The 139,823-nt window shown below is 52.2% G+C and overlaps 6 protein-coding genes across 7 annotated transcripts in view; 1 reads left to right on the forward strand and 5 right to left on the reverse strand.

Moving 5' to 3' along the window:
• The window catches only part of YBX1 (Y-box binding protein 1), a 9,037-nt gene extending 4,691 nt beyond the window's left edge, over positions 1–4,346 (reverse strand). For both annotated transcript variants that reach the window (XM_086625611.1, XM_086625610.1), the window contains exons 1-3: positions 4,165–4,346; positions 3,769–3,832; positions 488–521 (exon numbers count right to left, since the gene is read on the reverse strand). In XM_086625611.1, coding sequence (XP_086481737.1) covers positions 488–521; positions 3,769–3,832; positions 4,165–4,321 — 255 coding nt within the window. In that variant the 5' untranslated portion in view covers positions 4,322–4,346. The remainder of the gene's footprint in view (positions 1–487; positions 522–3,768; positions 3,833–4,164) is intronic.
• Positions 4,347–10,425: 6,079 nt separating this feature from the next.
• On the reverse strand, positions 10,426–20,291 carry PPIH (peptidylprolyl isomerase H). Its single transcript, XM_086625555.1, has 10 exons — positions 20,203–20,291; positions 19,468–19,532; positions 18,850–18,873; positions 18,486–18,530; positions 18,013–18,055; positions 15,893–15,985; positions 14,297–14,384; positions 13,539–13,579; positions 12,194–12,282; positions 10,426–10,556 (listed from the first exon to the last, which is right to left on the reverse strand). Exons 1-9 carry the CDS (start codon positions 20,266–20,268, stop codon positions 12,214–12,216), a joined length of 534 nt encoding a protein of 177 aa, XP_086481681.1. The 5' UTR covers positions 20,269–20,291; the 3' UTR covers positions 10,426–10,556; positions 12,194–12,213.
• A 19,246-nt stretch (positions 20,292–39,537) lies between these two features.
• CCDC30 (coiled-coil domain containing 30) lies at positions 39,538–85,500 on the reverse strand. Its single transcript, XM_086625638.1, has 25 exons — positions 85,477–85,500; positions 85,308–85,400; positions 84,753–84,873; positions 79,767–79,957; positions 76,000–76,089; positions 74,987–75,140; positions 73,208–73,279; positions 71,793–71,908; positions 68,863–68,970; positions 68,327–68,433; positions 67,280–67,472; positions 62,018–62,116; positions 61,360–61,500; positions 58,418–58,575; positions 56,293–56,539; positions 46,979–47,152; positions 46,471–46,680; positions 45,660–45,817; positions 44,966–45,113; positions 44,250–44,371; positions 43,023–43,164; positions 42,000–42,136; positions 41,593–41,707; positions 40,490–40,557; positions 39,538–39,783 (listed from the first exon to the last, which is right to left on the reverse strand). The coding sequence occupies exons 1-25, from the start codon at positions 85,498–85,500 to the stop codon at positions 39,570–39,572; spliced, it is 3,402 nt and encodes a 1,133-aa protein (XP_086481764.1). The 3' UTR covers positions 39,538–39,569.
• A 3,790-nt stretch (positions 85,501–89,290) lies between these two features.
• On the reverse strand, positions 89,291–92,410 carry PPCS (phosphopantothenoylcysteine synthetase). The gene is made up of 3 exons (XM_086625492.1): positions 91,915–92,410; positions 91,502–91,605; positions 89,291–90,163 (listed from the first exon to the last, which is right to left on the reverse strand). Exons 1-3 carry the CDS (start codon positions 92,408–92,410, stop codon positions 89,840–89,842), a joined length of 924 nt encoding a protein of 307 aa, XP_086481618.1. The 3' UTR covers positions 89,291–89,839.
• ZMYND12 (zinc finger MYND-type containing 12) lies at positions 92,409–105,637 on the forward strand. Its single transcript, XM_086625493.1, has 9 exons — positions 92,409–92,424; positions 92,466–92,574; positions 93,710–93,851; positions 98,609–98,780; positions 99,757–99,926; positions 101,436–101,558; positions 102,436–102,556; positions 104,127–104,272; positions 105,363–105,637. Exons 1-9 carry the CDS (start codon positions 92,409–92,411, stop codon positions 105,480–105,482), a joined length of 1,119 nt encoding a protein of 372 aa, XP_086481619.1. The 3' UTR covers positions 105,483–105,637.
• A 4,279-nt stretch (positions 105,638–109,916) lies between these two features.
• Positions 109,917–120,927, reverse strand: SLC2A1 (solute carrier family 2 member 1). Its single transcript, XM_086625517.1, has 10 exons — positions 120,910–120,927; positions 116,055–116,147; positions 112,536–112,696; positions 112,115–112,355; positions 111,564–111,726; positions 111,296–111,483; positions 111,077–111,181; positions 110,875–110,976; positions 110,394–110,597; positions 109,917–110,114 (listed from the first exon to the last, which is right to left on the reverse strand). Exons 1-10 carry the CDS (start codon positions 120,925–120,927, stop codon positions 109,917–109,919), a joined length of 1,473 nt encoding a protein of 490 aa, XP_086481643.1.
• Between the last annotated feature and the right edge of the window lie 18,896 nt (positions 120,928–139,823).

Raw genomic sequence — 139,823 nt, forward strand, 5'->3', positions numbered from 1 at the left:
AGTATCTATGAAAATGTTTTCAAGCTTTCACTGAAAGCCTGGAGCCATAAATTCCATAAAAGCTTTGCCTAAAAAGCACACCTTCACTGGCACTTCCTCCCCATTACAGCCCAATTAGTCTCTCTCCCTGCTGCAAGCTTTCAGTAACTTCATTTCCCTACGCTTACTAACAATGATACAAATCCACAAGGCAACTTAACTGGACTCCAAAGTTATCCTCCAGTCAGAGCACGCTGCAGGCAGCGCCATTTTCATCACTGTGCAGCACCAGCCTCCTCAACCCCACGCATGCCATCTCCTCAGCAGGGATGGATGTGGATACCCAAAATGCCCAGCTCTCCTTGCAATCCAACAGTGACAGTTGTTTGTGCTCAAGAAACAGTTGTTGGAAAACGTGAGGCTCTTCCACAGCTCCAGCCTTACTTACACAGTTCACCCACAGCAAGTTTCAGAGAGGTGGCACGTTTCAGTTCCAAGGAAATCTTACCTGATGGACAAACACATCTTCCTTGGTGTCATTCCTGCAAGACAACAGGAGATTGGAATTCATGGATAGAACGGACAATAAATTAGCCCAGGTTAAAAATTCAGGTGTTTCAGGAGAGGACAAAGAGGGAACTGTCAAGACAACCAGCTTTCAGCATCAGCCTTGCTCCAACTAGTCCTCTACTAGCCTGCCGCTTGCACTGGGAGACTGTGGGGCTCCGCACGGTTCAGAGCACAGGCTCAAGTCCGGGAAGCTGCACGTGAAAACACTGTTTGTCCCTCCTGCACACTCCACTGATGGGGATGTCCAAAGAAGAAAGAGCACCCAACAGTGACCAGTCATTTCTGGTAGCACCCTGCGTGGGGATGGGCTGTTGCAATCTTTGTAACAGGTTATGGTATCACCACTCAACTCCTGCAGGATCACTCCAGAGTTACATCCGTGCTCCCTTCATTTAAGAAGCAACACCACTACCTGGCCACTGAAGGCAGCAGGGTGAGCCAAGCTGCACCTGGGAGCAGAGAGGTAAGATTTTGGGTTTCTCCCCTCACAACAAACAGAAAACAGCTCAAGTCTTTACCTACAGGAATCCCAAAGCGTCCCTTTGCGTGACCATGAAACAGCGTCCACCATGGCCCTGCTGAGGCTGGGCAACCACAATACGGCACCAACAAGTCAGCAAAGTTTCTGTTTGCAGCTAACTAAGAGGCAGAGCCAAAACGGCCTCTGCGCGGGTTCAGCAGCTCCATGTGCTGCTTCCACCACTCACAACAAACTCACAGCCCTACGTCCAAGCTCGCACCACGCCTACGGAAGCTCGCTGCAGTAGCAGTTTCAGTAGCCTGTGGAATGGTTTGAATCAAGAGCAAAGTGGTTTTATTTCCCAGAATGACTGGTCAAGGACATGGCAAAGCAAGCTCGTGTGAAAACGTGCTCAGAACTGGAGAGCTTACAGGCACGGGTGACAGAAACAACAATTATTTTATTTTCTTTAATATAAAGCCAGGTGCTCCTCACCACTGGCTTTCAAGCCTAAGGATGACAATTAAGACTCTTCCAAAAATTCACTCCAAGCTATGGCTATTCTGTCAGACAGCACCAGTACAAATAAGTCACCTTGTTTCCTCACGGAATGGATGCCTACAAGCCTCAAAGGTCACTGGAAACAAACAGTCAAAAGGCACCAAAGCAGAGCCAGTCTGATCATCAGGAGGCACCTTATCTCCAAGACCCCATAATGCAGCTTCCAGACACCCCTGCAAGGCCTGAGCCCCAGTGCAAGATCTCTTACCGGATGCTCCAAGAGCTGGTAAGAGATTCAGAAGAGCCCAGTAACAGGTTTTCAGGAAAAACATAAAAAAGCTTAGCATCCTCCTTCACTCTCAACTGAAAAATGCTGGTAGGAAGCACTCATTGTCCGTGCTCTGCAAGCACGGATGCGTACACTCTTGCCCAAGCTGGATTTTGGATAGCCACACCAGATGCCTGTTTCTAAAGTCCGTTTGAAAACGCAGTTTCCATTGAAGAGGATGCTGGAGGTTTAGATCAACGAGTGGCTCGGATACACAGACACTGCTCAAGCTGTACGCCTGGTTATTTAAAAAAATACACTGGCCAGTTTCAAAGCCCAGTGCCTGCCATGATTCCCAATGGTGCTTCCCATCAAGCACATCTGGAAGCAAGCCTGCTGCCACTTGGATGGTGTGGCAGTAACAGCCATCACTTTTCCAAAGAAAATTTGAAATGGTAGGAGAGAAACCCCCATCCTGAGGGCCTAACAAGCCCTTTGGCTTATCTTGGCACTCAACAATTCTCCCCTCAACACCTTGAACACCTGAAATGAAACACGGAATGAAACAAGCAGATGGATTAAGAAAACGCCGCCGTTCAGCCCAGCAGAGCACCGAGCACAAAATCACATCGCAACGTGCACCTCCAGCTACGAGGCCCAGGTCAGTGCCCTGCACACCCACTTCCGACTGACAACTGTGAGAAACGACTGACACACTCGGAATTCAAACCGCTATTTCGGAGCAGAAATGCACTTTTAGCAGCAAAAGAACACAGGGAACGCTCCAAGCTGACGTGCACCTACACCAAAGCTAATCTCAGCAGACCTGGCACAAGCAAAGCCAAGCAAGGGCAGCAGCTCCTGCACAGGTGCCCTCGCAACAAGCCGGAGAGATCCCAGAGTCGAGGAAATGTCCTCCAGCGCGGTCCCCATCTCCTGGTAACACCACATCACGCCGGGTTTCTCATCGAAACCGGCAACTTCCGGCATTAAACAGCTGCCAAATTGCTGACTGGGGAAGCCACTGGGATGTCTCAACTCGCTGCTCTGGCTTCCTGGCTTGACTCACATCACCGAGTGTTTCCACTACTGAGGGAAACAGGAAAAAAGCCTTCCCTAGAGCAAGAGTTTGTAGCCCGGCACTTTATATGGCCTCACAAAAGCCAAAGACACCAAAGCTTCCAGTGCTGACAACTACGTGACGTTTAACACCAAAACCGACATGAGGAACACAAACTGGGCAGACTGGCGGTCAAGTTTTTAAAGTCCAGACACATAACCAACTAAGGAGCTTGGAAGACAAACTTAAGATGGGGTCACAAGGAGGTAAGTTTTCAAAGAAACCCAAATACAAACAGTATTTAAACCAAGCCTAAATAAAAGGCCCAGTAAAAGCACCAGTAGCTGTACCGGAACCGGCTGGCAGAGCAATTCCATGGCTCCTCTACTATTGGATAACTTTGCTGATACGCCTGTTGTAAGTATTCACACAACTCTCCAGGTGTTCCAATTTCTCTTTAAAATCAACTACCGCCATCAAAAGAATCTTCTGGGCACTTGTTTCTCCAGACCCCTTTGCACGCTCCAGTCTTGCGGAATGAAAGCACCTGGATTTTGCTCATTTCCCCGCACATTTCGGGATTTCTCGGGAGAGCTTTTGCCACCAAGCGCCCAGAGCAGCTTTCGATGCGGTGCTGCCACCGAACTTCACGCAGAAATTCCAACAAATATTCCACGTGCCAACAGCCGGCAGGCTTTTATACCAAAAAAAAAAAAAAACCACCAAAAACCCAAAAAACCAAAACCACCCCCAAAAAAATCACCTTAACGCAGAAACATCGCCCTGGGAACGAACTCACCGGGAGCGCGGGGCTCCCGCTGAGCCCACCGGGCTCAAACCCATCCCAGCGGCTCCAGCGGGACGGGACACAGCCCGGCGGCCGCCCCCGCCCCGGCCCGGCCCCCCGCCCCGCCGCCGCCGGGCGCTCACCTGTTGATGAAGCCGTAACCGTTCCTCACGTTGAACCATTTCACTGTTCCCAAAACCTTCGTTGCTGCGGGGAGAGGCGGGAAGGGGGAGGGAGAGGCGGCGGCGTCAGGGCGGCACGTGGCGAGGCGGCGCACACAAAGGCCCCGCGTGGCGGACATTTTGAGCCGCCCCGCCCCCACCCGCCGACACGCGGGGCCCGGCGGCGCGCGCGGGAGGGGGGGGGAGGGGGAGGGCGCCCAACGGCCGCGCGCGCCGCGAGGAGGCGGCGGCGGCGGCGGCGGCGCGCGCCGCCCCTCAGCGAGGGGGGATCTCGCGCCGCCCCTCAGCGATGGCGCCCGCGGGGCCCAACCGCCGCGGACACCCCCCCCTCCCCACCCCCCCCCCTTCCCCCCTCACCGATGACCTTCTTGTCCCCGCCGGCGGGAGGCGCCGCCGAGGCCAGGCCGCCGCTCCCGTTCCCGGTGCCGCCGTTAGGCTTGGAGTCGGCGGGGGCGGCGGGGGCCGCCGCGGGGACGGGGGCGGCGGGCGGCTGGGTCTCGGCCTCGCTGCTCATGGCGGCGGCTGTTCGGTGCGGACGGTGGTGGTGACTGGCTGTTTGCGCCGCCTCCCGCGGTGTGATGGTGACTGAGGCCGGCCGTGGGGGGGGCTGCTCCCTGCTCCGGGCTCGCTGAGCTCCGCTCTCCGCTCCCGATACCGATCGAACTGGCCACAATGGCGGCCCGCACCGGCTAGCCACCCCGCGCGCCCCGCCCGCGCGCCGCGCTATTCGTTGCCTGGCCCGCCCGTTAAGCGGCCAGCGAGCCCATTGGCTTTCCTCCTCGCGGTCACCGCCCCTCGCGGAACCTCTATTGGCGACAACACCTGCCTTTCCTCAGGAGCGCACGCCCATTGGCTGTTCCCGCCGCGGCTGCCAGGCTCTCTTTTCTTATCGGCCTACCCGGAGTCCCCGCCCCGCGCCCTCATTGGCCGCCGCCGCCGCTCCCGCCCCCAACGGGCCCGACCGGGGAAGTGGCCGCGACCATGTGGCGGTGGCGGCGGCGCGTGGGGCCGCTCCGTCCCTTCCCGCCCCGGGAGCGCCGCGACCCCCCGGCCCCGCCGGGGCTTCTCGGTCCCTCTCACCCCGGCCGAGCCGCCGCCCCGCCCCGGTGTCACCGGGACTCGGCCCGGCGCTTCCCCCCGCGTTACAGGCACGGGGCTGAGCGATGGTGCGGGCGGCCCCGTTCCCAGGGCGGGGGGCGGCCCCCGCCTCCCGTGCAGAGAAACGTCGGTCAGAAGGCGCCCGCGAGCGTTAATTAACGGGGCGGCGTGACAGGGTGATTGCCAGGCGATTCCCTTCCGAAGGGAACGGGCCAGTATGTCCACCGGACCCAGCCCACGGGGGAGCCTGCTGCCCCCCTGGGGCCCGGGTCAGGGGCGTCAGTCGGAAGCTCCCCGGTCTGGTACAGCCCTCCGGTTGCTTTCCCTTACTGGTCATGCGGGTCAGAACTGATGAGGTGACAGAGACAGGCCCAAAAGCCATCAAAGGGACTGGAGGGCACTGGGGCGACTGGTGGGAGGGTCAGGAGCGCAGGTGGTGTGATCCTCAGCCCCGTTAGTGGCAGCAGGAATGCAGACAGGACCAGGGAACACACCCGGGAAACAGGTGGCTCAGAGCCTGGTGCCACCGACGGAAATTTGGTTGCTTTGATCACGGGGAGGCTCTCACAGACCCGGGTCTGGTGGCAAATGGCGGATTTCAGCTGTCTCAAAGGGGAAAAGGATTCTGGCTCATGAGCTGGCAAGGCTCATCGAGAGGGCTTTAAACTGGGATTGAATGGGGAGCAGGATATAACTGGGCTCAGGGAATAAGGTCTCCCACCCCCCCAGGGTGACATCGGTGGCTCAGCTGGCTCTGAGATGCCTGTGCACCAACGCACGCAGCGTGGGGAGCAAACAGGAGGAGCTGGAAATCTGTGTTCCATCAGGGGGTTATGGTCTGGCAGCAGTTACTGAGACTTGGTGGGACAGCTCGCATGGCTGGAATGTGGCCATGGATGGCTGTGTCCGCTTCAGGAAAGACAGGCCAGCAAGGCGAGGTGGTGGAGTTGCTCTTTACAGGAGGGAGCAACTGGGGTGCATTAAGTTCTGTCCAGGGGCGGATCAGGAGCAAGTTGAGAGCTTGTGGGTGTGAATTAAAGGACAATCTGGCATGTGTGATACTGTTACTGGTGTCTATTACGGACCACCAGACCAGGAGGAGGAGGTTGATGAGGCCTTCTACAGGCAGCTGACAGCGGTCTCGCAAATGCAGGCCCTGGTTGTCATGGGGGACTTCAACTATCCTGATATCTGCTGGAAGGCCTACTCAGCCAGCCACCCACAGTTCAGGAGGTTCCTTCAGTGCATTGATGATAACTTCCTGATGCAAATGGTGGATGAGCCTACTAGGAGAGGGGCGCTGCTGGATCTTGTTCTCACTAATAAGGAGGGTCTGGCTGAAGCGCTGAAGGTCGAGGGTAGCCTTGGTTGTAGTGACCATGAAATGGTGGAGTTCAGGATCTCATGTGGCAGGAAGAGAATACCTAGCAGAACTAGAACCCTGGACTTCAGTAGGGCCAACTTTGATCTTTTTAAACAACTGCTAGGAGGAATCCCATGGGACAGAGTACTAGAAGGTAAAGGGGCCCAAGATAGTTGGTTGGCCTTCAAGGACCTCTTCTTCTAAGCTCAAGACCAGTGCATCCCAACAGGTAGGAAGTCAAGAAAGGGCACCAAGAGACCTGCATGGTTAAATGGGGAACTGTTGGGCAAACTCAAGTGGAAAAAGAGAGTGTACAGATCATGGAAGGAGGGGCAGGCCACTTGGGAGGAATATAGGTCTGCTGTCAGAGGATGTAGGGAGGCAACTAGGAAAGCTAAGACCTCCTTGGAATTAAACCTTGCAAGAAAGGTCAAGGACAACAGAAAGGGCTTCTTCAAATACATTGCAGATCAAACTAACACTAGAGGCAATAGGCCCACTGGTGAATGAGGAGGGTGCCCTGGTGACAGAGGATGAGAAGAAGGCAGAGTTACTGAATGCCTTCTATGCCTCAGTCTCTACTGCTGGAGGCTATCCTGATGAGCTCCGGAACACTGAGGCTCCTGAGGAAGTCAGGATAGAGGAGGAGTCTACCCTGGTTGATGAGGACTTGGTTAGGGACCAGTTAAGCAACCTGGCCATCCATAAATCCATGGGTCCTGATGGGATGCACCCGCAGGTGCTGAGGGAGCTGGCGGATGTCATTGCCAGGCCACTCGCCATCATCTTTGCTAAATCGTGGGGAACGGCAGAGGTGCCTGAGGACTGGAGGAAAGCAAATGTCACTCCAGTCTTCAAAAAGGGCAAGAAGGAAGACTCAGGTAACTATAGACAAGTCAGCCTCACCTCCATCCCTGGAAAGATAATGGAACAACTTCTCCTCGGTGCTGTCTCTAGGCATATCAAGGATAAGAGGGTCATTAGGGGCAGTCAACATGGCTTCACTAAGGGGAAGTCATGCTTGACAAACCTGATGGCCTTTGATGAGGACATCACCCAGTGGGTGGATGATGGTAGAGCAGTGGATGTCTATCTTGACTGCAGTAAAGCATTTGACACAGTCTCCCACAGCATCCTCACAGCTAAACTGAGGAAGTGTGGTCTGGATGATCGGGTAGTGAGGTGGATTGTGAACTGGCTGAAGGATCAAAGCCAGAGAGTAGTGGTCAATGGGACAGAGTCCAGTTGGAGGCCTGTATCCAGTGGAGTCCCTCAAGGGTCGGTACTGGGACCAGTATTGTTCAACATATTCATCAATGACTTGGATGAGGGAATAGAGTGCACGGTCAGCAAGTTTGCTGATGACACTAAACTGGGAGGAGTGGCTGACACACCTGAAGGCTGTGCTGCCATTCAGAGAGACCTGGGCAGGCTGGAGAGTTGGGTGGGGAGAAATTTAATGAAATACAACAAGGGCAAGTGTAGAGTCTTGCGTCTGGGTAAGAACAACCCCATGTACCAGTACAAGTTGGGGACTGAACTGTTGGGGAGCAGCACAGGGGAAAGGGACCTGGGGGTCCTGGTGGACAGCAGGATGGCCATGAGCCAGCAACGTGCCCTTGTGGCCAAGAAGGCCAATGGCATCCTGGCGTGTATTAGAAGGGGTGTGGTTAGTGGGTCGAGAGAGGTTCTCCTCCCCCTCTACTCTGCCCTGGTGAGGCCGCCTCTGGAATATTGTGTCCAGTTCTGGGCCCCTCAGTTCAAGAAGGACAAGGAACTGCTTGAGAGAGTCCAGTGCAGGGCCACGACGATGATGAAGGGAGTGGAGCATCTCCCTTCTGAGGAAAGGCTGAGGGAGCTGGGTCTCTTTAGCTTGGAGAAGAGCAGACTGAGGGGGGACCTCATTAATGTTTATAAATACGTAAAGAGTGACTGTCATGAGGATGGAGCCAGGCTCTTCTCAGTGGCATCCAATGACAGGACAAGGGGAAGTGGATATAAGCTGGAACATAGGAGGTTCTGCTTAAACATGAGGAAGAACTTCTTCCCAGTAAGGGTACCAGAGCACTGGAACAGGCTGCCCAGAGAGGTTGTGGAGTCTCCTTCTCTGGAGATGTTCCAAACCTGCCTGGACGCATTCTTGTGTGATCTGATCTGGGTGGTCCTGCTCTGGCAGGGGGATTGGACCAGATGATCCTTTGAGGTCCCTTCCAATCCCTAACATGCTGTGATTCTGTAAACATCCCATCTTCCCCTTTCCCCTTCCCCTTTCCCTTCCCAGTGGAGCCTCACTGCCAGAGGGGTGAGGGGAGGCAGAGTGGGGCAGCTCCCCTTACCCTGAGCCCTTCTGCTCACCCAGGAAAGCATCACTGCTGAGTTCTTCATCTTGATAGAGCCTTTCTCCAACAACCACCCTTCATCTTCTTCTCTCATCTATGTCTTCACCTCACAGCAGCTCAGACAGATCCAAGAAGGTCTCCGCTAGATTCCTCCAAGGGAAGGTCCAGGGGAAGCCAGCATTCCTGGCCACCACGTTATTTTCCATGGGCCCTTGAAAAATGTGGATGTTGGTTACAGGTTCATAGCCCTGACCTTGCCTGTGTGATTCCTCCCACCTAAGAGGAGGGAAAGGTCACCAGCAACCACCAAGAAGGGCTCTGGGAGCTCCACCATCTTTGCGACCAACAGGTATCCCCTTCGGATCAGCCCTTACAGCATCACCCACAAATTCCTGCCATTTCCCCATCCTTGTGGGAAAAACAGAAGCCAGGGACCTGGTTTCCCACATTACACCACGGCCAGCTGACGGGCTCAGACAGGGCCAAGGTCAACCCGTCACAACCACCAATGTGGCTTTACGGACACAGGGCTTGTCAAGCTCTCTTGGTATCTTTTCCATGAGATCTCCAACTCGGCTAACGAAGGAAAGAGCTTTAAAACATGAACACAGTCCCGCAAGGGATCTGCATCAGGATCGTGACCTTGAAACCACAAGATCAAAACTGGATGATGCTCAGTAAGTCCATTGACAAACAAGTCTTTAAATCGAATGGCACATAGGGAATCCACCACGCAAGAGCCCCCAGAGAGAGAAAACTTCACATCTCAGGGATGAAGTCTGTGGGGATGTCAGGGCCGTGCACCTACAGAAGACAACGGGGGCCACCCAACAGCGAGCAATGTCTTTTGGGGCGGTAACACTGCGGGGCCCAGAGGCTCATCTGATCCTCAGACGAAGAAAGAGGCAATCAGAGACGCTGTCTCCAGTTGCAGCATCCACAGCTGGAGGAAGACATTCGAGCTCAGAGAGACAAGATCCATCATGTGCTCTACAGCAGCAGATCCCAGCACTCGCTACATTCAACAGAACTGAAGGGGGGCATCATGGGGGAATTAAACCCAAAAATGTGCTCTTTGAGAAAACTTTCACATAAGCATCAGCAAGATACTAAGCTGGAGAGCTGAAACTCTGCACATTCAGCCTCAAAGCGAACCATAATGGATTCTGGGGGAAGAAAGTCAGTTTTTCCACCAACCTGCAGCCTCACCTATGGTCTTTGTAGCCATGCAAGATAAGGAACCCCAATTTCTGCTCCTGCAGCATAATGGTTCTCTGCTTCTCGGCCCAAAGCCCTGCTCTTGCAGCACCCAGGTAACCTCCTGTAACACCCGTGGCACCTAACGGCCCCACGGTGTAGCCCCACAATGTGCCAGGGGAGGTTTTACAAACGCTCCTTTACACCAGAACTCACGTCAGAGCTCGGCAAACTCACGGTGACGGAGCTCGGTGCCACACCAATTCCTTGTGCTTCAACAAGGCTGCACGTAGAAAGGTTCTGGAGATTCCCAAGAGCCTCTGTGCCAGGCAGCCTGTAGCTGCCGAGTAAAGGAGCTGCCATAGCATGGCTCTGCCATGCTCCTTTCAGCCCTTCTTTCCTGTTTTGCAAATGCCCAGTGGCAACGATACCCCTCGATACCACACACAGCAAACGTTCCCCACGGAGCCAGCTCGGGATAACGCACGCTGCTGAAGATGCTACAGCCCCTCTTACCTCAGGCATCTGTTCCCAAGCACGTTACCTGACGGGCACTGCACACATATTTAACAAAATTCTTTATTTACATTTCAAAACGTAAAAAAAAAGGGATAGATGACAATTGTTAAATCTTTTCAGAAGAAGGTCAAGAGCGCAGATGTGGCCTGTGGAGAGGACTGCGGCTGTGGGGGAACTGGCTGGACGTGGATCTGCACAGAGCCAGCACGGGCCTAACCATCGGTGAAGGAGCACTGAAAGGAAGCAGAAGAAACAGTTCCGAAGCGCTGGACAGCCATTCCCAGCTCATCCCACAACAGCAGCACTGTGCAGCGACACTGGGTGCCGCTACAGCCATTTTCAAGTGCGTGCTACTTGCTTGAGCAGGTGCTTGCTCACACCAGCCCTGAGCTAGAGAACTCTGAGTGCTCCTGGCTCTCCATGCCAGGCATCTGCATCCACCTCTGAACTTCAAAGCAACAGTGCCTGTTCCTCCTGGCTGATTTCAAGGGGTCGACAAGTAACTGATTCAGCTGCCTGCAGCTGGGCAAGCCAAATGCCCCTCTTGTCTGGGCAGCTGAGAGGCAGCAGGGTGCAGAAAGGCAGTTCCTAAGACCTGGCTGGGAAGAAAGCAAGGTGGCACCAGCCTTATCCCTAGAAACTAAAAGCTTCCAGTCTCAAGTTGCATGTTGGTCAGAGATCACGTACTCCAAACAGGAATGGTCAACAAGTCTGGGCCTGAGGACAGCCCTAAAGGGCACCCGAGCCATCAGCACTGGTCTGCCCATCTGCAAGAAAGCCTCTTAACAAGGTTGTCCTCATCTTCAAAAGCCTGTCAATGTCACCAGAAGTACCAGGGAAAGGAGAGAATGAGAACACTCCCTCTTGTCACTTCATCACACAGGAGGAGCTCCCATGGCCTGAAGCGCTGCACATCTGAAAGACTTTATTACGGAAGCGGGGACGTGTCTTCGTGGGCAATTCCAGATGTCTTTGGAAATCATTTAATGGAAGGCCAAAAATTGTGGGGATTTGCTTTTGTCAGTGCCTGCCTGCCTGCCGAAATTTGAAAAATCAGCAAACAAAAGGCTAATACAGCAGATTTTTGACAAGCTGCAGCCTGACACATGGAAATCTAGACAGATTTGTTTAAATGCTTGTGTTTTTTATGGTCAAGTGGGTGGACAAATGGAATCAGAACACTGTATGTTAGCCTGAGCTCTCTCGTGAGCCTATTGGTTTAACTGAAATGAAGCCTGAACAACCACAAACGCTGGAAACATCTCCCTTCAGATGAGGACAGTGGTATGTTCTCGAGCTAAGGCAAGGCTGTGGAACACGAGAATTCCTTGGCCCTTCAGTGGTGGCAGTCCTAAGGCTGTACTGAGCAAGGAGGCTCAAGTCCTCTTTCTCCTTTTCTTGATCCCTGCCTGCCCCACACATGGATGCTCTGCTTTTCCGTACCGGTCGGAGAGTTCACCAACCTGCAGGTCAGAGCGAAGCCTCCCACTCCCCACACTGCCTGGGTAACAGCAGCTGGATTCCTGCTGCAGTTCCCTTTCATCCACTCGTTCCTAAAGCCGAGGCTCCAAGGCAGCCTAACCCCATCCAGGGCAGAGCTCCCACAACCCATCTTGGTTGCAAAGACACAAAATCTTGGCCCTCTAGCACTGCCTTTGGTGCTTGGGTGGCTCGGAGGGAAACCAGCTCAGGGAGTTGAGCTGGCAAAAGTCTTACGCTGTTAGAGAGGCATTTTCTGATGTTCCACTGAGCTGAGTCAGTGGAACTCCGGAGTCCACTGCAGGCTCAAGTGAATGCGAAAGGAAGTCAAGAGAAAAGCAAGGAGCAGAGCAGCCCACGGTTCAATTGCACTGTGAGGACCGAGACTTACCCCACTTCTGCTTCACTGCTTTACATTTCCCCGCACTGAGAGATCACGACTGGCAGCTTGGGCTTGTTATTTGGACCCGTAGGCACATTCTGGGGACAAACAGATAGATGATGTTAAACCTTACGGAAGCACAGCAAATCCAGGGAGTGACAGCGACTTGAAGGCTGCTTAAGGGTACAACCGTGCAACATCTGGAACAGGGAAATCCAGGCACAGCTCTGAGTAACATGGAAGCACCGTCACGCGTTTTGGCCACGGACCGTGAACTCTCTGTGTGCAGAGGTTTAGGATACAGAGCAGACTCCGACCCTTTGGACGGGAGGGAAGGAAAAGAGCAAAAACTGGAGAGCTCCTCATGACATACAGCAGGCATCACGTCACTCGAGGCTGCTCTGGCTTCCGTCTTTGAAGTGGCCAAAGACAGCTGCAACAAGCAAAGCAAGCTGGCATTTGTACACACGGGGAACCCAAAGAAGAGACAGCCACAAAGCAACCCTTCTTCTGAACCCCTCGTTCTGCTGGACTCAGCTGCTCTTCCATCAGTCTCTTCCTTCCTTTAGCTTGTCCCTCCCTGCAGTGAGGCACAAAGCAGGCACGCCACAACCCTTCCACCAGTGCCTCTGGCCACGAGGGCCAGCAACACACGGATTGTATCATGCCATGCAATTCCTGGTGTGACCTTTCCTCAACACCCAACACGTGTCAGCTCTGCTCACACCCCACTTTTTCCACAGACCAATGGCGGAGGCCCTCGTGCACGTTCTCCCATCATCTGCCTCCAAGAACACACCGCTGCTTGTTGAATCTCCGCACTGTCCTGCCGTGACACCCAGTCACAGCACTGGTTCCAACCACCACCCCCAGGCGTATCTATCTCAGCTCCTGGAAGCCCCGCAGAAGATCCGTTTGCTTTTTCTCATCGAACGTGCTGATCACGGACCAGCAGAACTCATGATTTAGCACCCGCTGAATAATCCCAGGCAATGGCACAGACGTGATCTGCTTTACGCTCTTGTCTGAGCTGCTGATGGAACAGCTTTTCCATTCAGCTTCCTGAGCAAGCACAAAGCATTGCAAATAAAGCCAGGGGAACACAATCCCCGCTCACAGACTAACCAGCAACCACGGAGGAGAGCGTTTCTAAAGTCAATCTACAGGACAGCCTTTGCCCCAACAGGTCTCCTGCTATTTTATAACAAGGACAACCAATAATACCAGTTACGAACACTGGTATTCCCTGGTATCCTATAAACAGACAGTGGGAGAGAGCAGAATAACCCTTGTTAATCCTCTACATGACTTTCCAATATGGACATTCATAGAGAAATAGGTGAACTCAACTTACTTCAATTTTCCTCATGACCAACAGCCCGTCGACAATTTTACCTAGAATGAGAAAATTTATCCACTTCAATATGGCCGGTTTTCACCTTTGCTCCCCACCACTCATCAAACATACATGTGGTTTTGTTCCTCCTGAAAAGTCTCGTGCACGTCTCTAAACGGACAAAGACAACAATCCCTCTTAGAACATTTTCCACATGCAGAACAGATCCCATCACGGGGGCGGCATGTGTAGAAACCTGGGGTTTGAGATTCCAGTTGTGCTAAAACACAGCATGAACCACCCTTCTAGCAACACCACCTTTGTCACGATGCAAAACCGGCAAGGAACGCCGTCAGTGGGGCTGACGAATCGGAGGAAGCAGTAAGTAGGACATCAGCTTAAACGCTGGCCTTGAAATCCTACAGCTCGGGCAGCAGGACATGAAAAGTCAGCAGATGTGATTTCACAGAATTACTCTCTAAAAACTCTGCTGAAAGCTCAGTCATCTCTGGAGAAGAGTGGGATCCCTTCGCTCATCTGTCCCTTCGCTCATCTGTCCCTTCGCTCATCTGTCCCTTCCGCACTGGCACAAGGGTTTCTGCAGTGGCACAATACACCCAACAAGGAACTGATCTAAAATTAACCTGGGGAAAAAAAATGACGTTTCATTTCAACAGTGACCCATCTGAGCACAGACACCTCCGGTGGCACAAGCCAGGGCAAAGAACGAGCAGTCCACGGCCGTTTATCTGAGCCGCCGTGCCGCAGGCACTCACCGAACACGACGTGTTTTCCATCCAACCAGTCGCATTTGGAGCACGTGATGAAAAACTGACAGCCGTTGGTACTTGGACCGCTGTTTGCCTGGGGGTTGAGAACGGCAAAATATGAAAAGTGTGCAAATTAGCACTGCCCAAAACTGAAGGCAGATGCACCTCATGTAGGAAAGAGCTGTTGCTCTGGACCTCGCCGAGCTTCTTTTTAGCTTATTGCTACACAGAGCAAAGGAAGCAGGAGAGACATCTGCAGGGGGGCACCCTGCGCTGGACGTGGCACGCCACCTACTTTCTACGACACTTCTCCAAAGGCACGTCCAGCACAAGACTGTGCTGAAATCTGGGCTCTGGAGCGTGCTCCTGGAAAAAGTTCCTTAGAATTCTTGGCAGTGACTACTTACTGCTGCAGTACTGTCCTGGGGAAAACTGAAAGGCAGGAACCAGGGCAGAAAAAAAAGCACCTGAGTTCTGCCATTTGGAAGGTTTCCTCAGAACAAAAACAACAGGTGTCTGTTCTGATGATCAGGATGAGAATGGTAACGATCCCATGGGCACAGGGCTCACAGGAACACTGAACACACGCAGGTGTGAAATTTCATTCACACCCAAGCGCAACACCCAGAGCAGTTGCGCTCTGCTGAGAAAACATCTCTGCACACTTCAGTCCATTTCAGTTTCCCAAAGCTCTTTTGACAAGCAGGAGGAGCTGAAGCACCGTTCTGTGCCGACAAGGGAGCCGGGCAAGTTTTGCAGCTGCCGGACTGTGCAGGACACGGGCACAGTGGATCGTTTACTTGTTGCCAGCCAGCTTTGGAAGGATCCAGCTAGGATGGACCACAGTTCAGCCCAACAGAACAACTCCAGAGCCAGGCCGCTTCCACACAAAGCTGGCAGTGCCAGCGTGGGATCCCTTCTCCCACACTACAGCACACTCTTTGCTTCCCTGTGTCATGACGCCTCTTTTTGGGCCACGTTTTGAAACTGGATGGATGAATAACCAACCCAAATGGTGAATGCCCAAAGCACGTGGTCGTAAGGACAGGGCAGCTGGAAGAGCTGGGGAAGGAGCAGTTGTGGGTGGCAACATGGAAGCACTGGCTCCACTTGCTTTCTATTGCAAAAGTCAGAGTATTGTTCCCACCAGACACGCAACGGTTGCAGTTTTTCCGACAATGTTGAACAGGAAGCGTGTGTTATAAAAGGCACCATGGCAACGCTGCTGGGGCTTTCAAACTCCCAAATCTTTCTGCTTCATCCTTGCTGAGGTCAGTGTTTGATAACAGTATCAGGGAAGAAAAAACAGCACCGCTTGCTACTGTACAAAATCAAGCTGCTCTGAAAGCTGCTGAGAGCAAGCCTGCCCCTGCACTCCAACAGGTAAAAAAGAAAGGATGGTGCAGGATCAGGACTTTTGCATTACTCAACATGTTAACCCACGAGTAGCCTTCTGACGAGTAGTTCCAAAGCAGTCTTTCAGACCTTGTGGTCCAACAGTGGAGATATTTGCTGTCTAGCAAATAATTATAGGCTTAGGAAAAAGGGCACAGAGAAAGTACCAAAACCTTTTTGGTCTCAGTGTCCTGATGTTCTACTCACCATAGAGAGCAGCCCAGGAGCAGAGTGTTTCAGCTTGAAGTTTTCATCTGCAAAAGGACCCCTATATATACTGGCTACTCCAGTGCCGTCTCCCTGTGCGAGAGAGGTGCCCAGTCAGCATTTGCTACAGAACAATTCTATTTAAAAATTAAATATAAAATCCCCAAGCAAAAGGACGGGGTCAAACTCAGCCCCAAATGGATGCTGCACCACCATTTACATACACCAGCAGCAAACACACCCAGTGTTTCATTTCTGAAGAGGAATGGCGACTGGGTTCTAACTACACAGCACATCGTTTGCCATCCCTATGTTGGCAGAAGCCCACGGAGATGGTAAGGACTAGGCACAAGCCTCCCAGAGTGAGATGGAGGCTATAGATTGCTTGGTATGGACCCACCTGGGCTCGGCAGGGAAAAGGGAGGGGACACAGGAGTATGGGCTGGTGTGGCAAGGAAAGCAGACGTGGTTGTGTGGAGAAAGTCCACTGCTGGGACGCTTACTTATTTCACCTTATTTTCTGTGGCTTTACCGGAAAGAGGGAAGCGATCTCTCTGTTCAGCAAGGACGGTTTCTACAACATGGAGTTTCTCGTTTTTGCTGTACTTTCTACCAAGTCAAGACATCTTGTGTTTGCTACAAGCCCTCGCACGCAGACCTCAAGACACAGATACTTTAAAGCAGCGTGGTGCAGAGCAGCGGCAGACTGCAAGCTCTGGCTGCTCACAAGTTTCAACTCTGCAGAAGCCTGGTGCACGGTTCACGTTAAGACACGTGGCTTGTGGGACTGCTGAAAGGCCACCCTGCTCTTCGGTCCAGCGTTGCAGAGACACTCCTGGAGGATCCCAAAAGGACCGAGCAGGGACCCTTCAACAGGATGGCCTGAAAGATGCTGCAGTGAGGAACCCTCCAGAAGAGATGCTGCAGAAGCAATGTAAACAGGTACCTCTGGCACGGGTAGTTCCATTTACTATTCCGACAGTACTTTCCCTTTCTGTGCTCATTTTCCCTTTCTGCGTCACTTCAGCCCCACTTCTTCGGCCTTGCTGCAACTGGTCTCCTTTCACTCCCTTTCCACTTAACACATACCTTCTTTTTTAGGCCAAATTTCACAGGAAAGTAAAATGCCAGTACCAGACTACGTCCAGCTCCACACCTTTTGCTCTGCTTGCCTAGCCCTTGCTTCTTTTCCTCCTGGTCTCTGTGCTTTACTTAAACTGTCGGCCCTGAGACAAGAACATACACCCCAACTCAGTGGTCAGCGTAACCGTTCTTGCTCCCCCAGTGGCTTTGCAACAAGTGTAATTTATAAATCACAAATACTGGTGCAATCTGCAACGCTGTCTGAGCTTCAGCGCAAGTAACGAGCCCACTGCGACATTTCAGCAGCATCACAGCTAGTGGCTACCTGAAAAACCTGGTGTGGCTGAGCCACCTGCTGTGCGGTCCGTTCTCTCAGGGACCTTCACACAACCAAGGTTTGTAAGTTTTTTATTCAAAAAACCTTCATCTCCCCCCCTCAGATTTCAAAACACTTCCAGAAATGAAGTAATTTTACCAAATCCTAGGACAGTGAAGAGACCCTGTGGTCCTCCAGCCTCCTCCAAATGCTCTGCTCATCATCAAGTCAGAGCACAAGCAACACTGTGGGCACAAAGAGTCTTTTCTACTTTGAGACGATTCACTAACAAAAAGTTAGTTTGGATTTAAACGACCTCTTGCGCTGGATGCTCGGTGCTGTACTGAGGGCGTCTCTCCACAAAGCTAGCAGAAATCCACAGGGCCCCTTGTGTGGGGAGACAGGAGAAGAGGGAAGGACAACAGGGTAAAAAACAAAAATCCCTACAAGTTTGAAAAGCCTCTAGCTGTACTGCCATGCTTTTTTTAGAAAAGAAACATTTTGGGAAGGAGAAGGTACATTCACTCCAGACTCCAGGTTTGTTTCCAAATACACTATAGTCTCTTGCAGCAAGGTGGCAGCAACGCTCTGAGGAAACCTCCAGTTACTACTGGGTACCTCACACCAGCGCCAACAGACCCCCTAAATCAGCACGCACCCCTGCAAACGGCTGCGACCACACCGTGCGGGGACAGGACAACAGGCAGAGCGGAGTACGTACGTTCACAAAGTCACCTCCTTGGATCATGAAATCCTTTATTACCCTAAAGAAGGAAAACACCACTGAGTTCTCAGCAGACAAATGCCTCGAGAGGATTATCAGGTGGTAAAAAGGAGTTCTCCCTCGCAGCCCCACATAAGTTATCAGGGTCGACGAATGCTACAGTCTAAAATCGACGGCAAATATTCAGCCCTGGTTGCTATCAGGTAATTTGGGTCCCACTGCTGTTCGACCAGGGGTAGCCGTTAGGTGACAGCTGTCAGAAAACCATCTCCCACCTGGCACACCCGGAACGGGGGATCCCTCCCAGTCACCCCAGCGTACACATCTGGCACACCCCCAAAGCTACAGAAGGACACTATTAGCCATGACCTACAGACGCCTCCCAGGCCAGGAATGCCTTGAGGCAGGTCTCAAAACCACATCGAGCTCAGACTGCCACTGAAGTGCCCAAATAAAAGGGGATGAATTACCTGTGGAAAGTGCTTCCTTTATAACCTACAGGGACACCATCTTTCCTGCAAGGAAATAAAAAGGAAAATCACTGCAACTTACTGGATGCTTCGACACAAAACCTTCCCAGGAATTCCGAGGCCCAGAGGGTCACCCTGCACGTGAGCGGCTGCCGTGATACACAGGGCTGACCCACCTGCTGGGGCCTGGCTCTCAGCTGGCACAGCAGAGGCCAAGGGACACCTGGAGTGGGCTCTGCACAGGAAACGCCACGGCTCCCTGCAACAGCCATCCCAGCGTCTTTACGGCATCCCACTGCGACTCGCAGCACGAGGAGCGGGATTCACATCTGGGGCTTTGGAAAGGGCACTGCAACCCACTCACCTGAATTCGCCCGTACAAAACTGCCTGGAAAACAAAAGAGAGCAGAGCGTGAGCCGCATCCGAACCCCGAGGACACGGCCGGCCGCGTGCGGCGAAGCTGCCCGGACTGTCGTGCAGGGCTTGCCTCACTGCACCAGGGAGATATATCCCCTAGGAAATGGCAGCAACTTCTCCCCACTTCCATTTCCAGACAGCCTGGGGCACTTCCTGCAGCCGAGGAGGTCAGATATTTGCCACCGAGGTGGGGAGAGACTGACCGTGGAGCAGGCGCTGTGCTTCACAGAGAACAGGGAATATTTGTGTGTCTCCCATGACAACGGGATGTCCAAGTGGCAGAGAACTCGGACGTGACATTACGGCACTGCCTTTTATCGATGCTCCGAGCGTATCGGAAGCTCCACAGAGGGAGCACACTGGGACTGGAGTCCTTCCCCTTCCAGCCGGATGGGCTCCCCGGAGGGACTGGGATGCTGCAGGTCACATCTCTTGGGGCACAGCGAAAGGAGCAAAGCAGGTGCCCCCGTTCTGGGGGGCAGGTGGTCCCCGTGCCACCAGAGACACTCCTGCACCGCGAAGCGTTTGAACCCCCTCTGCATCCCGGTCCGGGCTGCTCCTCACCTGAAGTTCTCCGCCGTTTTTGGGACAACGTCGGCGAACAGCTCGATCTTCATGCGGCCGACCTCCTGGGGACACGGGGGCGATCAGCCCTCGGGGCCGCGCTCAGCCCCCGGCCCCCCGCGGAGCTGCCGCACCCCCACCCCCTGCCCCCCCCCCAGCACCGCCACAGCCCGTGCGGCGCGCCCCGGGCCCAGCCCCCGACGGCTTCGGCTGCACCGCGCGGCGCTCGGGGCCGGGAACGGGGACGGGGACGGGATCGGGATCGGGAACGGGAACGGGAACGGGAACGGGGGACGGGGACGGGGACGGGGACGGGGGACGGGAACGGGATCGGGATCGGGAACGGGGAGGGGGACGGGAACGGGATCGGGATCGGGAACGGGAACGGGGACGGGGAGCGGGACGGGAACGGGGGACGGGGACGGGAACGGGATCGGGATCGGGATCGGGATCGGGGAGGGGGACGGGAACGGGAACGGGGGACGGGGACGGGGACGGGGAAGGGATCGGGAAAGGGGAGGGGAACGGGAACGGGGGACGGGGACGGGATCGGGATCGGGATCGGGAACGGGGAGGGGGACGGGAACGGGGGACGGGGACGGGGACGGGATCGGGATCGGGAAAGGGGACGGGGAGGGGGAGGGGAGTGGCAGGGGAAGGGGAACGGGGAACGGGGAACGGGGACGAGGTCGGGATCGGGGACGGGGCCCGGGACGGGGCCTCGCCCTCCCCCACCTGCCCGCCGATCGTGACATCGAAGAAGACCACGGGGTTGTTGGGGTTCGCCGCCAGCGCCGACATGACCGACACCTCTGCCGGTAGCGGAAGCGGCCCCGGCAGCAGAAGCGGCCCCGGAAGCGGATTCGCCCGTGGATCCGGCCGCCCGGGAGTCGCCGGGCGGGCGGAGCTTCCCGCAGCGACGCGCTTCTGCCCGGGGCCCCCTGCCCGCCCCTCCCGCACGGCGCCGGGATGTGCCCATCCCGCTTTGGGTGGTCAGCGGCGGGCAGGGCCCCGCGCAGGGCGCCGGTGACCTTTTTTCCCGGGGAAGGAACGCTGCTTCCCGCGGCTGCCGGCGGCCCGAAGGAGCGGCTCGTGTTCCTTCTCGCAGCAGCTTTTCCTAACGTCGGGCTGCATCGCCTTCCCGAGCGCGTGTTCGTGCCGAGGGCCGCCATATGGATGCCATCCTGCTGAAAGCTGGCAGCGTTCTTGGTGTGACTGATGCTAAAATTATTGTTGTCAGCAAAGAAAGTAACAACAAGTTCGGGTCGCTCTCCCAGAAAGGTGTTTTCCTGCCCAGTTTGGACTGCCGGTGGTGTGCCAGTGGTGTTCCATGCACACCCGGTCCCCTGGGAATCAGCATCAGCTGTAAGGCCTCAGCGTGCCCCGAACGCGCTCCAGGCACCAGCTGCATCTGCACGGGCACGTGAGGCCCAGGTAGCGACCAGCTGGCCGGGTCCTGCTGCCGGGGGGTCATCAGACAGAGCTGTCTCTGGTGCACATCCGCACCATCCAACGGGAGCTTGTTGGTGGGTAAGTGACGAGACCCACAGCCTCACCAGCTCGGAGCTTATTCCTTAGGAATAATGTTTAACTTTTGGCCTAAAAGTTAGAAACCCAGGATTTTTCATGTGTAGCAGCTGAAAGCGTACTTTATTCTGAGCCACGGGAGTTCTGCACCCTGAAATCTTTTTTTCTGCCTGTGAGTTATGGCCAGCCGGGTGAGCAGCAGGCTGGCCAGTTGGCTCTGGTTTGGTGGTCTGTGGGAGACCGACCTCGTCCCTGCCGTGGGCTCCACTTGTTGGAGTGTTGACCCTTAAGCACACAGGGTTCGAGGTCAGGCAGGCAGAAGAGAGTCCGTGTGCGTGGGCTCTGCAGGAGCCTGTGGGTGTGGATGGGGCATGGCACGAGGCGGGAGAAAGGGCAGACGCACGTTGAGAAGGTGGCGTGTGAAAGCTCTGCAAGGGCCGATGGCTCCAGAGACTCGCAGCACTGTTAAATCTGCAAAAAATGGTCAACCTGGGCCACCAATAGTCAACCTGGGCCACCAACAGTCAACCTGGGCCACCAATGGTCAACCTGGGCCACCAATGGTCAACCTGGGCCACCAACGGTAAACCTGGGCCACCAACGGTCCGCTGAACCTGTGCAAGGGCCCTGCTGTTGGCTGCGTGAGGCTCAGGCAGCACCCACGGGTGCTGCTGGGCACCCTTGAAGACAGGGTTGTGTCTGCATCCGACGGAAGGTGAGCGCTGTCTGCGGGACTTCACGAACACCCGTCCAGGAGCCACCCCGGTGCGAGCCCCGGGCTTCCGAGGAAACGGCCGGGCTGGCCTGCCGGCTACTGCTGCAGGTGGTGGCCAGGAGTGAGCGTGCGAGAAGCGGCCGTGCGACGTGAGCGGCTCCTGCCGAGCGTGAGAACGTTCTGTGGGTCCTGCCGAGAGCAGCAGAGGCTCAGAGGTGCCCCAGAAGCAGCGGCTGTGATCTGTGTGCCCCCTGCCCGCCGCCCTGGTCAGGGAAGGGTGCACGACGTTTGTGTGATCCGTCACTGAAAGACACGAGGAAAAGCCGCTCGCCCTTGGCCGCCGCGCGGCGTTCCCTCTTTCCCTCTCCCAATGGTCTGAGGCCGCCCAGCTGGAGCAGCCACCTGACCCAAACCAGTCCCTCCAGCTGAGCCGTTATTATTAACAAACCTGCCGTTCATCTGCACGCAAGGTTGAGGGGAATCTTAATTCTCTGAGACAGCAGAACGAACGTTCAACAAAACCAAAAGCAAGTGTTTTCCTTGTGAAGGTTGAGCAGCTGCAGGAGGAGATCTGCCAGTATCAGAAGAGCGAGAAGCAGGGACCGCCACGGGCTGCGCCGGCCGAGACCGAAGCAGTCGCAGCGTGCTCCCTGCAGGTATCTGCAACGGCTTTTGTTGCTCAGAGGCAGGTGGAGCAGAGGGGCCCCACTCTTGCTTCCCACTTTGCACTCTTGCAAACCAACCCAGAGAGGGCTCCTGAGCCCTGTGGCGTGCAGGACAGGGTGAAGGTCTTGAAGTAGGTCCCACTCTCCCTCCTACTTTTGCGCCGCAGTGGATTGTCTTTAGTAGGGACAAGATGATGCTGCGGATGAGGCTGGAGAAGGGTCTTGTGGAAAGACAGAGCCCAGTCTGCTGGGACTGTTAAAAATATGGGCAAGGCAGGAACAGAGGATGGTGGCAGGGAGCTTTGGGGAGGTTTGAAACGAGCTCATCTGGGAAACGGCAGTTGGCTGGTTCAAGCCTGTGGTACAAAGGAGGGGCCTGAGCTGAATGGTGAGGTGCAAGTGGACAGGATCTGTCCCGAGCTTGCTTGCAGTGACAGCTGGGACACCCAGCGTTGGGCGACTTTGGTGCACTGGTATAGCATTGCTTGCTTGAGATGTTTGCTCTTCATGAGTAGAACGTGTTGGATGTGGTAGGGAAGGTGTTTGAGATATTTGTAAAAAATTAGTGGGCTTTTATACGTAGGCCTCCTCCAGACACCCCCAGCCCGGCATCAGGCTGCAGGCGGAGGGAACGGCCCTGCCCGCTGAGGGGCAGCCATGGGAAAAGACGGGAGGATCGCGGTAGACAAAGAGTTTTCACAACTTTACATGAGTACATTGTTCCAGTTTAATAACTGTTGTTCTAAGTGTCACGATTGATCGGTGCTGCCCTGGAAAAAGAATCCCCAGCAGATCCAGTTTCACGTTCATCTGTCACTGGGAGAGAACAAGCAAGATCCAGTGTTAGTCCCACAGCAGACTTAGCCGAGGAAGTCCATGGACAACTCCCAGCTGTGACAGGACACTGCAAAGATCTGGAGAGATTGAAGCCCACCAGAGGAAACAAAGGAGGAAAGGGACACAAGCAAAGGAAGAAATAAGATTGTCCATGCTTGACTATCAGGCAACTAGCTTCCTAAAGCTCAGCAAAGAAATTCCAGGGGCTGTGCACAACAAATAAACCTTCGCAAACCCCACAGGTGGCATCTGCTTACACCTCACGCCCCCCAGACCTCTTTGCCTTCAAGGGCCCCGCTTTCCTAGGAGGTTCAGAAGAGGGCTTCTGTGGAGCACAAGGTTTCCCACCAGCTTCTGCATTCCTCCTGGCCAAAACACAGCACCGTCTGTCTTTGAACAGGCAAAGCTTCTCTGTCGAAGCCAGGCCAAAGAAATCTCCCAGCACAGCCCAGATCCATGCCCCGTCCTTCCTGGGGGCAGACAGAGAGAACTTGTCCTGGCCAAAACACTTCAATTTTACACCCATTTCAACTTGCTTTCCTAATGTCTTTGTGAGGGATCTTCTAATTTCCTGGTCAATTTTCTAATTTCCCGGTCCTCCAAAGTAACACTTTTCATAGGTTTGTAGTTCTGCCTGCGCACATGCCTCTTCCAGTGGACTCTCCTCCTGCCTGCTCTGTGCTCTCTCCAGGTACAATTCCAGAATTTCAATTTTCTCCGCGAGGCATTTTCTAATTTCCAGACTCACCAAATACCAATTTGCATACCTTCTTTTTTTATTCTGCGCACATGCCTGTTCCTCTTGCGGTACGCGCTGCTTCGACTTGGCCCATGCTGTCTTCACGTGCAATTCTGGAGCTCTCTTTCTCCCCTCCAGCTCTTTGAGAAAAGAGCTTAAATTGGTGTTTGCCTCTTTCATTGAGGCCAGGCTGGCCTGTGACTAAACAGAAGATGCAATTTCAGGAAACAGGAAGAAAAAGACGATGCCCACCTCTCAAAAAAACTGCTCTTCCTGCCATTTTTCTGTGAAAGCTGGTCTTAAACAGTACGGGGATAGGTATAGGAGTAGGCATAAGACTACACAAGACTATATTAGCTGTTATTTCTATGGGTAGGGATAAGAACAGGCATAAGACTCTGGGAAATACAGAGCTCTGGGAAATAGCTCTGTGAATTGCTAGAAGTTATCAAACACTAATCCCTGCTGTGAAACACTGACTGCCCGAAAAGAAGGCCGGTGAGAGAGACAAAATAAATGATGGCAAGGTTGTAACTCGTGACCCATAGGGAGAAAAACAGACAAAGAGGAGAGATAAGGACTAACGAGAACTAACATTTGTCTTCGAGCAATAACAAGTAGGAGACAGCCAGGTGTCCACTCAAGGCCAGGGAAACGGTTTGGCTCTACGGGCCCAGCCAAAACAAGAGTTTTAGAGTTTTAGGGAAGAAGTGAAAACACACAGCGAGGAAGACCTACGGCCTTCATCCCAAAGACCCCTGCCCACGACCACCAGGAGGCGTGCCGAGGAGGAGCCTGAGGCGGATCCTGAGGCGGGGGCTGTGGAAATGATCTCCAGGGAGAGACTGCCCTTTTTCGGGGGGGGGGTGATGAGTGTGTCTGTATAAATACAAGAAAACTGCTACGGCGGGGGTGCACGTCTGTGGTGGAGTGATCCCCTGTGTGCCCAGCGCTGCCATAAACACACCTACTGGGCAGCTTTCCCAGCTGTGGAGTCTGTTTCCGCACATCAGTTTTGGCGAGCCAGCCAGGAGACTCTGCTCAACTGTGGAACCGACTGCGGAGCAGACGCCCCTCGGTGCCCTGAGAACTTTCCTCAGAGGAGCCTCCTCTCCTCAGCCGATTACCCAGAGGCAGACAAGGACTTCCTGAGCCGCGGACACACGGGATGTTCGGGTAAGAATGGCCGGAGACGTCTGGCGCATGGGGCTGCTGGTAAAGCGCGCGGAGACGTCCGGCGTGCAGCATTGTCCCCGGGCAGGGCAGGGTGCCCTGCGGTAGGGAGGGCTCTGGGGAGTTTGCTGCCTTAGAGGATCAGAGACTGGTGAGCTGGAATGTGTGCCAGCAAGAACCAGAGACTGGGACCAGAGACTGGTGAGCTGGAATCTGTGCCAGCAAGAACCAGAGACTGGGACCAGGGACTGGTGAGCTGGAATCCAGATCCGGAGACTGGGCCAGCAAGAACCCGGGACTGGCAGGCCGCTAGCGATCTTGCGAGCAGATCGAGCAAACTCAGAGGCTGCCGCTACTTCCCTGAATGGCGAGGCGCCGTTTTGGCATTTCACTGGGGCGCCCGAACACTGAGTCTGACACAGAGGGGTGGGTGAGTAGCGCAACCTCCCAGTCATATGGCTTATGGAATATTGGCAGCTGCAGGAGGGGTAACAGCTGGATCGGTAATTGTCTGTTATCTGCTCTGTTATATGTTCTCTTGTTCCTGTCGTTCTGTGTTCTGTGTAAGTAACAAGAGAAGACATTTCGTTCCAGCCACACCTGGCCCTATACCCTGAAAAGGGTGAGAGGTGTCAGAGAGCAATGGGGACGATTTGAAATCTCTCTATACTGCTGTCTGTTGTAAAATCTGGTACCGTGTATTTCGTAAAGTTTATACCATTCAAAGTTTATATCATGTAACATCAGCGCATGTAATAAGGCCTTTTAATGTTTGTATAAGTTTGCTGGGCCAGCCCTGCAATGTGTGATTGTGTGATTAATCACGGAGTGAGTGTGTAAGCGAGTGAGACGCAGCCTGGCTGCGGAGCAAGTGTGCCGTTCTGATCCATGGTCCCGTGTTCTCCGTGAGGAGAGCGGCTGGAGGCGAGTGAAGCGTGTGATACCGTAAAAGCGTACGTGTGAGTGGGTGAGACGTGTAGTTGTGCACAAAGCGAGTGCAGAGTCTGAATCCGCGGTTCAGTTCTCCCACAAGGGAAACAGCCGGAGACGGACAAAGCGAGTGACAAACTAAAAATTGTATTATTATTCACATGAGCATCAGACAGAATATTAAGGTGCAGTTAAAAGGGAGAAATGGAGTAAAGGGAAAGTAAGTGAAATGGGGGGAGGGAAAAGTAAACCTTATGAAAAATCCCCTTTGGGATGTATATTAACACACTGGAAAGATATAGTGGGACAAGGAGGCACGGAGAATACAACGAAACTAATCAAATATTGTAACCAACGGTGGCTGCTTTATAAGCTAGAAAATGAAGCTAAACAGCCCAGTGAGGGTGGAACACTAAACTATGACACGCTTTTACAATTAATGTGTTGTTCCTAAGAAGGGAAGAGAAATGGGATGAAGTTAAATACGCAGATATGCTCTTTGTTCTCCGAAATAACCCTGAATGACAGAGAGATTGCGGACTAACACCTCCACGAGATCCTATAGTCCTCGCATTAGAAAAAGAAAACAAGAGGGAGAACAAAAATAAATTAAAAAGCTGCTGCTCAGCCTGCAGCATTGGACAAAGGTGTACTAGAAAAAGTAAAACCCGCCAGGGCTCTGAACAAGATCTAACTGATATTTTCAAGCCTCCCCCTCAGTCTCAGGAGCAAAATGAGGACTCAAACGAGACCCCTACTCCTCCAGACAGCCCGATATCCTCCCGCACTAAGAAAAAACGGCCGGCGGCAGCAGAGCAGCCAACAGCACCAATTCTGCAGGCACCCCTCCGGGAAGCAGTAGGGCCGGACAGTGGGACAATCAGGATTAAGGTACCATTTTCCTATAATGATTTAAGGGAATGGAAGACAGCTGCTCAGGAATATCGCAGCGATACAGTAAGCACCACCCAAAATCTTAGATTCATAATAAAGCAGCACAACCCTGATTGGAATGATAGGCAATTATTGCTAGAATGTTAACTGAGACAAAGAAACAATTAGTCATAAAAGCTGCCGAGGATCTTGCAAAAGATCACTATGAGGCTAGGGGAGGAACAAAAGGAAATGGAATTTTTACTAGATACGGTGGCAACATATTCTGTTTTAAATCAAGCCTTAATGCCTTTAGGAAATTATTACATTGTAGTAAAAGGAGCAACTGGCCAGAGTGAAAAGGCTTACTTTTTGAATTTTTAAAATATAAACCGGGTAAGCAAGTGGGCATTCATAAATTCTTGTATATGCCAAACTCCCCAAAAGCCCTTTTGGGAAGAGATCTATTAGAACAATTGGGAGCCACAATAAAATTCAAGAAAGGTGAAATTACTCTGGAGGTAAATGATCATCAGTATGTACAAATAATGAGCTTGCTTTTAGTTAATATTCCCACAGAAGGAAAATCGACACGGAAATCACTGACCGGGTGTAGCCAGGAGTTTGGGCAACTGATGTACCAGGATGTGCCACAAATGTCCAGCCAGTGGTAATAAATTTGAAAAGCGAACACAGAGCGGTAAGAATTAAACAATACCCACTAAAAAGGAAGATAGGGAAGGGATTCGTCCAATCATAGAAACAAAATAATAGAGGATCAATACCCTGTGGTTGCTAATCCATATACCCTGTTAACCACTCTGACTCCTGATCTGACTTGGTTTGCAGTTTTAGATTTAAAAGATGCCTTCTTTTGCCTCCCTCTCCATGAAGCCAGTCAGAAAATCTTTACTTTTGAATGGGAAAATCCCAAGAGTGGCCGAAAGACCCAGCTCACCTGGATGGTGTTGCCACAAGGTTTTAAGAACAGCCCTACGATTTTCAGAAACCAGCCAGCAAAAGACCTAGAGTCATGGGAACCACCACAAGAAGAAAGAAAAGTATTACAATATGTAGATGACTTCCTTACCGCGACAAAGACCAGAGAATCCTGTGTCATCTGGACTGTAAGTTCACTAAATTTTCTTGGGCTCCAGGGGTACCGGGTGTCTCAGAGAAAGGCACAAATAACATTGCGACAAGTTACATATCCTGGGTATGAAATCAGTGCCGGTCAGCGTTTCCTGGGTCAAGCTGGAAAGAAGCCAAATGCCAGATTCTCAACCACAGACTGTGAAAGAGCTACGAACTTTCTTAGGAATGATGGGGTGGTGTCGGCTCTGGATATACAACTATGGCTTGCTTGTTAAACCGCTGTATTCTTTAGTAACATCCAGCCAAAAATACCTCCAATGGCATATGGAGCATTCCACCAGCTGAAAAAGGCCCTGGTGTCAGCGCCAGCATTGGGACTTCCTGATGTAAGTAAACCATTTTTCTCAGAGAATAGCATTAGGGATACTGGCATGGGACCTGGGACCATGCAGACGAGCTGTGGCGTACTTTTCCAAACAACTGGATGTTGCGGCAAAAGGATGGCCCAGTTGCCTGAGGGCAGTGGCAGCAGTCATCCTGAATATTCAAGAAGCCCAGAAGTTTACCTTAAGCCAGAAAATGACTGTTTTCGTGTCCCACACGGTGTCCACAGTCCTTGAAGCAAAAGGGGGACATTGGCTCTCCCGCAGAGGTTCCTGAGGTATTGAGCCATCATGGCCGAACAGGATGATGTTGAAATTATAACTACTAACATTGTTAACCCAGCTTGATTTCTCAGTGGGAACACTGGAGAACGAGTGAATCGTGACTGTCTCGAAACAATTGAGGCGACGCACTCCAGCCGCGCTGACTCCAAAGATGCCCCCATGAAGGGGGTAGAACACCGGTTCACAGACGGAAGCAGTTATGTTATGAGTGGAATGCGACATTCGGGATACGCCGTCACCACTTCTGAAAAGGTAACAGAATCGGGACCATTACCAGCTGACACCTTGGCACAGAAAGCTGAAATCATAACCCTGACTCGAGCTCTAGAAAGAGCTGAAGGAAAAGCTATCAAGCATGCAGAGAGACTTTAAAACTTTAAAACTTTTAATGCAGTACAACTTCCTGAAAAAGTGGCAATTATGCACATCGGCACACCAGAAGGTGAGCACAGAATTGGAAAGAGGGAATGAACTGGTGGATAGAGAGGCAAAACAGGCTGCTAGAAAAGAGATACAGGTAGAAGGGGCACTAATCCCCAATGGATGCATATCTTTAGAAGGTAAGCCAGAATATACAAAAGATGACCATAAACTCATTACAGATCTAGAAGCATCATATAATGAGGATGGGTGGGCCATGACACCACACAAAAACTTACAGTTCCTTCTTATATGGTTTGGCCATTAGCCCGAGAAGAACACAAGAAAGGCCATTGTGGGGTGGAAGCATTATACAAATATCTTATCAAAAGTATAGTGGCTCAAAATCTGTATACCACTGTCAGACAAGTAACTCAGCAATGTGATCTCTGCCTCCAGACTAGTCCAAAGACCATTGCACAGCCAGAAATGGGCCAAATTGGGAAAGGGAATGCTCCAGGACAACATTGGCAAATTGATTTCTCGGAACCTCCTAGAAAAGGGGGGTATCAATATTTGCTTGTACTAACTGATACCTTTTCAGGCTGGCCAGAAACCTTTCCATGTAGAACAGCTAAAGCTCAAGAAATAACCAAAGCATTACTCCAAGAAATAATACCCAGGTTTGGAGTCCCAGCAGTAATATCCTCAGACAGAGGAACCACACTTCATCTCTAAGGTAGTGCAACAAATTAGTCACCATCTAGGAGTAGATTGGCAATTACATACTCCATATCGGCCACAATTGAGTGGCCAAGTAGAGAAAATGAATCATTTGATTAAACGACAAATTGTTAAATTGGGACAGGAAACTAATTTGGCTTGGCCCCAATCTCTGCCTCTGGCAATTTTATGAATACGAACCAAACCCAGAGCAAAAGCAGGGCTGAGCCCATTTCAGATTTTATATGGGCAGCCTTATGGAGTACAAAAGGGGGTGTCTTCACAAATTGGTGAAGAAATTATGACTTCCTATATGGTGGCATTAAGCAAACAACTCAGAGAAATTGAAAAACATGTATTTGGAACTCGGAGCAGAGGTCTAGATGGACCTGTACATAATATACAACCTGGAGATTTTGTATATGTCAAGTCTCTTGCAGGAAGAACTTTGGAACCACAGTGGGAAGGACCATTCCAAGTACTCCTCACCTCCTACACAGCAATCAAGATCAAGGAGCAGAATGCCTGGATTCATCACACCAGAGTAAAAAGTCCATAGATCTCCATGGAAGGTCACGCAAGTCCAACCAGGGAAATTACTTTTCTCACTGTCATAATTATAATTCAGGGGTGGGAAAGCACTTATAGCCAGAATGATACTGAGTGGCCTTGGCAGGTATGTTGGATCCATGGGGAAATACTCTGCTCGAGAAGGTTTAAATCTATCTACCGTGGTTATGTATGGAAATCAAGAATATTTAAAACAAGAATGGAGTAAGGATACAAAGGGAATTCACCAACTTCAGGGAAATGTAGGGGGAAAAAAAAAAAAAATCAAAGTAGGATGCCAAATTATTAATTGCCCCACCCATAAAAAGGCATCCCAAATTACTGAAATTACTATCTTAATTACTCCCACAAATAATGTGCTTCTAAAGAATTAGATTGTTGGCATAATTTCACACTAGTGCAAACCACTGAAGTGGTTTGTCTCTGGACCAATAGTGCTATTGGACTTTCATTTAAATTTAAAATAAACGCTGGGCCAGTTACAACAATGCCCGCTGCGATAGTTACACATCGTAAAGAGATATGTCTACCACACGACCTATGCCAGTACCTAAGCTAGAACCCAAAATTTATGAAATTGGTCCATGTGTAATAAGAAACACAGGACAGCAGCAAGTGTTATTCAACCCAGAATGGTCCCTCAAAAGGGTTGAGTTATCAATGCAGATTAATGTATCAGAAATCCAACCGTTGTGTTCTCCTTTCTTACAAACCTCTTACGAAGGATGGGCTACTTGGCTAAGAAAGAGGAAGGGTATTTCTCAAAGACAAAAACCAAGAGACCTGACGGGGCTATTAGGAACAGGGTTGGGAGTTCTGAGTACCACAGACTCAGAAGTAATAATGAACAAGCTGGCCGCTGTCACTAGAGATCTGTCGAAACTGCAATGGCCCTTACAATCCTCGTTATTGACTTTAGGAGCTCACCAGTGGTTGGCATCACGAATCTTACCAGATTGGGAACAAACAAACATAAGAGACCACAATATAACTGTAGATGTGATCGACGGGCTACAAGCCAATATCTCACTAGCCCTGAGTTGTGTTCAGGCCCAACTATGGATGCAATCAGATACTACAGTATCGCGCTATCAGATACGATAGTCTTTCTGCGCGCCTCGGTAGCACGGACGGTAAGTTCTGTGGCCGGGGGGTGGATTGAGGTGGAAAAAGCGAGTGTCGAGTGAGCTACCAGCCAGGCATCGCCCGGCGGGAGCCGGGATCTCCTGTGTCCCGGTGCCGGCAGTGCCTACGGGACTGCTGCTGCAGGGGGGCGGCCCGGGAACAGGGGCGGGAGATTTAAACTGCCCTGGGGAGCGCTGCGACCCGGAGCGGGCAAACAGGAGCGCGGTGCGGCAGGGTGAGGGGCGCGGCAGCTCGCGCGGGCAGAGCGTCGAGCCCGGTCGGGAGTCCCTGACTGACATGGTGGTCACTAGGCACAGAGCGAAGGCTGCCCCCAGCCCGGTGCCAGCCATGACTGACGCAGCCTGCCAGACGGACCCCCGCTGGGTGCACGCTGCCACCCAGGTGAGCTGCAGGACCTGTCCCCCAAGTGTATCGGCTCAGGTCGCCGCCGGGGAACTCACTTGTGGGAGCTGTGCCAGGGTGGAGGAACTCCTCCGCCTGGTGACAGAGCTCAGAGAGGAGGTGAACAGGCTGAGGGCCATCAGGGAGTGCGAGAGGGAGATTGACCAATGGACCAGCACCCTGTGCTCCCTCCCGCAGACCCAACAGGCTACCACAGCTTCTCAGACTGAGGAGCCCCCACCCTCTCCCCGCCTGGCCAGGAAGAAGAATCCAGGTGGGAATGAGCAATGGCAGCAGGTCCCTGCCCGGCGCGGCAAGCCTGCCCCCTCTGCTCCCACATCTACCTCCCAGGTTCCGTTGCACAACAGATATGAAGCTCTGCAAGTGGAACCAACCCCCAGGGAGGATGACGATACACACACGCTAGTATCCTTCCCTAGGACCACACATATCATCAAGACATCCTCAGTTAAGAAGAAAAGGCGGGTGATTGTTTTAGGAGACTCCCTTTTGAGGGGTGTGGAGGGCCAGATTTGTAGACCTGACCCTTTACACAGGGAGGTCTGCTCCCTTCCTGGGGCAACAATTAGGGATGTGATAAAAAAACTCCCGTCTATAGTCAGGCCCACCGATTACTACCCTCTTCTTATTTTCCAAGTTGGTATGGATGACTTTAGGAAAAGAAACATCCGGACTATTAAGAAAGATCTCAGGGTTTTGGGAAGAATGTTGAAGGGATTGGGGGCCCAAGTAATATTCTCTTCTATCATACCGACTCTGGGACATGACACGAGATGGAAAACAAAGGTCGAGGATTTAAATAATTGGCTACATAAGTGGTGTGAGGAACACAACCTAGGCTTCTTTAACCACGGGCTGACCTTAATGCCAGACCTTCTATCTAGGGATGGGGCGGGTTTGTCTCCACGGGGGGGAAAAGGCTGCTTGCTACAGAACTAGCTGGGATCATCAACAGGGCTTTAAACTAGATGTGAAGGGGGTGGGGGGCATTGTCAGACTTAGAGGATTAACAGCCGAGGACGGCCCTCCATTGTCTGATGAAAGGAGTGTAGACAGGTGCCTTCGGCCTGCTGCCTCAGTGATAGTAGGGGGTGATATGTGTAGTCAGGAGCTACACACAAGTTGCGTAGAGGTAAAAGAAAATCCCAAAAATAACAGCTCAGGAAATAAAGCTTCCCCCCCTAGGGGTGCAGTGGGGTCGAAAGCCCAACTTACGTGCTTCTGTACGAACGCACGCAGTATGGGCAATAAACAAGAGGAACTGGAAGCCCTTGTTATCTGGGGAAACTATGACATAGTTGCCATCACTGAAACATGGTGGGATGACTCGTATAACTGGAGCGCTACCATGGATGGCTACAAGCTCTTCAGGAGGGATAGGAGAGGTAGGAGGGGTGGTGGGGTTGCCCTTTATGTAAGGGAAGGTCTAAACTGCTTAGAGTTAAATGTTGGGGATGACCTAGTAGAATGTCTGTGGGTGAAAATCAAAGGGGGGCCTATGAAGGCGGATATTGTAGTGGGAATCTGCTACAGACCACCCTATCAGGACAGTGAGACTGATGAGCTATTCTTTAAACAACTGGGGAAGTCTCGCGCTCACCAGCCCTTGTCCTTGTGGGTGACTTTAACCTGCCTGATGTCTGTTGGTAGTATAACATGGCAGTCAGGAAACAGTCTAGGTGATTCCTGCAGAGTGTGGAGGACAACTTCCTATCACAACTGGTTAGTGAACCGACTGGAGAAGGTGCTCCCCTAGACCTGCTGTTTGTGAACAGAGAAGGTCTTGTGGGAGATGTGAAGGTTGGAGGACGCCTGGGGCATAGTGACCACGAGATAATAGAATTCTCAATTCTAGGGGAAGTTAGGAGGGGGAACACTAAAACGGCCAAGCTGGACTTTGGGCGAGCTGACTTTGGGCTGTTTAGAAGTCTGGTTAACAAAGTCCAATGGGAGACAGCTCTCAAGGGTAAGGGGGTGCAGGAGGGATGGTTACTATTCAAAAAGGAAATTCTGGAGGCACAGGAGCGAGCTGTCCCTGTGTGCCGGAAGTCGAGCCGCCGGGGTAGAAAACCAGCTTGGATGACAAAGGAGATTTAGGAACATCTCAAAAGAAAAAGGGATGTCTATAAGTCTTGGAAGAATGGGCAGGCATCCAGGAATCAACACAGGGAGGAAGTTAGGGCATGTAGGGAGATAATCAGGGGGGCAAAAGCCCAACTGGAACTTAGACTAGCCTGCTCCGTAAGGGACAACAAAAAGTCTTTCTATAAAGACATTAATAACAAAAGGAGGGCTAAAGATCACCTCCAGCCCCTACTGGACACAGGGGGTACGTTAGTCACTAGGGATGAGGACAAGGCTGAGGTCCTTAATGCCTTCTTTGCCTCAGTCTTTAATAATAAGGTCAGCAGTTCCCAGGTGAGCTGGCCTTCGGTGTCTGAGAGCAGGGAGGGAGAGCAGATCGAAGCTCCTGTGATCCAAGAGGAACGGGTCAAGGATCTGCTTCATCGGCTGGATGCCCACAAGTCTATGGGACCTGATGGTATCCACCCGAGAGCCCTGAGAGAGCTGGCGGATGTCATTGCCAAACCCCTCTCCATTATCTTTGGGCAGTCTTGGCTCACTGGGGAAGTTCCGCTGGACTGGAGGCTGGCGGGTGTTACCCCCATTTACAAAAAAGGGCGGAAGGAGGATCCGGGGAACTACAGGCCTGTCAGTCTGACCTCGGTGACGGGCAAAGTCATGGAACAGGTTATCTTGAGTGCTATTAATGAGCACATACAGGTTAACCGGGTGATCAGGCCCAGTCAACACGGGTTTATGAAAGGCAGGTCTTGCCAATCAAACCTGATCACCTTCTATGACAGGGTGACCCGCCTGGTTGACGAGGGAAGGGCTGTGGATGTAGTTTTCCTGGACCTCAGTAAAGCCTTTGATACAGTTTCTCATAGTGTTCTGGTTGAGAAACTGGTAACTGCTGGCCTGGATAGGCACACCCTCCTTTGGGTTAAAAACTGGCTGGATGGCCGGGCCCAAAGAGTGGTGGTAAATGGGGCTAAATCCGGCTGGAGGACGGTCACCAGTGGGGTTCCCCAGGGCTCAGTGCTGGGTCCAGTTCTGTTTAACATCTTTATCAATGACCTGGATGAGGGTATTGAATGTACCCTCAGTAAATTTGCGGATGACACCAAGCTGGGAGGCTGTGTCGATCTGCTCGAGGGTAGGGAGGCCCTTCAGAGGGATTTGAACAGACTGGATCGTTGGGCTGAGGCCAATGGCATGAGCTTTAATAAGGCCAAGTGCAGAGTCCTTCACTTGGGGTATAAAAACCCCAAGCATCGCTATAGGCTCGGGGAAGAGTGGCTGGAGAGCTGCCTGGCAGAGAAGGACCTGGGGGTGTTGGTTGACTACCGGCTTGATATGAGCCAGCAGTGTGCCCAGGTGGCCAAAAGGCCAATGGGATGCTGGCGTGTATCAAGAATAGTGTGACCAGCAGGAACTGGGAAGTGATCCTGCCCCTGTACTCGGCACTGGTGAGGCCGCACCTGGAATATTGTGCCCAGTTTTGGGCCCCTCGCTTTAAGAGAGATATTGAGCTCCTGGAGCGGGTCCAGAGAAGGGCGACTAAACTGGTCAGGGGGCTGGAAAATAAAACTTATGATGAGCGGCTGAGGGAGTTGGGGCTGTTTAGCCTGGAGAAGAGGAGGCTGAGGGGAGACCTGATTACAGCCTATAAATACTTGAGAAAAGATGTTGGGAAGGTGGGGGAAGGGCTCTTTACATTAGTGATGGGTGACAGAACAAGAGGAAATGGGAAATCAGGGGAGATCCAGGTTGGATGTTAGGAAGTATTTCTTCTCTGAAAGGGTTGTCAGCCACTGGAATAGGCTGCCCAGGGAGGTGGTTGAGTCCCCATCCCTGGATGTGTTTAAGAATAGGGTGGATGATCTACTTGGGGACATGGTTTAATGGGGATTAGGGATGGTTGGACTGGATGATCTCTAAGGTCTTTTCCAACCTAGAAATCTATGAATCTATGAATCACCTCTATTATAAGAGAAGAAGAAGGGATATTTCCCACTGAAATCTGAAAGGTAGTCTGGGATGGTGCCACAAGTAAAGAAAGAGAGCTTCAATCCTGGTGGAATATGGTAAATTTTACTTGTAACCCCACCACGCACACAGTTACAGCCTTTGTACTAACCATTTGTAATGTTCTAATAACTGTGATCCATCCCATCATAGCTTTAGGGATATACCATGACAGAACCCTGCTTTATCCTTTCGAACATAGAACATGGGCCCAAAGGGTAAGAGACAGATGACAAACAGTAGCCCTAAAATCCTGCATTGTGTGAGAACAACAAGGATTTCTAAGTGAAAGTAATACCCTATGAGCACAAGATATCTGTCTTGATACTGATCAAAAGGTGTGTCAGTTTGAAATTCGCCCTGATGTTGGCTCAAAGACCATCATAATACATGCAGGGAAAGGTTGTGCATGTCTACGAACAAAATGTAGCTCCATATTTGCAGGAGAAACGGAAGTAGGCACTAAAAATCATTCAAACTTCTGCATCTGTAATTTCACTCGAATCACGGGATGTGACTTCCACTATTCTGCTCCCGTCACATCCCATCATATTCTAAAATCAGACTATACATTGATCTACGAGTTAATACCCACACCTATAGGAACAAATCTAACTTTGACAAAGAAATTGCTACAGCATCCTGGTTTAATGCAAATACTGGGCAAATTAGAAAGAGCGGACAGAAAACTCTGGTGACAGTTCATTATGATGCAAACAAGATAAAGAAAATTGTAAAAAGAGAGTAGAGAAGGATGGAGAACATAAATGGTGGGAAGCACTTTTTGGATGGTCAGGATTTTTCAATCATCCAATACATCCTGTTATAATACTGTTAATAGCTACAGCTGCCTTGATGCTGTTACTAACACTGCTGTACGTATGGATTTGGTGTGTGTTTCGAAGGGTCTCTTCAATGCACAAAGCGTTATATCAATTGGGAAACTTAGGCAAGTAAAAGGATTTACTTGATTTAATAGAAAAGGGGGGACTGATACGGGGATAGGTATAGGAGTAGGCACAAGACTACACAAGACTATATTAGCTGTTATTTCTATGGGTAGGCATAAGAACAGGCATAAGACTCTGGGAAATACAGAGCTCTGGGAAATAGCTCTGTGAATTGCTAGAAGTTATCAAATACTCATCCCTGCTGTGAAACACTGACTACCCGAAAAGAAGGCCGGTGAGAGAGACAAAATAAATGATGGCAAGGTTGTAACTCGTGACCCATAGGGAGAAAAACAGACAAAGAGGAGAGATAAGGACTAACGAGAACTAACATTTGTCTTCGAGCAATAACAAGTAGGAGACAGCCAGGTGTCCACTCAAGGCCAGGGAAACGGTTTGGCTCTACAGGCCCAGCCAAAACAAGAGTTTTAGAGTTTTAGGGAAGAAGTGAAAACACACAGCGAGGAAGACCTACGGCCTTCATCCCAAAGACCCCTGCCCACGACCACCAGGAGGCGTGTCAAGGAGGAGCCTGAGGCGGATCCTGAGGCGGGGGCTATGGAAATGATCTCCTGGGAGAGACTGACCTTTTGGGGAGGGGGTGATGAGTGTGTCTGTATAAATACAAGAAAACTGCCACGGCGGGGGTGCACGTCTGTGGTGGAGCGATCCCCCGTGCACCCAGCGCTGCCATAAACACACCTACTGGGCAACTTTCCCAGTTGTGGAGTCTGTTTCCGCACTTCACTACAACACTGTAAGGAGGAGGAGGAGGAAGAAAAGGCTGCAGGTTTTTCACGCACACAGGTCCCCTGACACACGCAGAAGCACTTGGACGCAGCCTTTGGCATCTTCCCAGGACAGGAAAGCCAAACCCTCAGCACTAACCAAGAGAACCAGACGCCCAAGACAAAGCGCCTAAAGCCATGACCACAACCACCAGTGAACACCACCCTGACTACAGGTACAAACGGACCGTGAACTACCTGCGAAAACAGACTGCGGTACTGCTTCTTTGTCCTGACTGCTCCGGCTCTGAGCTGCAGAGATCGTTGGGACTCCGACTGCAGCGGCGCAGAGAGGTTGCACACCTGTACGTGGGGAAAAACCAACCCGCCTTTGAGCAGAGTAGGCCACCATCTCTGTGAAACTCGATCAAACGTAGGTATCGAGATCATCGCTGTCATCCAGTGAGTTGGTGTTCCAGCTCAGGGAAACGCGCTTGGATTTCTGAATTTAAGCCCACCAATCAAGCCTTTGCCAAAAAGACCGCTCCAGCTTCCGTCTGCCCCCCTGCCCCAAAAGGCACCAGATGGAACCCGTTTGCTGGATGGACATGGGGGTGGGGTTGGTTGAAACACTCGTTGCTGGTCTTATGTAGAGGTGGCATTTGTTTGTTTGTTACGCTCGGTCTGTTGTGCACCGTGTCTGGTTACTATCATTCCAACTATTGTTGATGCAGCTGTACACCACACCATGGTACGGGTTGTGGAATACCGTTGTGTCCCAGCTACGGACCACACGGTGGTACGTGTAGGGGATTGTAGATGATGGTCCGTGTAGGGCCACGCCAGAAAGTTACTAACTGGACTCAGCTGTGAGAAAGGGAATTGGGAGGATTGTTATTTAACAGATGTAATTACAAGCTGGACTCAGCTGTGAGAACGTCACCTTGAAAAAGGGAGCTGGGAGGGTTGTTATTGAACAACAGGTCGCGATCCGAAAAAAAAATGCTGTTATCCAGCAGAGCACATACTTGGCAGGCCTGGTTGCCCTCATCCCCTCTGTCTTCCTTCATGTGCACAGACCAAGGGGAACAAAGAAAAGTGGGCACATGGCAGAGAGCAGACGGGATCAGAGAGAGCAGAAGGGAATCATAGAATTATGGAATGGTTTGGGTTGGAAGGGACCTTCAAGATCATCCAGTTTCAACCCCCCTGCCATGGGCAGGGACACCCTCCACTACACCAGGTTGCCCAAAGCCCCATCCAACCTGGCCTTGAACACTGCCAGGGATGGGGCAGCCACAGCTTCTCTGGGCAACCTGTGCCAGTGCCTCACCGCCCTCAGAGGGAAGAATTTCTTCCTCAGATCCCATCGAAATCTCCCCTCTTTCAGTTTAAAGCCATTGCCCCGTGTCCTGTCACTCCACGCCCTTGTCCAAAGCCCCTCTCCAGCTTTCCTGTAGCCCCTTTAGGTACTGGGAGGCTGCTGGAAGGTCTCCCTGGAGCCTTCTCTTCTCCAGCCCCAACTCTCAGCCTGTTTTCATAGCAGAGGTGCTCCAGCCCTCGGATCATCTTCATGGAAGATGTCTCCAAGTTTTATTTACAAAGCTTGTAGTTTTTGACTGGAGAAGGAATTAGGGTTCAGAGGAAGGTACGCTTCACCCCACCGCTCTCCCACTTTACTGAGTTTATCTACAAACTCCAGCCTCCAGGTGGAGGTAGGATCACACACATTTACAGTTGGGGAAGTTGGAAAAAAAAAGGCTGTTGAATAATTTAGCTGAAATATATCACAGAAATACACCAGGTCAGTCCGTTTGGCAATTCTCCCCCTGCAGTCCTTGTCATCCCATGGCAACAGGAGCCCAGAACCTTGCAGTCCAACTAATATTTTACAAACAACTTTCTTCATTTAGAAGTTCTCAGAGCTGATGCTCTGACTCTCCTCCTGCAGCTGGGAGGCTGTGGTGTCTCCAGGTGAAACTACATTTAAGTACCCAATCTCAGAAGGTTGAGAGGGGGATAAGCAAAAGGATGAGTCTTGGCTTTCAGCTTCTCCTTCAGGCTTTGTGTCTTGCGTGGCCTTCAGGGTGCTGAGAGAGTCTGGCAGTTCTCGTGACGGGAAGCTGAAAACAAAATTTTCTCTCTTAAGTCATTCTGCAAACTTTATCTGACCGTCTGCCACCTACACAGCCCCAACGCTCCTCCCAGCATCTCTGCGAGGCAGCACGGGGTGATGGTCAGTGCCTTTCGCATGGGCTAAGGCTCTGATACTCTTCCTCCAGCCAAGCAGCTGATGGCCTTCATCTGCTCCAGAACCTACTCAGACTGTCCATCACTCTCAACAGCACCCGAAGGCTGTAACCAAGCCTGCCGTGCTGGGTCTCCAGCAAGCAGGGACCGGGGTTGCAGAGTCTCTCTGCCTTCCCCTTCCCTGTTTTGGCACACATCGTGGTGCTCCTGGCTACACCGGTGGAGCAGTAGCTCAGACCCCCTCCTGCCCCATAGCCTGGGACGTGGGACACAGAGCTCCGGGCAGCAGTGGTCCTCTAAGCCTCGTAACCTCTTGTGTAAAGACATTCCTCCAAAACCCCTGGGCACCGAGCCGATTTCTCAATCCCACAGTGTTCCACGACATAGTTTGAAAACATTACTTCTCTATCCCATTAGTTTCAGAGTCTTTTTAACACAATTTTCCCTATAATTTGACAACAACAACAAAAAAAAGACCTTCGGAGGTGAAAGCACAGAGTGGAGCAGCCAAAAAGCTCAACTTCTCCCTCACCCCAAGCAGAGAGGCATTCCTTGCCTCCTGCTTTTACCCCACGGTACCTGGTACGGGGAGATGGCAACACCTTACTCTGTCGTTGGCGTTCGGAGAAGTTAACACTCTTCGAGTCCTGGAAGGAGGAACAGAGACTTTCAAAGGAGAAGGTGCATGTCAGACCCCGAATTTCAACATATGGTCATGATCTTCAGAGTGCCCTCAGCTCCACTGGCAGTTGTCCCCAGGAACTCCAGCCCCACAGAGGTACTAATCATAGATTTGTCTTTTGGGTCTGAATTTAAACTGAAAAAAAAACGGACTGCTTAACTAGCCTAGGTGAAACAACCAGAAAGAAAGAAACCACAGTGGAACACACGAACAGCTCTTTCTGCCAGGCCCCAAACAGGACTTTCATGCTTAACAGCTCATTTCCAAACAAACTGGGTTCCCTCCAAATTTCAAAATGTACCAATAAGCTTCCAAATCCTCCTGTTCTATTTGAAAAGTTCTTGAAACACCATTTCTGACTTTCCTGGATTTTTCTCCATTTCTCCCCCCAAAGTTCTTCATTAACTTGGTCAGTCCAGAACTGAGTTTTAGGTGAGGCGTATCTCCGTTCAGTTCCACGTAGTGGAGATCATCGGTCAGCTTGGTCTGAGGTTTTTTGGCTTACAGGAGTAACATTCCCAACCACGCTGCTCTGGGTTATTTCTCCTAATTTTAGAGCTAACTTTAGAACTGAGCTCTTTTAACAACTCTAAATCTGCAAAAGAGGCAAAGGGAAACGTGTGTCCTTGTGAAAAGGATCTCATCTCACAGCAGCTTGGGGACGGGGCTGCTGTGGGAGGTGTTCTGAGCTTTCAGTTCCCCACAAAGTCCCTCCTCATCGACAATGTGTGTCTGGTGCCCCTTTCCATGCCAAGGGAAGGATTGAGCTCTTCTCCTGCACCCTCAGCTGCAGCTACAAATACCAACCCTCATTCAAGAGTTCAAGCAGTGTCTGGACGACACTCTTAGTCATACGGTTTAGTTTTAGGAAGTCCTGCGAGGAGCAGGGAGTTAGATTCGATGATCCTTATGGGTCCCTTCGAGCTTGACATGATTCATTTGGAGGAGGCATCAGCTCCTGCAACCTGTCTGCTGAGACCGAGCCCTCTCAGAGTCTCACCTCCGTGTTGGAAGCATGGATGCTCCTCGGCACGCGCTGCGAGGTGGGCACGTGGCCAGAGAGCTGGAGTTTGCTCTCGTGCAGCCGCACGTTCTCCTCATCCAGGATCTTCACCCTGACATGTCACACACACAAGGCACGAATTATTTTCCTTCTGGCCACGCTACAGAAAACAAGGAGCATTTTCTTTTTCAACCTCGGACCCTTTGGCCTCCACAGCCTTCAGCTGTATGCTGAGGGCTTTGATGAGGAAAGGAGACATCCCACAGCAATTAAAAGCCACAACACTAATGACTGGGGCACAGTTCGGGCTTTCCTCTGGATTTCTTAAGAGCATTAGGCATAAAACTGGAGAAGTGCTGGGAAGAGGCAGGCTCCCAGGGATGTGGACATCATTAAGTGCCTACCTGCTCTGCAGGGTGGCAGTTGTAGACCGGTTGCTCCAAGGGGTCTCCTCTTGGTCGGTTACCTTCTGGAGGAGCCGTCTTCTTTCCTGGAGCAGTTTCTCATTCTCGGCAGTGATCTGTGCAATCAGCACCTTCCCCTGAGCAGTGTTGCAGAAGGAAATAACAACCAGCGGTTACGCTTCACCCTTCTCTGTCCTCTGTAAACCTCAGAGCACTTTACCAAAGGGGTCACCACCAAGCACGGTCGCTCCTAGAAGTGACACGCTGTTCGATGTAACACACCCCAAAAAGAGGCTTTTGGGGCACTTCCCAGCACTAATCTTTCTGAGGCAAAAGAAGATGGAGCTTAGACAGTTTCTGAATGGGATTTGAGGACACAGGTTCCCCCGAGGTCCCCCAAAGGAATTTCCTTTTCGCTTTTTGTTCCTACAAGGATGGGCCGATGCCCCTTGGCACAGCCAGCCATTTCCCCGGGCAGTGTCAGTCCTGCACAAGGAGCAGGAGCAGCACATCAGGCAGAGCGCTCCGTGCTCCGACTGTCTGGTTGTTTAACACTGCAATCCTGTTGCCTGCACATCAGCTGTTCCTAAACTTAGAATCACAGAATGGTTTGGGTTGGAAGGGACCTCAAAGATCGTCTAGTTCCAACCCCCCTGCCATGGGCAGGGACACCCTCCACTACACCAGGTTGCTCAAAGCCTCATCCAACCTGGCCTTGAACACTTCCAGGGATGGGGCAGCCACAGCTTCTCTGGGCAACATGCTCCAGTGCCTCACCACCCTCAGAGGGAAGAATTTCTCCCTTAGATCCCATTGAAATCTCCCCTCTTTCAGTTTAAAGCCATTGCCCCGTGTCCTGTCACTCCACACCCTTGTCCAAAGCCCCTCTCCAGCTTTCTTGTAGCCCCTTCAGGTACTGGGAGGCTGCTGGAAGGTCTCCCCGGAGCCTTCTCTTCTCCAGGCTGAACAACCCCAACTCCCCTGCCTTCCCTTGCAGGAGAAGCCCTTGATGTGTTCTCTCACCTTTTCCACTTGGAGCTTTGACTCGCTGAGCTCATTTTCAAGCTGCTTAATTCTGCTGTCCCTTTGCTTCACCTCGTGGATAAAGGTCTCCTTGGCTCTGCGGATCTTGTTTTTGTGGCGGAGCTGCATTTCGTTATATTTCCTGAGGAGGCAGAGACGCAAACATCAGGCTGTGAAAAGCTTCTGTGTTCTGGGTCAAGAGCAAGGCAGGAGATGTCCTGTATTTACTCAGGCTCTTCAAAGCCTGAACTGGGAGCCTCAGCCATCTCCCCGCTCCTTTTTGGCCGCGCAGCTAAAGGTGGAACGATACACTGACCTTCCGGACTATGTCTTCCACTGATCAGTCCGGGGGTGGTTTTGTTGCAAAGGTTATATTGTTAAGTGTCAACCAAATGGAAATCGATTGAGGGAAAAGGACCCGAAGCATTCCCAAAACTGACTCCCAGCTTTACAGATCCGTGCACTCGCCCCTCTCAGCTCTTCGTACCAAACATAACGCAACTTTATTTGGTTATAAAGTCACCAAAATTGGAAGTCACGGGGAAAGGGTGAGTTGTTTGTTTGGGTGGAGATGTGGGTGGTTAAGGGGAAAAAGGCAGACAAAGAATCCTGAACAGCAAAGGTCAGGCAAACAGGCTGCAGAAAGAGCTACTTCAGTGGGTGCTTCTTGGAGCTGCAACACTGGGGTTAAATATTTGTCTCTACTGAGACTGGTGGTCATTACTTTTCCCCTCAAACCTGTCCCATTTGGGCAATGTTCTTGTTTATTTTTATCCAGCTGGGATAGAAGGGAAAACGACGTCAAAAAAAGAGAAATCTCTACCATATAAAGGATGTTTGTCCACATTTGCTCGAAACTCACGACAAAAAAGCTACTGTACTTCAAATTAGATCGAAAGTGCTCTGGAGAGCAACAAGCAGCTCTGCGGAGCACCTCTGCCAATGCCAGACCCTAAACAGCAGCACCCACAGCCCCCCCCAGGCACCCCTCGTTGTCTGCGCCACCTTCAGCTGCCAAGGAGAACACACAGCAGACGTGATGCCACGTAATTGCACGCCGGGTGCCAGGCTAAGGCGGATCCCTCCCTGCTAAATGCCTCGGGCAGGAGAGACAAGAAAGGCTACAGAGCTGTCAGAGCCAGGGTCACTGCCAGGCACGTAAGGAGCAATTTCTGGGTAGGTTTTTTTGTGTCTACACATGCCCTGCCCTGCTGCTTCAGTCGTTACCTGACATACAGATCCTTCTGGTTCAGGAGACGGACTCCTTCCTCATAAAGGGCTTTGTTTTCCTCCTTCAGCAGTGAAAGTTGCTCTGAAAGCTTCTGGTTCTCCTTCTGACACTGGAGGTGCTGGAAAACATCTATATTTTATTTGTGTGCATGTCCTCAGCGGCAGGGGTCCCTCTGCCTCGTTTCAGTCTGGTCTCCAAAGCTGCTCTGTCATAAATCCCAGTGGTTCCCACTACAGATAACCATTCTGCCCTCCAAGACCACTGCCTCTTCCCCTTAAAGAAAGGGGAGTGTGGACTTCTGCGCTGCTGGGGGAGCTGATGGCTTCCACAGGGCAGAGAGGTAACACATCCTCCCAGACAGCGGACTCTGCCAAAATTTTCCTGCAGAAAGCTCCGTGCTCTGCAAGAAAAGGGGAAGGGAGAGGGGAAGACGCCATCAAGCCCTCCTTCTGCTCCCTCAGAGCTGCATATCTCCAGGAAACCTATGCAAGATGGGATGGTGCTTTTCCTCCAGCTCCTGTTTAGACAAGTGGGATCTGCAAGGGCTCAGCACCTGGCTGGATCTGACCCTATTTCAGCAGTTCCCAGGTACAGATTTCACACTAGGATGGTCCCGTTTCCCTCTAGAGCTCAGTGGTCTGATCTGGAGTCAGCCACCAGCACAGCATCCTCTTGGGTGATGAGATGAGGACCCGTCCGTGCTGCAGCTCACCTCGCTCGAGTCAGTTTTCCTCTCGTCTTCCAGGACATGCAGAGTCTTGGCCTGCAGCTCCACGTGCATCTTGGCCAGCGACGCCTCCGTCTCCTGCGAATGCCGAAGCTGCTGCCGCAGCTCCTCCACCTGCTGCTCTAGGAGCTTCCTGAAAACATGTTGGTGTGACAGTGAGACACCGACGCGGAGGCCAGCCCGTGATGTGCCACCGTGAGTTCAAGCCTCACTGTGATCTAAACACAACCTCACACCGGTCCTGCACCTGCCCTGGGCAATGCTGAGGGCAGAAAGAAATCAGCACATCCTGGTTGTCCCCATGTCCCAGTGGCACGTGAAAGGGTGTGTGATGTTATCTGGGATGATCCATCCCAGCTGCACGAGAAAGGGGACTGCTGGCATCCAGAGTGTAAACCAGATCACTGGGCTGGCTGGAGGGGTCATGCACCTTCTGAGGCCGCTGAAGTCTCCAAAAATCTTTTAAATCTCATAAAAAGGGGATCCTGTGGAGCTTTGCCAGGGACGCTGACAGGTCAAAAGTAGAGCTAGGAGGTGAAACCAGTGGTGCAGTGACTCCCTGAGCCCACCTAGGGCCAGCCAGGGAGCTGCAGGAGGTAGCTGCGGGCTGGCACAGCAGCACTCGCTGGCACACACTTGCCCTCTGCACGCAGCCCAGGCCCTGCCCAGCTCTGGGTACCTTTTCAGCTGCTCCTCGTGAAGTTCTTGCTGCACGCGAGCTTCGTTTTCTCGGGCCTCCTTCAATTCCTCCTCCAGGAGTTTCTTGTCTGAAACATGGGCCTCTGCCAGCAGGAGCTGGTGTTGTGAATCTTTCAGCTTTTGCTGGAGTTTTGAAATCTCGGATTAAAATTGGACACGGGTTAAACTTTCGGAATTTATAAACCAGTATCTGAATCCAGATCAGATCCCACAGTATCTGAGTCATAGGAATGAAAGATGTGCTTGCTTCTACTCGAAAGTACTTCCGCATGTCCTTGTGTCAAAGTCTATTCCCAGTAAAACCTTTCCAACGGCTACCAGATTTTGCATCAGATACTATGCCATGAATTGGCAACAATCCTTTTTGCACCTAATTTGATCCTGCACGCCTCAAAACCAAATCCAAGGATTAGTGCAGGAACGTGGCAGAATCGATGCCGTGGAAAACACAGGCTTTTGCAGTTCCCCAGACAGCAAACAGCAGCACATCTCCTCGGCAAGGACGTGACCTGGGCTCCCTGCACCCGCCAGCCCTGCTACTGGTATTTTTCAGCTGCATTGAGCTTTACAGACAGGAGTTGAGCCATCACATTTGGCTTCTGTTGTCTTGATTATGCTCCCACTAATCCCAGACGTTTTTCCTAAAATATTCAGCCAACTGGTCTCAGAACGGACTAGTCAAATGGGCTTCAGGGAACCCATTCATGAGCTGCTAATGCTTTTTCTTCCCTGAACAACAGCTCCACAAAACTGCTAAAAACATCTTAACCTCGCCCCCACTGATGAGTTACCTTTTTTTGCGCGTCACACGCTTTGGATTTCTCCTGTGCAAGTTTCTCTTGCAGACTGCTCTGCAGTTTATCAGCCTGGGAGCACTTCAAGAGCTCTTGTTCGAGTTCTTTGACCTTCTGCTGGCTTTTTTGCCACTGTGCTGAGAGAGAGGAGCATGCTTCGGTTGTGTCCGAGAGTTTTGCCCGGGCTTGCTTCAGCTCAGCTTTGACCTGGGTTTCAAAAGAAGAAGAAATCAAGTTTGAGCTTCAACATACCTCATCCGAAATGTCTTGATTAAGAAAGGGGCAATGGGATTGCCAGAGAATGAACAGGAATAAAAGAGAAATACATGGAGCAAGTACAGTGCAATTTCCATGTAGCTGAGACAGAGCACGCTTGAGAGCCCCAGGTACTGGACAGTCAAACGTAAACGAGGTCCAGTCAGTTGAAATCAGCACCTCAGACCTCCCATAGCTTGTAAAATGATGTCACGCTCTCTTCAAGCAGTTCTCCCTGCTCTCTTCCTACCTTGGTGCATTCCTGTTGGAGGAAGAGGTTTTGCTTTTGTAAGTCGACGTTCTTCTCCCTTTCGTATCTCAGCTCCCTCTCGGCTGAGCTGCACAAGTTCTGAACGCGACGCAAGTCCTGCCGCAGCTGCTGCATTTTTTCCTCCTGCTGCTGGAATCTCTCGTCGGACAGACTCTGCGGGAACAGCCAAACCACAAAGGTGACATGGAAATTAACTGCAAGGAAAGATAAAGACCGGTAATTAAGAGAAGTAGAGGTATGCCAGTAGGACTTCCTTTAACTAGGAAGATGGGTAAAGCCAGGCAAGCGTTTCTTCTGCCCCGCATAATGTCCCGCTCCCTGTCCTGTCCATCCTCCCAGAGAAGCTGAAACAACTCTTGAGGCTGAGAAAGAAGATGCCATGAGCTGGATGAGGGAGCAAATCCCTGTTAAAACAAACCTGTCAAACAAAAGAAAAACCACCCAGCTTGCTCTTAGCTCGTGTGCCAGAGTCTCACTAAGGCAACTAAGCCAGGAGTGGTACATCCAGCCACAACTCCCAGAGGTGGCAGGAACACGGCGGGTCCCGGCAGTGGTATAGTCACAGACACACCGGCACAACGTGACAGTGGCCTGGACACTGTGAGGTGGTCACTGATGGTCTGTGATGGCTTCCAGAAGATCACTGAGCTTCATGTGATCTCGATCCATGCATTTGATTGAGTTTCACGGAGATGTCAGACCTCTCTGCTGAAGGCAGATTGCTTTTTCCCTGCGTACAGGTGGGCGAGCTCTCTGCAGAGCTGGTGCTGGAGTCCCAAAAATCTCCGCAGCTCGAAGCTACAAATCAGGAGCTTCCCATGTTTGCCATATCAAAGCCCTTCTTCCCAGCGTCGCTTTCAGCCATCTGTCAATCGGCATTCCCGCTTTGCACCTTCACCCTCTGTTCTTGGGACCAGATAAAATCCACTGAAGATCAAGCTTCACTTCTCAGAGAAATCACCGGAAAAAATTCCAGTCCTGGTTTCTGCTAGGACAGAGTTAGTTTTTCTTTCTAGTAGCTTGAAGAGCTCTTTGTTTTGGATTTCGTTTGGGATTTCTTATGAGAAGAATGTTGACAGCACACTGATGCTGCTATAGTTGGCACTGAGACATCAAGGACCTTTCAGCTTCCCGTGTTTTTGCCAGTTTCCAGGAGCACTACAGGCTGGGGGGAGCATGGCCGGGACAAAGGGCTCACAAGTCCCCTTAGGATTTGAATTTAGACTTAGGATTGAGGGACACACTGGCCAATGCAGTATTCCATCTCATGCAACGCCATGCCCGGTATGTAGATGAGGGTTGACTGGGAAGTTGGAATCTCTCTTCTGGGGGGGCTCTCTCGGTCTTTTCTCTTCTCTTGGACTCTCGGAGTCCAGAGTTGGAATCTCCCTGCCCACCCCCCTGTCTTTTTGGGCCTCTCACTCATCCAGGATTGCAGTGTTGGGACTTATCTACTTCAGGATCGCTTGCCAGGATGGGACAGGCGTTGGTCTCTGGGTGGTGAGCAATTACACTGTGCATCATCTGTCTGTATATATATTATTATCATTATTACTTTTAATTTATTATTATTATTAAATTGTTCTTACCTTAACCTATGAGTCTCCTTCCCTTTTCCCCTTTAATTCTCTTCCCCATCTCCTGGGGGTGGGGGAGGACGAGCGAGCGGCCGTGTGGCATTTATTTGCTGGCCGGGTTAAACCACGACAGTCCTTTTCTGGTGCCATATGTGGGGCTCAAAGTGTTGAGATAAGGATAAATTTGACTGGAGTGTGTCAAAACAAATTTGCTATAAACATTCATGATGTTTCCTTGGATGTCGCTGGCCGGAATGTTGTTTTATGTGCTCTCAGAGTTGGTTTTGGAGTTTTATTATTTAGCACCTTATTTCCCGTGTGTGCTGTTTGTGGGAATTGATCCAGTTTCCCGTCGGGATGAAAGATATTATCTTTCCGATTAAGAGTCTTGCTGCGTTGTGCTGTGTGGTGCTGACAAAATCGTGGGTGTTGGGACCAATTCTGTTCTGTATTCAGCGGTGCAGAGCAGGGTGGCCATGTGGCCTTCGTTTCTGAACTTTAAGTGCCACCTGGCCAGTATGGATGCCAATTACACCAGTTGCTTTTTCCCTTTAGAGAGCGGATACATCATGGAGACGTCTCCCTTCACATTCCCCTCTCCCTCCAGATCATTTACAAAAGCTTTTGAGAATTCTGAGAACGTTGAATATCGTTGGGATGGTCAAACCAGTATAACCCAGTTGCAAAGTCTCCTGAATGGATGTCTAATTATGGATATAATTAGGGTTACAAGCACTGCAGCTGCTCAAACCCCGGCTTCTGCTACGGGTGCTCGGTGCAAACGCAGGCGCTGTACTCAAACCCTGCCAACAGGCACCGTGGCTACTCAAACCCCCGTGGCAAACACGGCAGCTGCTCACACCCTGGCACCTGCTACGCCTGCTCGAACCCCGACAAGAAGGACGGTGGCTACTCAAACCCCAATGGGAGGCATCGCGTGGTCTGTGCCGTTATCAGTTGCCCTCATACGGAAGAGGAAACGTACACGGAAGTCAGCGTGTTTAGGGAAGGAAGAAGAGGAGAAAGCAGGGCCATCGTGGCAACTGGAAGAAGAAGGCAGATGACTCTAAAGCAGGGCCATCATGACAACAGGAGAAAGAGAAGAAGAACATTGGGCTTCCTCCCAGGTAAGAACTCAGCAGAAGAGAGAGGAGACAGAACCGGAGACAGAAAAAGAGGAAGAAGAGGAGGAGGCAGGCTATTCTGGAGCAGGGCCGTCACAACAACTGGAGGAAGAACTCAGCAGAAGAGAGAGGAAGATCTCATAGATGAGATGGTAACCACCCAATCCCTATCCCTGAATGAGCTGCGAAATGTTCAAAAAGATTACAGCTGCCATCAAGGTGAGCACATTGTCACCTGACTGCTCGCGTGCCGGGACAACAGGATTTAGACAGTAGAGAAACCAGGCAGCTGGGATCCCTCGCTAGAGACTGAGGCGTTGATAAAGCAGCTGGAAAATGGACACAAGTCTGCAGCCTCTGGAGATGGCTCCTGGCAGGTGTAAGGGAAAGGCATTCCTTCAAGGAAGAGATTTCATGTAATCCAGGCAAGTGGGTCAACATCAAGAGAGGTATCCAGTACCTGAGGGAACTAGCTGTGCAGGAGGTTATTTATTATGACCCGAGAAACATGAGGTTACCCAAAGATCTGGATGAAGTCCAGTGCACATGACTCACGTGGTGGAAAGTTCTACGGAGCGCGCCACCATCATATTCTTCTTCATTGGCAGTGATGGATCTCAAAGAAGACGCACCACCCGTGGGCGATGTGGTTACCCAACTCGGGCATTATGAAGTGATACTTCCCCACAGGCCAGCATCTTGGCCGTGGAGAAACTGTCCCAGGAGTCCCGACAATTTAAAGAAGTGTCCTACTCCCCACCTGCGTGGCTGAGTGTTTCAGCTATTGGAAGCAAGCATTCCTCTACTCAAGAGAACAGTGTGCACCACAGGGCAGGCTGTGGTTTTACCTGCGTGATCATGGAGAAGACATGAGAACATGGGATGGAAAACCCGCCTCAGTCCTAGAGGCAAGGGTACGCCAGTTGCAAGGAAACACAACCAGAAATAGGGATTTTTCCAGTTGTTCCAGGAAAGTTGTTGCTCCAGTCTCCAGTGAATGGTTTCCTAAACCAAGTGGGAGACCTAATCCTACTTCTAATCCTTTCCTTGCTCCAGTCTCCAGTGAGAAGTTCAGACCAAGTAGGAGAGCTAATCCTTCTCACAGTCCTTTCCTTGATTCTAATCTTGTTGATCCTCCTGCGCAAGAAGTGAGTTATGGATATGATAACCAATATTAGAGGGGCCAGGTGGAGGAAAGGGACAATCGAGTTTACTGAACTGTGTGGATTTGCTGTCCTGGCACATCAGGCCCCCTAAAGTACAAGACTTTAGTGGACACTGGTGCCCAATGCACTTCGATGCCATCAAACTTTAGAGGGGCAGAACCCATCTACATTTCTGGAGTGACAGAGGGGTCCCAACAGTTGACTGTGTTGGAGGCCAAAGTGAGCCTAACTGGTCAGCAGTGGCAAAACCACCCCATTGTGACTGGCCTGGAAGCTCCATGCATCCTGGGCATAGATTATCTTAAGAGAGGGTATTACAAGGACCCAAAAGGGTACCGGTGGGCTTTTGGCATAGCTGCATTGGAGACTGAGGAAATCAAACAGCTGTCTACTTTGCCCGGTCTCTCAGAGGACCCTTCTGCTGTGGGATTGCTGAGGGTCGAAGAACAACAGGTGCCAATTGCTACTACAACAGTGCACTGACGGCAATATCGTACCCACCGAGACTCTCTGATTCCTATCCATAAGTTGATTCGTCAACTGGAGAGTCAAGGAGTCATCACCAAGACCTGCTCACCTTTTAACAGCCCCATATGGCCAGTGCGTAAGTCCAATGGATGGCGAGTGGAGACTGACAGTAGGCTATTGTGGCTTGAATGAAGCTACGCCACCACTGAGTGCTGCCGTGCCAGATATGCTGGAACTTCAGCATGAACTGGAGTCAAAGGCAGCCCAGTGGTACGCCACAACTGATATCACTAATGCATTCTTCTCAATTCCTTTGGCAGCAGAATGCAGGCCACAGTTTGCTTTCACTTGGAGGGGCATCCAGTATACCTGGAATCACCTGCCCCAGGGGTGGAAACACAGCTCCACCATTTTCCATGAGCTGATCCAGACTGCACTGGAACAGGGTGAAGCTTCGGAACACCTGCAATACATCATCATATGGGGCAGCACTGCAGAAGAAGTTTTTGAGAGAGGAGAGAAAATAATCCAGATCGTTTTGAAAGCTGCTTTTGCCATAAAACAAAGTGAAGGGACCTGCACAGGAGATTCAGTTTTTAGGAATAAAACGGCAAGACGGATGTCGTCAGATCCCAATGGATGTGATTAGTAAAATAACAGGTATGTCACCGCCAACTGAAAAAATGGAAACATAAGCTTTCTTAGGCGTTGTGGGTTTCTGGAGAATGCATATTCCAGATTACAGCCAGGTTGTAAACCCTCTCTGTCAAGTGACTCAGAAGAAAAATGATTTTACATGAGCCACTGAGCAACGACAAGCCTTTGAACGAATTAAACAAGAAACAGTTCATGCAGTAGCCCTGGGACCAGTCCAGGCAGGACAAGATGTTAAAAATGTGCTCCACACCACAGCTGGGGAGAATGGTCCTGCCTGGAGCCTCTGGCAGAAAGCACCAGGGGAGACTCAAGGTTGATCCCTTGGGTTTTGGAGTCAAGGGTACAGAGGATCCGAAGCCTGCTACACTCCAACTGAAAATGAGATAGTGGCAGCGTATGAAGGACTCTGAGCTGCTTCAGCAGTGGTTGGTGCTGAAACGCAGCTCCTCCTGGCACCCCGACTGCCGGTGCTGGGCTGGATGTTCAAAGGAAGGGTCCCCTCCACACATCATGCAACCGATGCCACGTGGAGTAAGCGGGTCACACTGATCACACAGAAGGCTTGGATAGGAAACCCCAATTGCCCAGGAATTTTGGAACTGATCACAAACTGGCCAGAAGGCAGAGATTTCGGAATGTCACCAGAGGAGGAGGTGACGTGTGCTGAAGAGGCCCCACTATCAGATAATGAGAAGCAGTATGCCCTGTTCACTGATGGGTCCTGCCACCTTGTAGGAAAACATCGAAGGTGGAAAGCTGCTGGGTGGAGTCCTGCACAACAAGTTGCAGAAGCTGCTGAAGGAGAAGGTGAATCGAGTCAGTTTGCAGAGGTGAAAGCCATCCAACTGGCCTTAGATATTGCTGAGCGAGAAAAGTGGCCAATGCTCTGTCTCTATACCGACTCATGGGTGGTGGCAAATGCCCTGTGGGGATGGCTACGGCAATGGAAGCAGAGCAGCTGGCAACGCAGAGGCAAACCTATCTGGGCTGCCCCGTTGTGGCAAGACATTGCTGCTCAAGTAGAGAAGCTGGTTGTGAAGGTACATCATGTAAGATGCTCACGTACCCAAGAGTCGGGCAACTGAACACCAAAACCACCAACAGGTGGATCGGGCTGCCAGGATTAAAGTGGCTCAGGCGGATCTGGACTGGCAGCATAAAGGTGAAAAATTTCTAGCTCGGTGGGCCCATGATACCTCAGGCCATCAAGGAAGGGACGCCACATACAGATGGGCTCGTGACTGAGGGGTGGATTTAAGCATGGACACTATTGCACGGGTTATCCACGAGTGTGAGACATGTGCTGCAATCAAGTAACTGAGTGGTTAAAACCTCTCTGGTATGGAGAACGTTGGTTAAAATATAAATATGTGGAGGCCTAGGACTGGTTATATCACGCTCCCACAAACCCGCCATGGCAAGTGCTACATGCTCACAATGGTGGAAGCAACCACCAGATGGCTGGAAACCTACGCCATGCCCCATGCCACTGCCCACAACACTATTCTGGGCCTTGAGAAACAAGTCTTGTGGTGGCATGGCACCCCAGAAAGAATCGAATCAAACAATGGGATTCATTTCCGAAACAATCTTACAGACGCTTGGGCCAAAGAGCTTGGCATCGAGTGGGTATATCACATCCCCTATCGTGCACCAGCTTCCGGGGGGACCAAATGATACAACGGACTGCTAAAAACCACCCTGAGAGCAATGGGTGGTGGAACTTTCAAACATTGGGATACACGTTTAGCAAAAGCCACCTGGTTTGTCAACACAAGAGGATCTGCCAATCCAGCTGGTCCTGCCCACTCAGAACTTTTACATTATGTAGAAGGGGATAAAGTCCCTGGTCCCTGTAGTGCACGTTAGGAATATGCTGGGGGAGACAGTCTGGGTCATTCCTGCCTCGGGTAAAGGTAAACCCATCTGTGGGATTGCTTTTGCTCAAGGACCTGGGTGCTCTTGGTGGGTGATGCAGAAGGATGGGGAAGTCCGATGTACCTCAAGAGGACTTGATGTTGGGTGAAAATAGCCAAAGAATTGAATTGTGTGATGTTAATTGCCGGATAACCCTGTCGCCGTATCCCATGACATCATTGCTATGGCTATTATCTATTACCCTAATGACACTGCACTCAGAATCATCCAGGTTCATGAAGAATGAACTTCGACAGAACCAGAACTGATTCCAACAACTGACACTCAGCAGCTTCCTCAAGATCGACATCTCCAACCTGCAGACCGTGGACAAGGACTGCACCAGATACATCAGCTGTGAGCTCTGGATGCCACATTGAGGCCCTGAGCAACCTGATCTAGTTGGAGATATCCCTGTTCCTTGCAGGGGGGTTGGACTAGATGACCTTTGAAGGTCCCTTCCAGCCCTAACGATTCTATGATTCTATGATTCTATGACACATGCAACAGAGACTACCCATCATCCTCCTGCTGCATCCAGTGTCATCTGCTCTACCAAGGGAGCGAACTCCATATCATCTGTCCTGCCCTGGAAGACTGCCATGACAGATGGAGCCCAGAGTTATGGACTAATGATCTTAGACATTTTGGAGGGATGGCTGATCAACAAAGGGAATGATATCATGTACATAGGTGGGACTTGAGCGTGATACGGATGGTACGGAATAAGGGGTGGATATTGTCCTGCTTTCGGCTGGGACAGAGTTAGTTGTTCTTTTAGCAGCTAGAAGAGTTCTGTCCTTTGGGGTTAACATGGGATTTGTTATGAGAAGAATGTTGAGAGCACACTGATGCTGCTGTAGTTGGTGCTGACACATCACATCAAGGACTTCCCAGCTTCCCATGTTTTGCCAGTGTGCAGGAGCACAAGAGGTTGGGAGGAGCATAGCTGGGACAAAGGGCCCCCGACTCCTCTTATGATTTGAACTTAGACTTAGGATTGAGGGCCAAATTGGCCAATGGAGTATTCCATCTCATGCAACGTCATGCCCAGTATATAGATGAGGGTTGACCAGGAGCTGGAATCTCTCTTCTGGGAGGGCTCTCTCAGTCTCGTCTTCTCTCAGACTCCTTTCTCCCTCTCTCTCTCTTTTCAGGCCTCTCGTCTGGGACTGTGGTGTCAGGACTTATCTGTTTCGGGATCGCTTGCCGGGATGGGACAGGCATTGGTCACCGAGTGGTGAGCAACTACGCTATGCATTACTTGTTTATATAAATTATTACAATTATATATTATTATTAAATTGTTCCTATCTCAACCCATGAGTCTCCTTCCCTTTCCTCTTTAATTCTCTCCTCCATTCCCCGGGGGTAGGGAAGGGTGACCGACTGGCTGCGTGGCATTTAGTGCCAGACAGGTGAAGCCACAAAAACTCCCTAGCTGGGAAGTCCTGACCCAGCACTGCGGGATCTGGCAATATCGTTTGTATTTGAGATCAGCTTGGTTTTCTGGCTTTTTTCCCCACTCACTTCTATTAAGAGCCTTTTCAGCATCGCCCCTACACCTTGTATCAAGCTTTGGTCTGCTCTAACTGTACGGATTTGCTGCTTCTTGGCATCAGCACCACTCTGATCCTCTCCTTTCCACTCCTACTCCTGCCTACAGGCCACCCTGTCCTCTCTCTCTTCCAAACTCTTGCCTTTAACCCTTAATCCTCCTTAGATCCCTCATCCTGAATCCCTTCATCATTTCTTCCCCTTTTGGCAGGGCTAGCTGCTCTTTCCTTTCTTTTTTAGATCACACAGTAAGAAAGGGGAACAAATTGCATTTAAACCACAGCTGAACGTAGTGGTAAAGATGGGTCTCGCTGCCAGATGGCAGAGCAACTGGAGACCAGTATCTGCGACACGGGCACAGGGCTGCAGCAAAACCCAGCTGCCACGGCGGGGCTGCAGTTGTGGGATGAGTTCAAGAGGAGAAAATTGCAAGGAGGAGAGCAGGGAAGTGGAACAGCTTCTGCCTACAGCAAGAGCAAGACCGCTGGAGGAATAGCAAGCCAGCTCTGTCGCTCACACTCCAAAAAGGAGTTAGGAAGGAGCTCCAAGGAGGTTAAAAACACCACTGAAGGACTGTACAACTGCTTTCTTTCACGTGCACTAAGGGAGTCACTCAGTTTATCCAAGCTCCTACTACGTCCAAAAACACAAGGGAAGGAAATGATGACATTCATACTTCCCGAGCTTTTTCCCCAAGGAAATCAGTCGGCCTCGTCTCCCTCCTGCATGCTAACACCATGGGACTGGCTTCCAGCGCACTTTAATTCGGTTTTGCCACTGAATTAGTGAAAAAAAAAGGACGGCGCAGATGGCAAAGCTGCTCATACCTGTTTAATGCTCCCATCTAAACTGCCTGCGGAGCTCTGCGCCACGAGAACCCTGCTCTCTCTCCGCGCCGTGCCTTGATTCATCCTCAAGGTCTCTTCGAGCGCGCTGCCGCCCCGCTCCCGGGCGCTCAGGATATCTCGCTGCAGCTGGGCAACTTCTTCCAGTAACAACCGTTTTTCTTCACTGCTCTCTTTTAGCTGCTTTTCGAGCTCCTCCCTCTTCTTGTTGCTTTCTAGTAATTGAGAACTTGAAGGAGAAACAGTAAAGGAGAGAGGTAACTATACACATCCCAGGGAAACCACCCTCTGAAGGGGAAAAACTTGGGATACAAGAGTCCAGTGAAACTCTCAAGGCAACGCTCGAGTGTTTCGGAAGGCTCCAAAGGGCATTTAAACCTGGGTCTAGCAGCTCTGGGCAAGGGTCAGTCTTCCCTGGACACTGCCCCACCAAAAAAAACGTGTGTCCAGAGGTTCAGCTCTCAGTTGTTCACAAGTAGGTGAACTGTGGGCTGAGGAAACACTCGCACGGGGCCACGTGAGCCAGTCTGCGCTCACAAGCAGCACGGACGCGCTCGCACAACGCCCCGCTGTACGGAAGTACAAGCTCGGGTCTCCCGATCAAGCTGTCTCACTTATCCCAACCTCAGTTATCCAGGTAACTGAGCTGACTGTAACTAGACTGGATTTAATCCAAGCTTTTACTCATGTGCTGGGGTTCTGGTAGCAGGGGAGGGGCTGCAGAGATAGCCCCTGTAAGGAGATGCTAGAAGCTTCCTCAGCTCCAAAACCAGTTGGACATGTCTCTGTCCAACTAACTTATTTAAGAAGAGGACAAAGCGACCTAAGCCATGCAGGACCTGCTGTGAAGAGAGGGGGGACGTGGGTGAGCCACTACCACTCAACTGGAGATGGCTGCAGCGGTGCAGCTTGGAGAGCTCTGAACTGCCTCGCTCCTGAGGCAGCAGTGGACAGAGTTCATCCTGCCAGGACTGCCGAGGTCCTTTGGGCCGGTCGGGCCCAGCATGGCTGCAGCGGAGAGAGGACTGAGACCTGAGAGAAACGGCCACACAGACACCAAGGACAGTGAAGCTGGAGTGGGAGGAGGTGTGCCGGAGCTGAGATTCCTCTGCAACCCCTGGGGAGATGGCCAGCGGCTCCCCCCGTCACCCATGAGAGACACGGTGGAGCAGAGATGCATCTGCAGTCTCGTGGGAAGGGACTCCACACCGAAGCGGGTGGCTGCTCACTAAGAAGCTGTGACTCCATGGGAAAGCCTGTGCTGGGGCAGTCTGATGGGTAAGGATTGCATCCTGCGGGAAGGACTCACATCGGAGAAGTTTGTGGAGAACTGTCTCCCGTGGGAAGGGACCCCATGCTGGAGCAGGGGAAGGGTGTGAGGAGTCCTCCCCCTTTTAATTTCATAACAAATTAAATTGATTTGTCCCCAGGCTGAATCTGTTTTACCGAGGGCCATGGTCAGTGGGTGATCCCTCCCTGTTCTTGTCTCGACCCTCGGGCCTTTTGTTACAATTTTCTCCTCTCCACCTCACCAGGCAGAGGTGTGAGCAGGCAGCTCCATGGTGCTTAGGTGCCACCTGGGCTAAACGACGACAACTTACTACTGAGAGCCTAAGCATGGATGCTCCAGCTCCATATTGTATTGCTCTACTGAAAAAGGGGGGGTCAAGGAACCTGTAACAACCCTGACACCTGCTCTCCAAGGACAACTGAAATCCACAGCAGGATGTAGATCATCAGCTGCTGGCAGTGGTTAGCCCCAAGGAGCCCTAGTCTATGGGAGCTCTTTGGGACCATATTGGTCCAATACTACCTCACTCCAAGAGTAACAGCCTCTTCCCTAAGGACAGCTCTCACTTATGCCATTCAGAATCCGGAATAGCTGCAGAAAAAATAACAAGTTTACTCCTGACTGATCACGATGTCACTAAGGGAAACGCTTATTCACCAAAATCTCTACGGAGAGCCGATTACACAATAAAGACGACACAAAGCTGCTGTGCCCGTTTTTGCTACAAGCAGCATTTTGGAGATTTTTTGAAAGACTGAAAAAATTAGGCAGCAAAGATAAGGAGCAGAAAATACCATAGGCCTTGTTAAGGTTTACCAGAGCAGTTCTTGTTCATCCCTCAAGTTTTTGATCTGTTCTTCCAAAAGTACTACTTTAGCCTTCTGTTCCTTGTATGTCTTTTCATCCGTACATAGATCTTCATGTTTCTGCTCGAGTTTGTTAATCTGATCTCTTTCTTGTAGGAGTTCAGAGACCTGTAAGGTCAGAAAACACCACAACTTTGATTTTCTTTGGTTGCATGGAAACCTTTTGAGCAGTATAAGGCAAGTCAGGGACTCCATCAAGACGTGGCTCGTGATTCTGTAGCTAAGTTACTGTAGGTCTTCACCCTTGAAGATACCTGTGCAAGTCCTTTTTTCCTGCATGGGAAGTAGCTGCGTGTGAACTATCACCAAATCACATTTCTTTATTTGATTTCATCCTTCTGCTGCCCATCTGTGGGTCTCAGGGCTTTATATCATGTGCCATATTTCTTTACAAAACTAGCAATTCTTGGAAAAACAGGAAGAGTACCAGGTATGTATTCAGCTGTCTTACACAGATAGCATCCTCCATCCAAATCAACCCAAAACAACTTTCTACAGATGGCTGCTCTCCGCTTTCAACGTCACCTAATGCCTTAACACCAGACAATGGCAGACCCACAACCTGAGACATGAAGAGAAGATGTCAAGAGAATAAAAGTGGCAAGAAAGGAAGGCACGAGGAGTGCCTAAGGACACAAACTCCCAGACTGGAGCGGAACCAGAATCTGCGTGGTCTAATATCTGTTGCTAAGCAGTGGTGAAACCAAATCCTTCAAAGAAAAGTGCTATTAAGCCCACTAAACACTAGCAATGACTTTGATTCCTACAGCTTTTTAATCAGTAGCTCTTCCTGAGTATATGCTGGCACTACCATTTCAATTCCAGGTTTTCTTACCTACACCAAGATGAATTTATTTGTATCTGAGTAATATGCACTACCAGGTTCTGTCTGCATCAGACACCGGAACAACGAGGATTTCTTTACATTTCTCACCTCTGCATCTACTAAAGCATTAACTTTTTGTAGCTTCTTATGGGATACACTAATGAGACTCCTGCTTGCTGATGGTCTTTGGAGACTCGGGAAGTTATTACAATGGCTTGTGAACTCAGATTTTGAGTCAGGCAACCCCTGGCGAGGAAACAACAGGAGTTAGCGGATGTAATACGACCCTAACTACAAGCTCAGAAAAAGCTTTCTCCTCTCAAATGTCCAAAAACCTCCTATAAACCAGAAGAAAGTTCCAAACAACTGTAAAGAGCTCTTTGCATAGCATCAGTTCATTGCACATCATTACAACCGACAAGAATAAAAACACTATCCAATTCACTCGCCCATTCCATGTGTTGGACATCCTGACAAACACAACATGGAACAAGCTCAGATCTTGACCTCCAGGTGCGCATCACCCATGAGAACCCGATGATTTCACGCCAAGTTAAGTTCCAGCACTGTGGGTAAACGATTCATCCCAATACAGCTACTCTAGCAAAAGAGAATGAACCCATCTGTGACGTCAGGAATCCCACCAAACACGTGCAAAATCCTGTTTTAAAGATCGTTACAGTCTAACACAGGCCCCCAGGTTTCCTCTCGTGATCCCTTTGATGGAAGAACAGTCCTCTCTTTAGGCAAAATCACCAGGCAACTGATGGCTGAACTACAGCCAGACTTACAGAGCTGTATGATTTTGATTAAGAAGTCCCTGGACCATGAGTAGATTGAACTACTGGGATGCAAAGATTAAAGAGTGACTCTTCCCATTTTCCCCATCATCCCCCAAAATCAGACAATTCCTTTTCACGTGCGTATTCATAGATTGACTTGGCCCTCCCCAAACTGCTCGTTGGCAAGGCTTGGCCTGCATCCCAAGCTTCCTCCATGTGAATTTGTTGCCTAACAGCACTACCAAAGTCCTGTCCTCTAGAGGCCACTGTTCCTCCAGCAAGACTCTTGTGGATGCACAGTTTCGCCAACACTTCAGGACTGTTGTCGTTTTTTACTTATGTTCAAGGAAGTGAGATGGTTTAAGGCCTCTTAGAGTGCTAAAAAATGGGGTTTGTAACAGATGCAAATCCCCGCTTTGCCAGTTTCCCTCAGGTCCCCCTTGTCTACCTGATCCAGGCCACAGATCCGCAGCTCTCCTAAATTTTCAGCCCTTATCTTGCCTACAACTGCACCAACCCTTGTGCAATTTTTCTGGCTTCACACACTCTCTGTCCTCTATGGCCTGGCTGGAAGACAAGAGCACCAGCAGTGTTCCCAGCAGAGACAAACCTGCCAGAAGTCTACCTAGCAGTTAAATTACTTCACGTAGGGCGTGCTGAGGTCCTTAGGGCACGTAACAAACAGCAGCGCCAGGACCCCAGTGAGTTGTTCACGTAGACTTCTGTGACTCTTAGGTGTTCTGACTTCTTCTCATGCCATATTCTGGTTAAGAAAGAATACTGTTGGTATTAAAGGGGACCCATGTTAAACAGATTCAGAATTAGCCAGTTGATCGACCTCAGAAAAGCAGTCGTGGCTAACGGGTAACCGTGATGTTGCTCTGCAGGGAGGTCTTGGCTCAAATCCACCAATACCCTGCCGTGTTGTGACATGGAGAGACAAAAGCTCACCATCATGAGCCTTAGGATCACAAATAATTCTGCAATAAATACCTAAGTCCAAAAAGTTCCCTCTAGAGAAGGGGGCTTTGGCTAAAAACTTTGAGTTACTGTTTTGTTATTAGATTCACTGAAAGGAAAAATAAATTACAGAGCTAGAGACAGTTCCATTAAAGCAGATGGATTTAAAACCATCTACCAAAGAAGGTTTGAAACTGGCTGGACTAGCGAAACGTGTCAAGAGAAGCCAAGCAATGTGCTTGTGGGGCAACTGGGGATGTTTTATGGAGTCATCCAAAGGCAACCGCCTCCTGCAAGGAGTCCCACTGCAGGAGCTCTACATACCTGGCTTCCCAACACCTTCTTCTCAGCCTTCAGATCTTCTCGTAACAGTTCAAGCTCAGATGCAAGTTGCTTTCTCCGTTCTCTCCGCTCCCCCAGCTGACTCCCCAGTTTTTCTATCGTTTCCTGACAGCTTTCCAGCATCTGGAATGAGCAAGATTAAGAGTCACTTCCATGACATCATTTATTCTAGAAAAAGAGAAACAAATTGCAGAAAATATGTCTTCTAGAAAAAACAAGGCTGGGCAAAATGGTTCTTAAAAGTTGCCAGCAGGATTCCCACACCTGGCCGAAGGGCTGGCTGGATATCTCTGAAGGCCTCGAGCTTCCACCTGACCCAAGATACCTTGAGAAGGTCATCTGCCACGTGTAATAAGCTCTGTCTGGCTTCGACACCTGGCAGATCCAACTGGCTGGCAAACAACTGGGGAGCAAACAAGCTCCTCAGCTTGCAGTGCTGAAGGTGAGACAATCTCGTGAGAGAGATGAGTTCTCAGGGAGATATTATTGGCACGTTGGCTGCTTCCTCCAAAGACATCTGTCTTGCATAAGCTGATGGGCTACAAATACTCACAAGAGAGTGACAAAGAGCATCCACAGGAGATGCTCATTTAATACATTTCTAAACAAAACCATTTCTTTCCCAAGGAAAACCTCTTACCTCTTGCATCTCTTGTGCTCCAGATGATGCCTCCTCTTCCCCACTCATCTCAGTTTTCTTCTTCTGCACCTCAAGTAACTCTGTCTCTAAACTTGTGATCTTACCATGGAAAAAAGACAAGTTAAAACCAAAGCAGTACTCACAACCAGTACTAAACGCACAACTGGTACTAAACTGCTCCTTGTGCCACTATTACAGAATAAGCCCCATGTTTGGAAGCAAGGCGTAGGAGGGGACGTGGACAGCCGCCAGCGTGGGCTGGCTCCAGCTCACATCTTTCATCCTGGTGCTTTAAAGAGCGAAGGAGTCGCCCAAGGCCAAGTCAGAAAATGAAAGAACCCTGCTCCGCAAAAGGAGAGAAACGACCCAGGCACATGGTGAAAATTCAAGGCCTCCACAGCTTGTGGGCCTTCCACGTGCTGCTCTCCCAACACAGAGGCCACCGTGAGACCCTGATTTATACTGTGGGCCATCCTCCTTGCCCATGTTGTTGCAGTGCCCACTCCACTGCAGCTCATCTCATCCAAGCAGATGTTCGACCTGGTCCACCAGGACTTGTCCTGGTCCCTCCACCACTCAAGGGATGTTGTAACTCCTCCGCACAAGGCTCCGAGGGCTCTCGACTTGAGCCAGCAAAACGCTGACCTCTGCTCTTCTCCTGGCAGCCAAGAGTTTGTCCAGACAAGTGCTCACTCTGCATTTGCACCATGCCCCCCCGAGGCATCTACCCTTGTGGGGGAATCTCATGGGAATAATTATTAGTCCTGTGGCTTTAAAGGGCTTAAAAAAGAGGCAGGAGCAGGCCAGCTTCTCCTCCCCACTACGGTCCCCACAGACCCTTCTGCAAAATTCGACTCTTGGCACTCACAGCCACTCTGCTCCGCTGCCAGCCAGCACGGCATTCAGCAGCCTTTCCTTTCAGCTCCGGACGCTCCGAAGAAAGTTTGTGCAGGTTTTCTTCTTTCTGAACCACCAAGCTGGCCTCCCCACCGCCCAAGCTGGGCCTCCACTGAACCAGAGCGAATGGGGACACTGGAAGGAGATGGAGTCCAGCTGATCCAGCTTCATCTGTACACGGCACACGCCGTACTCATCCAAGGAACGTCCCTCACTCCACTCAAACACATGAGTGTATGGTGAAGCGTATACGATGCCTCATGCCTTTCTCACCCTCCTTTCTTTCCACTTGTTCAGAGGTCATTCTTCATTCCTTTCCAATGGGAAGCCAAAGCCAAAGAAGTGCCAAGTCTCTGCCAATCGCAGCCTGTTTCAAGTGGTCGCAAGGCAGCATGTCAAAGCCCAGGAGCTCTGCTTTCACTGGCAGCCTTCAAGCACAAGATGCCTCTGTGGAAGCTCCCAGCAGAGAACGATCTCTAACAGAGGAAAGCTGCTGTGTTGCTGATTTTAAAGACAGATGATGTTATCCAACCTAGGTGTTAAGAGGGTATTGGTGGGGTGAAACAGCCCGGCCTCTTACAGAAGAGCTAGAGGGCAATAAATCCCCCTCCTCTTGCATGATGAGATGATAGTTTGAGGTTCAACAGGACGTTGGAGCTGTGGAAGGGATCTCAAAAGCACAATAAACCTCCTCTTCCCATCCCCCAGCCAACCTTTGGTCATGAAGTTGATACCCATCTATGTGTTTCCATCATTTTGCTTATCTTTCCTCCGAGCTGCTAACTTTTAAGCATTTAAGTTGCGCTCAAAGCCCAGTGCCAACAGCAGAACAATACTTACATTGTATCCTGGTGTCCTCGTTCCGAGTCAGTGACCTAATCAGCCCAGATTTTTGTAGGTGTGCCAAAACAGAAAAGAATTCCAAGTCCTTCTCACATGGGGCAGCCTGGCAAGCACCCAGCAGCGCGGCTTTCTCCAGGCTCCCGTGCACCTGCCTTCGTGCAGTCCTTCCCTCGTTACCTCCAAGGCACCCAAAAGCCCCTCAGAGATGAAGGGTGCAGCTCTGCAGCCCTCCACCTCAGTGGATGCTGGATCTAACCAAGGGTTAACCCACCTCCTCTTCCATCCCACAATCTGCCCGTCTCTCCTCCGCTGCCCCGCATGCCTCATTTCTGTCTCTCTCTCAGCTACGGCGGCTGCCAAGCTCATGCCAGCCAAAATGCCTTGCATCTCCTTGGCGACGCGGTGTTCACCCTGCGTCCCCCAACGCAGCGTTCCCAGGGACCCGTCTAACAACGCGCTGAGCGAAGGAGGGATTTCTCCGAACTGGAAACGCGCCGTGTTTGATTTGCGAAGGGCTGTGTTTATTCCGCTTCGGTGAGAAAGTGGGAAACGTTTTGGCATGTGCTGAGCAAACCCTGATGGAAACAAAAGCGCGGTCGTGGGGGGTAGACCTTTCCCCGTTCCCATCAGAGCGCCTGCCCTTGGCTCCTCAGCTACACACTTAGGAACATGACGTCTGCTGGCATCCTTCACTAAGGAACTGGAACACGCCTTCGGTCTGTCTCACTGTATTTAGAGACTTTTCCCTCCCAGCCAGAGGCTCCTGACAAGTGATTCACCTTCTCTTCCCTCGAACGATTTGTCTGGGAGATGTGTGGCTGCTTTGGCGTTCACACGGGATACGCCTTCACACCCGTCCCATCTCCTGCATGATGGTTTATCACAACAGCCAGTGTACGGACACGTCTGAGCGCCGCTCACTCCTGACTGAAAACTGGTCTGCGCCCTTCCTTCTCACCTCAGGAACCCAAGGTCCTCGACGGACTGGTCCTGCTGCCTGGCAATCCAGGACCGTGATCACTGCAGAGAGCATGTCAACCACAGAAGGGAGAGGGCAACTCAGCCCAAGGAAGGAAGAGCTTTTGGCCAGGCAGCAGGGCTTTATCCAAAGGAAAAGACCTCCTCAGCCAGACTTTTTGGTGAAAATCCCACCTACCCAACTAGCAAGACCAACTTCTGGCTTCCTCTGTTCCCTCTGGCTATAAATTCTTCATCTGTCCCCCCTGTAAGGGGTCACATACCCTGGCAGGGATGCTGCACAAACGCTGCCAATGGTGTTTATCCTGGGGGCAAACAGTGGCAAACCAGCCAGCAAGCACAGGTGCTCCTCACAGAGCTACCTCCAGAGGGATGGAGAGTCCATCCAGTAAGTCGAGGCTAAAGACCACTCTGACAAAGGCAGCATCAGGCTGAGAAGCTTCAGCAATAACTTCATCTTTGCTCAGAATGTGGATGGAGGTGGCTCTGCAGGTGTGGCAAGGAGGCCTCTAACGTTGCCATGGTTCTGCTACACCAGAAAATCAACATGGTGCTTCACCTCTGCAGTTTCCCAGAGGTTCTCTGACTGTCACGTGCAAATGACTGGAAGAAGCAAAGACTTTCTATCAACCTCCTAAAGTCAAAGGATGATCTGAGTGGACTTCTCCCGTTAACAGCAAAAGATCCAGATTGCCCTGGGATGAGGGTGCCCAAAATCAAGTAGGATATGGGTTAGGAAGAGACAAGATTGAGCAGAGCTTCTTCAGATGGATCAGCTTATCATAGCTCTTCAAAAATACATGTCCAGCCATGCCTTCCAATCAACAGCAGATGCTGCACCAAGAGATAACAGGTGATGAGAGAAACTCACTGTCCCCTCACATTTGTCATTTTCAGCAGGGATGTCCCCAGGCAGTGCAGATCCTGGCCACCCACACCCAGAAGTGCCTCGGTGTTTGACACGTGGGCTTACAGGTCTCCAAGATGCAGTGTTTGGGAAAAAGCCAGAAGTGCCATCTTTTGTCACCAGCACGCTTAACTGGCGACTTCTCCTGGAATCAAGGAGCATCGGTGTCTCGCGCTGACTATTTTCATCTGATCGACAGGTCTCAAGATGGGTTAAGGATTCAAGTCAAACTCTGGACTTCTATCATGGGTGCCAGGTTAAGGGACACTGAGCCTCAAGAGGACTTGGGGCTTCCTGGAACTTGCTCTCAGCATGAACTACAGGCAGCAGAAGTAACGATCCAACATGGAAAAGCAGTTCCTGCAGGACACCAATGCTGAAGTCTGGCAGGAGCACTGATGCTGTCTGCGACAGCCTCTCAGGGGAAAGAATCATAGAATGGTTAGGGCTGGAAGGGACCTTCAAAGGTCATCTAGTCCACCCCCCCTGCAAGGAACAGGGATATCTCCAACTAGATCAGGTTGCTCAGGGCCTCGTCCAACCTGGCCTTGAACGTCTCCAGGGATGGAGCATCCACCACCTCTCTGGGCAACCTGTTCCAGTGTTCTACCACTCTCATGGTAAAAAATTTTTTCCTAATATCCAACCTGAATCTACCTCCCTCTATTTTAAAACCATTACCCCTTGTCCTATCACAACAGGCCCTCCTCAACAGCCTCTCCCCATCTTTTCTGTAGGCCCCCTTGAGGTACTGGAAGACTGCTATAAGGTCACCCCGGAGCCTCCTCTTCTCCAGGCTGAACAGCCCCAACTCTTTCAGCCTGTCCTCATAGGAAAGGTGCTCCAGCCCTCTGATCATCTTCGTGGCCCTCCTCTGGACCCTCTCCAACTGGTCCATGTCCTTCTTATGTTGGGGGCTTCAGAACTGGACGCAGTACTCCAGGTGAGGTCTCACGAGGGCAGAGTAGAGGGGGAGAATCACCTCCCTCGACCTGCTGGCCACGCTCCTCTTGATGCAGCCCAGGACGCGGTTGGCCTTCTGGGCCGCAAGAGCACATTGCCGGCTCATATTGAGCTTCTCGTCCACCAGTACTCCCAAGTCCTTCTCCTCAGGGCTGCTCTCGATCCATTCATGTTGTAGCTTCTAAGCTACAACAGGTTCAGAAGCAATAGCTCCAGAGCAGAAAGATGCAACTTGAACTGGAAACAAAAAGGCTTTGCTTCAGCCTAGCCAAGAAACGGCAGAGTGCACAGTCCACACGTAGAGAACGGCTGTACGGGAAGGGAGCGTTGCCTGGTCGCACTCCTGCGGATGCGGGAGGTACGTCAGCTCGTTAACCGTGCTTGCCCGAGCACCAGGGAGTAGGGACAGGAGCTGGAAAAGACAATGCTGCTGTGACACTGAAGGAATCTGCACCACTAAGTAGGTGTCATTTACTCACGGCTGGGTTTTTTTCCTTCTTTTCCCCTCTTTTCAGAAACCAGCAGATTTTGCTAGCTGCATTTCTTGTCAAACTAAACAAAGCAGCATGCAGGTTCAGGTCAAACATTATTTCATTTTACCAATCAATATGCAGACAGAAAAGCAGCTAGACTTCAACAAAACCCACACGGTATTTCTTCCATCCCTTACTTACTTTCCAGTGAAGTCCCTCCGCTTCACTCTCTAACTGTTCCTTCTCCTGCTTGGTTTGGTTCTGCGTCTCTCCCAGAATTGATTCCAGCTCTTCATTGCGCTCAGCCAAACCCTCGTGTTCCTGCTCCAGTTTTTGCAGCTTGTGAAGGAGCTGTGAATTCCTGCCTTCCACGTTTTCCATCGCCTCTCGGCACCTACGCACAAAAGACGGGCATCAACCAAGGCCAGAACTGCTACGTAAACACACTGACACACATCCCAACTGTTTGGCACTGGCGAGGAAGAGCCAACGTGTCTTCCACTATGGAACATTACTGTCCTGCAAATTTCGAGTCTCCCATCCAGCATGACCTGTGCCTGCTCTTATTTAGGTGATGGTGCATGGGAATTATTGGTGACGAGCTCTGCACAAGTAACGATGAGGGTCCAGGGAGAGAACTGGTCAGGGCACAAGGACGCTGAGAGCAGACAGGCAACAGCAAACTCGACTGCTTGGGGTGGGGGAACAGGCTTGGGCATTTGGAGGGAAAAAGAGTGAGAGGGATGGGACTGGATCCCCTTTCCTTCTTCAACCTGCTAGAAGACGCTTAGCAGCAACAGCTTCCTGAGCAGGCCACAGGAGAATGAAGCTTCGACTCCCCTTAAAAATCCCAGTTTACATATTTATAAATCTGAAAGTCAAGTGTTTTGGTACACTCCCTGGACAGCACCCAAATCTAGAGAAGCTTCCAGCAGCAAAACAATCTTGAAAAGAACACTGCTGTCTGCAGACAGCCACGAAAGCCCAAGTCTATTTTTTAAGGAAAGCAACAAAGTGGAGAAAGTGCCAGAAAACAGCCCGCGTTCTGGATACCAAGGGCTACAGAGCCACTCAGGACTACACTGCCTCCAAACTCTCTGAGGAGGAACAAAGAGGTGCCCAAGAGTATCTCAAAGAGCCCAATACTTAAATGCCCTCTGCAAGAGAAGCAGAGAAGACGACCAGCAAGAGCACCAGATAACCACCCTGAAAATACAACAGGTGAAGGAGGATTTCGAGATTGCTCACCTTTTATGAAGTGTTTCACTACCCTGGTATCTTTCTTCTTGATCTGAGACAGCTCTGCCTGAAACAGGGTCCCCTTCAGCCCTCCCTTCATCCTTTGTGCCCTGTGTCTCAGGAGAAAAGGAGAAGTTGGCACATAATTAGGACTGAACTCTTAGCACAACGTGATTCCAAAGCTACCCGAGTCTCTGGTGAACAAACAGGACAACGAGAAAACATGAGCTGCATCTGCTACTCTGTCTGCATTAGAGAATCCACCAGCCATAGGAGAAAAAAAACCCTAAATCCATACCACTACGAGGGCACTGGTGGGTATTAGCTTACGTCACCAGACACGCTCCACACATTACAGTATCTGTCACGCCCAGCATCAATCCTGCCTCACACCCGCGCAGGACGCACGGACAGACAGAAAGCAGAACACACGTTTCTGCGCGACAAGGGTGCGTCTTCATTGAGGGCACGGGGCTGAAATGCAGAGTGGGGCCCCTCTGCTCCACCTGCCTCCCAGAACAGCAAACAAAAGCCGTTGCAGATACCTGCAGGGAGCACGCTGCGACTGCTTCGGTCTCGGCCGGCGCAGCCCGTGGCGGTCCCTGCTTCTCGCTCTTCTGATACTGGCAGATCTCCTCCTGCAGCTGCTCAACCTTCACAAGGAAAACACTTGCTTTTGGTTTTGTTGAACGTTCGTTCTGCTGTCTCAGAGAATTAAGATTCCCCTCAACCTTGCGTGCAGATGAACGGCAGGTTTGTTAATAATAACGGCTCAGCTGGAGGGACTGGTTTGGGTCAGGTGGCTGCTCCAGCTGGGCGGCCTCAGACCATTGGGAGAGGGAAAGAGCAGGGAAAGAGGGAACGCCGCGCGGCGGCCAAGGCGAGCGGCTTTTCTTCGTGTCTTTCAGTGACGGATCACACACACGTCGTGCACCCTTCCCTGACCAGGGCGGCGGGCAGGGGGCACACAGATCACAGCCGCTGCTCCTGGGGCACCTCTGAGTCTCTGCTGCTCTCGGCAGGACCCACAGAACGTTCTCACGCTCGGCAGGAGCCGCTCACGTCGCACGGCCGCTTGTCGCACGCTCACTCCTGGCCACCACCTGCAGCAGTAGCCGGCAGGCCAGCCCGGCCGTTTCCTCGGAAGCCCGGGGCTCGCACCGGGGTGGCTCCTGGATGGGTGTTTGTGAAGTCCCGCAGACAGCGCTCACCTTCCGTCGGATGCAGACACAACCCTGTCTTCAAGGGTGCCCAGCAGCACCCGTGGGTGCTGCCTGAGCCTCACGCAGCCGACAGCAGGGCCCTTGCACAGGTTCAGCGGACCGTTGGTGGCCCAGGTTGACCGTTGGTGGCCCAGGTTGACCGTTGGTGGCCCAGGTTGACCATTGGTGGCCCAGGTTTACTGTTGGTGGCCCAGGTTGACTATTGGTGGCCCAGGTTGACCATTTTTTGCAGATTTAACAGCGCTGCGAGTCTCTGGAGCCATCGGCCCTTGCAGAGCTTTCACACGCCACCTTCTCAGCGTGCGTCTGCCCTTTCTCCCGCCTCGTGCCATGCCCCATCCACACCCACAGGCTCCTGCACAGCCCACCCACACGGACTCTCTTCTGCCTGCCTGACCTCGAACCCTGCGTGCTTAAGGGTCAACACTCCAACAAGTGGAGCCCACGGCAGGGACGAGGTCGGTCTCCCACAGACCACCAAACCAGAGCCAACTGGCCAGCCTGCTGCTCACCCGGCTGGCCATAACTCACAGGCAGAAAAAAAGATTTCAGGGTGCAGAACTCCCGTGGCTCAGAATAAAGTACGTTTTCAGCTGCTACAAATGAAAAATCCTGGGTTTCTAACTTTTAGGCCAAAAGTTAAACATTATTCCTAAGGAATAAAGGCAATTTGCTGTGAGCTTAACAACATGGTTGGTTGGAAGTGATCTCAGTTGGCCACATTTTTTTCTGTACAGAGAAAACAATACTTTACAGGTATCTCTATGTTTTTTCTGTATACATATTTCTTTTCATATATATATATAAACTTGTATATATATAACTTGTATATATATATGTATGTATATATGTATGTGTGTATATATATAACTTGTATATATATATATAACATATATATATTTTTTTATATATATATATATATAAACTTGTGCATGTATACCGAGTCACTGAAAGAAGCAACATCCTAAAGCAAATAAAAAAGTTATTTGGCAGAACAAAAACTGTAAACTGAGGAATGTGAATTAAATTACATAGTATTTTTTTGCAGATCCAGAAACAGACTGTCCTCTAAATACAAGGTTTGAGATTACAGCCATGCTTTGACGCTATGCTAAGGGAGAACCAGCAACTTTTTTAAATGCATGGAACAGAAGTACGTACTAAAATTTTTAAATCCTCAAATGTGAATAAATTATATTCCAGAAAGTATGTCTTCAATATTATTGTAAAGAGATGGGCATGGTATTCTCAGAGATCCTTATATGGATTTAAAAATACTCATTTTAATCCAAGAGACTCACAAAAGAGCTGCTGAGCTCTCTGTGCTGGGATGGCATCAGCAATTATAGGCTGCTGCTGGACTGATACAAAGAATTTGAGAGTTAAGAACAGAAACTGGGAATTTGTGCCAAATGACACATTTTAATGGGAAACAGACTGTTATGTTCATTCACTATTGACAGTGTCAGGAAGGAACTATCTCGTTGATAAAGATTACTACATTTAAAGAATCCTGAATTTATTAAGTCAAATATTAAACTACTAGTAATGACATCCACTTCAGAAAGCTCACACAAAACAGAGCAATTTTATCTTCTACTGAGCAAATCCACGTAGCCACATTGAAAAGCCAAAGAGGCCGAGTGGTATAAGCATAAATTAAAATGCTTAATTTTAATTAAGACATAATTAAAGACATAAGCATAAATTAAAAATTGTTCAAAGAACGGCTAGGGGTTGGGGTTTAGACTAAACTTATTTGCTGTCTTTAATAACAGTCCCTAAGGAAAGGTAGAAATGTTGCTTACTCTGTTTATCCACTTAAATTTGTGCCAACATTGGCTCGTAACAGCACCGAGCTGGTGCACGGTGGGCACGGAAAACACGGATTTCAGGACCCCCTCTGCAGACCCTCAAGCACGTGCTCAGTTTGAGCCCATTCTGTGTTCGGTGAAGCACTGAACTCTTCCTGCACTGCAGGATGCTACAAGAGCTGAATTGTTGCAGGGCTGGTTAACTCTTTGGTTATTTATTCTGCCCATTTTCCAAAGTTTCTTACTTCAGGAGCCACGAAACATCAGAACCGCCGCTCCAGAAAGACACGCTATAGAAAAGCGAGGGGAAATAGAGAAGGAGGGCAGGCCAAGGAGCAGGGCTGGGCATCTGGAGCCAGCCCGAGACTGCTGGCCACGCAGAGACCCATCGGTGCCCCAGCAGAGCCAGAGACCCAGCAGCAGGAAATGGGTACGCACCAGATCAAGGAACGCTTTTCTTTCCAAGTCGAGCGTCTGGACGCGCGCTCGCAGCGCCAGAATTTCCTGGTCCAGTCTGCTGTTGTGCTCCATGGCCTCCTCTAGCTCAGTCCTGTCTGTACAGAACAGGGAAAGAAAGTGGTCACCAACCCTGGGCTGGACTTTGACCTCCACCAAGCGGGGCTGTCGCATGAATAAGGTTTCTGAAATTGCATTGCCCTTACGCGCAGGTGTACGCGTGCGACGGCCCAGAGGGCAGTTCCCTGGACATATGGGAACACATTCCCTCACTCCATTCCCTTACTCAAATAGTAGAGGTTTATGTTTCTGGAGGTTGAATGGCAGTGCTGTGTTTATTATGGGAGCACAGCAGTCTCTCCAGAGTTATTCTGAGTTGTGATAGGACAAGGGGTAATGGTTTTAAAATAGAGGGAGGTAGATTCAGGTTGGATATTAGGAAAAAATTTTTTACCATAAGAGTTGTAGAACACTGGAACAGGTTGCCCAGAGAGGTGGTGGATGCTCCATCCCTGGAGACGTTCAAGGCCAGGTTGGACGAGGCCCTGAGCAACCTGATCTAGTTGGAGATATCCCTGTTCCTTGGGGGGGGGTTGGACTAGATGACCTTTGAAGGTCCCTTCCAGCCCTAACCATTCTATGATTCTATGATTCCAGGGACTCAGTTTACCTCTAGATCATGGAACATGCCTCAGCTCAGGTATTTAGGTATGGGTTTCACAAACAGTTAGGGTAAGTTTTGAAAAACTCAAACAGCCATATTTCTTCTTTTCATCATAAAATTCATAATTTGCTGCTGCAAGCAGAAACACAGTCACCATTAACATGAAATGGCCAGTACAGGAAAAATTACGGCCGCGTACCAACCCTTCAAGCCTCCATCAATCAGCAGATGCAGCCATCACACCCATTAACCCAGACTCTCCAGTATTTCAAGTGCAAGAAACAGGAAAAGATGTTTGTATTGGGAGCATGCTGGCAGAAACGTGTCTGAGTACACACTGGTCTCCTAATCCTAAATAAAACTAGTGAGAAGACAGTTTTCCTTACAGAAAAGGTGAACAAAGATTTTTCCCTTTTCAGCTTAATGCTAAGCACAGGAAATTTCAGCTTAAATCTGACTTTTATTCGGGCAAAAATAAAAACATACCTTCTTTCTTGGTCCCAATCTGGGAAAAAAAAAAAAAAAAAAACACAAAAAAAATCCCCAAAAACACAACCCCAAACCCCTGTTTCAAATAAAGATTTTGATATTGGATTTTCAGTTTTATAATTTAAACTAAAAGGCAAGGAATACCTTCTACCAAAGCATTCATTTTGCTGAAAAGTGTGTTTATCACTATGGAAAATCTTGGTAAAATTCTGGATTTTCTCTGCTTGTGAGCACCATGACTTACCCCTCTCTCTCCATTCGTTCACCCCTTCTTCCCGGCTCTCGGGTGCTTGCAGGGCTGACCGCGAGGCCGATTCTACGAGGACAAAAAAGGACACTTTTGCCGTGGCAGTCCATCCGTTTGCTTCTGAACACTGAACTCTGCGACGTTTTTGATGCACTTTGTTAAATACAGAGTTGAAGGAAAACTAAAGAAAAGAGCATTTAAAGCAGCAGAGAGCTAGGCACACAATTTAAAATCTCTAATCGCAAAGAGCCAATAACTGGGGTACAAACTGGCCAGGAGCAAGCGTGTATTTTCTCTTCGGTGCAAGAAGCAAGCAAGTTGTCATCGAACCAAAATACACTGCTGAAGGGGAGTTTTACTAAAGATCAGACATTTCATTTTAGGTTTATATTAGAAAATCAATTTATTTACAGAGCAGTTGGCTCCGAAGCTCATCAGGAGGAGAAGGCACACTGATTTACATCACCGGGGAGGCCACTAAGATGTCATAACACTGATTTTGCACACTAATGCCCCCGGCATAACAAATCACACAGGCAGAACAAGCATTAAACCCTTACTCACAGTTTGGGAAGCCTTATATTCGTTGGATACTTCAGAAGATTACAGAACACAGATTTCCCCAAGCAGGCTACGATCCACTGCGAAGAGCCGCACGCTGCAGCCCGTCCGTGGCCTGGAGAAGCCGCACGGTTTGGAGGCTGCGGCACAACGCTCGCCCCATCCCCAGGGACGCGTGTGCACCGATCGATACACAAAGCCGATGCTCACAGAGTGCTCCTTTCCCTGCCTTTGATGACAAGGCTGTGAATGATGGGTTTGGAGGCTGGCTAGAAGGTTTAGTGAGGTCTGAGTGCCGTGCGTGAGCTGCGAGGTTGGCATTAGGACCTGCGATGCGCACACAGACCCTGCCCAGGTGGTACCAGTCACCTCAGGCAAGTTAGTCTCTGCGAAGGCACGTGGGGCAGAAACGTGTCATCTCATCGTGTTTTGCTGTTCTCCACTGAAATTCTGCATCACAGATTTTTCGGACAACATAAGAAACCCAGAGAAAAAGCATCCAGAAACCAGTGTTCTGCTCGGAAAATCTCCTGTAGGAGGGCTAGGGTCAGGGTAAAGCAGCTGGCTTTAGGGAGCACTCCAGTAGGAGCTTTATCAAGTAGTTTCATTTTCCTCCAGAAAACTGTTTGTTTTTACAGTCAGTATTAAAAAAAAAAAATATTTTAGGGCTGGTCAACAGCAGTTATTTCAAGAAGGAGGTTAAGCAACTATGAGCAGTGAAAAGAATTGAACCAGTCACTTCAAGACTGCTGGTTACGAGCACTTCCTAACAACTCATAAGGAGGCAGCATCCCAAACACAGCATCTGGAGAACTCTGAGACGAGTGGTCCAGCTGTGCTAACACTGTGGACACCTTATTTCACCTATTCTCTTTCTGGACCAAGTTGTCATTCCCTCTCCATCCCCTCCTAGGGCAGGAATTTCTCCCTGTGTACGAGCCAGGGAGAAGTCATCAGCCAAGACACCACCGCTGTAATCCCGGATCAGATAATTCCATGTCACAGCTTCCCCTGCTCAGCATTCACTGACTCCTGGCTCTGTTAACTGCATCCAGATCTCCGAGGTACCAGGCTGACATCTGACACTGATTTTCCCACGTTATGAGCGGAGAGGATGCAGGAGAGCTTTCCTCCAGCTCCCCCAAGGCTTACACTAACGAGAGGTGGGCTAAATGAAGGCCAGTAATTAGGAGTGGCCACAAGAGAACCACTTACTGATTTTGCTCTGGTCCCTTCTTCGTGCATCCAGCTTGTCTGTCAACCTCTGGATCTCTTCCTGGGCCATCAGCAGCCTCTGTGAGACCTCACCCAGCTCTTGTTCAGCTCTTGTGCGTAAAGCTTGTTCCCTGCCCAGCTCTCCCCTGTAGAACTGAAACACAAGGGCTAATGCTCCAACAGAAATGAGATAACCCTCCCAGGGAGGCAAACAAGGCAGGTCCCCCCTCCACACTATTCCTGACCTGCCAGAGCAGGGCTGGCAACACCAACTGAAAGCAGGTGATCTCGGGGAAGCCACTGCAGAGGCAGGAGGTTGACACGCAGTGGATTACGCTCTTCACCACAGACACATGCGAGAACACGGGTGTTACACAGCATGCCATGGCTGTTTCCCTACACAAAGCTCTGTTTTCTCTTCCTTGAGACAATGCCATGAATTACGATGCGTTTGCAAACACATAATATATGGGAGGCTTTTCCAAGCAAGGGGTTCCACTGCACCCTGCGAGAGTTTGCTCCAAGGAAAAGCCAATTCTGCGTGTTCGTGGTCCCATGGCTGCTGTGAGAGGCAGCCCCAAGGCAGCCTGGCACTGCTCACCTCCTCTTCCACTCTGCACTTGATCCCACAGTGCAGGAGGAAGACACTGCTCCCACTGACCTGTGCTTCTGCAGAAAAGTCAAGTCAGCTGATATAAAAGGAGCTATTTCTCAGCCCCTGGCTTTGGTCCACTCATCTCCAATGACATTTCTTTGAGACAGCATTAAAGGCAGGTGAGTGCTTACAAGCCAGCCCTGACCCAAAGCTGGTGAGACCTTAACCCTGGCACTCAGCAATTAACTCATGCGTAGCACCAGGCTGATGTGGCTGCACAGCCTGAAGTTCAGAGCTCACTTGCACCCCATCAGTTAAAAACAACAAAAAAACCCTCACAGTGTGCTCAAGAACTGACCCACTGCTTGAAATCTCAACTATGTGCCATGTCATTGGCCAGAAAACGTGCATGTGTTACCTCCTTCGCTGTCTCTCCGGTAAGCTGCGCGGATTCATCCTGTTGTTGTAGTTCATCTTCTAATGTCTGATGAATGTGATCAAACTCATCCTTGCACAGAAAGAGATTTTATTAAATCAACACCACCAGGACGTGTACCACCACGTAGCCCTGGGCACCAGCGTGTAGGATTTTCAGTTTCGACCTCTCTTGACTAGAAGGGGTTTGGTAATCATACCTTGTATTTGAAGAGAACGTTTCAACCAGTTACCCCAAATCCTTGTGAAAATCCCTCGGTTGCCTCAGCTGGTAGTGGGAACTCTGGGGTTCTCTACTTTTTTAAAAGCCTGTGATCTCCTCAGCATCCTCCTTCCAGAGCCCGTGGGCTCCGCTTTGCCCAAAGAAAGGCTCTGGTGCCGAGCATGCCTGACTCACTCCAGCAGAATAACGCTGGGTCGTGTCCCCACGTCCCTCTCTTTCGAACCACTTCTCCAGGTAACAGACTCCTGCTCCCCTGCAGCCTGCACACAGGCACCAGCATCAAGGATTTGCTAATGCTCAGGAGGTTGGTTGTCATTAATATTTTGCACCTTGGCTCCAGAGAGGTAAGCGTGCTGGTACATGCCACGCTTTCTGCCCGAGCCCAGAAAGCATTTCCTCACGTATATATTAGAGACAACCACACAAAGACACACGTTTGTACCCCTGGCTTCTTGCATTAGCGAGGATGCATCCAAAAAAAAATCAGTTCTGCTTGAGCAGTCTAGCTAAAAGCTGCATTCATTTCTGGGAAAGACAGGAAGATATCTGGACCTCCAGTCTAAGAGGGAAACAAGTACGTGACGGGCCATGTGAGAACAAGCAAGGCTGCACGTTCCAGTACACAGAGTAACAAGAGCAATTAACCTGTTAACCTGTAACACTGCTGCGACTAACGATTCTGTAAAACCAGTGTGATGCCACCCCAAACAATGGAGTGCTTCATCAACAGCTTCTAGTTCACAGGCACGGACAGCAATGACATCATCTGGGGCCGCTTTAGAGGAAGTCTTTTCCTGGAAAATACGTCTTTCACCTGGTTTTAAAAACAGAAAAATGAAGTTGCCCTGCGTAAGAGCTGCAGAGAAGTCGTGTTTGATTAGCAACGAGGAGCATGACGCTTATAACGTGCTTCGATCACACAAGAATGCATTTTCCTTTAGTAAGTCTCACTCCTCTGAATAGCTGCATGGAAAGTGGGGCAAAGTCAGGTATCTCCAGGCTTGTCTACCTCCTAGGGGGCTCCGGCACCCCATTCCAAGAGGAATTTGGGCAAAGCTCACATTGTTCTTCGCACGTAGACAGCCTATATCACATCCATGTACAAGATTTGGCCGTAGCTCTGTCTTTCACCCAGCCCAGCTCCAACAACACTCCATCTGTACCCAGGAGACAAGGCCAGTCTCGTTACAGACACACGTTCGTTACGGGCTCGTTAGAAAGAACGGTCCTGAGGGGACTGCTAGGAGAAGGCAGCTGCATCTCACGAAGGACGAGCTCCGTGAAGAAGGTTTGGATTCAACACCAGACTTGCAGACATCTGCATCCTTCGTTCGCCCTGGCTCTGCTTTCAGCTGTGGCACTGAGGGAAGAGCAAATCCCACCACGCCTGGTAAATGCTCGGTAGCAGATTCGGTTAACTGGCATTTCATCGGAAGGCTAAAGCTCTGCTTCCCCTTTTCGACTACAGCAGGGTTTCTGTTACACTGCTTCCTCGGAAAAAATGGTGTGCTTGCTGCAAACGTTTGGATCAAGTGATGGGCATTCACAGGTGGATCATTTGGGATTCGCAGGGAGGCGTCTTCAATCCCAAAGTGGGAGACAGCACATCAGGGAGGTTTCTCTGCCTCACTGCAAACAGACTCTTTGATTCCAAGGTGGATGTTTATATCTGAAAGTGTTATTGTGCCCTGGATGAATCCTGAACGACACCCAGTCCTACAGCAGCCAGGCAGACTAGGGCTCTGCAGCCAGAAAGGGATGCTGTTGGGGTTGGTAAAAGCCCAAGAGGCACAGAAAAGGCAGATAAAAAGGGAATTGTTCACTGCCTCTTAATGCAAGAGCTGGAGAGCACCAAACGAAGCCAGGAGATGGCAGGGTGAAACGAAGACACTTCATGTGACAGTAGCAGAACTGCGGAAGTCCTCGCTGTAAGATGCTGAGAATATGAAGAAGGCTGCACGGGTTTGACAAGCAAGGAAAGTCACGGAAGAGAAAAATGAATCAAGGACTACTAGAGACAACGACAGCACCTCTGGTTCGGACACTGCACGCCACTGGAGGCAAGGGGAGCATTTCTGATGAACTATCACGACACGTTTGCCCTCCTGTGACACTGTCTTCTCGGGTTTTGCATTTGGCTTCTGGTCAGATGGCACAACCCAGCCCAAACCCAGCTGTGCTTCACAGCGGGTTTGCCGAGCCCCCATCCTTCAGCCAGCTTCTCAAAAACGGCCAAGAAGCTTTTCAGCTCCAAACCAGTTCTATCAGAATGAAGAACTAGAAACTTAAAAGTGTAGAAAGTTCAAGGCAGTGACAGAAGATGAGACAGCAATTAAATGGCCTGTCTGCAAGTCATAGAATCATAGAATGGTTAGGGCTGGAAGGGACCTTCAAAGGTCATCAAGTCCAAGTCTTCCACCTGCTTGTGCCCCAGCCAACTCCAGTTTCCAGTGTGGAGCCAACTGCACACCCTGCCAGTCCCCTCTGGCCCCAGGAGGGCTTTCCTGTGATCTTTGCAGGGGCTGCAGCTCCTGGCCCTCTCGTGTTCCCCTTTCATCCTGGAGCCTTCTCCCCTAAGTTCACCCACTGAGTCCCCAGGCAGGAGCAACATCTCTCCCTCCAGAGGAGCAGCCTGGCCTGGCCACTTCTGAAGAGGCAGAAGGAGGTTGGGAAAAAGAAGAAAAACTCAACGCTCCATATCACAGACACTGCAGGGCTAAACAGGCTCTAGACCTGGCCAGCGCAGCAATTTTGGTGCTCCTGCACATCCAACAGCTGTTGCTGTCAGAACTAAGTTCTGGATGAGGCCAGTAAGCACAGCAGTGCAGGAGGAACAGCTACAAGAGCCAGCAGCTCCCGGGCCTATTCAGGAGTAGGTGGAAATCAGTGGCCTTGGTGGGAGGCAGACCTCTCACAAACTGTCTCTCCAACATGCAGCAGCTGCTGCTCCTCCACCGTTTGTCAGCGCTCTTCATCTCGACCTCGGAAAGCAAAAATATCGAGACACGGATGGTCCTCTCTAACCTGCCCATCATCAAGTCGTGCTGTGAAATTTATTTACTGAACTCCGTTTGTAAGCAGAGGGTTGCTCAACTTCCATCCTGCAGCTCAGCAGCTGGAAGGGAAGAGTTTTAACCTCACCCTAAGTACAGGGAAAGTTTTTTCTCAAAAGTAATGATTTTCAGGGGAACTCAGTCATCTGGAATTCAATACTGGATCATCAGGAAATCTGGATTAGTAGAAAGTCATTATTACCCAATGAAGATCCTCAGACCAACTGTATCACAAACTCTTCAACATCCTCTCTGTTAAAATTAATCCTATTCCCTATCCCTATGGAAGATGTAGGAGCAAATCAAGTGTAAATATATAAGTGTGGAAACTAATAAAGGAATCAACTTCAGCACTAAGAATCCACAGTGTCCTCACAGATAGGAGGAATATTTTTACCTAAAAAAAAAGATCTCAAAGACATCCTTCTCCCCAGCACGCTTTCCTTCAGCCTGAACAGCTAAAGCAGGAGGTACCTGAAGCTGTGCCGCACACAGTCGGTCCGTGCAGCTGTGTGAATTCAACTTCTGGTCCGTGACGTCCAGTTTCTTCAGCAGCATCCCTCTTTCTACCAGTAAATAAGCAATCTGTTCACTGGTGTTACTGTGAGCTATTTCGGACAAGCCTTCCTGTTCCAGCATCTCCTCGACCTCCTTCAGCTGGGCTTCTGCAAGACAAGGCTTGCTGTGGGCAAAGGGACAAACAAAGCAGATCCATGTCCTAGCTCCTCTAAACACTCCCCACCACAAAGCCTCTGTTTCTCCTGGAGCTCAACAGCTCCTAAAGTCTCTTCTCCTGCTTCCCACCTCCCTTGCTGCCTCCTATCCCCTGTTCTTACCTATTATCTCAGCAGTATTCCCACTGTCCCTGGTCTGTCCCAGTGTTCCTGCTCACATCCACCCCCCTGCCTGCCAAGCAAGTGACAGGACCTGGACTGAGATCTCCTGCCTTGGTTTAAGTGGAGGAGTTATCACAACCATTTGCTTCTACCCAGCAGGTAAGTTTCACCAACCTGGTTATCCTCGACCCTTTTAACTCTCAATAGAGCTTGGCAGAAACTAAATAACAGATTAAATAGGCATTGGGGGCAACCAGACGGACACGCGACCGCATGAACGTTTTCTTTGCAAGAAGAGACACAAAATACCATCTCGCTCGTCTAAGCAGAGCATCCCTGTTTTCCTAAGGACTGCTTGGTAGGGAGGGAGATCCAAGTATCTTCCTTTCCCCCCCAGGCAGAGCAGTGATGTACAGCAGCACCGGGTGCGTCGTGCACAGCCCGTGGTGGAGATCGCGGCGCTGTATCCTCCACGGCGAGGAACCGACAAGGGCCTGAGGCAGAGCCAGAGAAGTGGCACCCCGTGGCACAAAGGGACTCGGAGGAATTCTTAAAACATGACCTTAGAAATCACTCCCTGAACAGTGTTCCTCGCCCACTCCTCCAAAAACAACTGTAAACCCAGGCTAAGGACTGCTGCTGGCAACACAGACCTGTGGTCTGAAGGTCTCCTGTAGGATTAAAGAAGTAAAAAAAAAAACCCTGTAGAATTAAACTGCCAATTCTTCCCCGTTTATACCAACATTATAGCTGGGAAGACTTTGTACTGGGAAAAACTTCAAGATTCAATGGCCACCAAGGCAAACAGATGACGACGACGCTGGCAAGAGAAGTTGGTTTATGGACAAGCACTGTCATGTTTGTGCAACAAACAGTTGTTAAAGAGCCCCTCGTTCACACGGTTGGAAGTTCATCTGCCAGGAGAAAACCAGGAAACTTGCTCTCCTGCGTGGCCAGGGCAGCATCTCCTGCACTGGATCCAATAGCTTGTTAAGCTAAGGAAGGGTTTTTCAAAACCTGCCTGTGTAATTCATAGTAAAAAAGAAAATCAGCAAACCCTGCTCCCCATTTCAAGCCCAAACCAGATCATAAAGGCTCCCGAGTGCTGTAGGATGGGAACCAGGAGAGAGCTGCGGGTTTTGCAGGGCGGAAGGAGGGATATTCACACTCTTTCGCTGCTTAGGGAGCTAGAGTGAGGCACCTGAAGTCAAGCAGAGCAAATATTCCTCATACTCTCACACAGGATACACACACAGCTCTGGACAAGTGTGTTCCTCACTTCCACGTGCTGGATTTGACAGAGGACCCAGTGCAATCACATCCTAAGGCTCAAATCAATCGCATGTTTCCACTCTGCGTTTCGCAGCCAGCTGTGTCCAGCCCCATGGATGGAAAACACCCTGCGGTTCCCCGTTCCCTTCCCCTGCGGTTACAAATCACAGCTCGTCCAATGAAGAGGTCAAACATGGCTGGCTTGCAGCTTCCCTGCGCGAAGCAGAGCAAAATATTGCATTTTGCACTTTAAAAATAGCTGGCCACGTGCTCCACATGCATTATAAAGAGCCCACAGCTCCTAGTAAACTGACCCCCAACCTCGCCTCCAACCTGCCTCGTGGTTTCCTCCCGCAGTTTTGGCAAATCTCATCTAAAATAAGCTAAAAGCTGCTCTGCTTTATGGCCAGAAACGGGACAACCATCTCCCTTTAGGAGCAACGCTCGGAACTCACAGGGCTGGCTCCTGCATGGACAGATGCGCTTGTGAGCACTTCCCTTACACCCAACCTGCAAAACTCTGCTAAGACCTCGAAATTTTCTGCAGGCTGAAGAGGAAAGAAAGATTCGTGAGGATGAGGGGAGTCTGTCATACACAGCACAGACGACCAGCATCCTCATGCCCACCTGCATCCTCTCCCCCACGCTGGGCACATGTCAGCAGCACAGCTGGTACAACAAACAAGATCAGCCTGCCACTGTTTATTCTTTTTGTTTCACTTTTTAACCAGATCAAGGCAAGTCCCCCGACAGCGTTGTGTTTTGCTGCCATTACATTTGGTTTTCAGAAAGGCTTTTGGCAACGCAGCGCATGAGTTATCGATCTGCCCTCCAAAAACACTGAGGCGTATTCGACAAGAGCCATCGGAAACGGATTATGAACTGCCTCGAGGGAAGGAAAAATTTCACTCTGGGCAGAGGTGCCAAATGAGGTAAAGCCCACTTCAGCAGCCCAACATGAACCCTCTGCAGTGACCCTTCGAGCCCGTTGCAGGCAAGAAGCAAGTGTGCAAGCAGAAACTTACTTTTTATCCCCAGAAATAGCTTTTAGCAGATCCGATTGCTCCCAGCGATCCTTGGACCAAGCAGAGTGTCTGACCTGTTCAGCTGCTTTTGGAAGAGGGAGTGTGCCCAGCCCCAAGAGCCCACCCTGCTAAGCCAAGCCTTTGCCCCTTCAATTCCCCATCTCTCAGCTCCCCAAAGCTGAGACTCCCCAGCTGCCACTAAAGCTCGGGACAGATCCTGTCCACTTGCACCTCAGGCCCCTGCTTTGTACCACAGGCTTGAACCAGCCTCTGTCCTCAACTGCCCTTTCCCAGCTGAACTCGTTCTCATTTCAAGCCTCCCCAAAGCTCCCTGCCACCATCCTCTGTTCTTGCCTCGCTCACATTTTGGCTTAACAGTCCCAGCAGACTGGGCTCTGTCTTTCCACAAGACCCTTCTCCAGCCTCATCCGCAGCATCATCTTGTCCCTACTAAAGACAATCCACTGCGGCGCAAAAATAAGAGGGAGAGTGGGACCTACTTCAAGACCTTCACCCTGTCCTGCACCCCACAGGGCTCAGGAGCCCTCTCTGGGTTGGTTTGCACAAACTCTCCTGAAAAGCAGAGGCCAAAGGGAGTAGACACAGCGATGCAGCATCGAACCCTGCAGCGGAGGCACATTAGAGACACGGAGCAGGCAAAAGCCCACCAGAAGTTGTTGAGAAAGTGCAGCAGCTAGGGCACAGGCTCATCCATCCGCTCTGTGCCAGAGACAGCCAGTGGCTTTTTTTGTGACCTGCGAAGGAAAAGGCCAGACCCTTGAGAAAACCATCTACGAGCACCTCAAAACACATCAGGGCTGGCATCCCTCCCTGCAGAGGACAGCCTGGTGGAAGGCAGGCCTTCATCCGCTGCCCAGACGACTAAATCATCATCATCATCGCATATCACAGGACGGCAGCTAGTGCCATCAGTAAGGTAATCACAAGTCTTAAAACCCAAAGCCTGGCAGGGATATCCCAAAGCAAACTCCTCCAGAAACCTGCACAGAAACACCGTACGGCACCAAAGCACCACGGAACCACAAACCCCCTCAGATTAGCGACCCACTGGGGTAATGGACATGGATCTGTTTCCATTTGAGTGTTAATCATTGCTCAACAGCCACAAGAATCCTTAAAAAACATGGAAAAAGTCCAAAGGAGCAGAGGCACTACGAGGACATAAATGCAGAGGCAGCTTTTGGGACATTTTTGCCATCCGCCTGCCACCTCCTGGGGAAGAGGAGAGAAGAACCAGTAATAAAGTCTGCCACAGCTGTGCTCCCGAATGCTCACAGGTCATTTGAACCCTCCTCCACCAGCATTTTTAATGCTAAACAGTGGCTTTACGTGCCCAGAGGACCCGGATTTTCAGGCAGTGCTTAAGCACACCCATCGCTGACAAGTCACCCCATCAGATGTGCTCCCTGAAACCCACGGGCTGGCCAAAACTGAACAGAAACCCAAACCTGCAAGCAATTTCCCAAGCTCCTGTATGTGCTGCCCCAAATAAAGCGTGGGTAAGAAAGAAAGTGTCCGAGCTGTGCTGCCACCCCCGACTTGACCTTGGGGCCCAGGATGACACACACCACAGAAGGAGGAGTTAATGACAACAGTGTGCTATTCACAGGGCTCAAAGCACAAGAGAAGACTCGGAAGACTGAAGAAAATCAAGAACTAAACCCAGCAAAATACATTTGCCCATACTGGAAGAGATTCCAGAGTTTGAGATGAAAGCAAATCATTTGAAGGGAAATGTAAGTGAAACAATTTGTTTCGAACAAAATGACTACACTAAAACGGGCACACAGGACAAGTTTTGAATCACCATCACAAACTTACCACCATCCATCAAAGTTGTTCTAAATAACACGGATTCTGGCTAAATCAAAGCCAACAGCAAGGTCACTGACTCCAGTGGCAACACAGCTCGACACTCACGTTACCCAAGGAGTCACTGTCAAATAATTTAGAGTTGGAAATCAAACAGCTCCATCAATTCTGTTCTTCAAACAGCCTCTGGAAGATGCTTAGTGCAACCACGGAGCCACACAAACTATCCAAGAAAACTATCCAGGAAACTATCCAAGCCACTGAACAAAGGCAGTAAAAGCAGTCAGGAATCTCTAATTAATTACAGTTCTAGTATTTCATTAACACTTCTGCTGTCCTCCCAAACAACGTATTGCACGCGCTGGTCTAGCAGAACTCGCTGAGAAACGCTGCTCTGCTCTCAAGGAAGCTTTAAACCAGCTCTGCCGAACGACCCGGTACACCACCACCTGCTAACGTATCTCCTTGGATGTGTTTTGGAGGGAAAGCATTACCCTGCTGCAGCCGCAGCCGCATCAGCTCAAGCCTGAGCTGCTCGTTTTCTTTTTCATATTCGGTGGCGATGGCGTCGTGTTCCTCCATCAGGTTACGGACGTGACCCACGTAGCTTTCCACCTGGAAATAAAGACAACGTCGCTACGGCCCAGCGTGTTTACCAGCGCCTGGTGAGCAGGTTGTTGGGGCAAAGAGCTCTGGATCCCCGATATTTACGGGATAACCTCAAACAATTTTAGGACACTACTTCTTTATGCCGTTGTAACATCTGGGGCTGTTAAATACTTGACTGGAACGCCTGGAAGGAGGGAGGGGATGGCGGGGGGGACTCAGCCGCTGCTCTGCGGGACACACCGGACTCACCGGGTGCTTTTCCGTGCCCCACCGTGAGGAACCGGGCCGTACGCCCGGGAGCTCCGGAGGGCATGAGGAAAGCAGCTTTTGGCTGGGAACACCCATTAACCCGCTGCTGCAAAAAGAGGGAAACGGGTGCGCCGGGCGCGGACGCGTCAGAAAGCGAAGGGAGAACTGCGGCCCCTTCTCCCGGCCCTTACGTCTCGCATCTCCTCGGCCCGCCGCCGCTCCAAGTCGCCGAGCCGGGCCCGCAGCCAGCGCCGGACGGCCTCCGCCGGCACCGGGGCCTCCGCCTGCGGGGGGAACCCAGGGGAGCCGTGAGCGCTGCGGGCCCGACGGAACAACCCGCCCCCCGGCCCGGGCACCCACCGGGGCGGCGGCGGCCGCCTCCATGCGGCGCGGGCCCGGGCCGCCGCCGGAGCCCCACTCCCGCCGCCATGGCAACGGGCGGCGCCCGGCGCCCCGCCCCTGGGGGCAGGCCACGCCCCTGCGCGCCCCAAGCCACGCCCTCACGTTCATTCGGCCACGCCCCTGCGTGTTAAAGCCACGCCCCCAAGGTGTTTGGACACGCCCCTGCGTGCTAAAGCCACGCCCCCATGCCATTGGGACACGCCCCCACACGCATTGGGACACGCCCCTGCGTGCTAAAGCCACGCCCCCGCGGCCTTGGGACACGCCCCTGCGTGCTAAAGCCACGCCCCCGTTCTCCCCGGGCCCCCGGGCGCAGCCGCGGCCATGGGCGCTGCCCCGTCTCCACCCGCGCCGGGCCGGGGCTCCCCCCCATGGCGCACCCCAAGCGTCCACCGCAGCGCTTCTCCCGCCCCAAAACGAAGCCGAAAGGTTTTCCCTGATTTTCCGCTAAACCCAAGGGAAGCTGCTGGGGAGGGAAGGGCTTCCCCCCGAGGCAAAGGGAGCACGTGAAGATGGAGAAACCGCAAAGGAGAAGGTGGGTCCGTCCCGCAGAGCTGCTCGCCAGCTGAAGGCACCACGCGACGGGAGGGTGGAGAAGGGAGACCGAGACATGGAGGAGCGCACAGCGCGGACCTTCGACTGAGCGCCCTCGGAACATGAACGACAGACGGTCCCGGACCTGCCGGAGCCAATTCCTACTTCTGCTGCCCCGAGCGACACCCTCAAAGAGAAGGGCTGGTGCCCCAACGCTGCCAGCACCGGAGGCGTCAGTGGGATGGGAGCTCTCGAGGTCCAAGTCCAACCTCCCGCTCGAAACAGGACCATTTGAGCTCCGAAAGTCCCCCCGACGGGGCCTCACCACCTCCTGAAGGAGGAGCAGACACCACGCAGGGAAGCCCACAGCTGTGTTCCCGAGCCCAACGGCGCAGCCCCCGCAGACTCCTGCGGGGTCCGAGCCAGGCGATGCCCAAATCTTCTCCTCGAAAAGCTGTGGTTGTTTCTCTCCTTCACAATCTCCTTACGGAGAAGGCGCGGAACACTCCAAGGAGTGTTGGTGGCACTTCTCCCACCCCTTGTTCTAGCAGCCCTGCAAGAGCACGTTCCATTTACACCAGTTTTGATACTCTCCCCTTTGCCGACCCGCCCCTGCTCCCAAGTGTGACTCCAAATAAGACAACGGAAACCCCTGAACTAGCAGGACCCGATGGTGACGATGAGGACGACGAGGACAGGCAGCTCTCAGAGCTCACACAACATGCGTGCAGGACATCCTGCCACCATCTCCTTCCCTATTGGCACAGCTCAGACAGGCACTTCCACCTCGACAGATGATGCTCTCAACTCCAGTTCTCTCCACCTTCTGCCAGCACCAGTCCTGGCCACGCAGAAGTTGTTCATTTTGCTCCCAAGTCAGCTACCAGCCGGATCTCAGCATTCCAGACTAATCCGGACCGTTTCTCCCATCACTGACCATACCCTCCTCCCACACCCCATCACATTCCCGCAGCGTTCAGTGCTCCAAGCTGATCCGCTGAGCCCATCCTCACGCTTTTTTCTTGCTCTTCCCAGTTTATCCTCACTTTATGAGCACACCTAATTTTCCAGTGATCCAGCATTACGACAAAAGTTACCTCCTTGAACGCTCGGTGGTTTTAGACAGAGCATGGTCGCACCTCCAGAGAGGCTCCGGTGGGAGAACGGTGCTTCTGCGCGTTGTCTTTCCTTACAGACTTCCAGCAGATTTATTTCAAGGAAAGCACATAAACAGACACACGACAGACAGCGGGAGAGCTGCAGTTACGTTTTTTTCCCCCAGAATTGCACTTTGCTTCTTGCAAGCGTGAGTAATCATGGAATGGCACAGGCTGGAAGGGACCTCAGAGATCATCTAATCCAACCTCCCTGTCACGGGCAGGGACGCCTCTCAACTAGACCAGGCTACTCAAGGCTCCGTCCAACCTGGCCTTGAACACCTCCAGGGAGGGGGCATCCACAACCTCTCTGGACAATCTATTCCAAAGTCTCGCCACCCTCGTACTGAAGAATTTCTTCCCAAGATCTAATCTAAATCTGTTCTCCTTCAACTTAAACCCATTTCCCCTTGTCCTGTCAGCGGAGACTCTTGTAAAAAGTCCCTCCCCAGCCTTCCTGTAGGTTCCCTTCAGGTCTTGGAAGGCAGCTATTAGGTCCCCCCAAAGTCTTCTCTTTTCAAGGCTGAACAATCCCAGCTCCCACAACCTGTCCTCGTAGCAGAGGTGCTCCAGCCCCTGGATCATCTTTGTGGCCCTCCTCTGAACACACTCCAACAAATCTATGTCTCTTTTATGGTGGGAACACCAGAACTGGACACAGTATTCGAGGTGGGGTCTCACAAGAGCAAAGGGGGAGAATCACCTCTCTTGACCTGCTGACCACGCTTCTCTTGATACATCCCAGGACGCGGTCGGCCTTCTGGGCCGCATGAGCGCACTGCCGGCTCATGTTGAGCTTCTCATCTATAAACACCCCCAAATCCTTCTCTTCAGGGCTACGCTCAACCCACTCTGTGCCCAGTTTGTATTTGTGCCTAGGATTGGCCTGACCCCGGTGAAGGACCTTGCATTTTGACTCGTTGAAGCTCATGCAGTTTGCACTGGCCCATTTCTCAAGCCTATCAAAGTCCCTCTGGATGGCATCTCTTCCCTCAAGTGAGTCCACGGCACCACACAACTCAGTGTCATCGGCAAACTTACCGAGGGTGCACTCAATGCCATCATCCATGTCACTGACAAAGATGTTGAACAGCACTGGACCCACAACAGACCCCTGAGGGACACCGCTTGACACTGGTCTCCATGTAGACATCGCACCATTGACCACAACTCTGAGTGTGACCATCCAGCCAGTTCTTTATCCATCGAGTGGTCCATCTGTCAAATCCGTGTCTCTCCAGTTTAGAGACAAGGATGTCATGTGGGACAGTGTCAAACGCCTTGCACGAGTCCAGGAAAACGACATCCATTGCTTTACCCACGTCAACCAGCGCTGTAGCTTTGTTGTAGAAGGCCACTAAATTAGTCAGGCACAACTTGCCCCTAGGGAAGCCATGTTGGCTGTCACCAACCACTTGGTTATTTTTTATGTGCCTTAGTACAGCTACCAGGAGAATCTGTTCCATGGTTTTACCTGGCACAGAGGTAAGGCTGACTGGTCTGTAGTTTCCCGGGTTGTCCTTAGTCCCTTTTTTAAAGATGGGGGTTATGTTGGCCCTTTTCCAATCTGTAGGAACCTCACCAGACTGCCAGGACCTCTCAAATATGATGGCTAGTAGCCTAGCAACTTCAGCCGCCAGTTCCTTCAGGACCCGTGGATGTATCTCATCAGGTCCCATGGACTTGTGCACCTTCAGGTTCTTTAGGTGTTCCCGGAATGGAATACACGCTCACGCTTAGAAGTTGGTAATCATATGGAAGCAGATTTAGGGAAAACCAGGAACGTCCCAGTTCTCACTGGCTCCCATTTTAATTCCATCCAAACAGCCAAGAGGGTTTGGATCACCCCAAGGCTGATCACTGCCACCTCGTCCACTCGCACCTCCCTCCCTCGCCGCCCACTCCTCCTCCAACCCCTTGTTCCCAAGCCACGCGCCGAGACCACTGCTTGCGCTCCGGGTCACGTGGCTCCTCAACCTTTATCCCCTCCCAGCAACCCACTACCACTCAGGATGGAAGGAAAACCTTTGTGGAACAGCTGCTTTAGGGACACTGTGACCGTACCTATTTTTGAACCGCGTTTCTGAGCGGAGTTCCTGAAGCGCAGGTCCCCGGAGCACCCGGTGCTCTCTCCAAATCCTTCATCCTTTGCCACGCTTGTTCCGCCGTCCACTTCCAACACCGGCTGGTCACCAGCCCTGTCGCTCCACTCCAGTCATAACACCAGAACATCTTACGTTCCGCGGAGCGCCATTTCCCTCTTCAACATTTCAAAAAGAAACTTTGAGGAGGCAAATTCCAGAAAGCCTTTTCTATACAGACACACAGACCATTTCTCCACCTCCCGGTTCTCCCGGCCCACAGGACAGAAACCAAGCAACAAATCCTTTCCTTCTGGAGGCACCAGAACAAATGCCATCCTTTGGAATGTTTTCACCTCAGTGTATTTTTTCTTTTTCAAAGCAAGCAACAATAACAATTACCGAGCTGCAGAAAAGTGACCCGGTTTTGGACGGCAGCCTTTCCCACAGCGTTTCACCGAGGATTCTTTTATTTACCTGGGACTGGGAATTGCTCCAGTTCCCCTCCCTCTCTAGCACAATTTCACGTGTCTCCTTCCGAGCTGGTCCTCAGCCTTCCTTCTCTATGAAGGCGGTATGTTGGCCCTGGAGATAACTCACAAGCTTTTCCTCTATCTCCATGCCTTGGGCGATTTCCTCGTCGGAAAGAGACAACGGAGTCTGCGAGTCTTTGGTTACGATAAGAACAGAGGTTCTCCGCGACTCCAGGGTGTTCGCTACCACGATCTGGTGTCGGTATTTCTCCAGAGCCTTCCGTGATTTATCGATTAAGATCAAGGGATCCGTCTCCAGTTTAAAGGAAATCACAAAGGCCTCCGGGGCCCATTCTTTGACAAGAGGACTCAGCATCTTTGGCACCAGCTCCATGGTGATCTGCATCGGGGCAAAAAGAGGGAAGAAAAGTTCCAGTAAAAACCTTACAATGCTTTTAATAAGAGATGAGGGGGCTGGTGCTAGGGAAATTCCAGCTTCACTTCGTATTGTATTTACGCTGGGAAGTCTTCCAGGGCAGTATTTGGTCAGATCTCACCAAACAAGATTAAAATGTCACTGGTGTGCACTGGAAAATGAAATTAAGAGTACCAGTCTGGGTATCAACAATAAGCAGGGTGCTGTGACCGATAAAGTGGGCTCTAATTCCATAAACGTGCTGCTACTTAAGAGCTCAAACCCACTCTGGGAATATAAACACCAGCAGAGGAAGATAAAAAAAAGAGAATTACAACGGCAGAAATCTGAGCTTTCAGCTCTACAAAAATCCAGGCGGCTTATCAAGGCCCATGAGGCATAAATATGCCGAAGGATGGGGAAAAAAGCAGGAGTCCCTGTTCTCCAGCTTCTTAACCTCTGTGTCTGGCTCTGGGAATCGGGTCCGGTCTCATTTTTCCTACTCTAAAGAATGAAGCCTAACAACTCTTAAAAGCTAATTAAGCTACTCAAATTTGTATCTCTTGCATCTGGAGCTCTGCATCCATCCACTCCCACAGCGGAAAGGGACCTGGGCACCACAGACACGTGCCACACCTCTGGGCTGTGGCCAGCGTTGAGCAGGAAGGTGGCAACACAAGAACTCCTGCAGCAACAATTCTCCAGCGGAGACCCACCAGCGGCTCGTGTCCGTGCTGTGAGCCGGGACAGCTTTAAAGGAAAAGCTGGAAAACCAGGAGGCACCTCGCAGGCAGGCTGCGACACTGCACAAGCAACGCTGCTGTCTCAGCTGCGCTCTCCTCTCTGCGGAGGAGCTGTGGCACCATTCACTCTGGTGCTCACGTCTTGCCAGTGACCTTCTTCGCTCCACTCTGAAAAGACACGGAGCTCAAATGAGAGCAGGATGCATCCCGCCCTGCCCGCTTCTCCGTGCCCCTCGGGGCAAGGGAAGAGCAAAACACTGCAACTCCACTGTTTCCACGGGAATCACAGAACGGTTTGGGTTGGAAGGGACCTCAAAGACCATCCAGTTCCAATCCCCTGCCATGGGCAGGGACACCTTCCGCTACACCAGGTTGCCCAAAGCCTCATCCAGCCTGGCCTTGAACACTTCCAGGGATGGGATTCCGTCCCCGTGGTACTTCACGCTCCCATTCCCAGTGAAAATGCATTCCTGGCCCACGAGCCGTTGCTTTGCAGCCTTCCCAAGGTCTCATTCACAGCCGGTGCCCGGGCAGCCGTGACCCGGCAGGACGGGCACTGGGAGGCTCGGGGGTGCCTCACCTGCAGGGGCCCCTCCGAGGACTGGATCTTGTGCTCAGGCATCTCGGAGGCGGGGATGTAGAAATCCGACACGGCAGCTGCCAGGTAAAACATGACGCTGGAGCCTGCGGGAAACACAACCGCAGTCAGCCATCACTGCCGGCACGGACCGGAGCCGCCACCGCCTCGGGGAGCCCAGGACCCCCCTCGGAGACCCCCCGGCACCGCCCCAAGCGGGACAGCACCGACCCCCCACTGCAGCCCCCTCATACGCACCGCCACCCCCGGGGCCGCCTCGTCCCCTCACACCGACCCAGCGCATCGTGCCGGGTGCCACGGCCCCCACGGGCCCCCCGTCCACACCCGCCCCCCATCCCTGCACGCTGGGGCCGCCCCATCCCCCTCCCGGGGCCCGCCCGGTCCCCACCCCGTACCGAAGGGCGCCAGGGCGCGGGCGGCGGCCCGCAGCAGCGCCAGGTACTCGGTGAGGCCGGTGAACTCGACGGCCAGCAGCGCGCCCGCCTCGGTAGCGCGCCGGTAGTCGCGGAGCGCGGGGACGAGCGCCGGGAGAGCGGCGGGGTCGGCGGCCACGCCGGGCGGCGGCCCCGGGGTGAGGCGGAGGGCGTCGAGCAGGGCGGGCCCGGGCGGCGGGAGCGCCCTGGCCCAGGGGAAGGCGGAGCGCGCCCGGTGCAGGAAGCAGACGCCGTAGCCGGCCGCCACCAGGCGCTCGGCCGAGGCGGCGCCGCGCCGGCCGCTGCTGAAGTTCTCCAGGAAGCGGACGGCGCGCGCCTCCAGCGGCACCTGCGTCCCGCCGGACGTCACCAGCGCCACGCGCCGCCCGCGCGCCGCCTGCCCCGCCGCCCACGCCCGCACGCGCGCCTCCGCCTCTGCCGCCGCCGCCGCCGCTTCGTCCGCGCCGGCCGCCGCCATGCCCGCCCCGCCCCGCCCCTTCCGCCGGAAGGGCGTCACTGGCCGTTGCCGGAAGCGTCGCCCTTGGCAACGCGCGGAGCGGCGCTGGAGGGGCCCCGGCGCTGCGAGCTGTGCGGGGCGGCGGCGCGGCGGCGCTGCGGCCGCTGCTGCCTCACGTACTACTGGTGAGAGCCCCGCTGGCGGCGGGGCCCGAGGGGACACCGGGGGGCGGGGACGGGGCGCGGGGTGCGGGGAGAAGGCCCGGGGCGAGGCCCTGGGGCCCGGGGATACGGCAAAGGGCGGGGACAGGGCCCGGGGCGGGGCCCGGGAGTCTGGGACAGGCCCGGGACGAGCCCCGGGAGGCAGGGACAGGCCCGGGACGAGCCTCAGGAGTCTGGGACAGGCCCCGGACGAGCCCCGGGAGGCAGGGACAGGCCCGGGACGAGCCTCAGGAGTCTGGGACAGGCCCAGGACGAGCCCCGGGAGGCAGGGACAGGCCCAGGACAGGGCAAGAGGCAGGGGCTGCCCCCAGGACAAGGCTCAGGACACAGCGACAAGAGTCAGGATAAGGGCCGGGAGGCAGGGACAGGCCTAGGACACAGGGACAGGCCCCAGGCAAGGGCTGAGAGACAGGGACAAAACCTGGGATGCAGCTCAGGATGCAGGGACAGGGCAAGAGGGAGGGACCAGCCATGGGATGAGGTCGAGGACACAAGGAGAGAGCTTAGGATGAAGCCTGGGTGGCAGGGGCAAGGTTTTGTCCTGCTTAGCAGGCAGGGATGAGAGCTAGGAGGAAGGGACAAGGCCTGGGATGGAGCGGGGAGACAGCCACAGGGCACGGGATAGCGGGAACTGGAGCGGATGTGCTCAGTGATCCCTCAGCCGGAGCATCCCACCTCACTTCCAACACTGCCCGCATCAAAGGGGGAGCAGCACGATGAACCGTCTGGGTGTTTACACAAAAATCTTCACCTATCCTCAGCGAAATCACGCGCCCTTCCTTGGTTTCGCAGTGATGTGGGGTTTGTTTGGCTTTGGGGGTTTTTCATGGATCACCATGTTGGAAGCCCGGCGTTGGCTCAGACCTCACTGTGTCGGGAGTTTGGTGAGCGATTTAAGCAAAGTTTTAACATGTGGAATTACGGTCCCTTGGCAGACAGCGCTGCCATCCCCTTTGGGAATGTCAAGTATGTGTTATGTACTCTGGGAGCAGCCAAAGGGCTGGTGGCTGTGGTGGGTAATTCTCACGGTGAAAGACACAACAGGCCGTAATCTTCCCTTCCATCATTTCCAAAACTCCTTCTTCCCGTATTTTGTTAGCGATGTGGATCATCAGAAAGCTGACTGGGTTAGCATCCACGAGCGAATCTGCCAGCTGCTGATTCCAATCCGTACGTCCCTCCCGTTTCACCTTTCTGAAAAAGAGAGGAAGCACAGCGCGGAGCAGCTGCTGAAGAGGCAGGTACGTACAAGAAAAACCAACACCGCTTCAAAGCGCCGCCGCCGAGGTTTAATCGGGCCTCCTCTTCCTACAGCTTGTGTACCTGGTGTGGGAGGGCACCTCGCTGGTGATCGGTACTTAGTTGCAGAGCTTTGATTTTTGATTTTTTTAACAAAAACTCTATAATAAGGGCAGCGGGAGCACCCTCTCTTCCATCCTATGAGCCTCTTGCCTTTTTCACAGTCCTTACTTGAAGTCCAGCGCTTCCTCGGGCTGATCTCCTGGATCTTCCTCTCCTGATCTCCTGGATCTTCTTCTCCTGATCTCCTGGATCTTCCTCTCCTGAGCTTCCTCTCCTGATCTCCTGAGCTTCCTCGGGCTGATCCTGGACCTCCTGCCTTGACAGGGAGTTGGTCCATCTCCTCCGTTAGCTCAGGATCCAGCTGAGTTCTGCTTCTTGCAGGGTGTCTTCACCCTTCACTGATGAGAGGGATTCCCCTTGCGAAATAAAATCCCCTCCCTTTGTTTCCCAGGCCAATTTCAAACACTTTTCCCACTAAGTGCAGCCTTTTATCTCCTCTTTTTGGCCTTGTGGGCGGTGCAGATGTGCAGCTCCTTTCCAGCCCCAGTGGTTTCCAACTCTTTTTTGTTTGTTTGTTTGTTCCTGGAGTGGCAGGATCTGCTTTGCCACAATGTTGATAAAATAAAATAACCCACCCAAATACATCTGCTACTTAAAATGATCTCGCCGTAAAAATAAATTATCCTTCTGTTGTTGCATAACTCCTAAGGGCAGAACAACAGGACAACAGAACAGCTGCAGGTGAGCTGGTAACGACCAAATGGGGCCACTGGGAAGGTCATTAATCTTCTGGATTATTAGTTTTAAGGTTGTTTCTGGGCCAGGTGCGAGCACTTTGGTGGCTGACTCGTCGCTGCGGTTTTCTTGGAAGCATCCAGAAGGAGAAAGTCTAGCAGGGGTGTGACCTGTGTGGACAAAAGTGCAGCAGGGTGAAAGCTTGCGACAGGCTTCAGGCAGCAGATTCCTCTATGCTTTGTGGGAATTAGGCACTGGACAACTGAGTTTGGATTCGAAAATCCCATCCTATCTGAAAATCACGGGCGAGACTGTTGGCCCGAGGCCAGACAAGGTGTGTGAGAACAGCGTGGCCCAGCAGTGTCGGGAAAAAGGCAACAGCTCCTTTGTTCCAGGTTACGTTTCAGCGGATCTGTTAGAAAGTCTGCAAAGAAAAGGGTTAAAATCTGACTTCTTGGGAGTGGCGGCAGGGCTTCTGCATCCTTAACTTTTTAAAGCTTTTCCAAGAAACTTCGTGTTGGACACCGAAGCTGAAAGCACCTGTTATCCCATTGCTGGTTTTGTAGCACACATGTTGCAGAAGACCCCATGCCCACCAGACGGAGGAAGCGCTCCGGGATCAGCTGGAAGTGGTCGTTTGGCGTTATTGGGTTCCAGGGGAGCCAGCAGGAAGAGGTGGCTGGTGGAGAGGGGAGAGTCACTCCTGGTCGCAGCGCACACCCAGTTAGCAGGCAGCGACGGCCAACCTGCAGCTCAAGCCGAGCCTTGGCGTTACTGTGGGAAGAGGCACAGGGAGCAGGCTCGGGGTTTTTTCCGGAATAGAGAGTTTTATAGGATCTCTAACAACCCCATTACATTTTTTCTTTGACCTTTGTCTCTAAACTACTTAAAATAGATTCTGGGAACGGTATGTGCAGGGACACTTTGCCTACTCTCCTAAGAAAGGGGTGAAAGAGCGGAAGCGCCTTGTTGCCTACTTTTTCACAGCTCCTTGCCCACAAAAAGTCAGGTACAGGGGAGACAACGTTGGGCCTAGGCCGAGTGACAAGTGTTGGAACAGCAGTGTGGGGAGGGTGAGATTATTTAGTGCCTCATCTTAGAATCATGGAATCACAGAACGGTTTGGGTTGAGAGGGACCTCAAAGACCATCCAGTTCCAACCCCCCTGCCATGGGCAGGGACACCTTCCACTACACCAGGTTGCCCAAAGCCCCATCCAACCTGGCCTTGAACACTGCCAGGGATGGGGCAGCCACAGCTTCTCTGAGCAACCTGTTCCACTGCCTCACCACCCTCAGAGGGAAGAATTTCTTCCTTAGATCCCATTGAAATCTCCCCTCTTTCAGTTTAAAGCCATTGCCCTGTGTCCTGTCACTCCATGCCCTTGTCCAAAGCCCCTCTCCAGCTTTCTTGTAGCCCCTTTAGGTGCTGGGAGGCTGCTGGAAGGTCTCCCCGGAGCCTTCTCTTCTCCAGGCTGAACAGCCCCAACTCTCTCAGCCTGTCTCCAGAGCAGAGGTGCTCGAGCCCTCGGATCATCTTCATGGCCTCCTCTGGATCTTGGTGGCTTTGTCACATTCCTATTCACAGGGTCAACAAAAAGCTTTATAAAAGGCCTCCGGAGCCCAGGCCAAAGCTCCGCAGTCTCGTGACGAGCAGAGGAAAAAACCTTTCTGCTCACACCCAGCGCATAGGTTCGTTATTTTTTGAATATTCCTGCTGTATTTCACAAACTCCTGCGCGGTGTTTGTTTAGGAAACACGCAGCTCGAGCCTTAGTCAGGACACGGGAAAGCTCGTGCACATCAAAATGCCCTTTGGCTTCGGGGAAGAGCCAGGAGGTTGACAGTTTCGTACCTGCAGAAGCTTTGGTGATAGAAATCTGCTTTTGTCAACATAGCCGGCGGGCCGCCCGCAGACAGCACCTCCAGACTGACAAAACTCCAAGTTTCTGTTTGTCGAACAGCCTCACCTGCCCGCATGATGGCAGCTCACCGCCGCCTCGGGACGGGGAAAGATCCATGCCTCAGCCAGCCCCGGTCCTCCGGCGCCCGTGCGAGCCCTGCCGACAGCGGGCTTCAACCCAAACTGGCTGGAAACCTCCTTTCCTCTTAAAATCGCCATTTCTTCAAGCCCCCCGCCATTTTTGGTCCCTGTGAGTGGGTAAAGGTATGTGGAACCGGACCCCAAGTGTGTTCCCAACCCCCCTACTCCCAGCTGGAGCAGAGCTGGGGTCCTCAGCCTCCTCCAGCCCCCGCTGGGGGAAAAACTGCGTGGGGGCATCTTCAGAGAAACCTCAGTGATTGCAACCCACATGAAAAGAGCCCAGAGCCTGCGGGTCCGGGGGCGTGGGGCTCCGGGCAAGATGAAAAACAGCGGGAGGCCAGAGCTAACGACCCCCAGGTAACTGTGCTGTCGTAAACATTCCGTGCTGCAGGGCTTCCATTGTCTCCTGCCCTTTCTGCTCCTCCTGGGAGCTGTGTGAGAGTCTAACCCTTGTCTCGTCCTCCCTGCGGATGTTGGAAGGTAGCTTACATCATGGGGAGCAGCCACGATCCTACAGACAAGGAGGGCAAAGAAGCATGATCCTGATCTCCAGCACCTCCCCAGGGACAACCTGCTCCATCCCCACGCACCGAAGCCGGTGCTGGTTGCGACGGAGAAAGACCAGCGTGGATAAATCACAGCCTTCATTGCTCCCTGCCCTGAGCGCGTGCCGACTGTCTGCTGGGTACCGCGCGCTCCCCAACGTGGCGTGGTCCTGGCACGTGCCTTTTTCACTCCCTATTTTTCACCCAGGGGCTAGCGAGGGGCTGACCTCTTGGCTCTCCTCGCTGCAGCAGGGTGCTGCCACTCAGGGGTGCATTCTTCAACCCCCTCATTAATCCAGAAAGGGCGTCCCTTTATGCCAGGATCTCCAGGAAACACTCCCAGCCTGTCCTTGAGGTTCCTTCACCCATGGCACGACTCCCTCTGCCTCTCTCTAAGCACGTAAAGCTCAGCGAAACGCCAAAGCCTGGCCTCCAAAAGCCCCGGGATTTATTTTTCCTGCCCTCCACAGCTGGCAAACAGAAGGCACCAGAGAGGTGATGCGGTATTTTCCGCCGGCGCTCGCTGCACAGGCCTGCCCGTGCCTCCTGGCAAGAGGAGAGCGAGCGCCGCGCTGGCTTACCAGGGCAGCACTGCCAGGCACGCCAGCAGCAAGATTTCTTCCCAGGCAGCTTTCGCGCTGCAGCGCTGGTGTGAAAAGCCAACGCAGAAGCAAAGAGAAAGAGATAAAAAAGCTGCTTTTTGCTGCAATTCCGGGAAACGTTCCGGATTCTGACAGCAAACAGAAATGCTGCAGGAGCTGCTCGGCCACCAGACCCAGCTCGGGCGATGGACACGCAGAAGGGCGTTAAGGTGTTCTGATTTGGAGCGGCTTTCCAGACCCCGTGCCCAAAATACCAGGCCCAGCACTGGCCGGGAGCGGGCGGGAGGAAGCTGCTGCACCGCGCGAGGAGCTCTCTCCTCGCTTCCAGACCACGCCTCCCGCGGCTGGATGTGTGCCATGCTGGCACCGGCTGGCAAACCACACGCTCCGCTGCCCGCTGTGAGTCACCCTTGGTACCGTCAGCAAACCCCCCCTTTGTCTAATCATTCCTAGGGTCTTGTGATCCTCGTTTTCTGCGCTTCACAGCTCCCACCGCCGCAGCCTGGTTAGCCCTGTCTCGGAGGCGTAAAGGATTCTTCGTCTCATAAGGCACCGCGTGACCCAAGAGGATGTCCAGAGCTGTTCCTGCTAGAAGTAGGAATGAAAGCCAGGCTGTGATGTGACAGCTTTAATTTCCATCTGCTAATTACAGACACGAGCAATGCTGCAATCACTGCCTCACCGTTCGCAAGCTCAAATGTAAAAAGAGACAGTGTCTTCTATTCCTCCTTATCCTTTGCTCACTCTGCCCTGGTACTTTGTTTCCCTGCAGGAATACATCATCCACGTCACCTCCAGCGCGGCCCGGGAGTTTCTCTCGGAGGGAAAGCACCGAGAAGCAATACCTGCAGCTCTGCACGCGCTGCGTTTCGGCGCTGAAGTGTACGGCTGGAGTTCTGCGCAACTGGTGCCGGCTTATCTGCTCTTGGCCGAGGCCTCCGCTGGTGGGTATTGTCTAAATAGCAACGTTGGCAAGGGCAAGCCCTCCCCTGGGTCAGGTTTCTGGTTTCCTTTGACCATTTATCAGGGAACGACCAGCTCTGCCTCTCAACATTGTGCCATGTCTCTACCCTGCCTCAAGGGCATTTCGGGGAGATTTGAGAAGTCACACACCCCCCTCCTTTTCAGTGTGGGTCTGGGGAAAAGTCACTCATGGGTGGTGAGAGATCCATGAGAGCAAGTGAAACATTTTCTCCCTCTCCACCGACTCCCACAAGAGAAGCGATGTGAAAATCCGTTCTTTCCCTCCGTGGCTTCGTCTGACTCTCAGAAGCATTAAATCCCCGCGGGTGGGTGGTTGCGCTCTTATCTCCGGCAAGCAGCGAGCGTTTCCGAGGCCGTTCCGTCGGAGCAATGCCTCAGCTCGTTCGCAGGAGCGCGCTCTGCCCGCAGCAGAGCTGTGTCTCGTTGACTGTACGCTTCATCAAAACCGTGAAAATCAGCCCTCTCCTCGAGCGAGAGGACGTAAAGGAGCAGGAAATCGCCGTAAATCGCCGCCGTGACGGGAGCGCACACAATGCTCTGCCGGCAGGATCGAGCTGCCTCGAGGATTGGCGTAACCGGTGCGGCGAGAGAAGGGGGAAAAAAACCAAATCCCTTGAGTAATTCTGGTGTGATAACACACGAGGCGTTGGCGGCTGCCCGTAGCTGACCCGTTCGGAGCACGTGTTTCGGAGGTGCCGAGCGCGATACGCAGTTTCCGGCGTCTCTCGGGGCTCTGGACGCTCAGCCTGTCTGTAAATTCGATTCTGAGCACCTGCTGGACTTCAGAGCACTCAGGAGAGGAGCAGGGAATCCACAGACTGGGTCTCCATAGCAAACTACTGCAAAGGGACAGCAGAGATATTGTGGAACTTTTTAAATAAAATAAAATTTTTAAAAAAAGCTCTTTATCCAGCGTATTCCTGCGTGTCGTTTCAGGCGCTGGCGATCTTCCGCAGGCGTCTAAATATCTGTCCCAAGCGCAGTGGATCGTCCTCAGCACGCCGGGCTGCGGCGTGGCCGTTCGGCACAAATTGCATCGTGCTCTGGGGCTTTTCCGTGCCGCCGAAGGAAACTTTGACCAGGCTCTGCTCCACCTGGCGCATGACGTAAGCCGGCTCGCACACAGACACGCTTCCCTTCTCTCCCTTCGCTAACGCTTCCAGGCCGATGTGAAAACCTCAACAGGCAGGTTTTTAATCCTGATTTTAGGCACGGAGAGGGTACATGGTACAAACACCTGAACTGTCGGGATCTGAGACACGTGTGTGTCCAAGCGTTGGCCGAAGTTGTGTTGCCCAGAGAAGCTGTGGCTGCCCCATCCCTGGCAGTGTTCCAGGCCAGGTTGGATGAGGCTTTCTGCAACCTGGTGTAGTGGAGGGTGTCTCTGCCCATGGCAGGGGGGTTGGAACTGGATGGTCTTTGAGGTCCCTTCCAACCCAAACCATTCTAGGATTCCATGATTTCCCAGTTTTCCTTATTCCCTTGAAGTGACGTGTATCTTGTCCGTACCGCATCTGCTTATGAACAGACCTGTCAGCTTGGTTACAGTCCTGAGATGAACAGACATTCCCACCCCAAATTCCACAGATAAGTTACTTTACATTTCAGTGGTCGTTTTCCTCCGTACTTTTCTGTTAGGCAGCAGTTCTCTGTCATTAGCCGTTATCTAACGAGTGCCCTAATTAACTATTTAAATCTCTGGTTCAACGTCGTTTTCCCCCATTCCATCTCTTCCCCCACCAGAGCAGTGTGTGGGGTTGGAAGCGGTTTGTTGCCAGCTTTTTGTGTCCCTGAGGATGCTGCGCCCGCCATTTGATCCCCTAAAGGCAGATGGACTCGGCGACATCCTATTTATGTCCCGTGTAGACTAAATTTATCCGGTGCGGACTGATGGATTCCCACTACTGTCGGATTTGGTAGTAGCTTCGTGTGGGCGTGAGCGATGACATACGCTTGAGGAGAATTAGGTCCTTTCTGATATAATTCATACAACCCTCTCTTTGCTTCATCTGTAAACTTTTGAGGAGGGATTCCGCGCTGTGCCGTTGGTTTTTTAGGTGCCTTGAATCCAGTAACAGTCGGGTAATAGTTTTTTTTTGTTGTTAGCACGTCGCTGCTCTACGTCAGCGCAGCCCAAGACCTGCCTGAACTTTGGCTGGTGTCAGATCTGCTGAGAGTCACACGCCAGCTCGGAATAGCTGGAATGCCCCGCTGCCTTCCCGCTCCCCTGGCGTCGGGAGCGCCGGGGGGGACGAACAGGTGCCACGGGCAGGGCTGGAGAGCTGCACAGCGGCGCAGGTCGTGCGCTGGAAAACGCCGGCGCACGAGGTGGGAGCAGGAGGTGTGGGGGACCTGCCCCGCGCCACCACGAGGTTCTTCTGCTCCAGCGAGGAGGGGGTGTGGGGGTGCTGCGTTCCTGTGCGGAAAACCCACCATACAGCTGGTTTAGTCCCACGTTTTACAGCCATAACTGGGGGGAACTAACACTGTAGTCACGCGGGAAAGAGCGGAATGCTCGCAATGTTGTTAATCCATAGTGAAAAGTTTCCCAGGTTTGATATGAACGCTGAACTTCTGCTTTTCTTTTCTTTTTTTTTTTTTAATATTTATTTCAGATTTACCTTGCTAGTTCTACATTTGGACTAAAGTCTATCGAGACCTCCGGAGGGTATTTCCACATGGCCACCATTTTCTTTCGCCAGAACAAAATGGACATAGCGAACTCCCTCTACGCTGAGGTTGGTAAAACCAAAGCTCATCCTCTGTATATTTCTCATTTTTTTTTCTGTGCTCTTTCTAATGTTTTTAGTGTTTCTGACTGCCTCTAGTATGGTGGGGACCATATCAAGTGCCAGCGTTGCCTTTCAGGATCAATCTCCAAAACTCTTTTTGTTCTGAAGTATTTCTCTGAGTTAAAACCAGGAGAGAGAAATTCCGTACTCGGTTAAAAGTTGTTATCCAAGTCGCCTTCAATTTGGGCAGCCAAACCTTGTGAACAAAGAGCTTTGCTTCCAAACGCCCCGTGCCAGAGGTTAAAGAGAGTCCCACAAGTAGAGGGGGTTGCCAAGGAGTTTCCACAACCAGGGAAGCTCCTCGTTGCTGAGCAGCAACGGGATACAGGACGGGACGTGTAGAATTTATGCTGCGAATCGATGAAAAGTCACACTGATAAAAGATGGTCGGAACAGACTGGTCCAGCAAGGGAAGCAACAATTATCCCGTGGCCCTAATAACTGAAAAAAAACTGAGCTTCCATTTGTTTACCTTGATTTTCCGTGGAAACGAGGCTTTGGCAGCTGTGCCCTCTGCCTCCGCTCCCCTCGCAAACTTCGACCGAATTTGGTTTTGGTGAACAATTTAGTTAGATTCCCTGAAGTTTGATGGAAATGCGGAATCAGATGGAGAAGCGAGCTCCCGGCTACGGCTGCCACTGGGAGACGGGCGGTGCGATCCCTACGTGAGACATGCAGGCTGGCAGCAGCCAGCCGACTCACCAGCAGGCGCTCCGGTTATTGTGGCAGCGCCGTGCGTTGCCGGACGCATTGTTTGCAGAACAACTAGTTGCTAAATACCACGTATTCCTGGGAGTGAAATAATTCATCTGCTTCCTGGTAGGTCACCGACATCTGGCATGCCTTCCTCGTGAAGTCACTTCGAGCGCAGGAGCGAAGGCTCAGGTCGCGAGCGGAGACGTCGCCGTTCACCGAGGATGAGGAAGTCGATGAAGACCTTCTGAGTGAGCAGGGCTGTGGCACAGAACTGCTGGGGAGATGGGGTTTTGAAGGATCCGTGCATCCCACCCTTCATGTTTACGGCGTTGGGCGTGGCAGTTCCGTGGACCGAATCGAGTCGGAGTGGCGGGTGTTTCCGATGCTCAGTGGGTTGTGCTGGATGAAACAAACGAGGCCGCTTTAGGAGTGGGGGTGTTCAAGTGGAAACACAGCCTTGCCCAGTTTGTTCCTGTGCTCCTTTTCCCAGCGCCCTTGGCAGGGACTGTCACAAGACAGGATTTTGCCTTTCAGGATTTGATTCCGCTTCAACATCCTCATTTCTCTGCAGCTCCTTTGTCTCCACTTAATTATGTGAAAGTGACATTTCATCTCACTTAGGCAGGTCTACAGCTCTCTCTTCTGAAGCAATAGGACATGATGGAACAGCGTGTGCTGAAAATTGGGTGTATTAATCTGGAGAATCCTCTCAGGAGAGAAGCTGGGGAGTCTCTCTCTAGGACGTGAGGGTGCATAAAGCATTTGGGAATGCACGAGTGTGCTGGTACTGCCCGACGCTCCCCTGACGTCAGACTCGACTCTGGTCGTTGTCTTCTTTCTACCAGCCCAGAAAGCCACCCGTGTCCTGAGCTGCACCCAAAGCAGCGTGGGCAGCAGGGCGAGGGAGGGGATTCTGCCCCTCTGCTCTGCTCTCCTGAGACCCCCCTGCAGTGTTGCGTTCAGCTCTGGGGTCCCCAACATCAGAAGGACACGGAGCTGCTGGAGCAGGTCCAGAGGAGGCCACGGAGATGATGGGAGGGCTGGAGCACCTCTGCTCTGGAGACAGGCTGAGAGAGTTGGGGCTGTTCAGCCTGGAGAAGAGGAGGCTCCAGGGAGACCTTCCAGCACCTTCCAGTACCTAAAGGGGCTACAAGAAACCTGGAGAGGGGCTTTGGACAAGGGCGTGTAGTGACAGGACACGGGGCGATGGCTTTGAACTGAAAGAGGGGAGATTTCGATGAGATCTGAGGAAGAAATTCTTCCCTCTGAGGGTGGTGAGGCACTGGCACAGGTTGCCCAGAGAAGCTGTGGCTGCCCCATCCCTGGAAGTGTTCAAGGCCAGGTTGGATGGGGCTTTGGTCAACCTGGTGTAGTGGAAGGTGTCCCTGCCCATGGCAGGGGGGTTGGAACTGGATGATCTTTGAGGTCCCTTCCAGCCCGACCCATTCCATGATTCCGTGATCTATGCTAATACAAATACTGTCAGAGAAGAGGAACATTTCTGTAAATCCCATTTCGTGGAATTTTCTGCATCCAGGAGGAACCACACCAAGGCAGGGCTGCACGATACCATCTTGGGTCTGACAGGGGTGTGAAAGTTGCCCTTTTCCACATCCTTGGATTGGTGGCAATCAACACCATTACTGACGGGACGAAAAGATACCTGTTAATGGGTGTGGAATTTGCATGGAGCTGGGATACGGCGCGGCTGCTTGCAGTAGGAAGGCTTTGATGTCTGGCAGAGATAACGGGGCGGGTTGGATGCATTATCTCGGGTGCAAACACACGCCTGACAAGACGATTTCGTTCTCGGTGCAGCCGAAGCCCGGCGAGCCGAAGCGGTGCGAGTGCTGCGCGCGGTGTTGGATACCAGGGAACAGGCGCCAAAGCAACAACCCAGGGAGACTGCCAGAGTTTTGCACGCTCTTGCCATGCTTTATTTCCTGACCACGGATCTCCCAAAGGTACGTTACGTCTGGGGAAAGGGCCCGGGATAGGGGCCTGGCTCTGAGTGCTCGCCCCATTGATCCCATTCCCTGTGTTCACCCGGCACCTCTCCTGAGTCCACAGCACCCTTGGAGCGCCAGGTGACTGCGGACAAAGCTGCCTCAGTAGCTCTGCACGGAGCCAGCTCACGAGCTGCACTCTGGCGAGGCTGGTAAATCCTGCTGGAGCTGGTTTGGCCTCTGCCAGGCCATCCACAGCGGATCCTGTAGTTATCCCTGTTTTCTGAGATGTCCTGGCAGAGTAGCTGCATTCAGGCATCAGGTCGGATCTTACGCAGCGCGTCTCCATGAGCCAGAGTCCCTGTAATTACCACGATGTTAACGTAAGGTCACTCTATCGGACCCTTTAATCCCATTTTTAAATTTCTATTTTGATAGCTAGAAATTTCGGATGCGACTGCAAACTGCAGCGTGCCCAGTTCTCTGCCTTAAAAATAATGGATTTTGAGGAAGTGCCGGGCAGTCAGTCTGGAAGTCAGGCCGCCTTGTTCGGGCTAAGCGCTCTAAAGCCTGAGTTCCTCCTGCCGGTGTTTCGGAGGGGGAGAATCCGGATCACTAATGTCCCTTCCGTGTGTCGGAGAAAGCCATAACGACGTGAGTCAGACACAAAGAAACAAATTCCAATTAGGAAAAAGGCACGGCTTTATGATTGCGAGAATGTCTAATCCCTGGAAGAGCTACCAAGAGAAATGAGGGATTTATTTCAGACTGAGTCGATACAGCTGGTTTGGGGTTTTTTTTCCCTGAAATAGCTTTGGGAATGTTCAGCCGAGCGGCTGCGTTGGACGGGAGGTACGGATCTCCAGCACGGGGGCTGGGGTTAGCAATCTCCTCTGTCTGCACCACTGGACCCTAAGTGGGATATCCGTGGGCAGCTTAACTCTCCCGTAAAGCAGCTTGTTCAGGTCACCCTCTGGAGCCAGCGGCGGAGCGGCCGGAGCCTGGACCCGCTCCAGCGCCGCAATTCCAATGAGCCTCCGCAGGGATTTTAACTACCCCTGGAGAAAAGGTGAGTTCCCGCCCGTGACTTTGTCCTGTTTCATTCCAGGCTCGTGAGGCGGCGGCGAAAGCCTTGGACCTGGCGAAACAGCTGCCCCAACAAGAGTCTCTCGGAGCCATTGGTCATTTGTTGGAGTTGATTAACTCCAACCTTTCCGGCACGAAATAAGGAATTCCTTCTGCCAGAGCTGGGTGTCGGGCTCGCTTGTCTCTCTAACTGGGTTGTGAAAAGGAACGGCCTTACCAGCCGTAGGTCCCATCCCGTCTTTCCGGACACGTCCCTTTCCGTGTCGAGGTGTTGGAAAATTAAACATTTTGGAACGAGCTGGTTTTCATGCGCTGCTCGACCTCCACAGACCCTCACGGAATAACGGCGTGAAGGTGGGAAACAAAAGCACAACCGGCACGCGATGCATAAATCATCGCTTCAGGAATAAGCAAACGGCCTCACGGCCTCACGCTGGCGGAAGCTCAGACCAGCTGGGATGTATTTGTCCCGGTTTCCTCAATTGGCCTTTCGGTTTGAGGAGGAGGAGGACATGGGGAAGGTCTTCACTGCGTATCTAACTGGGGTGGCTGTCCCCTGCTCCCCAGGACCTGGTTGGGCTTGATCCCGTGTCCCTCCCGTATCCCTCCATGGTATCTCCCTCATGGAACTGGAAGGCAAATTGAGGAAACCGGTAAAAAACACATCTGCAGCGCCACTCCGGCTCCAAATATACGTTCTCTCTTTCTCTCCATCTCCAAATCTACATTCCCTTTTTCTCTCCGTCTCCAAATCTATGTTCCCTCTTTCTCTCCTCCAAATCTACGCTCTCTCTTCCCGCAGTGTTTTAGAGCAGTCCCGTGGCTCTGGGCACGGAGGGACTCACTCGTTCCGCTCATGGAGGAACTTGCATCCAGGAGGGACCACAAGAACAGCACGAGGGACCGTGAGCAGCGTTGAGGGGAAGGGTGAAAAGGCCGCCCAGCTCCAACCAGCGCTTCCAGCCCCAAGGAGACGTGGTTTCCTCACGGCCGAGAGCTCGCCAGCGCGCCGGCATGCCGTTAGCTCTGACACCGACCTCGGGGAGGAAGTCCCTTGTGTCACCACGTGCCTCTGCCGACAGAATTCCACCAAGCGCCGCTCCCAGCCCGCAGCAATCCCGGGCTTCTGCCCTGAGAGCGGGGAGAAGCCCGGCGGGGAGAGGGTACGCGTGACCATCGGCACGCAGGGACGGGGCCGTTGGAGCAGGGCTAGAGGGGACCCCGGGGAGCGAGCCGGGACGCGGCCGGCGCGGTGAGCGCGGTTCAGACGCCGAAGCATGTGACGGCCTCGCGGAGCGGGGAAAGAAGCTGCGGGAACCTGGTCCCGCTGCGAAGGTCGGAGCGCGGCTGAGCTTTAAGCTCCGATTAAGTCTCATTTACTCCAGGAGGATTTCTGAGCGCGTTTCTTTGCCGTGCCAAGCTGGCACGGAGTCAAACGCGTTTGCTGAGACGCCGCGTCAAGCTGGGGCCTGAGCACTGAGCAGGGACTGGTGCTGCTGGAGTCTCCGCTTCAGCCCGCGGCGCGCGGCACGGGGTGCGGGTAGCGCCGGTCGGGGTGCACGAGGGGCCCCACGGCAGACGGGTTTGGGGGACGGGTGGGAGACACCCCCTCCCCGCCCCCGAAATATGGCACGTCCACCCTCGGTGGGTCTCTCCATGGCTTCACCGACCACCTCTGTGGGATGGAGGGATGCCGGGGCGCGGGGGGGCACTGTGCCTGCTGGCACGGTGCCTCGGGGCACCCAGGATTCGGGTCAGCGGGGATTTGGAGCTACGAGCTCGACCGCGGCGGTAATCCCTCGGGCCGCTCCGTCTTTTACGGCGCCTGCGCGACGCGCCAGGCCAGCGGCTCCGTGTCGCTGCTCCAGGCCCGTTTAACGCCGGAAAAGACGGTGTGAAAAGTAACTTTGCGCAGAGCCGAGTATCTCCGGGAGCGGTAACAAGGGTTGGGAGTGGAAACGCCAGCGCGGGGCCACAAGAAGAGCCCTGGGCAAATAAAGAACATTTTGGGGAGCTCTGACGATTTTTTGGAAGCGCCATTTCCTACGAGGCACTGCAACAACGGTTTGCAGCGTGTGCACTCCAGGGCAAAGAAATGTTTCAATAAATAGGAAAAAAAAAAAAGCCTGAAGTGACCAAGATCAGCGTTTCTCTGCCCAAAAGTGTTCAGACTTGCAGCTCTTGGCACCTCGTCACTTCAAAGGGAAAGAAAAAGAAAAAAAATATCTGCCAAGAAGCAGCAGCCCGGGGCGCTCGCAGCGAGGGAAGCGCTCCGTCCCAAAGCAGCGGGTGTTCCCAGCCCCGCGGGGCACCGGCGGAGCGGGACGAGTTTTGGGGAGGGAGCAGGTCAGGGCCCCAGCCGGGCACCCCTGGGGCAGCGGGCGCCCAGGTGGGGCTGCGTGGCGCAGTGACGACCCGGTCGTACCCCGGGGTGGGTGTTTGAAACCAGGAGTTGTTCCCGTGGAGGAAAAGCTTCGCAAGGATCAACAGGCTTCGAGCCGGGGAGACCCACTGAGCTGTGTCGGCGCAATCCGCACCACCGCCGGCACCGCCGCCGCGTGGACGGCTCCACTCCGGGGCCAGGAGCTGGAGCGGGATCCCAAATTCAGGAAAGACGCTGCGAGTCACATCCCTGAACTCTGGGCTCCCAACCAGCGCCGGGGCGGAGATGGAGGGGAATGAATCGCCCCACCGCAGCCCCAGCAGCAGATTTCGCCTTCCCAGCCCCGCCGCCGCGTGCCGCAGGGTTAAAACCAGTCCCACCCGGCCCAAGGATGGTGCTTAGGCACGAGGATGAGGAGGACGAGGATGAGGAGGACGCGGTGATGGACGGGGGGCCACATCCCAGGGCAAGGAGCAGAGACGAACCCCCTCCCCGGGCCACAAGCACGGATCGAAGGCGGGGGAAAAGCCCGGCTGAGCCGAAATAAAGGCACAGGAGCCGGCGTGCCGGGTCGCTGCACACGTCCTGGTTTATTGTTGGCACACCACGCGCCTCCCGCCTCTCTTGGCACATGTTTTTTTACAAATTTGTTTTAAAAAAACAAAAAAAACCCACCCCGCGCACTCCGCGGCCGCTGTGGCAAGTTCCTCGCAGGGTATTTTGATTTTTTTTTTCTAAATTTTTATTCCCCCCCCCCCAAACTTCTTTCAAGCGTGGTCAAGTGTAGATCACTTCCAAAACAGCCAAATAAACTAAAAACCAAACCACTATTTTTTTAAAAAAAACAACTGCCTGTGGCTTTGGGAACGTGCCAGTGGGGAGAAGGGATTTTTATTTTGTGAGGGGATTTTGGGTTTTTTTTTTTTGTTTGAAAAAGGACAGTATTTCTCGGGGTTTGTTTTTTTTTTAATATCCTACAGCCTGAAATTCAGTGCAATAGATACAGCTACAGTGCAGGCAATGAACTATACAAAAAGTCACCCTAACCATGTACAAGCTGTTTGTTGTTCTCCTTAGGCGCCAAAGAAACCCCACCTCTTGCGTCTGTACCTTTTGGATCCGTTATACAGTGGGAATACGCTCCGAGGAATATTTACAGGACGTCGCTCGTCGAATCGGAACCGCTATAACTTAAAACGTCTACTATTAACAACCATGGAACAAAAATATATATAATATAAATATCTTCCAGTCTATACACAGCGCGGGAAATGTACGGCATCGGCGCTGACGGCGGAGTCAGGGAGTCCCGGCCGGGCCGGGGGGTGGGAGCGGGGCCGGGGGGGGTCGCAGTGTGCGGCTGCCGGCTGCTGGCGCCGGCGCTTCACCGTCAGGCAAATATTGCCGAGATTAAACCGAAAAAATAAAAGAGATTCCACCCCCCCGCCTCCCGTTTTTCCCCCTCCCGGATGAAATTCCGGGAAAAAGAGACGAGAAGCCGCTGGCGGAGCCGAGGCTCCGCGGCCTGTTACGGGACACTGACCTCTCCAGCCGCTCGCGTCCGGCTTTGTCCATCGTGGGCAGTCAGGAAATCCCCGGCTGCGAACCCACCGGGGTTTGGAATCAATGAGACTGCTTTAAAAAACAACTCGTTTTTTTTGGTGGCTTTTTCCTTAAAAACAATAGTGGGTTTAAGATTTAGTCAATTTACGTGATTTTTCTACGATTAGAGCGTTAAAAAAAGGAAAATAAAACACAGTGTTGCAGCTTTAAAAACTCCCGCTACGTGATTTTTCTCGTGGAACAACCTATCGCGTCGTTGCAAAGACAAAAAGGAGAGGGAGCCGCCGTCCCGCTGCGCGGTCGGTTTGGGAAACGTCGCTCGGCTTTGAAATCCTGGACGTGAAACCAGCTAAAAAAAAAACCCCACAAAACAAAAACCCAAAAAAAAGAAATCGCTCCTAGCAGGAAAAAAAAAACAACCAAAATAACAATAATAATAATAAAACAGGTCAGTCTGTCCCCGGAACACCAGTGGGGGACGCTGGAAAAGGGGTGGATGCGCCGGAGCCGGACCCTCCGCTCCCTCCTGCCTGGTTTCTGTACAAAGCGGTTGAAAATTTAAAAAAAAAAAAATAAACCAAAAACGAAAAATGAGGAGAGAAGGCGGCGGCCGGGCGGCGCCGGGCGGGGTTACACCTGGGAGTCGGCGCCCAAGCTGTGGAACTCGTCCGGGGTCTTGTCGCTCTGGCTCGCGCCCCCCTGGCGGAATCCCGAGGCGATTTCGTCGAAGGTCCGGCCCTTCGTCTCCGGCACCTTGAAGTAGGTGAAGATGAAGAAGAGGACCAGCAGCACCGTGAAGATGATGAAGACGTAGGAGCCGCAGAGTTGCTGGGATGGAGGAAAGAGGAGGAAGGGGTGAGCATGTGGATGGTGGTGGTGCCGGGAGCTCAAGGACCATCTCGTGACCGCCCTGCCTGCACGGCCCAGCACCTCGTTTCTCCTTCCCTTTCCCCAGATCCCGGCCCCATCCCTCATCCCTACGGATGCTCAACCAACCAAACCATCTCAGCCCAGGTTTCCAGGCTCAGGAGAAGCCGCGCAAGGCAAGCGGCGCAAGGCCCAGCACGCCCAGCCCCGCTCCCACCACGAGCACCAGGAGACGATTACCGCGATGTACTGGAAGCCCATGCCCACGATGAAGTTCGAGGTCCAGTTGGACAACCCGGCAACAGCGAAGGCGGCGGGACGAGGGCCTTGGCTGAACAGTTCTGCCACGATGAACCAAGGGATGGGGCCTGGACCGATCTCAAAGAAAGCCACGAACCCAAAGATGGCCACGATGCTGAGGTAGGACATCCAGGGCATTTGGTCCTAGTCCAAGGGAGAGAGAGAAGGTTGGTTTGGTCAAGGGGGATGAAGCATCCGGTCATGCCAGATGATGAGACTCAAGCAGCGTGGTGCTGGCAGGGGAGCCATGAGGTTTCTCCAGATCCGTGACTGGATTTCTGGGATCTCCAGAGATGTGGACAGTGGGGACCACTCAGCCATCCCTTCTGCAACCAGACCTCCCCCTCCAAGCCACCACAGCGAGAGACAGTCCACAGGACCTTCTCCCAGCCCACCCGTTCCCTCCAGGCCCATCACTCACCAGCAGCGTCAGGGCAATGGTCATGAGCACCGCGCACCCCGCCATCCCCGCCAGGCCGATGAGGTGGAGAGTCCTGCGTCCGGCTCGTTCCACCACGAAGAGCTGTTGGACGGAGACACGCGTCCATCATCACGTCCCCAGCTTGGAGGAAAGCCCCCTTGTCTCCACCTTCCTGGTGAGAGCCTGGTGGGCCAAAACTCACCGAAACGACCGTGAAGGCTGTATTCACCACGCCGGAGCCGATAGTGGCGTAGACGGGCTGCTCCACACCCGACTTCTCAAAGATGCTGGTGGAGTAGTAGAAGACCTACAAAGGGCAGGGATGTGCCATGAGGAAAGAAGTCGGGTCTTGGAGCCAGCACGACCCAAGTTCTGGGTGAAACAGGCTGACCCACGGCGTCCAGGTTCCACCAAAACTCACCGCGTTGATCCCTGAGAGCTGCTGGGACAGCTGCAGGACGATGGCGATGAGGATGGGCTGGCGGTACATGGGGGAACGGAAGAGCTCCATTATGGTGACCTTCTTCTCCCTCATCATTTGCCGGCTCTCCTCCTTCATCTCCTGGAGGTCGCTGCTGACGTCCGTCGTGCCGCGCAGCTTCTTGAGGACTACGGGGAAGAGGTGGAGTCAGGAGCAGCTGAGGACTCTGCTGCATGGTGGGACGGGCTCAGCGACAGGGGTCACTCACCACTCTTGGCTTTGTTCTCCTCGTTGCGGTTGATGAGGAGGAAGCGGGGGCTCTCGGGGGCGAAGGGCAGGATGACGCACTGCAGCAGGGCAGGGATGAAGATGAGGCCCAGGAGCAGCGGCCAGAGGGAATCGTTTCCCATGATCAAGTCCAAACCGAACACCTGAGGACAAGAGGGGTTGAGGCACACTTCTCCAGCTCCAGGATGACCCAACTCTGCTGCTCATGGGTGCCCTACAGGCTTGGACACCCATCAGAGGGACACGGACAGCTGCCTTGCTTCCAGGTGGCCAACAGACACCATATCATGACGCGGCCCATCCCAGACCTTAAGATCTCAGAGCATTCCTGCTCCTGCTGAGCTCCTGGTCCATCCCTCCAGCCCCAGCTCCATCCCTCCAGCCCCAGCTCCATCCGAAGGGCTGCGCAGATCCACAGCACAGGCAACGCTCTGCACTGCTGCGCTAAACTCCATCCCCTGCAGACCCTGATGAACATCAGCACCAAAGATGGGGGAACCTGCCCCTGCCAGCTGGTTCTCCAGCACTTACTTGCGCGATGAGGATGCCCACGACGATGCCGAGCTGGTGGAAGGTCCCCAAGGCGCCTCGCAGTGCAGTGGGCGACACCTCGCCCACGTACATGGGCACAAAACCAGTGGTGAGGCCGGAGTAGAGGCCGATGATGAAGCGGCCAAGGATGAGCATCTCGAAGGAGAAAGCCATCTTGGAGAAGCCCATGAGGACAGCGGACAGGAAGGCGAGAATGTTGGACATCAGCATGGAGTTGCGCCTGGGGAGGGAAGGGAGGAGGGCGGTGAGGACCACAGGGGACAGAGAGGCTGAGGGGCGTTGGGAGAACCCAAACATCAGCTCTTGGCAGGAGGGAGGTGTCCCTGGGATGGTGGGGTGGGGTGAGGCTGCACAACCCCCCAACGAGGTCCACCATGGGTCCACCATGCTCGGCGCTCACCGTCCGAAGCGATTGACGAAGAGCCCCACGGAAAAGGATCCGATCATGCCTCCGACAGAGAAGATGGCAACAGAGAGGGACCAGAGCGTGGTGAGGGTGGCAGGGCTGATGGGCTCCTCATATCGGTACAGCCAGGTACGGTTGTAGAAATCCTCAATCACCTGCAAAAGAGGGAGGAGAAACGAAGCCAGGGGTTAAAACCATCCGTGCCACCGGTGTCACGAAATGCCCGGCCTCAGCCCAGCCGCCTACAGACCCTTGGCCGGCGAGCGCGGCTCACAAGACAATGCGTCACGGAGCCGGGAGCCGCCCAGGCGGTGGCTCGGCTCCAACCCAAGGGAGGAAACCTGCTGGGATGTGCGAGGGAAATGCAGCCGGACAGGTTCTGCTCTCACCCTGCCGAGAGAGGCTCGGCGTTGCCAAAACACCTCTTTGGCCTCGCCGGGCGGCCGCGGGGAGGTCACGCTCCTCCCCGCGGCACGGGAAGCCAGGAGGGATGCCTCCATCACCGGAGGAGAAGCAACACGGGGAGGGAGGGAGACGGTGGTGGAGGAAGGTGAGGAAGACAGCAGGGTTATCCGGGCAGCTGATCAACTCCCATCCCCCTTGGACTCTCCCTTGAATTTGATTTTCTTCCCCTGGCAGAGGCAGCACAAGAAACAGACCGTGTGCCACGGGCTTCGCTAGAAATTTCAATAATGTCTTTTTTTTTCAAGTTGTTCCTTTTACGAAGTCCCTAAATCATGAGGATTTTAAGGGATTTTGTTCACCTCCTGCTTCTCCTGGAGGCTTTGATGCTTTGGGGCTTCTTCCCCCTTTTTCTAACAAAATGAATAATTGATATTATTATTATTTGGAGAACCCAGGAGCAGCTCAGGCTCTCGGTGGGGGTAGGCAGGTCTCTGCACGTGCCCCCCCAAACCTTGAGGCACTCCAAATTCTTCCCTACTTTCCCAAAAACTTCCAGCTCTCTCCCCGTGAAGCAGAAAATAAAATATTAATCCAAGCAGTAGCGGATGCCCCGGCTCCGGCAGAGCTATGCTGGGCTGTGCTCTGGCTTAACAAAAACCAGTACCCAAATCCCACCCCCTCCCTGGCTCCTTCTCCTCCTGCAAAAAGGACCGATGGAAAAACCCACCACGAGCCAGTTGTTGGGAGAGGAGGAGACGAAAAATGACGAGTTTCAAGTGTGAAGCGTGAAAAACCATAATTGCATTTCCCGAAAGCTGTGGGTTGGTTGGTTGGTTTTCCCTCTCGCCCCGTTTGGTTTCAGCTGAGGGCTTTCTCCCAGCCCTTGCCCAGTTTCGGGCCGTCCCCCCGTGTGTCACGTCTGCAAACGCCCCACAACCACCAGGGCGCTGGTTCAGCAGCGGGGAGGACACATCAAGGGGACCACAAACCCGGCACGCGGCACTCCGTGGGGCTGCCGGTTGCACGGAGCCGCCGCCAGGCGCTGCCGCCAGCCAACGCTGCTGCGCCTGCGCTGCTGAAGCGGGGGATGATGCATCCCCTTCCTGCACCTCCATGCATCCCATCTCAATCCTGCACCTCCACGTATCCCCATTCCAACCTCCATGCATCCCAGTCCTGTACTCCCATGCATCCCCATCCCAACCCCAATGCATCCCAGTCCTGTACTCCCATGCATCCCCATCCCAACCCCAATGCATCCCAACTCTGCACCCCAATGCATCCCTATCCCAGCCCTGCACCCCAATGCATCCCTATCCTGCACCCCAATGCCTCCCTATCCCCACCCTGTGCCCTGATGCATCCCTATCCCAACCCTGCACCACCATGCACCCTCATCCTGCGCCCCAATCCATCCCCTTCCCAATCTTGCACCCCAATGTGTGCCAACCCCAATCCTGCGCCCCAACTCATCCCACTCCTGCTCCCCATTTTTATTCAGACACATCCTCACCCTGCACCCCAACGCCTCCCCAACTCAATCCTGCGCCCTGATGCATCCCCATTCCAACTCTGATGCATCCCAGCCCTGCACTCCAACACATCCCCATCCCAGTCCTGCACCCCAACACATCCCATCCCAGTCCTGCACCCCAATGTGCCCCGAATCCCACGCCCCAGTGCGTCCCATCCTTAAAGGCAGGATGAACCCCCCGTGCCCAGAGCATCCTGCTACGCAGGACAAACCCCATCCTGCCTGCCCTCACGCCCCCGCGACAGCATCCCAAATCCCTTCCCCAGCCTGTTCTGCATCCCAAATCCCTTCCCCAGCCTGTTCTGCATCTCAAATCCCTTCCCAGCCCGTCCCGCATCCCGAGCACAGCGTCACTCACCAGGTGACTCAACCCGTGAAACACACAGCCCAGCCCTGGCCTGAGTCCCAAGGGCTTAATCCTAAAAAGCATGAGGGAAACTGAGGCATCGACAGCCATCTTGCTTTGCTAAGGGTCTGGAGGAACCGGAGCTCAGTCCCAAGGGAAGAGCCCAGCTCCAACGTGCTCCCTGCCCACGCCACCCAGAGCAGCATCTCCCTGGATCAGGATGGGCCAGAGAAAAATCCTGCAGCCGTAGCGAAACGCCGCGTGCCCTCGGGACAGAGGAGCCGGGCTTGACAAGGCGGTAATTACAGCGTGCCCGATCCCCACGGTGCCCGAGCTCGGGGAAAAAACGAGGGCAAGTGCCAGCCAGCAGCTCCTCAGCGCGTTTCCCAGGATTTCCCGGCTCGCCGCTGCTCCAAGCGCCGCTCCCACCGCCTGTCTCACCGCTGGGCAAGCGTGAACGTCACCGGCGCGGAGCGGTCGGGGGGAAGGCAAAGCAATGGGTCGGGGTTTTTCAGCGGGGCGACGGTTCCTGCACATGGGGGTCTTCTTTCCCGCACGGATTTTGCTCGGCGGCCGAGGGGAGAAGTGGCAGCCCACCGGCCCGCAGCGGGATTAACGCTCCGGCAGCGCGAATCCTGCCTCGCTGGTTTAACTTTAATTATTCGGGACGGCGCACACGGAGGCTGCGGCGACGCTCGGGGCCGGGCTCTGCTCTCGCGCAGCAGCTGGAGCCGGGTTGTCCACTGACACCTTCTCCCGGCTGGGAATGTCGCAAGCACCACGTGGGACTTCCGAGCTAAGGTTTCCAAGCCTTTGACACCGCAAAAAGCCACATGATTTGGGAAAAGCTGAGTTTTTCACGGCTCCCATGTACCTACCGGTGGCCAGAGGGTCCCGGCACTGTTAGGGGAAGGAGCAAACACCTCCTGCTTTCCAGCCCCCTCCCAAGCCGACTCAAGCCCGACTTAGCCGAGGTTAAAAGTTACGCCAGTCCCACCCGGAGAGCATCCTGCACGCGTTCCGGAGATTTTTCCCAGCCAAAAACCGCTAAGCGAGGAGGAAACTAATTCTCCTGGGAAGAGCGAGAGCTGACCAACTCCCTCGTAAATCCCATTAGAGGCAGTAAGCTGCCTAGTGGGATGTACTATTTTCGCCGGCAGCGGACGCGGGCTTGTTTTCGGGCGCGGGTGGAAGTTTGCTCCGGCGGAGCCGCGTGGCGCGCGCTCACCTTCTGCGGGGCGTTGATGACGCCGGTGTTGTAGCCAAACTGCAGGGAGCCCAGCACCGCTCCTCCCACGGCGAGCATCAGGCGAGCCGTCATCTGCTGGAAAGGGGGAGGAAAACCAAACGGGAAGGGTTAAACTGGGGGTCTCAGCTATGCCCTCCCCACCTCCGGAGAGGTGTCCCGGTGCAGATTCCCAGGGAGCTGCAGGAGGAGGAGGGATGCTTGTAAGGTCGTGAGGATGAATATGGATGGGAAAAGAGAAAACTTGCTTTTTTCATGGCATCTACGTAGGCTAGGGGGGAAAAATAATGTAAAAAATAGTTTTTGGGAAAAAAAAAAATACTGTTTGGGGATTCCAGGAATTTTGTAGCCTCCAGAGTGGGGCGGGAGGTTTTATCTCCCAGGGCCCCGTGTGACAGGCAGGCAGCGTGCCAGCTGCTTTTGGGCACACCGCGGCGATGCCGCCGGCCAGCCGAGCACCGTGCCGGTGCCGGCGCGAGGACGACCTGGCCAGTCCCGGCTAACGAAGGGTTTTCCCATCGGAGCCTAATTAACAGTCACTGAGCAAAATCCCGGCTGTTTGGCAAGCCCTTCACCCGCCTCCTCTTCCTCCCGCTTACGCCGGAGCGACAATCGGAGCCTTGTTTGGGAACGGGGTCAGGGCAGGCCAAGCTCGGGCCACCTTCGTTAACGGCCCAATTAGCCCAGGCAGGAGATTTTCCCGAGAACAAGGATCCGACATTCCCAGCTAATCAGCTTTGGGATGATCCACGTGAAATTTATAAACCCTTTCATGTGGGGGGCTGGGCTCTCCCCGGTGATCCCAGCTACTGGGGCATCACCCCAATCCAGGGATCTCAGATTCATATTCCCAAGGGATCGGTGTCGGTCAGACCCCACCTAAACGCAGCCCCGAAATCAGGAGGGCTGATTGCAAAGCAAACACCAAAAAAATCAGGTATTTTCTTATTTAAGAAGCATTTTCTTGGGTTTTTTACATAAATAAGTGCTGCTCGCCGACCTCACCTCTCCGGCCATGCCACCTCCCTCCCCACGTTACAGTTTGCAGGGAAAAAGCAACAGGGAATAAAGCCAGCCCCATTAATGAAGCTCATTAATTAGGCTTGGCCCCACACAACTAATCGGGGGGGTGTTGGCACTCGGGTTTTGCTCAGTGCTCCAGAATAAAGCCACCCCGAGAAGAACGCGCCCCGCTTGGCAGGGCAGAAACAGGCTGGCAAGTTGTGGAATCCCAGGAAAAATAAGGGGAAAAACCCCAAAATATCCAAAATTCCAACTCTGACCTCATCCACCCACCCGCCACTGTGCAAAGCCGCGCCGGGCAACATCAGGAACGTTGAAAGGAACCTGTGCTTGGATAAATGCTGCTAAAAAAAAAAATAAATGAGGTTTTTTGGGGGGGTTGGGTGGTTCAGGGGAGTTTTTTGGTTTGTTTTGGGGCATTTATGGGGTTTGGGGTCATTTTACTTGGTGTTTTGGGGGCCGCCTCTCACTTTCTGGGGGCCGCCTCTCACTTTTTGGGGTAGCAGTTTTTATTTAGGATGGCTCCAGGCCAGCTCGCCCACCCCAGCAAAGCCGCCGGGCGATGCCCCCCGTGCCACGGGTGAGTCACGGCGGCACCGCGCCGCCAGGACAGGGATGCAGCACGTCGGCACGAACTTTGCTCCGGGAAGGCGGTGGGTAGCAACACCTCTTCGTTCCAACACCGGCCACTGCCCCACGAAGAACTAAATCATGAAATTACGCTGGCAATTTTAACCTCCAGAAAAAAAAAAAAATAAAAAAAAACAAATTAACCTCCAGAAAAAAAAAAAAACCCTGCAGCAAAAAGCAAAAAAGAAAAAAAAAAACAAATTAATCTGCAGAAAAAAAAAACAACAAACCAACCAAAAAAAGTTATATTTCTACGAAACTCTGGCAGCTTAAGGAGGCGAAGGGACCACGGAGTCACTGCGAGTCAGCTTCTCCCGCTCGCTCTGGGCTTCCCAACTCCAAACACGCTGCCTGCATCCCGGAGCCTTTCGGTTTTAACCTCACCATTAAAGGAGAAGCTTTAGATAGAAAAAAAAAAAAAAATAAAATTCAGAAGTTGATTTGGAAGGGCAGGCTGGCCCGGGGAACTCCTGCGAACTCTCGCGCGGGGTTCGCTGGGTTGTTCTGTGGTTTGGTTTTGTTTTTCTTTAACTGCTTGCAAAAAACAGCAGCTTTATTCGGAGTTTAGGGGCAAAAATAAACCCAACCCAACACACTTTTGTACAACATTTACAGCCAGAGATAACCAACACACAGGTTTTTTCCCCCCTATTAGCTCCTACACCTTACAGGTGAGCACAGTGCCTGTAATTTTAATAAATTCTAATTTTTTTTTTTTTTTTGGCTGCTTCCTGCATTGCTCGACTGCAGAAGCCGGGACGCTGGGAGGAGACATTGACCCACGGGGTGACAGCAGCCCCCCAACCCCCCCAGCGGGCTGCGTATGGCTTTACAACTCACATTATTTACACCCCCTCCCCTTCTTCCCCCCTCCTTCCAGTGCGGCAGGATTTCAGGATGCTCCTGCTCCATGGAACGAGGAAATGAATAATCCCTTCAAAAAATAATAACAATACTTTTTTTAAAAAAAAAAGCGTCCCAGGAGGGAATTTCAGGAAAATCCACATAAAAATGAGGCACGAGGTTTTAATGAGCAACCCAGACTGCAAGAGGTCCCGTCCCGGGACGGATGCAGGGGGTGGTTGCGGGGAGCAGGGGGTGCAGCATCTCGCACGCTCGCTTGCACGCTCGCCGGAGTGAGGATAACGAACTCGGCTATTGCCCGGGACAGCGCGGCTGCACGTTGGCTCCCAGCCCAGGAAAAACTTACGCACCCACCGAGGGCTGGGCAAAACCTGCTCCGAAAGCCACGGCGTGTGCCACACCGCCGGCATTCGCCCACCAGGGTTGGGGAATTTGGGTTTGGGTTTTTTTTTTTTGCAGGTGAAGAGCGTAAGGGGACAGGGGGGAGGGTAACACCAGCACTGAGATTTTTGGGATCACAAGCGTGGGAGGGAAAACTGGTGGTTTGGGGAAGCAGAGTCAGAGTGGCGTTCTTTTAATTCTTTTTTTTTTTTTTTTTTTTTAATCATCATTATTTATTTATTTCTTCTTAAAGGTCAACCGGGGACGGCGACGCGAGCCCGTCGAGTTTTGCAACCGCACGAGCGTCTGCGACGAGCCCGGGAGATGTTTTCGCACGCAAAGAGCCGGAGCCGGCCGGGCTCCGCAGGCGGAAAAGCACTCCCCGCTTTATTAAATATTAAATTTAAGGGCGGAGGGGCGAGCTCGTCCCCCGGCATCCCTTCCTGGCTGCTTCACTACAAATCCCTTTGGTTTTTTTTTTTCCTCCCTCTCGCAAAACACACTCTGGATTTAAGCATCGCCCGTTGTCGCTCCTGCGGTTAATTACCTTTAAAAGAATTTAATCGTTTCTAACCCAAACCCACCTCATGGCGGAGTTATTAAGACGGGAACGCAGAGGGAGCGCGTCCCTGGGCTCCATTTCGGCAGCCGGGAGTTACGCCCGGCCGGCAGCGCATCAGATTTCTTCGTTACGAGAGCAAATTTCTTTTTAATTCCTGCCCCCATCGACGCGCTGCCGGTCGGCACGTTCCCGGCTCCCGGTCCCAAACCCACACCGCGCCCAAAAAAACCCGGCGCTGGGCTAGAGCGAGCCTTAAATAAAACAGCATACATAAAAATAGAGATTTAAATTTTTAAAAAAACTAACTAGTGTTCCCAGCGTTGCAAAGCTGGGAGGGAAAAAGTTGTTTGCCGGGAAGTAAAAATGAGAGGAGCCGTTCCCGTACCATCTTTAATTGGAATAAAATTATTAATTTTGCTTTAAATTCCACGGCGCTTTGCACCAGTTTTTTCCTGGAAAAATACCACACAACCCTGCCATACTTGAGGATGTCCCAAACCCCTCCCAGAAGGGAATATTTCGGGGGGCAGCATCCCCAGAGGATGCCGGACGAGCCACGCCGGGGTCTAACGTTAACGACCCCGCGGCAATTAACTCACCTTCCTCATTTAGGGCCTGACGTCGCATCGCTTTCACCCACCTTTACTGGGATAAATCCATTTATCCAAGGCAGGTCGAGGCGCTGGGAAGACTCCGGCTGCTCCCGACCAGCCGAGAGAGTTTATATGATTCAATAATAGTTTATATGATTCAATAATTCGATTTTTTTTGGGGGAATGGTGTGAAATCGGCAGGAATTGGGTCAAGGCGGTGCAAAGGACCCCGCTGTGACACGACCCCACCGTACGCCGACACGGCCGGGGGGGTCCCAGGGGGTCCCGGCCCCCTCAGCACCACGGCGGCCTCACACCCCCCGAAAGCAAACTCCGCACTTTTGGCGCCTTCTTGCCTCTTCCTCACCCCCAATTTAGGGCCAGAAGTGCCTTTTTTGGCTCTTTCCTTCGCGTTTTCTCACCTCGACGGGGTTTTTTTATTCAGCTTTTTTCTCTTTTTACCTCAAAACTCTTTCCCGGGTGCGCTGTGAAGCGCCGGGGCCGCCGGGCGGGCTCTTTTGGGGGGTTTCTCCTTGTTTCTGAGGTAATTTTTTTAAAAAAATAATGTTTATTTCGTGCGGCGGTGCCCACGCTGCGCCTGACGGCCAAACGGAGCCCGGTTGCTTCTCCCCCGCCCCCGCCCCCCGCTCCTCACGTCTCCAACCGGATCGCCCGCGGACGATCGTTGTTTCTCCGGTTGTGTAACGCGTGGAGGGGAGGGGGGGTGGGGAGGGCGGGCGGGCAAGGGGGACGGCGGGGATTTTCCACGCGCGGCCGTGCTCACCTTGCTGCCGGTCTCCATGGCGGCCCCGGGGCGGCGGCGGGGCGGCGGGGCTGGCGGCGGACGGCGGGCCGGGGGGGGCGGCGGAGCGGCGCGCGGCGGAGCGGAGCGGTGGCGCGCGGCCGCGGCGGGGGCATTGAAGCGGCTTAAGAGAGCGGGCGAGCAGGGGGCGCTCGGCGGCGCGCGGCGGCGGCGCCCATTGGGCGGCGCGGCGGAGGGGGCGTGGCCAGGCGCGAGGCGGAGGGGAGAGGGGCGGGGGCGGGGGCGGGGCGCGGCGGGGGTGTGCGCGGGGGCGGGGCAGGGGGCGCGCGGGGGGCGGGGGGGGGGGGGGGGGGGGCTGAGCGCGTGTGGGGCCGCACGTGGGCGGGGGGGGGCGGCGGGGGCGGGCACGTGCGCGGAGGGGGCGGGCGCGCGGGGGGAGCGCGCGGACGGGGGCGCGCGCGGGCGGGGGGGCGCGCGCGTGAGCGTGTGTGAGTGTGCGAGTGTGCGCGCGCGTGAGCATGCGAGTGTGCGCACGTGTGTGGAAGTGTGCACGCGAGTGAGTGTGCAAGTGTGCACACATGTGAGCGTGCAAGTGTGTGCGCGTGTGTGCACGTGCGTGAGTGTGCGAGTGTGCACACGTGTGAATGTGCAAGTGTGCGCGCATGTGAGCGTGCAAGTGTGCGCGCTTGTGTGCACACGCGTGAGCGTGCGAGTGTGCACACGTGTGAGTGTGCACACGTGTGACTGCAAGTGTGTGCGCTTGTGTGCGCGCGCGTGAGCATGCGAGTGTGCGCACGTGTGTGGAAGTGTGCACGCGTGTGAGTGTGCAAGTGTGCACACATGTGAGCATGCAAGTGTGTGCGCGTGTGTGCACGTGCGTGAGTGTGCGAGTGTGCACACATGTGAGCGTGCGAGTGTGCGCACATGTGAATGTGCAAGTATGCACGCATGTGAGCGTGCAAGTGTGTGCTTGTGTGCGCACACATGGGCGTGCGAGTGTGCGCACACGTGTGAGTGTGCAAGTGTATGTGCTTGTGTGTGCACATGGAGCGAGCAAGTGTGTGCACATGTGAATGTGCAAGTGTGCACGCGTGTGAGCATGCAAGTGCGTGCTCCTGTGTGCACCTGTGTGAGCGTGCACATGTGAGTGTGCAAGTATATTGCTTGTGTGTGCACGTGGCGTGTACAAGTGTGTGTGCTTCTGTGTGCGTGTGTGAGCATGCAAGCATGTGCATGTGTGAGTGTGAAAGAGCACGTCTGTGTTTGCACACATGTGAGTGTGCAAGCATGTGCATACCTGTGTGGGTGCACACGTGAGCGTGCAAGTGTGTGGGGGTGTGCACATGCGAGCGTGCAAGCGCGTGCATGCCTGTACGTGTGCGTGGCTCTGTGTGTGCACATGTGAGTGCGGAAGTGCGTGCGCTCCTGTGCGCGTGCGTGAATGTGCAAGTGTGTGCGCTTGTGCACATGAGAGTGTGCAAGTGTGTGCGCTTATGTTCACACTTGGAGTGTGCGAGAGTGTGTCTGTGTGTGCACACATGTGAGTGAGCAAGTGTATGTACGTTTGAGCGCCTGCGTGTGCACATGTGTGTTCACACGCATGTGCCTCTGTGTGTGCACAGGAGTGTGCACGTGTCCGTGCGCCTGTACGCATGTGCGCGCTTGTGCAAGCGCTTCGCTGCAAGCCCCTGTGAGCTGTGTGTGCGTGCACACACGCGCGTGTCTGTGCACCTGCGTGCACGTGTGTGCATGTAAATGTGCGCGTGCACCTGCACACGCGTGCGTGTGACTGCATCCGTGCACGCACATGCTTGCCCATGCGCGTGCATGCAGCCGCCTGCACGCACTCACCTATCCACGTGCGTGCACGCGCGTGTGCACACGCATGGGTGCACACGTGCAAGAGCTTCGCTGCGAAGCCCCAGAGAGCAGCGCTTGAGCGTGCATGTGCGTGTGCAACAGTTCCTGCAAGGCCCCTGGTGCAGCCGGGTGTGCGTCACCCCTTTGCACTAATCTTTGCACCAACCTTTGCACCAACATTTGCAGCCTCAATCCCCAAAAAAACTGGGAGTCCCGGGGAGCGGCGCTGGGCACCAGCAGCAGGGCGAGAGGGTGGCACCCACGGGTGCAAAACCCTGCGGCTGGTGCAAAACCCCGCGCGTCATGCAAAACCCGGTGCGTGGTGCAACACCCTCCGCGCGGTGCAAAAACCCGCGGCCTGTGCCACACCCCGCATCCAGAGCGAAACCTGGTTGCTGGTGCAAAACCCCGTGCACAGCGCGAAACCCCGCACACGGTGCAAAACCCCGCACGTGGTGTAAAGCTCTGCGTGCAGTGCAAAACCCAGCACGTGGTGCAAAACGCTGCACCCGGTGCAATGCCCCGCACCTGGTGCAAGACCCCGCACGTGGTGCAAAACCCCATGACCCGTGCAATGCCTCAGACCCAGAACAAAACCCTGCACGCGGTGCAAAACCCCGCACCTGGTGCAATGCCCCACGCACGGTGCAATGCCTTGCACGTGGTGCAAAAACCCATGGCCTGTGCAACGCCCTGGACCCAGAGCAAAACCTTGCTCCTGGTGCAAGACCCCGCACGTGGTGCAAGACGCCGCACCTGGTGCAATGCCTCCATGGTGCAAAACCCTGCAAGCGGTGCAAAACCCTGCACCCAGTGCAAAACCCTGCACCTGGTGCAATGCCCCGCACATGGTGCAAGACCCCACACGTGGTGCAAAACCCCATGGCCTGTGCAACGCCCTGGACCCAGAGCAAAACCTTGCTCCTGGTGCAAGACGCCGCACCTGGTGCAATGCCTCCATGGTGCAAAACCCCGCGTGTGGTGCAAAATCCTGCACCTGGTGCAAGACCCCACACGTGGTGCAAGACCCCGCACCTAGTGCAATGCCTCCGTGGTGCAAAACCCTGCGAGCGGTGCAAAATCCTGCACACGGTGCAAAACCCTGCACCTGGTGCAATGCCCCGCACGTGGTGCAAGACCCCACACGTGGTGCAAAACCCCATGGCCTGTGCAATGCCCTGGACCCGGAGCAAAACCTTGCTCCTGGTGCAAGACCTCACACGTGGTGCAAGACGCCGCACCTGGTGCAATGCCTCCATGGTACAAAACCCCGCGTGTGGTGCAAAATCCTGCACCTGGTGCAAGACCCCACACGTGGTGCAAGACCCCGCACCTAGTGCAATGCCTCCGTGGTGCAAAACCCTGCGAGCGGTGCAAAATCCTGCACACGGTGCAAAACCCTGCACCTGGTGCAATGCCCCGCACGTGGTGCAAGACCCCGCACGTGGTGCAAAACCCCGCACCTGGTGCAATGCCTCCACGGTGCAAAACCCTGCGAGCGGTGCAAAATCCTGCACCTGGTGCAAGACCCCGCACACGGTGCAAGACCCCGCACCTGGTGCAAGACCCCGCACGTGGTGCAAAACCCCACTGCCTGTGCAACACCCCAGGCCCGGAGCAAAACCCCGCTCCTGGTGCAAAACCCCGCACGCGGCGCAATCCCCCCGCGAGGTGCAGGGCCGGTGTCGGAACGAGCCCATCACCCCGTTTTCTGGAGCGCGGCGGATTTTTGGGGTGCAGCTGGAAATCCCGAGGGAATTCCAGCCGGGGGGGGGCTTCTGGGGTGGATGTGCCGGCGCGCACGTCCGCCAGCTCCTCCCATCCCGGCGCCCCACCGCCCCGCCACCGCGGGCGACGCCGGGGGTCCCGCACGGGGACGAGTCTGCAGCTCTTTGTCCACCCTCAAGCCCCCAAATCTCCCCTTTTTCCCCAGAAAAACCTGCCCCCAAAATCACGAAAAATCATTAAATTCATAAAAAGCGCTCAAAAAATTCAGTTCCCCACGTCTTTTCTTCCGATCCTCGTTGTTCGGCTTGAGGAAAGGATGTAAAAATCGAAAAAGCAAAAGGATTGCAGAAATTGGAAAAAAAAAAAAAAAAGGAAAAAAATGCAGAAAACAAGAAAAAAATTGCCAAAAGTTACAAAAATGTAAAAATGCAAAAACGCAAAAAAAAAAGAAAAAATGTTAAAAAGCAGAAAGGAAAAAAAGAAAAAAGGAAAAAAGAGGGAAAAAGGCCAAAAAAGCAAAAGTGCAAAAATGCAAAAAAGGAAAAAATGCAAAAAAGGAAAAGATGCAAAAATGGAATAGAGGAAAAAAAGCAAAATATGCAAAAATGGAAAAGAGGCAAAAAAGAAAAATCTGCAAAAATGGAAAAGGCACATAAAAGCAAAAAGGGGGAAAAGGCAAAAAATTCCAAAAAATTCCAAAAAATGCAGAAAATACGAAAAAGCAAAAAACCTACAAAAATGCAAAAAGAAAAGGAAAAGAAAAAAAGGAAAAAAAACCTGCTAAAGCAAAAATTGGGCAAAAATTCCCCAAACTCAAAGTCAACAATGAATTTCCTTTTCCTAAAGCCACAAAATTTGCTCCAAATTTGGCCATTTTGGGCCAACCCTCTCCTCGGAGCTCCAATAAATACAAATTTTTGCAATCCCCAGCTCCTTTCTGAATATTTTTGTGTCGTCCCGAGCGTGGAACCCAGGGAATTTTGTGCTGATGCGGCGTTTTTCGGAGGGGGAGCGGAGGGCGCCGGGCGGGAATGCTGACAGAGGGAAAAGGGCCGGCGCGGGGATAATCCCGGCGGTGCCGGGGGATTTAGGGGAGATTGTGTCCGTCTCGTCCCTTTGAACGGGGAAAAAAGGGTTAAAATAATATCCCGGGGGCACTGGGGGGGGACACCTGGGAATGGGGGAAGAAAAGGGGAAATTGGGATTAATTTTTTTTTTTTTTTAAAGGGTCAAGGAGGGGGTTGTGGGGAGGGCAGAGGCCACGGGGATGGGCTCGAGGAGTCGATTTGGGTCAAGGCCAGAGGCCACAGGGATGGGCTCGAGGATTCAAGTGGTGGGGGAGGACAGAGGCCACGGGGATGGGCTCAGCCCCTTCCAAGGGATTCAGGTTGTGGGGAGGTCAGAGGCCACAGGGATGGGCTCGAGGATTCAAGTGGTGGGGGAGGACAGAGGCCATGGGGATGGGCTCAGCCCCTTCCAAGGGATTCAGGTTGTGGGGAGGTCAGAGGCCACAGGGATGGGCTTGAGGATTCACATGGTGGGGGAGGACAGAGGCCATGGGGATGGGCTCAAAGAGTCAAGCGGTGGGAGAGACCAGAGGCCATGGGGATGGGCTCAGGGATTCGATTTGTGCCAAGGATGGAGGCCACGGGGATGAGCTCAAGGATTTGAGTGATGGTGGAGGCCAGAGGCCATGGGGATGGGCTCAAAGAGTCAAGCGGTGGGAGAGACCAGAGGCCACGGGGATGGGCTCAGGGATTCAATTTGTGTCAAGGATGGAGGCCATGAGGATGGGCTCAGCCTCTCCAAGGGATTTGAGTTGAAGTGGAGGCCGGAGGCCACGGGGATGGGCTCAGCCTCTCCATCCTCACCCTCTTCCCCACCACGGATTCCGGCTCTGACTCGCCGGCGCGGCACACGCCCCGGCCACGCGTCCGGCGGGATTTCTTCCGAAGAAGGTAATTCCCGGCAGACGAGGAAGTCCGCTCGCTTTTATATCCCGTCCCCGGGCCGCATCGCGATGTCGTCTGACGAGGTCACCGTCTCGCGGCTCCGGTCCCACCCCGTGTCCCCAACCCTGGGGATACGGGGCCACGGGCGCCCTGGTGACACACGGCGTTTCGGGGGGGGGGATGTGGGTTTTTGGGGCGGAGGCTCCTATTTTTTTGGGCAAAGTCCAGGCCGGGATAACCCTTCCAGGGATGACTTTCGGGTAATAAAATCGGCATCACCGGATGGCGCAAGGGAGGGGGCTTGGCTTTGCTGGGACTCCGTGTTGCTGGCATCTCCGCAGTCAGAAATCCCAGATTCTCCAGAAAAAAATTAGGGAAAACGTTTTTTTTTTAGCACTTGACCTCCGCCACCAAGCATCCTCGGGATGGACTTAATCCACTTCGGGATTGGGGAATTTATTTGAGTATTTCCAGCTTCCTCCAACACATTTAAGCCTCGAGGAGCTTTAAAATAAGTCCCTGAGCCAAAACATTTTTTCGTTGTTTTTTTTTCCCCTTTAAAAATCTCCAAAACTGTGATTTTCACTGTCTCAATTTGTCCCTGTTCCCAAAAAATGATGGAAAAAGAAAACCAAAACCTCACCGGAGCTCGTAATTCCTATTGCCGTTTGCACAACAGCTGGAAGCTGCTGTCAACATCTGGCCGGCGCCGCACCCCGGTGACCCCGTCGGCGCGGCGGCCTTGGGAAAACTGGGTCAAACCGCGGCGGTTTTGCCGCCACGAAGCTCTTTGAAGGTGCAGGTTGAGTCGGGATCGAGCCGGGAAGAGGCCGAAGCTGGAAAACCTGCACCGGCTGATGAAATCGAGGCCAAAGTCCATCAGGAGGTTGGGATTTGTGAGAAAACGGGGTTGGGCGACGCCGGCGACGTCTTCCTCGCGGATTTCAATTCCAAAAAATCTCTTGGGTTGACTTTTCCATTGGGATTTCGCAGAGTTTTTTTGGTTCCATCCGTATTGGCAGGATGGTCCTGCTCATCCTGGCACCACCTGCTCCGGCTCAAGGGATGCGTCAACCCCATCACCCCAACCCCAGAGACATCCAAGAGCTTTAACATCCATTGGGTTTGGATTCAACAGCCATAATCTCATGGATTTCCCTTTTTATCCTTAAACTGGGACTAGTTAAACCCCTCTCCTCGTTACGCCGGGATCAGAGTCCATTAAATCCTCCAGTCCTTGGGCTGAAGACGGACAAACGCTCCACGTTGGAGAAAGCGAGAACGCTGAATCCCATAAAAACCAATTATCGTCGTTTAATTAATCCCGATTAATAATCCGTGAGCCTCGTTTAAGGTTTTCCAGGCGGAGCAACGACTTTTCTCGTCCTAAACCGCGCTGGTTTCGGCGCCTTTTCGCCCATTAAATATGGAAAAGGCTGGAAAATAAAGGGAATTTCTAATTTCTTCCTTAAAAAGGGGACAAGTATCCCCCGAATCCTGAGTTTTGCCGAAATCAATTTCGCGTTTCAGCCTTTATTTTGCCTTTTTTTTTTTTTTAGGGCAACCCCGACACTTGACGGAAACGTGGGGAGAGAAGAGGCCGGGGCTAAAAATAACCAGGTGAGTCACGCCGCGGCGCTGCCGGAGCCGGAGCCGAAAACCATGGGAAGGGGAGGGGGGTGTGGGGTGTGGAATCCATTTTCCCTTCGGCTTCGCACGTTCACGCGAGCAGATTCCTCTTCCTCCTCCAAGCAGAGAGAACAAGGGACATATATATTTAAAAAGAAAAATAAAATATATATATATATACACATCCATATATATATGGGAGCACATCTATATCCCCACACGTATATATATCCATATATATTTGTGCATAAAGTTGCTTTTTCCTGCCCGTAAAAACTCCGCGGACTTCGCAAACTACCCAAATTGTGCAAAAAAAAAAGGAGATTTTACCCCTTTTTCCCCCTTTTCCCATAACACCGAGATGAAACAAACCCCCTTTGCCGGAGTTTCCTATTCCTGGAGCAGAAGGAGAGCGGTCGTTAATGATAATAATTAATCATTAATGCTAATAAGCGGATAGCGGCCGCTCCCGCGCCTTAATTTGTAGGGATGCAAAATTGTTTAATTTCTGATTAATTCGGCGGGTTTTTCTTTTTTTCATCCCATTCCCACAGCGAGGACGATGCTAGGGGGGAATTTTTGGGGTTTAAAGGGGTTTTAAAGGGTTCAACCAGCAGGATTTTCTCTGCCCAGGGAGAAAAAAGGGGGAATAAGGAGATTTTTGCCTATTCCCTGCCCCGACGCCGGGCAGCCGGCGCGGCCCCGAGGCCACCGACCTTGGCTCAAGGTCGCCGCGATAAGGGATGTGCGAGCAAGAGTCGCGGCGGCGGGTGGGGGGAGCCCCAAAAACCACCACCAGCAAAAAAAAAAACCATCGCTCCGCAACGAGCATCCTCCTTGGAATCGCCGTTCCAGCCGGAACCCACCCGAAATTGCCGAGGATTTAGGAATTCTCCAGGATTTTGGGGGGAAGTGGATTTTGCAGCGGCCGGATCCTGCGACTCCTGGAGAAATTGTGGGTTTGCTCCCGGAGCGATGGCTTTGGTTGCCGGTAGATTTTGGTCTGCCCATCCCGTGGTCCCTCTGCCGGGCTTGGCAAAGCCAAAAATGCTGCTTTTTCACCCAAAATAGCCTAATTTTGCTATTTTAATGCCAGCGATGGGAACATCCCCATCAGCCACCCCAAAACCAGCTTTCTGCAACCGGTGGTTGGTGGGGAGCCTGGAAAGGGGCTGGAGGAAGATTTTTGGGTTGATTTTTAGGGATTTTGGGGACTGGGAGTTGCTTAAAGGCGATTTTAGAGGCCGGGAGTCTCGGCGGCGAGGGTGGGCTGGGTGCTGGCCGGGGCGGGGGGATGCAGGGTGAGATGCTCCACGCATCCCGCTGCGGATGGAGAAGGAAGATCTAAAGAGCTTTAGGGACGCTCCGTGGGACACGGTTCCATTTTTAATTAATGAATTTAATGACTCCGCGCAAGGTTGGAGCCGGGTGAGTTTCCCCCCCCCCCGACTCCACCGCCCACGGCGAGCACGTCGGACGCCGGGCGCCGTCGGCGTTGGCATCCCGAAACACTCGAAAGTGGGGGGAAAAAGCTCATCCTAGAGTTCAAAAATCCTCGTATCTTGCATCAAAAAAATCCCTCCAGCTACGGGCAAGATGGGCTTTGCCTCCTCATCCCCATACCGGACTGGGAAGTGCCCAGTTTCTGGACTGGGAATACGTCGGAGCAAGCTCGCGTTGGCAGTTACCGCCCCGCAGGAAGACGGATTAATCCCCATTACCTAATTAACTCGCTGAATAATAATTAGTCAGGTATTTCTTTGCTCTTCAGTCATAAAAACTCTTTTGCAGGGGCATGTCTTAAAGCCGGTCCCGAACATCAAACGCGTTTCTGCTAACTCAGAAGAGAAAAAATCCAAAAAAAAAATAATCATCACCCTGGCCCTGGGGCGATGAGCATCACCTCACTGCCCCACGCCCTCCTGCTCCAGCAGCGCTGGGCTTGGGATTTTGGGGGGTCACCGTCCTCCCAGGGCGATGCAATTTGAGTTTTTGGGGGCCATCACCCTCCAAGGACAAAACAGCTTGAGTTTTTGGGGGCCATCACCCTTCTAGAACAATGCAGTTGGATTTTTTGGGGGCCATCACCCTCCAAGGAGAAAACAACTTGAGTTTTTGGGGATCATTCACTCTCCTAGGATGATGCGATTTGAGTTTTTGGGGGCCATCATCCTCCCAGGACAAAGCAACTTGAGATTTTGGAGTCCATCACCCTCCTAGAATGATGCAGTTTGATTTTTTGAGGTACGTCACCCTTCCAGGACGATGCAGTTTGATTTTTTGGGGGCCCATCACCCTCCCAAGACAAAACAAATGGAGTTTTTGAGGACTATCACCCTCCAAGAACAGTGCAATTTGAGTTTTTGGGGTGTCATCATCTTCTTGGGACAAAGCAACTTGAGTTTTTGGGGGTCATCACCCTCTGAAGACAAAACATTTTGAGGTTTTTGGGGCCATCACCCTCCCAGGATGATGCAATTTGAGTTTTTGGGGGCCATCATCCTTCAAGGACAATGCAACTTGAGCTTTTTGGAGGTCTTCACCCTCCCAGGACGATGCAATTTGATTTTTTAGAGCACCCCTCCATCCCACAAAGACTCCTCCGCCCTCTCGATAGCCCCATTCCCCAAACTCGTGACTCAGCATCTCCCGAAAATTCAAGAGACAGCTTGCAAAACTCATGACTTGACCCGTTCCTTTCCAAGTCGGAGAAGAAGAAAAGCCGGCTCGCCTCCAAGAAAAAAAAAAATCCCAAAAACCGTCTCCGTCAGCTTTGAGATTTATTCAAATTTATATTTAGGGTTTAGAAACGATGAAGAATCAGAAGGTTGGATATTAATTATCTGTATTATTATTATTCGTCGCGTCGGGTTGGGAGAGGTGAAGAGTCAGCAAACGCACGCCCCGAGCGCCGATGGGCAAGATAACCCCTTCGCTCACGGATTTGGGGATATTCTTCCTATTTTTGGGGGTGGCTCAAAGCTGTTGGATCCGAATGATGGAAAAGAGCCCTCTAAAACCAACAAAAAAACCCTCTCTGGGTGATTTTCTTGCGACGCCGTGTCACCGGCCCGCGTCGCTTCTCCCAATTAAAAGAATTAAAGAAAGGAAATTGGAAATGCGGCCCCCGCTGCACCTCGTCTGGAGTAATTAAAGTCCAAAGTTTTAACGAGCTGCTGATTAAACACAAAAACAGGAGGAAAGGGAAATTCTCTGCTCGTTAGAAGAAAGCGGAGGCGGCTGAACGGGGCGCTCGGACCCCCCAAAAATTAGAGGGTGACGTATAGGGTCGTACAGAAAAAGGGAATTGATGCCATTCGCCGCTAAATCCCGAAATTTCGGGGGGAGGTTCCGGGCTGGAATTGGCCGGAGGGGATGCCAAGAGGGTTTTTGCACCTTATCTGGGCAGTTCACGAGGTTTAACGCTTTTAAATCGAATTCCGAGGCTCCGGTGGAGCCTGAAAGTCCCCGACGGCCAAACCGGCTCCGATATCTGCCAGGTTGGATTTTCCTTCCCCGTTCCCAGGGGCTGTAAATGTGATGGGACCAGTTCAAAGCCCCGAAGATTTGCCCGAGGGCAGCAATAGGGCCCCTGAGCCCGTCCCGAAGAGCACGAGTGCAAAATATTCCTCTTGGCTCAATCCCACATCCCCCCAAATCCTTCATGCATCACAGAAGCGGCGCTTTCCCTCTCTTCAGGCTTCTCTTCCCATGCAATCATTCCATGAATCCCATGAATCCCATGCAATCCCGTGTAATCGCCATGCAATCCCATGCAATCATCCCATCCAATCCCATGAAATACCAGGCACTCAACTCATGCAATCCCATCCAATCCCATAAAATCCCACGCAATCCCATACAATCCCATGCAACCATCTCATGCAATCCTGTGAAATACCTGGCAATCAATCCATGCAATCCCATACAATCCTGTGCAATCCCATACAGTCATCCCATGCAATCCTATACAATCCCAGGCAATCCCAGGCAATCATGCGATGCAACCCCATGAAATCATCCCGTGCAATCCAGTGAAATACGAGGCAACCAACCCATGTAATTCCCATGCAATCCCGTGCAACTTTCATGCAATACCATATAATTCCATGCAATCATCCAAGGCAATCCCATGCAATTCCAATGCAATCCCATGCAGTCATCTCATGCAATCCAATGCAATTCTCATGCAATTCCCATGCAATTTAACGCAATCCCATGCAATCATCCCATGCAATCATCCCATGCAATCCCATACAATCCCATGCAATCAACCCATGCAATTCCCATGCAATTTAATGCAACCCGATGCAATCATCCCATGCAATCCCATGCAATCATCCCATGCAATCATCTAATGTGATCCCATGCAATTCCCATGCAATTTCCATGCAATCATCCTGTGCAATTCCCATGCAAAACCCAAAAGCCGGACCCTGCGGGCAGCATCCCGCAGGCAGGGTGGGATTGAGCCGGAGCGAAGCCCCCGGCACCGTTTTTTTAGCACCGAATTCTTTGCATGGGAGCAGAGAGATAGGAAAATGCTGGAGGAGCGCGTGCTTCCCGGCACGTCCCGGCACGCCGGCAAACCGGCCCGGCTGCAAATGTGCCGGTGGGTTCAGGGGATGCTGAGCCCCAGGGGATGCTCACAGCATCCCGAAAAAGCCGAGTGTCCAAAAACACCCCCTCGGTGGGGTCATCTGGGTGCTTCATGCCCGAATTTTGGGGGCAAAGAGGGAGGGTCAGCCAAGCGCACCGGGACGGTGAGCGATGCCGGTTGACCGGACCAAACTTTTTGGGGATGTCAAAGCAGGGTCACCTTCGGATCGTGCCGGGGCTCGTGAGGTTCCCACACAGCTGCTTTGATCCCTTCCCGAATTTTCAGCCTCCGAAAATTCTTGCGGCTTTGGATTACACCCCACGCTGCCCCGCCCCACATTTCTCATTTATTTTTCCCTCTTTTCCACATTCTCCAGTTCATTGTGGGGTGGGAGGTGTCAATATTTTAGGGGTTCCCCCACCCCGTTGCTCAGCGACCCCCCAAAAACGATGCTCAGGTTTTGCAAGGGCAGCACACCCGAGGTCGAATCCTGGCAACACCCACCCAAAAATGCTCCATCCCGGAGCTGCAGGGACCTGCCCCTGGTCTACAGGAACCCCCAAATTTTTTTTGGGGTGGTGGTGGTGTCAGGCCAAGGCTTGTTGCCTCCTGTTGCAATAATTGGGGCGTGTCGCCGGCTGGTGGTTGGGGAGGGCAGCGGCGCTTTGCTCCGGCACGTCGGGCTCCCAGAGGGTTGGAAGTGGAGGTTGAGTCCTGGGACATTCGTGACTCCGATGGGCGTCGTTTCCTGATGGGCTTGGTGGGGTCCATGAGGGGATGAAGGGTGTCCATGGGGGGATGAAGGTCATCCATGGGGTGAAGAACGTTCACGGGGTGAAGGGTATCCATGGGGTGAAGGACATATGTGAAATGAAGGAAATCTGTGGGGCGAAGGACATCTTCAGGGTGAAGGACATCCATGGGATGAAGCATATCCATGGGGTGAAGAACATCTGTGTGGTGAAGGACACCCATGGGGTGAAGAACATCTGCAAGGTGAAGGACATTCGTGGGGTGAAGCGCATCCACAGAATGAAGAACATCTGTGGGGTGAACAAAACTCATGGGGTGAAGGACATCCATGGGGTGAAGGACATCCATAGGGTGAAGAACATCTGTGGGGTGAAGCACATTTGTGGGGTGAAGCACGTCTGTGGGGTGAAGCACATCCATGGGGTGAAGGTCACTCATGGGGTGAAGGACATCCATGGGGTGAAGGACATTCGTGAGGTGAAGGACATTTGTGGGGTGAAGCATATCCATGGATGAAGAACATCCATGGGGTGACCACCAGCAGATACTTCAGGCCATCTCCTGAGCAGCGACCCCCAGGAGAAGGCCCATGATGGGGCCATCCTGGGACAAGCCGCTATGGGGTGGGGAGGTCAGATTTTGGGCTGACGCCCCGACCAGACTTTGGCACCTCTTCCAGGATGTGGCAAAGAGGAGGAGGAGGAGGAGGACGAGCTCCTTCCTCATACCGAGCTCTTGCACAAGGGCGGAGGGCAGCGGGGTTGGGCATGTAGCGGCCTGACGCCGGGGTGATGGGCACCGTCTTGCCCACGAGCGGGCGGCTCCCTCCTGCTGGCCTCTCCCGGGTTCTTCAGCCCGTTTTTCCGGGTGGGATTTATCCTCCTGGATGAAGAAACTCCCCTGGGATGGGGGCAGGGGGTGGGGGTGCTGCTGGCGGCGGGTCTGCGCTCGGCTGCGCAGCAAAGCCCCGGGGAGCCCCAAAAGCTTTGGGTGCTCGCCCCCCCTCGCACGCTTACTCCCTCTGCAAAAGTAGTCCCCTTGCACGCTCGCTCCCCTTGCACGCTCGCTCCCCTTGCACGCTCACCCCCGTGTGTGCTTCGCAATACTTGCTCCCTTTGCACGCTTTGCACGCTTGCTTCCCCTGCACTCTTGCTCCCTTTCAAGCTTGCTCCCCTCACATGCTTATTCCCGTTGCACACTTGCTCCCCTTGCACACTCGCTCTCCTTGCATGACTTGCACGCTTGCTCCCTTTGCACACTCACTCCCCTTGCTCGCTTTGCAACACTTGCTTGCTTTGCGTGCTTGCTCCCCTTGCATGTTTGCTCCTTTCACACGCTTGCTTCCCTTGCACACTTGCTCCCTTTCAAGATTGCTGCCCTTGCACGCTTGCTCCCTTTGCACACTCGCTCCCCTTGCATGCTTCGCAACACTTGCTCCCCTTGTGTGCTTGCTCCCTTTGCACACTTGCTCCTTTTGTAAACTTAGTCCTCTTGCACGCTTGCCCCTCTTGCACACTTGCTTCCCTTGCAGGCTTACTCCCTTTTCGAGATTGCTCCTCTTACATGCTTGCTCCCTTTGCACACTTGCTCCTTTTGGAAGCTTGGTCCTCTTGCACACTTGCCCCTCTTGCAAGCTTGCTTCCATTCCACATTTGCTCCCTTTGCAAGTTTGGTCCTCTTGCACGCTTTCTCCCCTTACTTGCTACACTTGCACGCTTACTCCCATTCCACATTTGCTCCCTTTGCAAGCTTGGCCCTCTTGCACACTTGCTCCCCTTGCAGACCTGCTTCCCTTGCACGCTTTGCCTGCTCGATCTCCTTGCACATTTACTCCCTTTGCAAACCTGGCCCTCTTGCACAGTTGCTCCACTTGTGGGCCCGCTCCCCTCGTGTGCTTTGCACGTTCAATCCCCTTGTGTGCTTGCTCCCTTTTCAAGCTCAATCCCCTTGCACACTTGCTCCCCTTGCACACTGCAACCTCTTGCACACTTGGTCCCTTTGCACGCTTGTGCCCTTTGTAAGCTTGGTCCTCTTGCACACTTGCTTCCTTTGCACGCTTGCTCTCTTTTCAAGCTTGCTCCCCTTGCACACTCGTTCCCTTTGGGCTTGCTCCACATTTGCTCCCGGTGCAAGCTTGGTCCTATTGCACACTTGCTCCCCTTGCACACTTGCAAAGAGACGTAAAAGACGAATAACCCCCCTAAACTGTTCCCCCACCCAAAATCTGGGTGCTGAGGGACACAGGCATGAAAAATCCCGGCTTCGTCCCCGTCACCGTCACACCCCGGCCGCGTAATCCTAATTTTTGGGGAGGAGGGGGGGTTTCAGGGCGCGGAAGCCGCTCGCCCCCTTTCCCACGGCCCCGGCCCCTCCCGGGGGGTTTATTTTCGCCGCCCCCCGCCGCGCGAGCTTTTTCTCTCCCTTCCCTTCCCCTGCCCAAGATTTCCTCCCGGTTTCCCGACCCGCCTGTTTATTCCCTTTCCCGCTCCCAAATCCCGGATTTCTTTGTTCGCCCGACGGTAATTTTCCATCGAGGCTCCGAACCCGACGCAACACCGTCAATTCCTGCGGCGAAAAAGCCATCTCCCGGCGAAGGAAAAAACCAAAAACCGTCGTGTTTATGAATCTTATAGACCCCAAAACGCTCATTTTAATTTTTTCCCCCAAATCCCTAAAATGAATTTCCAAAGAAAGCCGGAAAAAGTGTGAAAATAAATTTGGGTGTAAGAAGCAAAAAAAAAAAAAAAAACAAAAAAAACACAGGATAATAAATTGAACTCTGCGTGGAAGATTTGGCTCGAAATACCAAATTTTCCCAACTTTTGGGGAAATCGTAGCTTCGTAGCCGTCGGAAAGGAATTAACATCTGGATCTGGGATGCCAGGGAACATCTGGAGGAGTTTTATTCCCCATATAAGAGAGAAATACTCGGGTGGTGTTTTCCTTATGGGGGGAAAAGTCGGAGGATGCTGATTTGGGATGAGCCGAGGGCTGGTACCCAGCTGGGACGGCGGGATGCAGGCGGCAGAGATGCTCAGCCACAAAATTATAGATAAAAATAGATGTAAAGGGGGTTTTAGAGTCTTTTTTGCACTAGAAACCAGCAAAATTCTCTGTAAAAATATACATGTAGGGGGTTTGCGGGTCTTCTTTGCACTAAAAAGCAGCAAAATTTTCTATAAAAAAATATATATGGGGATTTTGGGGGCTTTTTTGCACTAGAAAGCTGCAAAAAAAACATATAAAAAATATATAGAGAGGTTTTAGGGTCTTTTCTGCACTAGAAAGGTGAAAAATTATATCTAAAAATATATATATTAGGGATTGGGGGTTTGTTTTGGACTAGAAAGCTGCAAAAAAAATTACAAAAAAATATATATGGAGATTTTGGGGTCTTTTTGCACTGGGAAGCAGCAAAATTCTATATAATATATATATATGGGGGGTGGGGGCTGTTTTGCACCAGAAAGTAGCACAATTATATAAAACAAATATACATATGGGGGATTGGGGACTTTTTTGCACTAGAAAACAGCCAAATTCTACATAAATATCTATACACAGAGGTTTTGGGGTCTTTTTTTGCTCTAGAAAGCTGCAAAATTATATCTAAATATCTATATATTGGGGGGTTGGGGTCTGTTTTGCACCAGAAAGCTTTAAAATTATATATAAACATATATATTATAAAGAATATACATATTCTATTAATAGAATAATGGAATAATATATTCAATTAATGGAATATAGTAGATTCTATTAATATATTAATATCCCAATACAATTATAGACTATGAAATAAATAGATTGTATAATATCATACATAATATTATCTAGTATGGTTTAATATCATATAGATTCATATATTATAGCATAGTTTAATCTAATAATAGTATGATATGATATGATATGATAAAATATGATAAAATATAATGTAATATAATAGTTATAGAGTTAATATTTAGATTTAAATGCTAAAATAAGACGATGTTATCTAACTAGGACTAAAATACACATAATTAATCAATCTACTAAATAAATACTACTAATAAATAACCACTTAGCCATTTTAATCTTTCAAATCCTTCCCATTATTTTTTTTTCCCAGTCTCTTTTTCTCCAGAGCCAATAAAAAAACCAGGATCATGGAGCCGGAGAGGCTGAGACCGTGCCCAACTCCTGACACTTGTGCCACCAGCCGTAAACCCTCGGAGCGTCGTTGAAATCCCACAGCGGGGGGAGGATTTGGGGTTTTTTAGGAATATTTTTCCAAAATTCATGGATTAAAGATTTGGGGGGGGGGTGGCTCCCCTAAAATTTAGCATCCCTAAGGCTGCCCCGCAGCGCAGGACACGCCGCGGTCGTTAGGAAAGGCCTTTTCTTTAATCCGCGTCGGATTCTTATCCTATTTTTTTCCAAGTATTAACATTTTTCAGATATTATTCTCCGCCGTCACCTGACGTCCAAGGAGATTGTTGGTTTTTTTTTTTCAGGGGGAGGTTTAACGGTTTTGGGGTGGGTTTTTTTGATGCTTTGCGTGGTTTGTTTTCCTCTTCCCGGAATAACCGGCGACCGAAAAAAAAAATGGAAAAAAAAAAAGAAAATAATAAGAAAATAAAGCGTCGACGGGGGCGTTCGCGGGGTCAGGAAAATTCCAGAAAGGTGGGAAAAAAACCTCATGTTTATTTAATTCAGGAAAATCCCCCCCAAAAAGAAACACAACCCCCCTCAGCGATGCGATTGAAGGCGGGATGTGCATTGTGCGGCCGGGAACCCCCCGCGGGGCGGGCTGGGGAGGAGGAGGAGGAGGAGGAGGAAGAGGAGGAGGAGGAGGAGGAGGAGGAAGAAGAGGAGGTGCGAGGGCTCCTCATCCACCCCAGCACAAAGTCGTTCCAGTCCCGGAGTCGGGGCGACGTCACGGGAGCACGTGGAGGGGGGGACGGGGGAAAAGAATAAATGGGATTCGCGTCGTTGGTGTGTTCTTTGCTTTTCATAGTCTTCCATTTTGGCATCATTTTTTTTTTGCATTCTTCTATTTTTCCGATCTTTTATTTCTGATTTCTTCAATTTTTGCATTCTTCAATTTTTGCATTCTTCAATTTTTGCATTCCTCAATTTTTGCATTCTTCAATTTTTACATTATTTTATTTCCACGTTCTTTTATTTCTGCCTTCTCCTATTTTCGCATTCTTCTATTTTCGCCCTCTATTTTTGCTTTGTTTTTCATATTCTTCTATTTTTGCATTCTTTTATATTTCAATTCTTTTATTTTTGCATTATTTAATTTTCGCATTCTTTTATTTTTACATTTTTAATTTCTGCATTCTCGTATTTTCACATTCTTCCGTTTTCACATCTTTCTATTTTCACATTCTTCTTTTTTATATTCTTCTATTTTTGCATTCTTTCCCTTTTGCATTCCTTTATTTTTGCGTTCTTTTATCTTTATATTCTTCTATTTTTCCATTCTCTCATTTTTGCATTATTTTATTTCTGCATTCTTCTATTTCATCGTTCTATTTTCACATTCTTCTGGTTTCACATTCTTCTCTTCTGACATTTTTCTATTTTCACTTCCTTTTACTTTCACATTATTTTCCGTCCATATCCTTTAAATTTTTCTTTCTTTCCCCAGTTTTGCTTTTGCGATTTTATTTCCGCGTCAGTCCGCGACCGCCTCCATTTTCACATCCGTTTGGCGTCGTATCGCTTTATTTCATTTTACCACTTCTTTTTCTATTTTTATTTTTGTATTCATTTTCTTTTCACACTGGTTTGGTTTTTTGCATTCAGGTCACGGTTTTATTGGTTATTTTTTGTTATTATTTATTTCCCTGCTATTTATCTCACTATTTCCAGTCGTGCATTCCTTCATTCCTTCCTTTTCGTATCATTCACTTCGCTATTTTCAGTTTTGCCTTCGCTTATTTTCCCACTATTTGACTTTTGCATCGTTTTCCTTTTCCGTCGTTTCCCTTCTGTATTATTTACGATTTTCTTTTCATATTATTCATCCAGTACAACAATAAATTCACCCATTTTCAGCCCTTTTTTTCCAAGCATCCAGCCTTAGCGGGACATTTTCCAGCTCCCCAGACACATCCACCCCCCAGCAGCCGATGTTCTTCCTCCGACCTGGTGCTAATTTGTCTCCCGAGTTTATTAAAAAATGGGGCTAAATCGATTCAAAATCCTATTTTGAACCATTTCAATGAAACATTTCATTTCTCAAATGCAATAATTGAAATTAAATTGTTATTATTATTGTTATTGGTGTTATTGGTATTATTAGTATTAGTATTAGTATCATTACTACTATTGCATTATTATTATTATTATTATTATTATTATTATTACTACTACTACTACTACTAGCAGAACTATTACTGGGTTTGGGGTGATGGGGGTGGAAA

This window comes from Tauraco erythrolophus, chromosome 23, assembly GCF_009769465.1.
Source record: "Tauraco erythrolophus isolate bTauEry1 chromosome 23, bTauEry1.pri, whole genome shotgun sequence".
In the NCBI taxonomy this organism is placed as follows: Eukaryota; Metazoa; Chordata; class Aves; order Musophagiformes; family Musophagidae; genus Tauraco; species Tauraco erythrolophus.

Excerpts from the sequence above, each read along its gene's own strand:
- PPIH (XM_086625555.1), bottom strand. The coding sequence starts at position 20,268 with ATGTCGGCGCTGGCGGCGAACCCCAACAACCCCGTGGTCTTCTTCGAT. Across the intron at positions 15,986-18,012 it reads AAGGAGGTGACTTTGTGAAC|GGAGACGGCACTGGAGTAGC; the intron begins GTACGTACTCCG and ends TCTCTCGCACAG. Across the intron at positions 12,283-13,538 it reads TGGTCATGAGGAAAATTGAA|AATGTGCCTACGGGTCCAAA; the intron begins GTAAGTTGAGTT and ends GTTTGTCCCCAG.
- CCDC30 (XM_086625638.1), bottom strand. The coding sequence starts at position 85,500 with ATGGAGGCGGCCGCCGCCGCCCCG. Across the intron at positions 47,153-56,292 it reads TAGATGGGAGCATTAAACAG|AGTCTGTCCGACGAGAGATT; the intron begins GTATGAGCAGCT and ends CTGTTCCCGCAG. Across the intron at positions 45,114-45,659 it reads CACGAGGAGCAGCTGAAAAG|GAAGCTCCTAGAGCAGCAGG; the intron begins GTACCCAGAGCT and ends ACATGTTTTCAG.
- ZMYND12 (XM_086625493.1), top strand. Across the intron at positions 101,559-102,435 it reads CGAACTCCCTCTACGCTGAG|GTCACCGACATCTGGCATGC; the intron begins GTTGGTAAAACC and ends GCTTCCTGGTAG. Across the intron at positions 104,273-105,362 it reads TGACCACGGATCTCCCAAAG|GCTCGTGAGGCGGCGGCGAA; the intron begins GTACGTTACGTC and ends GTTTCATTCCAG.
- PPCS (XM_086625492.1), bottom strand. The coding sequence starts at position 92,410 with ATGGCGGCGGCCGGCGCGGACGAAGCGGCGGCGGCGGCGGCAGAGGCG. Across the intron at positions 91,606-91,914 it reads CCGCGCCCTGGCGCCCTTCG|GCTCCAGCGTCATGTTTTAC; the intron begins GTACGGGGTGGG and ends TGTTTCCCGCAG. Across the intron at positions 90,164-91,501 it reads CCTCGGAGGGGCCCCTGCAG|ATCACCATGGAGCTGGTGCC; the intron begins GTGAGGCACCCC and ends GCCCCGATGCAG.
- SLC2A1 (XM_086625517.1), bottom strand. Across the intron at positions 112,697-116,054 it reads TCATCAACGCCCCGCAGAAG|GTGATTGAGGATTTCTACAA; the intron begins GTGAGCGCGCGC and ends CCTCTTTTGCAG. Across the intron at positions 110,598-110,874 it reads CCATTGCCCTGACGCTGCTG|GACCAAATGCCCTGGATGTC; the intron begins GTGAGTGATGGG and ends CCCTTGGACTAG.